General features: G+C 36.0%; 5 protein-coding genes and 2 long non-coding RNA genes across 7 annotated transcripts in view; 3 read left to right on the forward strand and 4 right to left on the reverse strand.

Moving 5' to 3' along the window:
- Window positions 1-4,581: 4,581 nt before the first annotated feature.
- LOC127838144 (tripartite motif-containing protein 3-like) lies at window positions 4,582-9,342 on the forward strand. The gene is made up of 2 exons (XM_052365719.1): window positions 4,582-4,754; window positions 8,001-9,342. Exon 2 carries the CDS (start codon window positions 8,001-8,003, stop codon window positions 9,114-9,116), a length of 1,116 nt encoding a protein of 371 aa, XP_052221679.1. The 5' UTR covers window positions 4,582-4,754; the 3' UTR covers window positions 9,117-9,342.
- A 2,537-nt stretch (window positions 9,343-11,879) lies between these two features.
- On the reverse strand, window positions 11,880-44,040 carry LOC127840115 (ELKS/Rab6-interacting/CAST family member 1-like). Its single transcript, XM_052368576.1, has 8 exons — window positions 43,927-44,040; window positions 42,265-42,387; window positions 38,740-38,849; window positions 28,587-28,677; window positions 27,775-27,897; window positions 23,549-23,743; window positions 21,040-21,128; window positions 11,880-14,744 (listed from the first exon to the last, which is right to left on the reverse strand). The coding sequence occupies exons 2-8, from the start codon at window positions 42,328-42,330 to the stop codon at window positions 14,681-14,683; spliced, it is 738 nt and encodes a 245-aa protein (XP_052224536.1). The 5' UTR covers window positions 42,331-42,387; window positions 43,927-44,040; the 3' UTR covers window positions 11,880-14,680.
- Window positions 44,041-44,067: 27 nt separating this feature from the next.
- LOC127840114 (ATP-dependent RNA helicase me31b-like) lies at window positions 44,068-85,979 on the forward strand. Its single transcript, XM_052368575.1, has 11 exons — window positions 44,068-44,212; window positions 44,750-45,142; window positions 46,251-46,311; window positions 48,926-49,160; window positions 51,759-51,902; window positions 55,827-55,921; window positions 57,218-57,340; window positions 58,115-58,243; window positions 59,279-59,459; window positions 79,125-79,278; window positions 80,139-85,979. The coding sequence occupies exons 2-11, from the start codon at window positions 45,072-45,074 to the stop codon at window positions 80,284-80,286; spliced, it is 1,341 nt and encodes a 446-aa protein (XP_052224535.1). The 5' UTR covers window positions 44,068-44,212; window positions 44,750-45,071; the 3' UTR covers window positions 80,287-85,979.
- LOC127840117 (uncharacterized) lies at window positions 66,020-75,016 on the forward strand. Its single transcript, XR_008030420.1, has 2 exons — window positions 66,020-66,468; window positions 74,700-75,016. It is a non-coding gene; the product is annotated as an uncharacterized LOC127840117 (long non-coding RNA).
- Window positions 85,980-86,374: 395 nt separating the features above from the next.
- Window positions 86,375-90,583, reverse strand: LOC127840116 (uncharacterized). The gene is made up of 3 exons (XM_052368577.1): window positions 90,419-90,583; window positions 89,145-89,300; window positions 86,375-88,665 (listed from the first exon to the last, which is right to left on the reverse strand). Exons 1-3 carry the CDS (start codon window positions 90,483-90,485, stop codon window positions 88,460-88,462), a joined length of 429 nt encoding a protein of 142 aa, XP_052224537.1. The 5' UTR covers window positions 90,486-90,583; the 3' UTR covers window positions 86,375-88,459.
- Window positions 90,584-97,439: 6,856 nt separating this feature from the next.
- Window positions 97,440-137,500, reverse strand: part of LOC127838249 (uncharacterized) — a 57,130-nt gene continuing 17,069 nt past the window's right edge. The window contains exons 7-33 of the mRNA XM_052365872.1: window positions 135,821-135,996; window positions 135,464-135,703; window positions 134,668-134,781; window positions 122,581-122,754; window positions 121,935-122,168; window positions 121,430-121,696; window positions 120,597-120,713; window positions 116,961-117,128; window positions 116,132-116,347; window positions 115,365-115,616; window positions 112,973-113,080; window positions 112,300-112,467; window positions 110,492-110,719; window positions 109,706-109,972; window positions 109,123-109,248; window positions 108,518-108,901; window positions 107,545-107,811; window positions 106,640-106,765; window positions 106,036-106,117; window positions 105,299-105,408; window positions 104,951-105,057; window positions 104,642-104,795; window positions 100,985-101,107; window positions 100,368-100,505; window positions 99,028-99,234; window positions 98,214-98,390; window positions 97,440-97,862 (exon numbers count right to left, since the gene is read on the reverse strand). Of these exons, the coding sequence (XP_052221832.1) occupies window positions 97,597-97,862; window positions 98,214-98,390; window positions 99,028-99,234; window positions 100,368-100,505; window positions 100,985-101,107; window positions 104,642-104,795; window positions 104,951-105,057; window positions 105,299-105,408; window positions 106,036-106,117; window positions 106,640-106,765; window positions 107,545-107,811; window positions 108,518-108,901; window positions 109,123-109,248; window positions 109,706-109,972; window positions 110,492-110,719; window positions 112,300-112,467; window positions 112,973-113,080; window positions 115,365-115,616; window positions 116,132-116,347; window positions 116,961-117,128; window positions 120,597-120,713; window positions 121,430-121,696; window positions 121,935-122,168; window positions 122,581-122,754; window positions 134,668-134,781; window positions 135,464-135,703; window positions 135,821-135,996 (4,996 nt within the window). The 3' untranslated portion in view covers window positions 97,440-97,596. The remainder of the gene's footprint in view (window positions 97,863-98,213; window positions 98,391-99,027; window positions 99,235-100,367; window positions 100,506-100,984; window positions 101,108-104,641; window positions 104,796-104,950; window positions 105,058-105,298; window positions 105,409-106,035; window positions 106,118-106,639; window positions 106,766-107,544; window positions 107,812-108,517; window positions 108,902-109,122; window positions 109,249-109,705; window positions 109,973-110,491; window positions 110,720-112,299; window positions 112,468-112,972; window positions 113,081-115,364; window positions 115,617-116,131; window positions 116,348-116,960; window positions 117,129-120,596; window positions 120,714-121,429; window positions 121,697-121,934; window positions 122,169-122,580; window positions 122,755-134,667; window positions 134,782-135,463; window positions 135,704-135,820; window positions 135,997-137,500) is intronic.
- On the reverse strand, window positions 128,246-134,511 carry LOC127838250 (uncharacterized). Its single transcript, XR_008029744.1, has 4 exons — window positions 133,878-134,511; window positions 133,189-133,300; window positions 130,451-130,531; window positions 128,246-128,897 (listed from the first exon to the last, which is right to left on the reverse strand). It is a non-coding gene; the product is annotated as an uncharacterized LOC127838250 (long non-coding RNA).

The raw sequence follows: 137,500 nt of genomic DNA on the forward strand, positions 1-137,500 counted from the left end.
TTGACGGGAACCAGCATAGCTGAATCAAATTGTATGTGAGTGCAAGGAACGACAACTCTGCGTGAAGATTGATAAGTTACATATTATATAAGCAATTAAACACGAACCGATCCTCACCAAAATAATATATATGCTTATGCCACCTACCTCAATATGGTGATTGCAGTTGTTATAGAAACAATAACTCCACTTAAAAAATGCGTTTTCATTAATAGTGGTCTGGTGTTAAATGTTTACAACATATTCGGCACTCAACTAAGCCTTAAGTACAAACAACGCTCCAAAAATTGGCAAAAGTTTTGAGGACACTTAAATTTAAATGACCACACATTAACCCATCCATTTAAGTCGTGTGCATGTGCTTATGTAAATAAGCGAAACCCCATTTTTAAACTGAGTTCAGAATAGCAGCTACCGTATCTGGAAATGAATTTTGGCGGTGACTTTAACTACCACAAGGGTATTTCGCCCGATTTCATCATAAAAACGAACCTCAGCCAATTTTTTAACATGGCGAACAAAAACACGCTTTTGTTGATAATCTGTCACCTTGACAAAACTATGATACACGGTGTAATAATGTTAGTAGATAGATTCTCATTATGTGCAAAGAAAAAATGTTTATGCATATTGATAGGACGAACAAATAGCAAAATAATTGTACATAAATGTTGGTTACATTGTTAAATCTTCTGAGTTATTTAACTACACATCACTTGATAATTAATAAACGCTTACCCAATCAATAAGCTATATTTTTTCCTTAATTTCGTTTCACACCCTCCGGTTATAAGAGGATAACTACGGTACATGTAATAACCGCAAAGATGCTTTCTCTGGTACTCGTAATCGTTCAAATTATTGGCGTTAATTGGAAATTAATGTGGCATTTTTAATTTTGGTTTAGTGCAAACATTTTTACAAAATATGTATTTTTGGCTCTCTTTCCTTTTTTCGTTTATTATGCATGAGTGAATTATACATACAAAATTAATGTGTGCTTTCTTAGATTACCAACGTGTATTCGATACCATCAATCATGATGCATTATGGTTGAAACTTACTAAATCTAGTTTAAATTTAAAAAAATGTTGAGTTGAAAAAGAAAATCAAGCGAAAATGTTTAATACTCACACGTCTTTAAGTAAAAGTCGGTCTAAAACAAAGGATTCCTTTGTTTTAGACTGACTTTAACGTAAAGACGTGTGAGTATTATGTATGGGTATATCACAGAGCACAATTGACGCAATATTTAATATACATGCCCAGAGGCGTATTTAGGTGGGGGGCTAGGGGGCTAAAGAGTCTAAAGTTAAAACATTTAGCGATTGTCTGTGATAAGTGGGAAATGGTGTGTATGACAAAGAAGAAAAATGAGTTTAAATAGGTGATTAAGATCAAGTCAAGTGTGAAACATCAAATGAATAAACTTTACTTTGGCGATTTTAGGGCGGGGGGGGGGGGGGCGGGGGCGTACGATTGGACATACATAGGGAAACTGGTAAATTATCACAGAAAATTTCTGCTGCAATCACAGTAGAGTCGTTAAATGGCGTAATAAAGAAAGATCATACATAGGGAAACTATAGCTTGCCTTTGAGGGCCCAAAGCTGCAGCGTTCTTAGCCTAGTGCTTAATCCGTCCCTGACGACTACTGCAAGGTTTGCTGGTTTCCGTCAAAGCGGAAAACAGTGACAGCGTTCATCTAAAATTTTGTAAAATACTATCAAATCTAAAAATGTCAACAAAGTCGTAATCACTATATTCTGGAGTTGATAAATTTGTGTATAGACTGATATTTCAGGATCGTTTAATATATGTTTTTGAAAGTGTTTTCTGTTAAACAGGGACAGTTTATTCTAAAACATAATGCAGTAATACATATATAATCCATTTAAAGCAAAAAAACGGAAACATATGGTAAGCGATAGTATGGGGCATTCTTAATCTAAACGGTATTTCCGATGTATGGCTGTTCTCTGAATCGGTGTTTACTGATACATTTATCCCGTCACATAATACAAATTACGAGACCAATTCATCACGAACTGGATAAGAGTGGCACATAAATGACATCATCATTTTATATAAGAAACTAAACGTATTGTTGAAAATGAACAACTTCGGTTCATTATTGCTAAATCAAGATTGTTCTCTCACATCAAAAGTAACGGGAAGACACCACACCATTGTCATAGATAAACGCAAATGTATGTTATGCAAAATCAATGACATCTGTAATGAATATCAATACTTTTGTAATGCCCTTATTATGCGGATGTTATTTATACATTAATTCCAAGCATCTTAGACCCCTTCCAAGTATGTACAAATATATCAAACTACCTAGTAGCTCAACAAAATAGTGATTAAACATGTAGCAAAGTTGTGTTAAAATATTTTAACATATGTCATATAATTATGTATATATAAGTGGCATGTATGCATGTAGCATTGTATCTTATTTACAATTTTAAATTAGGTCAATTGACATCAAACATTCGTTTTATTGCTATTGTTTTTCCAATACAATCATATGATTCTGCAATTCGGGTTGTGTTTATATTAAAGATTTAACAACTTCTTAATGCGATTGGTCAATCGGAGAAAATGAAGCTAATCAAAACGCTAACTTGTATCTAAGATATGTTTAAGATATTGCAATTCGTAATAGTTGTATAACAAGGGGAAAAATTCAATATACGTATTAAATTATAATATTATTTGTCATACGTAAATTTATCATGATAACTAATAGTTTGCTATCTATTATAGCAAACGATGGAACATTATCAGGAGATAAATAGAGTTTTTAGGGGCAATTTTTATAATGGAACACAAGTTCATGACCAAAACATGGACCATCACCTTGGCCCTGTCAATACAAGCATTGCGTGTTAAACCCGGTGTAAGGGCTTGCCAAACCTCAGGCTTACCAAAAATTATATTAAAACCAAACGCGCATAAATTGATCTCAATTAAATGAACCACCGCAGACAAAGATGGGAACATGATGTCCAATATATACGTGACGCGTATATAGAATTCAAAAACGCACATAGTAAATGTGCATGTGTCGTTATTATCGGAAAGCTATTAAACACTAGTGTGGGATTTTGAGTAATTAAGTAAATGTGAACAAACAGAAAAGCTTGAGTGTAGAGATTTTCATGTATATATTAACACCGACGCTTATTTATGTTATTATTTAAGAATTAATGTGTTTTATGAAATAGAACAGACTTAAATTCGATAAATCCTTTGATTTGAAGGATGGGTCATATAAGAACGATGTAGATATGATAACGCTAAATATGTTGACCAGACTGAATACAAATGCAACTCTTTAAGCCAGCGATTAAAGGCAAATTTTATTGTTAAAAGTAAATCCGTACAGTTCGAAAAACATTATCTGTGTTTTTCTTCAGTTTTCGTTCTTCAAATAATGAGAAAGTTTACAATTTTGCGAAAAAGGGAAACTTGAACAATTTTATTTCTTTGTTATATGAAATAAATAATCTTTTAAAACTAATTTTTCCTATTCTGTGTAGCAGTAATAATGTATATTTAAGTGTTGGATTAAGACATCGCAGTTTTGAATCTTTGAAAATATATGTAAATGTTCGTTAAATAATTTCTACCCAGTAGGTGTACATAAAAAACTTTGAAATCATAGCAACAGGAAATATCAAATTGTAAATCAGAAACCGGAAAGTACCAAAAGAACAGTCTGGTTAATATTAAAGTTAATGTCAAAGTACCGGCAGGTATCAAAATTAAAGTCAACGTACCGAATACAATCAAAATTATTATGTTTTTACAGGGCGATATCATAAGCAAAATGATTATGTCAACACTTGATTCCAGTGTGTATTTTAGTGATCATTAATGCCACTGCGAACACAACAGACAATCACAGCCATGAACATCGAGACATAGCTTTATTACGCAAACAATAATTTATTTCTTTTTATAAATAATGGCATACGATGCATATAATGACAAAGCCTTAATGCTTGTTTTTTTTCCTTTTATTCATTATGTCGCCCCGGAGAGCCAAGGTAAATGAACTGTGGGGGCATAAAGAGGACCTATTTTGGGTGAAAATCACTTTGCATTGTGCAAAATGCCGCCTAAACGTTTATGACTTTCAAGTGGTGAAAAATTTATCTAAGGGGAACACCTTCTACAACGCGAAAAGCTAAAACCCGGTATAGACCGTACCAAACCCGTACTAAACCGTACATATCTTCGCCCTCCGCACCTAGCTCTAGTCCAACTTCATAAATAACAAAAGTGTAACAGCACAATGTATCATATTAGGTCGTGTTTTCGCATTTCGCGGACTAACCCTTTCCATGATCTTATAAGAATGGGACGACTGTATATTCATTACTATTCGAGTCACGTATGTGTGCATGTTTGTCCATTACGTTAATTATTGGCAGGCGTTGTTATCCTAAACTAATTCAGTTATTACTTGTATTAGGCATCTTACAACGCAGGTCAGGTCAATGGTTCAACTGACGAGCTATTTAAATTTGCAGTATCGATCTTCTATTTCATCGAAGTAAACGTGTACACTGTACATTCAATATTCAATCGACCATTTTATCAAATAAGTTTACACCTAAATTAGCCTATCGATTAACAGTATACAAATTCAACTACCGGTTAAAACTTATATCAGTATAAAAAATTCTATACAGATATTTAACGACTTACACTGAAGAAAGTGATAACTTATTATAAAGGTATGTAGCGTGTTGACGATTCATATTCTTTAAATTTATATTAACAATTTATGTTTGGTCTAAATAAATCAGATTGATTGCAAAGTGCAATATGTTTTATGCTACTATTTGGCAGTGCATCACTCGATGGTTTAACAATATATAATACTATGATTTCCGTATTACAACAGCAACAACAACTACTTCTTCTACAACAACAACTACTTCTACTACTACTACTACTACTACTACTACTACTACTACTACTACTACTACTACTACTACTACTACTACTACTACTACTACTACTACTACTACTATTGCTACTACTACTACTTCTTCTACTACTACTACTACTACTACTATTACTACTACTACTACTACTACTACTACTACTACTACTACTACTACTACTACTACTACTACTACTACTACTACTACTACGACTACTACTGCTACTACTACTACTAGTACTACTACGACGACGACGACTACTACGACTACAACTACTACTACTACTACTACTACTACTACTACGACTACTACGACTACTACTACGACTACGACGACTACGACTACTACTACGACGACGACGACTACGACGACTACTACGACTACTACGACTTCTACTACTACTACTACTACTACTACTACTACTACTACTACTACTACTACTACTACTACTACTACTACTACTACTACTACTACTACTACTACTGCTACTACTACTACTACTTCTTCTACTACTACTACTACTACTACTACTTCTACTACTACTACTTCTTCTACTATTACAACTACTACTTCTACTACAACTACTACTGCTTCTACTGCTACTGCTGCAGCTGCTACTACTACTTCTACATCTACTACTACTACTTCTACATCTACTACTTCTACTCCTTCTACTACTACTACTACTTCTACATCTACTACTTCTACCACTACTATTAACATATACTTCTACTTCTACTATTACTACTTCTACTACCACTACTTCTACTACTACTACTACTTCTACTTCTACTACTACTTCTACTACTACTACTACTTCTACTACTACTACTACTACTACTACTACTGCTACTACTACTACTACTACTACTTCTACTACTACTACTACTACTACTACTACTACTACTACTACTACTACTACTACTACTACTACTACTACTTCTTCTACTACTACTTCTACATCTACTACTACTTCTACTACTACTACTACTTCTACATCTACTACTACTACTTCTACTACTAATTCTTCTACATCTACTACTACTACTTCTACTACTACTTCTACATCTACTACTACTACTTCTACCACTACTATTAACATATTTACATGATAACATACTCGCGATAATAATGTTACTCTTAAATATTTTCAAATATGTGTTTGAAACATGCGTATCATAAACATTCGAGTATTACCTCGATGACACATTTAAGGGACATTTTCACAGATTTTGGCATGTATAGAAGTTTGTTATTAAATGCGTGAAATTGACAAGTGCAAATATTGGAACTAAATAGCTCAAGAAAAAAAATGAAGAAAACAGTAAAGTGATTCTTTACAGGGCTCGAACCACTGGCCCTTTGAGTAAAAGTTTAGCGCTTAAACCACTCGGCCATCCGTTCTCATATAGTGAGTAGCGTATTTTATACTTTGTATAAAGTACTTTTCGTAAAGTCGCAAAATAAAACGATAACAGCAGACCTCGCGTTTGTAACGCGTCATTATTTTCAGATTTTTAAATCTTAAAAGATACATACCATTAATATTCTAGAGCGTGTTTAATGTTCGGTCTGATTGTTTCCTCGCAAATATCTGAACTACAACGAACATTTGCAAATGAGAAACAATTTCTATCAATATTGTTAATTTACCAAGACGTGTAAAGGTCCCTTTAACGAAAAAAATACTTCCTCAAGTTACAGGTGTAAATAAATCTCATCTTTCACGTAAATAAAGATACTTGAAACCTTACTGCCACATCGATAAGAAGGCATTCGGTCTAATCTGCTATGCATGCGCATGCTTAATAAAGATAAAAGTGTAGAGTTATCAAATCTATCTCACAAACAAAAAGTTAGGATCCTTAAGTTTCCCACAAGCACGAAAGCATTTCGCGTCACCTTTAATGCACGTGCTTTTCCACTATAAAGTAGTGTTCTAGTTATATAGTGTAAAACCTATATTAAGCAATTTATTTCGCGTGACATCGTGACAGGGATACTTGCTTATTACTAGTTATTAGACATATTTCCGTATCGGTTAAGATACATCCTTAACCATTCATTCATGCCTAGCGTCCTGAAAAAAGGACATTGCAAACAGCGTAAACCCAGATGAGACGCCGCATGATGCGGCGTCTCATCTGGGTCTACGCTGTTTGCTTAAATGAATTTCTGTAAGAATTGTTCTAAATATAGAAATAAATATACTAGACATCCCTAATTTTGGAAATACGTGGATCCAACTTAGAAGGATGGAAGAGTCCACTGGGCATAAATGGGTTAATATAATTTTATCATAAGCAGCCGTTAACCTATCCGTCAATATGTGACGCGCTGGGGCACGTTACGGTTACGTTGATTTGCTATGTGAGCCGCTCCGTACGAGTCATGGGTCTTATACCATATACGACCACCGTAGCTCCAGACCAGCCTGCGCAGTCTTGTTAGGAGCAGACCAGCCATCGCAGTCTTGTTAGGAGCTAGCCTGTCCGCTACAAAGTCAGTCAAAGTTTTGTGAATTCATTAGCAGCCGTGTTAGTTCCTGAACCGAGCGATGCGGATGCGCACTATGGTCTGGAGTTGCGTATGGCATTAGACTCTTGTTTCAAATGAACCTGCCACGTTGCACAACGTAGCTAAATACATGTTAGTCGAAAATTTGCCCAATACAGATAACAGTTTATCTTTTAAAACAATACAGATGTTCACAGATTCGGATTTTAATGTATTACTTACTTCGTTGTACTCTTAATACAACCAAACTAATGGCATATGTTTATCGGCTAAAAGAAAACGATTTTGCGTTCTAAAAAGTATGCATTAAACCCGTCCGAGATATAATAAATCATAAATGCCGATAAGCATTTAAATTGAAAAACTTGGTATCATTATGCCTCAATGTGTTATTCAATTGAGAACTATATTTGACTGTATCGTCCGGCATTGATACTGTATTTAGGGTTTGTCAAATAAGTAAAACAACGATACTTTGTCGAAAGCGAATATAATATCAGGTAAACATTGTTTCAGATGGCGACGCGATTGGTGAATAATCTCAAAGACGAGTATCTGAGATGTAGGATCTGCTTGGAGCAGTATGAGCTTCCGAAATCACTGCCCTGCGACCACATCTTCTGTCAGACTTGCCTCACGGAGCACGTGACGCAAACGGCCGTAAGACAAAAAGGCCACGTGGTGGTCACGTGCCCATTATGTCGTCACCAGACGACAGTGAAGTCACGTGACAATTTCGAAGCGGAATCCTGGGTAAAATCGTTGCCTACAGACACCCTGATCGATTCCTTACAAAGAACGATACACCTGCACGCCTCTTCGAACGATAAATTGTCCGCTGAGCGGTTGCCAAAATTGTGTCAAATTCATGGCGGTAAACCACGCGAGGCATACTGCTTCACGCATGCGCAGTTAGTGTGCTGGGAATGCGCCGCACGCGACCATCGCGCGTGCGAAGTGGATTCCGCAGAAAAGGCTATAGAAGTAGTGAGGCCACAGATAGATTCTTTGAAGACAACGGTTTCGGAGCAGTTAGCAAAGGCGCGCGAAATGGGAAAAATCGACCAGAAGTTTACGGATTCAAAGAACAAAACCCTACGCGAAATACTTGACATGGAAACCCGACTCGAGCAAATGTACGAGTCCGCAAAGCAACAGTTTGCGCTTGCACGAGCGGATGTGGAAGAATGCATGCGCTTGCATCTCGATGATCGGAAGTCCTTCTATGACGTGGTTTCGAATCTTTTGGAGCAGAACTGCACGCTGGAGATTCTTGGCACAGAATCGGATACAGCCCACGTTTTGTCGGCAATAGAAAACAGCAGAGCAGATGTCTTAAAAGCTATTTCGGATTTGTCACGTCTCGAAAAGAACAGTGCGAGCGGTGACAAAGATTTTGTCTGCTTTGTTCGCGACGAGCAGATGAACGCGTTTTTGAACATGTATTCTAGCATCGGATTCGTTGATACAAACGTTTCCGGTTCTGCGCACGCAATCCCGGAAATGAAAACACCACGTGATGCGCCGTCTTCCATATCGCATATTCTGAAGCGGCCTCCAAGTAAAAACAAGCCGGCGCCGGGTAAAGTGAAAGCAACTGCTAGAGCCCAAACCCAGAAGAAAAGTACCTGAGTGCATTTTCATTTAAAGTCCTGTCTTCATCAGAAAAGGCATTTTAGTTAAAATGATTGCAAATAATTACGCATGTGCGCAGCACGTGTTTTGTCAAATTATCAATCCGAGTTTAGAAGAAGCGAAACATTATAGCTTATAATTTGTATTTGAATATTCAACTATGCCTTAGTGTAGAATCCGCCGTTTGACTCTCTACGTTAATTAATAAAAATGTTGCTATTAAGATTTGTGTTGTTTTTAAAATCATTTCTTGTAGAAAAAACAACAACACAATTATCAATATCGAGAAATCTAATTATTGATATCACAAAAAATCACTATCGTTTCATGATATCAAGAAAATGAAGAAATCGATCTTAATTTGTTAGATTCATTAATCTGATTTCAGTTGTATTTATAGAAAAATATATTATTGATTAGGAAATATGACCGATTTCTTGATTTCAAGGAATGATTAAGATTTTTTTAACACTCAATAAAAATGTATTATTTTTTATACAAATATTTATAACATCATTTATTGATGTAGAAAAGCCTAAACATTGAAAAACGGCGCCCAATCATGGGCACTACACGAAAAATAGCGCACTTAGAATTCAGTTTGTAGTTGTAAGCTATTATATTCATGTCGTGGGAAACCACGAAGACTGCGCACCTGCGATAAATCTCGTCGGGCTACGGGAGCCCGCACTTTATTTTTACTCGCGCATGGTTTTGAGGGACTTCGTGAAAACATACATATACCATTAAAAAGTGTAGCCCTGTTTTAGCCTTATGGATACTACAAGATTCGTCAGATATGGACCTAAGGGTAATTGTTTCAGTTAAGATCGCCAAAAAGTAGGGTTGGTAGGTCGGTGAAATATCGTTATATTTTTTCCGATTCCTTATTTAACAGGAATATGCAATAACATACAGAAATCTTTCAAATCTTTATCAAACATCATTTCGTCATTTTAGTAACCGGTACTTTTAAATTTATTTAACGAAAATGAGCGAATGAAGCAAAAATGGTCTTCAACTGTACATGAATGTTAGTGAATTTAGCAAAAAATATGATCGGAAACTAGACCTCGACACCAAAATAAGGCTCGGACGGGTTGGTGGAAAACCAAACTTTTTTTACGTCTTGCACACGTGAATCATACCAGACTGACACATAAGCCTTTTGAAGGTTTAGTACTTTATAGGGCAAATTATCGTAAACATCAATATTCTATAACTGCAACTTATATGCACAATATACACCGAAGAAACTATATAAATCACCAAAAGGAACTGTGTTTACTATAAGTCCTCATATTGTCGCTCCGAATATAAATGGTTAGTTTCTCTTAATTTTATGAAAAATGCTTCGCGTATTTAATGAATGTGCACACAGAAATATTGGAAACAATAACAGAGATTTTTTTTTTTCAAGAACAGCAGAAAACTGTACTTGAAAAGTTTCTCTAGTCGTTTTAATACTGATCCGTCCACGATGCGTTATTACGTTTGCATAGTATATTCGTTTTATCATTTGACATCGATTAGAAGAATCGTTTCTTAAACACAAAAAGACCACATTAAGTGCAATATTATAACAATAGCTGTGTTTGTGAAGCACAATGCCCCCTTCAGCGTCGCTTTCAGGCCATATATTTGACCTTGACATTTCACCACTCAAAATGTGCAACTCCATCAGATACACATGCATTCCAAATATCAAGTTGCTATCTTCAATATTGCAAAAGATATGACCAATGTTAAAGTTTTGGGACAGAATGACAGACAGGCCAAAAACAATATACATGTACCCCCGATCATTCGATCCGGGGGCATAAAAACATGCATTACAATAACACAGTACGCTAGCATAAGAGTCATTTGTTTAAAGCGTGATGTAGCCAGAAAACATTATAGTGACTGCACTGGTTCTTCTTCCTGTGGAAATGAGTAGAAATAACTAGACCTGAATATTGCCTTACATGTTTATATGTTAAAGGGTCCTTTTCACAGATTTTGAAGTTTGTCATTAAATGCTTTATATTGATAAATGTAAACATTCAATTTTAAAAGCTCCATTAAAAAATCAAAAATAAAATTTAAAAAGGGAAAAAAAAGTAGCCCGCCGCAGGGCTCGAACCAGTGACCCCCGGTATCCTGAAGTAAAAACGCAATAGCCAACTGAGCTATCCTGCCAAGCATACAAGAGGTGCGTATTTTATACTTTATATGAGCAATCTTCGTAGTTTCACAAATTTAAGCGACAACAGAACTCTCCAAATTATTCAATCGTTTTGCGTTGCAACGCTTTATAATTTTTATGTTTTTAAATCGTCAAAAGATGCATATAATGGCTATATTAGACCATGGCAACTGTTCAGTAATACTGTTTCCTCACAAATATTATAACTAAACCGAAAATTTGCGAATCTGAAACAACTTTTTTCAATTTTGTCAATTTACCAAACCGTGAAAAGATCCCTTTAACGCAAGTGCGTAGTACCGTCTCAGATTAGCACGTGCAGTCTGCTTTACACTACTTTTTCGCACATGCATTAAGTCCCATTTTTCAGAGCGATGCTAAAATGATTTGGTTTCGATCGTTCTGATTGTATGCATCAACTGGTAAAATAGGCTATGGGAGAAAGGACGTGGAAGTGTCCATCTTACCTTGGCGGCCCATCTCAATTCCCACTTCAGGCGTACTTCCGGTCCTCACTGACTTACTGGGATAGATTTTATGGAATTGTAAAAAATACATTTAGCCACAAGATCGACTAGTAACGTTTCTTTATTGAACTCTTATATGTGCATTAACAACTCACAATTAAAGATAACGACATTTGTGGAAATCGAGAAAATAACGTTGTAATAGGGACACACATTTACTGTTGTGAAATCAAAGTTAGTCTTTTTTAAACATTAAATAAAACAAGACTATTGTCAAGCAATATTAGTCCCCTACCGGCTCCACCATTGTCAGTAATTCCACCATTTTCAGATTTAAAAAAAAAATGTTGCCATAGCAACAAGAATTGTTTACGAAGGAACAAAATGAAATGACGTGCATAATGTCCAAATTGCCATATATCCATGTTTCAAGTTTCATGAAAAAATATTAAGAACTTTAAAAGTTATCACAGGATCCAGAAAACCACCATTGTCAGCAGTATTTCTAGTCTATTTGTTGCCATAGTAACCAGAATTATTGACGTAGGAACGAAATGAAATCACGTGCATACTCTCCATATTGCCATATTTCCATGTTTCAAAAATATGAAGAACTTTTAAAGTTATCGCAGGATCCAGATTAGTGTGACGAAGTGACAGACTGACTGACACACGGAGCGCAAACCATAAGTCCCCACCGGTGAAACCGGTAGGTGACTAATAAAAAACATCACAATATAACACTAGTACCTAGTTTAAGATCAAAACTATGCATTTGCGTTTACAAAAATGACATAGAAAAAAGCGTATCATTTCCAACAGTTTAAGATTTAAATAAGCTTGTCCAACAATAAATTGCAAGTGTTTTTTTATGAAATAATTGGCTTTTTTATTAATTGCATCAGTTTTTTTATAGACATGGTTTTGTATTTCATACGGGTGGCAGTATAGTTGCATGTTTGAACAAATATATATCAGGCTTACTGACACAAGATAAATAATATCACATTACTGGTATCACATGTATAATATAAATATCACAGGATAAATATCACATTTCAGAATTATTTGTCCAACAAAGTAATGAGCAGGAATAATTTGGCCGAAACTGTTACTTATAGGTAGACAAGTCGTGTTATGTTTTCTTAATCTCCCAATGTTGCTTTTTGTTGGGATAGAAACTGTCTGAAAATGTTCAGGAGCTTGTGTTATTAAAACTCATAAGACAAATTTAAGATATTTTTTTATAATTGTTTAGCAGCAACCTGCACTTTTTGTTATTTTCTATACTCTTTTTTTCTTTCCATCTTTTGGATTCCCTTTTTTTTAGGAACATATTTGATTGCCTCTCTGTTGTGCGCTAAAACAGCAGTTGTAAATTAAATAAGTTGCAAGATCTTTTATAAGACAATGCCCTGATCTGTATACACACAGTAACATAATTATGTTTTCTTGTTAGTTTACATATGTTTCGCCATTTTCAACAGTTTTTTCAAGATATAAAGGAGACCAATTTACCAACTCACAAATGTCCTTGGTTAGCTGGCTTACAAGTAATAAATACACAACCTTAGGCCAACAACTAGAAATTTGCCGCGTTCTGAGAAAACTGGGCTTAATGCATCTGCGTAAAGTGTCGTCCCAGATTAGCCTGTGCAGTCAGCACAGACTAATCAGGGACGACACTTTCCGCTTTCATGGTATTTTTACTTTCAAGGAAGTCCCTCCTTACCGAAAATCACGTTTAGGTGGAAAGTGTCGTCCCTGATTAGCCTGTGGGGACTGCACAGGCTAATCTGGGACCATACTTTACGCACGTGCATTAAGCCCAGTTTTCTCAGAACAAGGCTCAAATATTTTTTTTAATGATTAATCCCCTCACAACTTATGTAGGCACGCCATGGATCAAACACGAACTTCTTGGATTCATAGCCAACCTCTCTAACATTCAGGTAATAAAGGATGAATAACATCTGTGATCTGTCAGTGAAAACGAACAGCATGAGAAAATAACACAATTGAAGGTTGCTGTTGAGCAATAAAAAAATTGTTTTACAAGGTTCAACAACTGCATTAGATAATTACATGTTTGTAAATATCACAGGAGAAATATACATCTCAAGACATAAACCAAGTAAAGTTAAACATGAGGCAATGGTGCAGAAAATTAAAACCCCATCAACCGTTAATTTATTTAACCTTAACCAAGACATACCTTAAATTGAATCATCTAGAAAATGTTCACACATGTACATCATCATGTTGCTTTTTTTACAGATTAATATAGTGTTGTTTTTTACTTTCCTAGATTACAGTACGAAATTTGAACTGCTTTATTGAAATGTTAAAACTACAAATGTATACATAATTTTTTTTAACAGTTCATGCAATACATAAATTCTTCACATTTTAAAATTTAAACAGGTCAATGAATCTTTGCCTTTAAAAAGTAGTAATTTTAACATAAATAATTAAAATAAAATGAACATCCATCTACAAAATAAACTGTCTGGCATTATACAAATATTTTTCCCATTCAACAAAATTAAAATTTAGCACACTTATATTTCTTTGCAAAAGCAAATATCTATCAATTAACATCTTTATTGATAAATATGTGGCAAAAGCAACTAGAACACAACACTAATGATGTCAAAGAATAACTTTTAAGACAACAACGACAACTAATATCAACAATACAATAATATATGTTAACAAAACTTTATTCTTTTTTTCGCTATAACACCATAAAAATAAATTGAGATCTAGATTTTTTACATGAAGACAAACTGGACGGTTTCGTATAAAAAGTTATTAATTATGAAACAATTTCTGAAAAAGGGCTTGTTCACAAATTAAAAAACAAACACTATGATAATAAGAATAATCTGTAAGGGTGAGAGTCATCACGTCCCCTGGGCGCCTGGGTTGTCTGGAAGACGCTGACCTGACCTGTGGAGGTATGTACGCCTGCAATCAGATAGGACTGATGTTTAATAATTTGCAGAAAAACCTTACATATTATTTATATTTAAGATTTCATGATAATTATCAGGTTGATATACAGGCCTGGAAAACTTGAGTGGCTCATCCCCATCATCATAGACAAGTTAAAGTTTGTGTGTGCTTTTTGTTGTTGGATTGATTCTGTTTTCAACAGTATTTTTGTCATGTCACAGCGGTTAATTTGCCAACTCACGCTTTTCTTATGATAGCTTGGTAACCAGAACTAAGCGCACACATTTATGCCAGAAACCTACAACTGCCCTACTTAGATTTGTAGCCCAGCATTCTATCAACTGATCAAGCTGGCTTAGTCTGTAATTCATTATGAAAGTTACAATTAATAGGACTTCAAACTGATTGAGGTAGAAAAAACTAAAGAAACATGGGATAAACAGAGGAACACCCAATCAGATAAACTGAAACAACACCTGATTGGGTAAATAGAACAAAGCCCAATAACACAACATGAGATAAATAGAAACAACACTCAACAGAATAAACAGAAACAACACCCAATCAGATAAACTGAAACAACACCTGATCGGATAAACAGAAACAACACACAATTGGATCAACAGAAACAACACACAATGGGATAAACAGAAACAACACACAATTGGATCAACAGAAACAACACACAATGGGATAAACAGAAACAAAACACAATGGGATAAACTGAAACAACACACAATGGGATAAGCAAAAACAACGCACAATGAGATTAGCAGAAACAACACACAATGGGATAAACAGAAACAACTGGGATAAGCAGAAACAACACACAATGGGATAAATAGAAACAACGCGCAATTGGATCTACAGAAACAACACACAATAGGATAAACAGAAACAACACCCAATTAGATAAACTGAAACAACACCTGATCGGATAAACAGAAACAACACACAATTGGATCAACAGAAACAACAAACAATGGGATAAACAGAAACAACACACAATTGGATCAACAGAAACAACACACAATGGGATAAACAGAAACAACACACAATGGGATAAACTGAAACAACACACAATGGGATAAGCAGAAACAACACACAATCGGATAAACAGAAACAACACACAATGGGATAAACAGAAACAACTGGGATAAGCAGAAACAACACACAATGGGATAAACAGAAACAACGCACAATTGGATTAACAGAAACAACACACAATGGGATAAACAGAAACAACACACAATGGGATAAACTGAAACAACACACAATGGGATAAGCAGAAACAACACACAATGGGATAAACAGAAACAACACACAATGGGATAAACAGAAACAACACACAATGGGATAAACAGAAACAACACAATGGGATAAGCAGAAACAACACACAATGGGATAAACAGAAACAACACACAATGGGATAAACTGAATTAACACACAATGGGATGAACAGAAACAACACACAATGAGATAAACAGAAACAACACACAATGGGATAAACAAAAACAACACACAATTGGATAAACAGAAACAACACACAATGGGATAAACTGAAACAACACACAATGGGATAAGCAAAAACAATACACAATCAGATAAGCAGAAACAATACACAATCAGATAAACAGAAACAACACACAATGGGATAAACAGAAACAACACACAATGGGATAAACAGAAACAAGACACAATTAAATAAACAGAAAGAATGCCCAGTTGGATAAACAGAACAACAACCAATGGGATAAACTGAAACAACGCCCAAACATACAAATAACAAGGGAATAATTGTCACAAAACCAGGTTTTCAATAAACAAGAGGGCCAAGATGGCCCTAGTTCGCTCACCTGAGAGGAGTCGGTTCATTCAATCTTTACCTAATGTCAAACATGACCTAGATATTGACCAGACAAACATCCTGGTCAAGTTTCATCATTATTGAACTAAAGCTCTGGCGTAGGGAGTGTTTTTGTTTTGGTAAGATTTGAAATGGTGACCTATATTTTGAGTTGACCCCCCAAACATTAAACATCAAACTTTGCTTACAAGGATTTTGTATAATATAATGAAAATTTGGACAATCTAAGGGCAATAAATATGGCATAATTATGTGATTTTGCTCATCATCAAACTTGACTGAGATCTTTCAGCAACTTTGATAAAGAATGCTTGAGAAATGTGAATGCTAGAGTGTCTACAAACCAAATGTGGACGGACGGACAGCGCAGGTCACAGGGGTAAAAAAATGTGTGCGTATGGAAAGGACTTGTCCATATACACATGCATACCAAATATGAAGGCTATATCTCAAGGGACATAGAAGTTATGAGCATTTTCCGAAACCTAAACGCAGATTTAGATGGAAACGCCTTGTCTATATACACATGCATACCAAATATGAAGGTTATATCTCAAGGGATATAGAAGTTATGAGCATTTTTCGAAACCTAAACGCAGATTTTGAAACCTAAACGCGGACCCTATGTTTAAGGTCAAGGTCACAGGGCTAAAAAAATGTGTGCGTAAGGAAAGGCCTTGTCCATATACACATGCATACCAAATATGAAGGTTATATCTCAAGGGACATAGAAGTTATGAGCATTTTTGGAAACCCAAATGCAAAGTGTGACGGAAAGACGGAAAGACAGACGGACGGACAGTCCAATCACTATATGCCCCCTTTTCTTTGAAAGGGGGCATAAAATCATCCAACCTTGAATAACAATTAACACATAAATGAAACACAACTACACTGTATTATTATGAAAACATTAATAATCAAAGGGGAGTAACTACTGTATTCTTAAATGCAATATTTAGAAGAGTTGTCTCACATGTTACATGACCTTAATTCATGATTGTTTGCAAGCCTTTTTACTATATAAATATAAGGAAAACTGCCATGTCCCCCTGGCAACCATATTTTTCAACAGACCAGAACCATTTTCAAACTTAACTCACGTTTCTAGGAAACAAAAGTTCTGACAAAATTTCATGAAAATTGGGCCAAAAATGTGACTTCTAGAGTGTTGACATGTTTTCACTATATACATATAGAGAAAAATGCCCCACCCACTTTTTTCACTGATCTAGACCATTTTCGAACTCGCCCGAGACATCAATTGAACCAATGTTTTGACCGACTTTCATGATGATTGGGCAAAAATTGTGACTTCTAGAGTGTTTACAAGGTTTCTCTATAGCCAAATAAGGAAAACTGCCCCGCCCACTGGCGGCCATGTTTTTTAACGGATCGGAACCACTTTTGAACTCAACCAAGATATCATTAAGACAAACATTTTGACAATGTTACATGAAGATTGGGCATAAAATGTAACTTCTACAGTGTTTACAAGGTTTTTCTTTTTTTTTACCTAGTGACCTAGTTTTTGACCCGGCACAACCCAGTTTCGAACTCGGCCGAGATTTCATTGGGACAAAGCTTCTGACTAAGTTTCATGAAGATGGGACAAGAAATGTGGCCTCTAGAGTGTTTACGAGCAAATGTTAACGGACGGACTTACCTGAGCAATCAGGTAAGCTAAAAAACAAGAAATGTGTTTGTCAGAAACACTATGTCCCCTTCTGCACTGCTTTGATTTAGTTTTTTTGGCCTATACCTTGAAGGATGACCTTGACCTTTTACCATTCAAAATGTGCAGCTCCATGAGATACACATGCATGCAAAATCCAAATATGAAGTTGCTATCTTCAATATAACAAAAGTTATTGCAAAATGTTAAAGTTGGCGCAAACAAACCAACAGACCAACAGACAGGGCAAAAACAATATGTCCCCCACTATAGTGGTGAGGGACATAAAAAAGTCTGAAAAAAGGGAGACAACTAAAACTCAAAATGTGCATTGCTACTGATTGTTCATCACAGTTACCGCCCTTGTTTAAAAATCTATTTTTAGTTGTGGGGACCTTGACCTCGGAGATATCTACGTAATTCTTTCGCGACACACTGTCCAATGATGGTGAACAAATGTGCCAAATGATTTTAAAATCTGACAATGAATGACATTGTAATGGCCCGGACAAGCTCATTTATGACCTTTTTTGACCTTAGAACTCAAAGTCTGACCTTGACCTTGAAGATATCGACGTAATTCTTTCGCCCGACATACCGTCCAATGATCATGAACAAATGTACCAAATGATTTTAAAATCTGACAACGGATGACATAGTTATGGCCCGGACAAGCTTGTTCTGCCCGCCCGCATTCACCAATCTAATAACCAGTTTGTTCCTTTGCAAAACCTAATTAAAAACTACACAAAATGGGATACACAAAGCAGTATTTCCTTTTGTTGAAGACATCAAACATTTACAATTACATGATGTTATCAACTTATATTTTCAATATGTCTTTTAATGTTAACCATGTTTTCAGCTGTTAATTTTTGTTTGTAGTAATAACACATGTTATAAGTGATGAAAATGATTGCCTTCATGGATATTAAGGAAAGTCTTGAAAACATACAGAGACGTGTATCTCAAACATCAACTCAAACATCTGTTGTGTGATCAATAAGGGCAAATGTTCATCAATGTCTGTTGCATATTTAGCTCTGTTGAACCATAAGATCCTCTCTAACATTTAAAGATGATGGCCTCAATATAATGAAAATCTTTAATGATAGATAAAATATGAATCAAATACTTCTGGTTTTGAAAGTCTCACAAGATACGCTCATCTAAGCTTTAAAGCAAGACTATACGATTTTGTCAAATATTTATGAATTTATATAAAATGTGTAAACAACTTATTATACATATAGATTTTTATTTCAATACAAATTAAAATAAAAGTTAAGAAGAACATGTTAAATGCGAAATAAGCCAGATATCTAATTCTGAAATCGAAAATGTATGTACAGTCAAATTCGCCAGCATGTATATCATGCATGTACGATGAGAATCTAAATTTAGTTTAACAGTTTATTTTAAATTCCTGCAACAATATTTATTCATACAACACGCGAACACTAACTTCGATCCTAATAAAAAGACCAATGCTTCGGTTACTGTAGGAAAATATAAACAAAATATCTTCGTCACAATCGGCTCGGGGCGCTAATTTGTATTTGCTGCATTTTATGAAATTCGTCTTCAATGTATAATTTTTCTTGCCTATTTTGTGTTATTTTAACATATTTTTATCAATATATTACACTTAAACACATATCGTATAGTCTCGCTTTAATGCCTATACTGTATTCTCTTTGTCAGTTTAAACCTCATGATTTGAGCTTGATTGAATTGAAACATGCCTATACTGTATTCTCTTTGTCAGTTTAAACCTCATGATTTGAGCTTGATTGAATTGAATGCCTATACTGTGTTCTCTTTGTCAGTTTAAACCTCATGATTTGAGCTTGATTGAATTGAATGCCTATACTGTGTTCTCTTTGTCAGTTTAAACCTCATGATTTGAGCTTGATTGAATTGAATGCCTATACTGTGTTCTCTTTGTCAGTTTAAACCTCATGATTTGAGCTTGATTGAATTGAATGCCTATACTGTGTTCTCTTTGTCAGTTTAAACCTCATGATTTGAGCTTGATTGAATTGAATGCCTATACTGTATTCACTTTGTCAGTTTAAACCTCATGATTTGAGCTTGATTGAATTGATTGTCAGTTTAAACCTCATTATTTGAGCTTGAATTGAAACCATAAGGCTTATTTAATCACTCTTGAGTAAATTTTCTGGGAAGAAAAAATGTGTCTTGTTCTGAGAAAACTGGGCTTAAATCATGTGCGTAAAGTGTCGTCCCAGATTAGCCTGTGCAGACTGCACAGGCTAATCTGGGATGACACTTTACGCACATGTATTATGCCCAGTTTTATCAGAACAAGACACAAATTACTTGGTGTCTTTTTGGGAAGATCTTAAAACTGCTCATACAAGGGAAATCAAACACGTGACCTCACATATCCAAGATGAACACCATATCCACCACGCCCCAGCCACCTTTATATTTTATATGCCATACATACAGCATCTTATCAACAATATTAAAACTACTATCGGGCCAACTGGGCCTCATGCATGTGCGTAAAGTGTCATCCCATATTAGCCTGTGCAGTCCCCATGGGATATTAAGGGACAACACTATCCGCTTTTATGAATTTTTCCCCCTAAAGATCTCTTCTAAAAGAAAATCCATTCTAAGGGGAAAGTGTCATCCCTGAGGACTGCACAGAATAAAGTGGGACGACACTTTATGTACATGCATTAAGCCCAGTTTTTCCAGATAGCGGCTCATTGTTTTATACAATTTTTACGTACAGCATCGTATTGGTTTCCTGCAGCTCCTGAATCTTTGTCTCCGTCTCTCTCATCCACTCCTCGTACTTATCACCCCACTGCTGTTTTAACTGCAAACAAACATTCAGGGTCATACTTTTGGAAAACATTTTAGGGGAGGAAAACACCCAATCCACTATTATTCATTATTAGAAGGTCCATACAATACACAATCCACCCAAATTCTTCATAAGTGGCAGATCCATTAAATACAAAAGCCATCCAAATTCTTCATTTTTAGCAGATCCATAAAATACACAATCCACCCAAATTCTTATTTTTGAGAAGATACATCATATATCCAATCCACCTAAATTCTTGCTTTTCCCCCGATCCATCTAATTTTTCATTTTTAGCAGATCAATAAAATACCAAATCCACCCAAAGTCATTTTTTATCTAATCCATAGAAATCCAATCCACCAAAATTAATTTTTGGCTAATTCATAAATACCCAATCCGCCCAATCTTCATTTGTTTGATGATCCATCAATCTTGGTTATCGATAGCAGAAAGTATAGGAGAAATCAAATCCCTGTATGTCTCAGAGATGATTAGACAAAACATTATCAGAGCTTAGTTCAAACAAGCATCAAAAAGCCACCATATGCACAGTGCCCTGTTGTCTGAAACAGTTAAGAACAAGACTATTGCCAAGCAATATATGTCCCCTACCGGCTCCACCATTGTCAGATTTTTTTTTAAATTGTTCCCATAGCAACCAGAATTTTTGACATAATGAAATGAAATGCCAAGCATAATTTCCATAATGCCATCTATCCATGTTTCAAGTTTCATTAAAAAAGATAAAGAACTTTAAAAATTATCACAGGATCCAGAAAAACACCATTTTCAGCAGTATTTCTAGTCTATTTGTTGCCATAGCAACCAGAATTTTTGACGTAGGACCAAAATGAAATGACATGCATAATGTCCATATTGCCATCTATCCATGTTTCAAGATTCATGAAAAAATATGAAGAACTTCTAAAGTTATCGCAGGATCCAGAAAAGTGTGACAGTCAGACAGACTCAAAGACAGACAGACACACAGAGCGCAAACCATAAGTCCCCTGCGGTGAAACAGGTAGGGGACAAAAAGAATCGCGTACATATGCTAAAAAGTTATTTTTAAGAATTTTTTATGACAGTACTTAATATGGTGCTTCATGAAAGCATTCTATTAACTACAAGATTATTTTAAAATATACCCACGTAAAGGAACCTGTTCACAGATTTTGGCATTTTTTAAGTGTGTCAGTAGTAAGTAAATGCCTTAATCCTTTACCATTTAGATGTGTATTTTCACTTATTCTTAGTCCCTAAGAAAGTTACATTTAATTAAAGACCTTTCTTACTAGATTCAAATTTTAAAAACTCAATTTCCAGCCCTTAGATACTGATGAGCAGCAAACAACATAAAACCTGAACCCCGTTACTGGCAGGCTGTTCTGGTTATAATATGCTGTTTGCACATAGCCATTTTTTCTTTGCTTCTATAAAGTGGGAAAGGGTTAAATTGCTTTATTTCAACCAGAGACATGTAGAGCTCAACTTTAATAACAAGTATTTACTTAAAGAAAGCAATAAGAAGAACAAATGTGAGACCAGGGAGCCTATACAAGTGTTCTTGAGATTTCAAGCCTATTGCCTAAACCACTCTGCCATCCCGATATAAGTGATGCAGGTGATGTAATAAATTATATTGTGAACAACAGAATCATTTCAATTCATTCATCAGTTTTGTATTTGTTAGTCTTTTTAATTTTATCCATTTAAAATTATGATAATTCATCAACCTAGCTGCAATTTTAGTTTGTCTGTACGTCATTAGTGGTTATTCTGCTCACTGATTTATGCAATATCTGCAAGTAAACACATAAAATCAGCATTTTATTTCGTTCTTTATAAAGTAACGGAAAAATGCACTTTCCCAATTGGGAAAAAACTAAAAATTTCCCAATTGCTGTCAAGCATTTCCCAATCGAAGGTTTCCAAAAAATATCTATTTTATTTTTATTTTTAAAATGCAATATTTAGTTAGTTTCACTATGCAGCTCTATGGCTTGAACCTAAGTAAAAATAATATTGACAACTTGACAACACTAAGTTATCAATTTTCGAGTATTTGGGAACAACAAATAAATACACCAATTTCCCAATATGAAGCCTTCAAGACGCGAAATTTCCGAATTTAATTTTTTTAGGCAAATTTTTCCCATTTGAGCCAATACCGGTACTTTTCCAAATTGGGCCAAAAAAATTGCTGCAAAATGGGAGCTTAAACTGAACATTTCAGCAAAAAGGCATGTAGAAGAATAATTTGATGTGTTTTTGAAATTACAGACCAAGCAATTAATATTCACAATTTCCTGATTTTTTTTTGTTCTAAGGTTTACTCATCAGTGCAATACTGGTACTTTCCTAAATGGGGCAAACAAATGGCTTTGGGAGATAAAACAAAAGAAGTAGCTAACTTGTTTTCGGGGTACCTTTAACTTGTATTGTTCCTCCTTTTCGCACCATTTTGCCTCCTTTACACTGAGCTCCAAGTGAAGGGAGTTAACTCTTTCCTTCAAGTCTGCATTCTCCACTAGCAGGGCTGCATTGTCTCCCTCTAATAGGGAGATCTTCAGTCGCAGTTTGTTGAGCTCTGCATCATTATTACTGACTCCCTCTTTCTTTTGCTATTTACAACATAAATACATGTAGTTCATTTATCTAACGGTTTAACATGGCTTTTATCTTTTCCTAAAAACATGTTTGGGCTATCGTTTCAAGTGTTTTATTCTACTATTTCTGTAATGATCAATTATAACATTTCTTAGGTACGGTTTAGGATTTTTAGATAATTAAAAGCAAATTTAACTGAGCAAGTGACAAAAACAATGGATTTTTAACAAATCTGTTCACAAGTACAATCGATACAACAATAAGGTGTTTTTCGAACAAACTTTTGCAAACTGGCTTCTTTTCAAAATAAAATAAAATATATATATGTGATTTCTGTAAATGTCACACAGAACCAATAGAACAACTGTTTTGTGAATATCTAAGTACAACATGTACTCTGCGGTTTACACAAGCTAATAAGGGATGACAATTTCAGATCGCTGCTCAAAGCAGGGAAGTGTACCTGAGAAAACACTGCTCAAAGTAGGGAAGCATACCTGAGAAAACACTGCTCAAAGTAGGGAAGCATACCTGAGAAAACACTGCTCAAAGTAGGGAAGCATACCTGAGAAAACACTGCTCAAAGTAGAGAAGCATACCTGAGAAAACACTGATCAAAGTAGGGAAGCATACCTGAGAAAACACTACTAAAATTAGGGAAGCATAGCTGAGAAAACACTGTTTAAAGTAGGGAAGCATACCTGAGAAAACACTGCTCAAAGTAGGGAAGCATACCTGAGAAAACACTGCTGAAAGTAGGGAAGCATACCTGAGAAAACACTGCTCAAAGTAGAGAAGCATACCTGAGAAAACACTGCTCAAAGTAGGGAAGCAACTAAAATTAGGGAAGCATAGCTGAGAAAACACTGTTTAAAGTAGGGAATCATACCTGAAAAAACACTGCTCAAAGTAGGGAAGCATACCTGAGAAAACACTGCTGCAAGTAGGGAAGCATACCTGAGAAGACACTGCTCAAAGTAAAGAAGCATACCTGAGAAGACACTGCTCAAAGTAAGGAAGCATAACTGAGAAAACACTGCTCAAAGTAGGGAAGCATAGCTGAGAAAACACTGCTCAAAGTAGGGAAGCATACCTGATATGACACTGCTCAAAGTAGAGAAGCATACCTGAGAAAACACTGCTCAAAGTAAGGAAGCATAACTGAGAAAACACTGCTCAAAGTAGGGAAGCATGCCTAAAAAACACTGCTCAAAGTAGGGAAGCATACCTGAGAAAACACTGCTCAAAGTAGGGAAGCATACCTGAGAAAACACTGCTCAAAGAAGGGCAGCATACCTGAGAAAACACTGCTCAAAGTAGGGAAGCATACCTGAGAAAACACTACTAAAATTAGGGAAGCATAGCTGAGAAAACACTGTTTAAAGTAGGGAATCATACCTGAAACAAGAGCACCGCCTTGCGGGTGCAGACCGCTCATCTATTTTCTTTTTAAAGTTGAAGGGACTCTCATTTTCAATCACAAAGGAGGGAGGAGTGGAGTGAAGAGGGGTGTATAGTGTGGGGTTGTGGACATTTATTACATTATCTTCCAAAAAAGCGAAAAAAAAAAAAAAAAAAAAAAAAATCCGGGGGGGGGGGGGGGGGGGGGGGGGGGGTTGGGGGGGCGATGGGGGGGGGGGGGGGGGTTTGGGTGCGATGGTTGGACGGTATTTCAAACATAACCATTTTTTAAAAAAAAATGGGGGGGGGGTATAGTGTGAGGGTGTGGTTGTAATTTGTGAGATGATCTTAAAAAAAAAAAAAAAAAAAAAAAAAAAAAAAAATTAGGGGGGGGGGGGGTGGGGGTGGGGGGGGGGGTATAGTGTGAGGGTGTGGTGGTCATTTGTGAGATGATCTTAAAAAAAAAAAAAAAAAAAAAAAAAAAAAATAGGGGGGGGGGAGGGGGGGAGGGGGGAGGGGGGGAGGGGAGGGCACGGGGGATGGTTTGGGTGGAGTCTATTGTGGTATGTCAGGTAAGAGTAGTTTCATCAAAGTATCAATCAAATCTAATCATAAATAAAGAAGTTATGGCAATTTTAGCAAAATTTAATAATTTGACCTTGAGAGTCAAGGTCATTCAAAGGTCAAAGTAAAATTAAAGTTGCCAGGTACAGTAACCTCATGATAGCATGTAAGTATTTGAAGTTTGAAAGCAATAGCCTTGATACTTAAGAAGTAAAGTGGATCGAAACACAAAATTTAACCATATATTAAAAGTTACTAAGTCAAAAAAGGGCCATAATTCCGTAACAATGACAACCAGAGTTATGCAACTTGTCCTTTTACTGTACCCTTATGATAGTTTGTGAGTGTTCCAAGTATGAAAGCAATATCTATGATACTTTAGGGGTAAAGTGGACCAAAACATAAATCTTAACCAAATTTTCAATTTTCTAAGTATAAAGGGCCCATAATTCCGTTCAAATGCCAGTCAGAGTTACATAACTTTGCCTGCACGGTCCCCTTATGATAGTTCATAAATCTTGCAAGTATGAAAGCAATAGCTTTGATACTGTAGGAATAAAGTGGACCTAAACACAAAACTTAATCAAATTTTCAATTTTCTAAGTATAAAAAGGGCACATAATTCTGTCAAAATGCCAGTCAGAGTTACATTACTTTGCCTGCACAGTCCCCTTATGATAGTTAGTAAGTGTTGCAAGTATGAAAGCAATAGCTTTAATGCTTAAGGAATAAAATGGACCTAAACACAAAACTTAACCAAAATTGTCAATTTTCTAAGTATAAAAAGGGCACATAATTCTGTCAAAATGCATGCCAGAGTTATCTAAATTTGCCTGCCCAGTCCCCTCATGATAGTAAGTAAGTGTACCAAGTTTGAATGCAATAGCATTGATACTTACTGAGAAAAGTGGAACTAAACGCAAAACTTAACCAAAATTTTCAATTTTTTAAGTATAAAAAGGGCACATAATTCTGTCAAAATGCACGCCAGAGTTATCTAACTTTGCCTGCCCAGTCCCCTCATGATAGTAAGTAAGTGTACCAAGTTTGAATGCAATAGCATTGATACTTTCTGAGAAAAGTGGACCTAAACGCAAAACTTAACCGGACGCCGACGCCAACGCCAACGCCAACGCCAACGCCAACGCCAACGCCGACGCCGACGCCAAGGTGATGACAATAGCTCATAATTTTTTTTCAAAAAATAGATGAGCTAAAAACACTGCTCAAAGTAGGGAAGCATACCTGAGAAAACACTGCTGCAAGTAGGGAAGCATACCTGAGAAGACACTGCTCAAAGTAGGGAAGCATACCTGAGAAGACACTGCTCAAAGTAAGGAAGCATAACTGAGAAAACACTGCTCAAAGTAGGAAAACATACCTGAGAAAACACTGCTCAAAGTGGGAAGCATATCTGAGAAAACACTGCTCAAAGTAGGGAAGCATACCTGAGAAAACACTGCTCAAAGTAGGGAAGCATACCTGAGAAAACACTACTAAAATTAGGGAAGCATAGCTGAGAAAACACTGTTTAAAGTAGGGAAGCATACCTGAGAAAACACTGCTCAAAGTAGGGAAGCATACCTGAGAAAACACTGCTCAAAGTCGGGAAGCATACCTGAGAAAACACTGCTCAAAGTTGAGAAGCATACCTGAGAAAACACTGCTCAAAGTAGGGAAGCATACCTGAGAAAACACTACTAAAATTAGGGAAGCATAGCTGAGAAAAACTGTTTAAAGTAGGGAAGCATAACTGAGAAAACACTGCTCAAAGTAGGGAAGCATAGCTGAGAAAACACTGCTCAAAGTAGGGAAGCATACCTGAGAAAACACTGCTCAAAGTAGGGAAGCATACCTGAGAAAACACTGCTCAAAGTAGGAAAGCATACCTGAGAAAACACTGCTCAAAGTAGGGAAGCATACCTGAGAAAACACTGCTCAAAGTAGGGAAGCATACCTGTGAAAACACTGCTCAAAGTAGGGAAGCATACCTGAGAAAACACTGCTCAAAGTAGGGAAGCATACATGAGAAAACACTGCTCAAAGTAGGGAAGCATACCTGAGACAACATGAGCATTACCTTTTCAAGCTTATCAAGAAGATCTTTGCGCTCGGTCTCAAGTCTCTTCAATAAGTCATCAAGCTGACGCTGCAATTCTTTCTGTTTCTTCTCAGCAGCTTGCAATTCATCACTATGATGTTTCTAAATTTAAATAATATACGGATTAAACCTCGTTCGATGAAATCTGTGCTTTATACATAAGCGTAAAATATCATTCCTGATTAGCCTATACAGCCAAGGTCGACACTGTTTGCTTTTAATTATGCAAGTTTTCAGTTAAAGGAAGCCCCTTCTTAACAAAAATCCAGTTAAGGCGGAAGTGTCGTCCATGATTAACAGTGTTGACTGCACAGGCTAATCTGGGACAACACTTTACGCACATGTGTTGACTGCACAGGCTAATCTGGGACAACACTTTACACACATGCGTTGACTGCACAGGCTAATCTGGGACAACACTTTACACACATGCGTTGACTGCACAGGCTAATCTGGGACAACACTTTACGCACATGCGTTGACTGCACAGGCTAATCTGGGACAACACTTTACGCACATGCGTTGACTGCACAGGCTAATCTGGGACAACACTTTACGCACATGCATTGACTGCACAGGCTAATCTGGGACAACACTTTACGCACATGCATTGACTGCACAGGCTAATCTGGGACAACACTTTACGTAAGCCCAGTTTTCCCACAAAACAATTAATCATTTGTTATCAAAACGCCATTGACAAACACAAAGCATTTTATAAATCGAATATGAAATTCTTCACAATTGTTGTAACCTATGCAGAAGAAGTAGAATGGCAACACAGAACTTACCTTTAAGTCTTCTATTTCCTTGGCATGTGCAGCTGATTTTTCTCGTAGCTTTTTCTCCAACTCTTCAATCTTGGCTTCATAATGCGGGTCTCTGTAGAGATATATAGAGGATACAAGATCAGCCCAAAAATAAAATGTTACAACTAAACATTACATGAAATGTTCCCATGATAAAATTATAAATTATACTTATTTATTTATAAATAACACTTATTAAAATAGACAGTTGAATTGTAAAATTGCATAATTAAAATTTATTTATTAAAAAACTGTATAATTATGTATAATTATACCCATAATTGAATGGATTCATTTAAAACAAGATGTGTTTGTCAGAAACACTATGTCCCCTTTTGCGCTGCTTTGAAGCTATATATTTGACCTTTGACCTTGAAGAGTGACCTTGACCTATCACCACTCAAAATGTGCAGCTCCATGACATGCATGCCAAATATCAAGTTGCTATCTTCAATATTGCAAAAGTTATGGCAAATGTTAAAGTTGGGGCAAACAAACAAACAAACACACAAACCAACAGACAGGGTAAAAACAATATGTCCCTCACTATAGTGGTGGGGTACGTAAAAATATAACCCAGAATTGAAGTGTCCGTGGTTGACAATAAATACAAGCAAAAACACTTTTAAAGAAAATGTTAATTAATTGGAGAGTGGTTATTATATTATACAAAATATGTTGACAAAATATAACAAACATGTATAACTACATAAATGTACCGTTTTTTTGTGATAAAAACACCACAATGATGTCCATTGTTGGTCTGAAATGCACATTCTAATTTTACATAATTTATTTGAAGGGATTTTTTCACAGATAATTGTTCAGCATGTTTTTAAAATATCATGAAATTTATTTACATGTACTTACAAAACTGTTATATTTGGAAATATTTTAAATAATAATATTTATTATTTATAAGGCAAAAAAGAGCCTGTCTTGGTGACTGAACCCTTGACATGTAGAAGCACATCTACCACTATACCACACGGGCTTTTGAATTTGTAGCATAGTTAAAACAGATTTTGCCAAATTAATGATGAAAAGCCTTACACATGTATTATATTTTGTACGATTTTTATTGATTACAAATATTTGTAACAGTCAGGAATATTTTTTGCATGCTTGAATACAATGCAAGCATCTATTTTAGAATCTACAGTCTTTTTTCCTTCTTTAAAAAATTGTCATTTTTCAAAAAAAGTCCCTTTAAAGCGTTACATGTATTGTGATAAGGATATTAGTTACAGACAAGAGCTCAGTGATATCACTTATAAGACTGATGCCCCCCCCCCCCCCCACCTACAAAACAGGTCCTTGACATCTATCACTCAATCCTTTGATGACATATCAATTGGAAACCAATTTTACACTAAATGTGACAGTGACCTTTGAACTAGTGATCCTTATTGCAATAGGGGTCATCTACTGTCCAAGGCCAATGCACATGTGAAGTATCCGGCCAATCAGTCTATTCGTTAACGAGTTATTGATTGAAAACTATTTTCACACTTATTGTGACAGTGACCTTTGACCTAGTTACTCCAATTTCAATAGGGGTGATCTATTGTCCAAGGTAAATGCACATGGGAAGTATCAGGCCAATCAGTAAATTCTTGACAAGTTATTGATTGGAAATAATTTTCACACTTATTGTGAAAGTGACCTTGAACTCTGACAAAGTCACCCAAGTTTCTTTAGGGGTCATCTACTGTCCAAGGCCAATGCACATGTGACGAAGCAAGCCAATCGGTCAATTCTTTGACAAGTTATTGATTGGAAACAAACTCGTCTCTACCCAGACCGACAGACAAATCGACCGATTTTTGCTTAATGTGCTGTTGTGAACCTCAAAACATTTTCTTGCAATTAAATCAAGTTATCAACTAGAGTTTATCACAGCAGCAATCATAACAATTCTGCACAAGCACAACTCAATATCATATGGACCAATTCATGCGAATGTACAGGGCCCTCAATCTATCAAATCTGCCGCCGAATTTCAGCGGCAGTCCCCCACATGAAAAGTATATTTTTTTCCCCTTTGGGGGGAAAAATTCCCCCTAAAAAAATTTTTTTTTTTTTTAATAGAAAGATGTGTCTCATGATTATTATATCTCAATTCTATTTCAATTTAATCTTTCAAACATACTCAATTATGAAAAATGCAATGAATATAGTGCAAACATGTACAAATGTAATAATGAGAGAGTAAGTAAAAAAATCCCCCAAAAAGGGAAACGGCGCAAAAATTTCCCCTCCTAAGGGCTGCGGACCCCTTCCCCCAAAGTATTGTGAGGGCGCTGATGTAAAAAAGTTTCACAAGTAAACATGTACTTTGTGAAAGACGAGTAAGAGCTACATATAACTTTAATTGATTTACCAGTAGCATATTACCCACATCAATAATGTCTCTTGACTTCTTCTGATGCTAATTTACAAAACTGTACGGTGTACTACATAAAACATACGGTATATTACTTGCTGTCAAAACAGACAGAGGAATATTAAAGGCACATGTGCACACAATAACAAATTGAACAAGAGCACCGCCTTGCGGGTGCAGACCGCTCATCTATTTTTCTTTTTAAAGGTGAAGGGACCTATCTCAATTTCAATCACAAAGGAGGTAGGGGTGGAGTGGAGTGGGTGTATAGTGTGGGGGTGTGGTCTTTTATTACATTATCTTCCAAAAATGCAAAAAAAAACATGTTTAAAAAAAATATATATTTTTTTTTTTTGGGGGGGGGGGGGGTCATTTATTAGATGATCTATAAAAAAACAACAAAAAACAACTTTTTTTTGGGGGGGGATACGTGTGGGGGGGTGTGGGGGATGGTTTGGGTGGAGTCTATTGTGGTATGTCAGGTAAGTGTTGTTTTGTCAAAGTATCAATCAAATCTAATCATAAAAAAAGATGTTATAGCAATTTTAGCAAAATTTAATAATTTGACCTTGAAAGTCAAGGTCATTAAAAGGTGAAGGTAAAATTCAACTTGCCAGGTACAGTATCCTCATGACAGCATAAAAGTATTTGAAGTTTGAAAGCAATAGCCTTGATACTTAAGAAGTAAAGTGGATCGAAACACAAAATTTAACCATATATTCAAAGTTACTAAGTCAAAAAAGGGCCATAAGTCCGTAAAAATGACAACCAGAATTATGCAACTTGTCCTTTACTGTCCCCTTATGATAGTTTGCAAGTGTTCCAAGTATGAAAGTAATATCTATGATACTTTAGGGGTAAAGTGGACCAAAAAACAAAACTTAACCAAATTTTCAATTTTGTCAGTATAAAAGGCCCATAATTCTGTCAAAATGCCAGTCAAGTTACATAACTTTGCCTGCACAGTCCCCTTATGATAGTCAGTAAGTGTTGCAAGTATGAAAGCAATAGCTTTGATACTTTAGGAATAAAGTGGACCTAAACACAAAACTTAACCACATTTTAAATTTTGTAAGTATAAAAAGGGCACATAATTCTGTCGAAATGCCAGTCAGAGTTACATAACTTTGCCTGCACAGTTCCCTTATGATAGTTAGTAAGTGTTGCAAGTATGAAAGCAATAGCTTTGATACTTAAGGAATAAAATGGACCTTAACACAAAACTTAACCAAAATTTTCAATTTTCTAAGTATAAAAAGGGCACATAATTCTGTCCAAATGCACAACAGAGTTATCTTACTTTGCCTACCCAGTACCCTCATGATAGTAAGTAAGTGTACCAAGTTTGAATGCAACAGCTTTGATGCTTTATGAGAAAAGTGGACCTAAACGCAAAACTTAACCGGACGCCGACGCTGATGCAGATGCTGATGCAGAGGCCAACGCCAAGGAGATGACAATAGCTCATTTTTTTTTTTCAGAAAATAGATGAGCTAAAAACCAACAACATGACACTCATTACTTAGAAACAATCAAGTATTATAACTGTGTTCATGGATAATCAATCAATATGGGTAAAATAGGTACATGTACACTGTTTCAAGCCCTAGACAAATAAAGATTTATTTTTATTTATTTTTAATTTTTGGGGGGTGGTTGAAGCTGTGCAGTTACAATAACATTTACCAGTAGTTGAATGCTTGAACTGTGAGTGATACAAAAATTACAACATGCCACATGGTTGATGCTCTGGTGAAATATAACTGTAATACTAATACCAGCGATTTTTTTCCTTCTTTATAAAGTACCGGTAAACGGCACTTTACCAATTACGAAAAAACTACAATTTTGCCAATTGCTGTCCAAAAAATTCCCAATTAAAGGTAAAAAAAAAAAATAATCCAACATTTTGTTAGTTTTCCTATGCAGATCTATGCTTTGAACCTAGGTAAATATAATATTGACAGCTTGAAAACACTTAGTTATCAATTTTAAAGTATTTGGGAGCATAAAATCAAATACACCTATTTCCCAATTTGAGGGTTTCACGACTCGATTTTTCCCAATTTTCAGGCTTTCACGACTCAATTTTTCCCTATTGGACCGGTACGGGTACTTTTTCCGATTGGACAAAAAAAATCGCTGTAATACATGCAACATAAGTAAACTGTTGGTGACAGTTTTTAAGGAATGAAATACACAACTGATAAGTATGAGAAACTTGTTCACAAATATTTGTGCTTGTTGTTTTCAAATTCAAATTATTTTAAAATTTCAATTTTGTTTAAGCTTTATTTTCTGAGTGCAAACAGTAAAATCCATCGTCGGACACCCCCGGTCTATTCATTACGCTACTCTCCATTGATGGATGAGCGGAGCGTAATCAGCAGTCGTGGGTATCTGACGATGAGTAAAATCAGTCATGTAGTAAAATCAGTCATGTAGTTAAAGCAATAGACTTTTGACTTTACTCACTGATACCACTGCAAATTTTCTATGCTGGCATCAGTATGTATTGCTGATTAATTTCATACTTTTACAAATGTAAATTTGTGCAAGATGTTAACCTTTAATCTTTTACATTAAAATGTAACTTTAATGTTAAACTGTGAAAAAGTTCCTTTAACATCCGTTATTCACTACATTGATTTTGCTACTACCTGAACTAGTTGTGGTTTAAACACTGTCGCTGAAAAGATTCATAAAAGCCCTTTAGAATTTAGGGTTGTTTTTATGTAAAAAGAGCGAGCTCAGCATTGATTCTTGTTTTGCTTAAGTTCAACAGAATAGGGCAATATTGATCTTAATCTGATGAAAGTTGTTTAACCCTTTGCATGCAGGGAAATTTGTCATCTGCTAAAATGTTGTCTGTGCAATTTCTAAAATTAGCATTTTCTTCTATTTTTTTCAAAGAATACTATCAGAATAGCAAACAGTTTGGATCCTGATGAGACACCACGTTCTGTGGCGTCTCATCTGGATCCAAACTGTTTGCAAAGGCCTTCAAAATTTGGTTCCAGCACTGAAAGAGTTAAATGGTATGGTATTGAATAGATGTTTATGTCACTGCAGATGACATCTGTTTAAGTTTGAGTTTTGATTATAGGGGTTTACTTAATCAAGGATTTGATTTTTACTTACCAACAGTACCAGTTACTTTTAACATCTCCTTGCCATTTGTGAAAAAAATATTGCCCAATCTTTAAGTCAATAATGCTACAAATGTAGATTGGTCATTGTCGGCTTAGGTACTACTAAAAAGTCCCCCAGGTACTCTCAAGTAAACACTACAATGTACCTCGGGTACAGGAAATATTCTAAAACGAACCCAGCCAAAATTAGACTGTACACAAGCGTTATTCCAGCCAAAAATCTGATGTCGTAAAACAGTTTGTGACAACATTTGTGGTTCGTATACATTTAGCTTAAGCCATATCACAGAGTAAACAAGAGCACCACCTACCAGGTGCAGACCACTCATCTATTTTTTTTAAAAAGGAGATAGGACCTATCTTAATACTTCAATCAAAAAGTGGGGAGGGGTTGTCTGGGGGTGTGGTCATTTATTACATAATCTTTCAAAAATGAAAAAAAAAAATTGGGGTGGGGGGATTCTTTGGTGGGATGGTTGGACAACTTTTCAAAAATTAAAATTATTAATATAAATATTCATGTTTTTTTAACCATGTTTAATTTTTGCATTTCTTTTTTTTTGGGGGGGGGGGGGGGGGTCGGGTCAGGTTTGTGTTGTTTTGTCAAAGTATGATTCAAATCTGATCATAAATGAAGGTTATTGCAATTTTAGCAAAATTTAATACTTCGATCTTGAGTGTCAATTTCATTCAAAGGTCAAGGTCAAATTCAACTTGCCAGGTACAGTACCCTTATAAAAGTAAACAAGTATTTGAAGTTTGAAAGAAATAGCCTTGATAGTATACTTAAGAAGTAAAGTGGATCTAAACACAGAGTAACATAACTTTGCCTGCACAGTCCTCTTATGATAGTTAGAAAGTGTTGCAAGTATGAAAGCAATAGCTTTGGTACTGCAGGAATACAGTGGACCTAAACACAAAACTTAACCACATTTTCAATTTTCTAAGTATAAAAAGGGCACATAATTCTGTCAAAATCCCAGCCAGAGTTATTTAACTTTGCCTTCCCAGTCCCCTCATGATAGTAAGTAAGTGTGCCATGTTTGAATGCAATAGCTTTGATTCTTTATGACAAAAGTGGACTGAAAAACAAAACTTAACCTAAACACAAAACTTGACCAGACGCAGATGCCGACACTCAGGTGATGACAATAGCACATAATTTTTTTCAAAAAATAGATGAGCTAAAAATGTTCTCACTTTTAAAGTTTATTCAGGATATTGCATGCCACAAATCTTTGAACTTAACATCCACCATTTTTGTGTACAGTCCAACCCCTACTTCCGGTCACCCGTCATCGCCGGTCGCCCCTTGTAGGCCGCTGGTCTGTGCCGCGACTGTCGATAAACACTATATAATGCACCCCTCTTAAGCGGTAACCCGTTTCTCCGGCCAGCGGCCAGCAATTTTGCATCCCAAATGTAAAATGTTTCCCATATAAGTGGTCACGCGCGAGTAAGTCAGTCATGTCTCAAAATAAACCTTTATCCCCTGAAAGGTCACAGGGGCAGGTCGGGCTACACAGACCTCGTGAAGAGGCCAATAGGACCTGTAAATAAACTCTGATACACACACACACAGTCAGTCATGTACATTGGCAAAATTACACCGACGCAATGGCGAAAAAATCGATACGTACTTCCAGTCTGCGGTTTAGGCTCTTTAGTACTGAAGTGTGATGTGTAATAAATATTTTGACAGCCAGTTTGCAAATTGCAATTAATTAGCGGCGGATTATCGGGTTAAAAGCAATTTGCGACCGCTTGATCTTTTTGTTTCCGCACATGCGAATATCACCTATTTTTACTGGAAAAGAGATTCTTAATTTATTATTTGTACCTGTGGAATCATACTATTTCAAGCACACATTTATTACCATTATCAGCTAATTAAAAGCTGAAAAGAACAACGAAACTTTTAACCGAAATCAACTAATCTACATGTTCTCTGTGCTACAAAGTTTTTATCCAAAAATCAATACACGCACGCTTTCCATGGGTATGGCGTGACATTGTACATTGGTGCATAATTTTTGCGCGCTTTTGTTCGGACAAAGGAAATACATGAGGACTTTTTTATTCTAGAATTTGTAAACGTCTCGTTAACATTAAACAATCGGGAGTGTGTTTCGGATTACGAAATATTATTGTCATTTGGGAATTAAACAAAACATTTATATTTGTTTTATATTAACATTATTTCAATATTACTTTTGATAAAACCCTTTACGCGGTGAAAAAATGTTTTTATAATATTATGCATTAAAAGCACGATTACCAGGAGGATTACACCCGGTTGCTATTTTCAGTCTCTTACATTGTAAGTAACTGGCCATGATTTTATCGTGGAGGAGATCACTGTCGGGACCAATTCGTGCGGTAGGTATTACAAAGCCATAAAACTGCAATAAAACAATTAAATTATCGATTGATAGTGAGTTATTCACGCATAACTGATTCACAACTGTTCCCATCTTAAGTGCATTTGAGCCATACAACGTGCATTGTGTAAACAATGAATCATGAGAATGATTCTTTTTCATTGACTTGATTCTGAAGATGATGATGATGATGATATTGATGGTGATTAGTAAGATGAATAAAATATTATTTGAAAGAAAATGTTGTTTTATAGCTGATTTTAGAAAGGAAGAAATAAAATTATTTTAAGTCTATACATTGTTTAGTACAATGTACACATATTTACCATTATGTTTATACAAAAATTGAACAGTTGGCCATGCACTCATCAACTCCAGACTCCCTATGACCCAACCCCCTCTTAAGAGGCCGACCCGCTTAAGCAGCCAATTTGGCCGTTTCCCTTGACTGGCTGCTTAAGAGGGGTTGGACTGTATATAATTATGTAAAACTTATATGAAAACATTAAGCAATTAATACATTAAAACATGTACAGTGCAATACAGCAAACATAATTGAAAACTCAATTTTGAATGCAAAAAAAGAGTTGATGGTCAGTACACAGAAAGAGGATGATTGGATAAGTTGGGGGGGGGGGGTATTTTAGGCAACATGCAGAGCATTAACAAATGAGGGAAAACAAACAAACTCAGGACTCCAGTACTTTGATCATTGAAAATATCATTTCACCTCAAAAATTGTTCAAGCAGAGGGCCTTTTGACTCCAGGTTTTTTTAAATCTATAGAAGTTCAATATTCCTTTTCTACATTTTTATTTTTTTACACTATATTACTAACAGGGCTCAACATTAACCTAAAAACCAACTTGCCCTACTGGGCAAGTACTTAGAAAATCTACTAGCCATCAGAACGTAAAGCCACTTGCCCAAACAAGAAACATCACATTAACTGTGCACCTCATATTTTTTAATAAAGATCAAAATGATACACCACAAAACCTTTTTTATTTTTGCACATTTAACAAAATGGTTACAACAATTTAAGTCTAATTATAGTCTAAATAAATGCTCTTTGTTCTTTTTGCACTTGCCCGGGAGGACAACTAGATTATAAAACAAGGGCTGTTTGTAAAACATGCATGCCCCCAATATGGGCTCTCCGTTGTAGTGACAGCCATTGTGTGAATATGTTTTTTGTCACTGTGACCTTGACCTTTGACCTAGTGACCTGAAAATCAATAGGGGTCATCTGCCAGTCATGATCAATGTACCTATGAAGTTTCATGATCCTAGCCAAAAGCGTTCTTGAGTTATCATCCGGAAACCATTTTACTATTTCGGATCACCATGACCTTAACCTTTGACCTAGTGACCTGAAAATCATAAGGGGTCATCTGCAAGTCATGATCAATGTACATATGAAGTTTCATGATCCTAGGCATAAGCGTTCTTGAGTTATCATCCGGAAACCATTTTACTATTTCGGGGCACTGTGACCTTGACCTTGTGACCTGAAAATCAATAGGGTCATCTGCCAGCCATTATCAATCTACCAACGAAGTTTCATGATCCTAGGCACAAGCGTTCTTGAGTTATCATCCGGAAACTATTTTACTATTTCAGGTCAATGTGACCTTGACCTTTGACCTAGTGACCTGAAAATCAATAGGGGTCATCTGAGAGTCATGATCAATCTACCTATTAAGTTTCATGATCCTAGGTCGAAGCGTTCTTGAGTTATCATCCGAAAACCATTTTACTATTTCCGGTCACTGTGACCTTGACCTTTGACCTAATGACCTGAAAATAAATAGCTGCAAGTCATGATCAATCTACCTATCAAGTTTCATGATCCTAGGCCTAAGCGTTCTTGAGTTATCATCCAAAAACCATTTTACTATTTGGGGTCACTGTGACCTTGACCTTTGACCTAGTGACCTCAAAATCAATAGGGGTCATCTGCAAGTCATGATCAATGTACCTATGAAGTTTCATGATCCTAGCCCCAAGCGTTCTTGAGTTATCATCCGGAAAACACCTGGTGGACGGACCGACCAACAGACCGACCGACATGTGCAAAGCAATATACCCCCTCTTCTTCGAAGGGGGGCATAATAACTTCCCCGGACCCAACTTATACCTGCCAGGGGCAATAGGACGACTGTTAATGTTGAGCCCTTACTAAGAGTAAAGACAATATTTTAGTTTTATCAGACCTCTTGAAGCCAACTTCGAGGACCTCTCTCTCACGTTTGGTGATGGTTGTGTTCTTCGCCTTTCTCAGGCCATCTAGTCGCCCTTTCAGTGTGGAAACTTCCTGCTCTAACTAAAATAATCATTAATGATAAAGTAAAATAAATCAACAGAAATATCAATCAGTATGAAAATTAAACTAATTTGGTTCAGTCCGAATAGCAGTTTACAAACAAGTAACTAAATTACAACATAATTTATAAAGTGCAGATTAGAATAATATATAATTATATTGTATAATATTTGATAAAACGATATCACATGAGAAGACCAATTAATGCGGGGCCCCTGAAAATGTGATCTGCCATTAGAAAGATTAACAATCCTTGTATTTGCATTCTCCTTTTAGGAATTAAAAGCAACATAGTGAACCAATTTACATGTATTACTTCCAGGATTATAAACACATGATACAATGTAAGCAATATGTTGAACTTTTTAAGGGTTCTAGGTCAGAGACAACACACATGGGACCTAAGTCATGAAACCTTCCTTGGATGCCATTTGTTGCTGAGTCGGAAAGGTGTACAGCAATATCAAAGCTTGAATGGAAATTTTGTTAAAGGATGAGTCAGACCTTTTACATGCCAATATGGGAAAAATCAAATTTTGGTATTGGGAATTTATTGCAAGAAAAATTGACTGATTTGGGGAAAACAAATTCAATATAACTCTTTTTATTAATTTAATTTATAGGAAACAAGAGATCTGTTTGTCAGAAACACAATGCCCCCTGCAAAGCTTTGAAGCAATATATTTGACCTTTGATCATGAAGGATGACCTTGACCTTTCATCACTCAAAATGTGCAGCTCCATGAGATACACATGCATACCAATTTGCCAAACATCAAGTGCTTTTTGAAGCGACTTAGAAGTTACAATGTATGAGCATTTTTCTAAACCTAAATGCGAAACCTAAATGCAAAGTGTGACAGAAAGACAGACAGACGGATGGTCCGATCACTTTATGCCCTCCTTCGGGGGCATAAACATCATATTGATTATGGTTATACATGTATGCTTTGCTAGATCAAATACAAATTAAGTTGAGACATAATGATCACAAAAAACATATTTCTTTATCTAAAAAAAGTTGGAAAACAAGAGCTGTCACCATAGGATGACTTATGCCCCCTATAAACGCTTGATAGAAGTTATGAGCTTTTTTGGAAACCTAAACGCAGATTTCGAAACCTAAACGCTGACCCTAAGTTCAAGGTCAAGGTCACAGGGGTCAAAATTTGTGTGCATATGAAAAAGCCTTGCCCATATACACATACATGCCAAATATGAAATTGCTATCTGAAGCGACACAGAAATTATGAGCATTTTTCTAAACCTAAACGCAAAGTGTGACGGACAGACAGACAGACGGACGGACAGTCTGATCACTACATGCCCTCCTTCGGGGGCATAAAAAATGAAATTGAGATGTTTATTTTCAATTTAGGATTACATTTACAATATGGCTTAAAGGGATCTTTTCACTGTTTGGTAAATTGACAAAATTGAAAAAAAATTGTTTCAGATTCGAAAATTTTCAGTTGAGTTATGATATTTGAGAGGAAACAGTATTACTGAACATTTGCCATGGTCTAATTTAGCCATTATAGGCATCATTTGATGATTTAAAAACCTAAAGATTATAAAGCATTGCAACGCAAAACGATTTAATAATTTGGAGAGTTCTGTTGTTGTCGTTTAAATTTGTGAATATACGAAGATTGCTTATATAATGTATAAAATACGCATCTTATGTATGCTTGGCAGGATAGCTCAGTTGGCTAATGCGTTTTTACTTCAGGATTCCGGGGGTCACTGATTCGAGCCCTGCTGCGGGTTACTTTTTTTCCCTTTTTTATTTATTTTTTACTGGAGCTTTTAAAATTGAATGTTTACATTTATCAATATAAAGCATTTAATGACAAACTTCAAAACATGCCAAAATCTGTGAAAAGGCCCCTTTAAGGAATGAGTCCCTTAAACGGACCCATATGTACACCAGGAAAATGCGTGCAAGTGCTCTACTGAGTGAGGTTCTCAGGAACTTTTACATGCTAGTCAGCTTTTCCTTATCTTACTAAGTTCGGTACTGTGGCATTCTTCTAGCTGCCAAGCTGAAACTGGTCCTTGGTCATGATTAAGAATTATTAGGTACATAACAAAAATTAACCGCCAAGAACCATTCAGTCTCAGAAATACAGAACTGCTTTTAGTGGTGTTTCATACTCCCAGTCTGTTAAGGTTTTATGCTGTTTGCTGCTCATCAGTAACTAAGGGTTGGAAATGAAGCTTTTAAAACATGAATATATTGTATAGCAAGAAAGGTCTTAAATTAAATTTAACTTTCTAATGGAATACAAAGACGTCAAAAAACGTATCTAAGTGGTAAAGGGATAAAAATCAGTCCGTGACTGATGCTCGAGACAAAGTGCTCAAGATGAAGTTATAAAACTTGACCTTTTACTTTGTGCTACATTAATTGAAATTCCATCAATGCTGAACAAAAACTAGACTCCAAAAAGCTGAAGATGAATTTCTTATAATTGACCTTTGACCTTTTACATATGGATATATGTTTTTTGAGTCTGACTACAAAAGTCATGTCTTATCGTGCCTCTTCCTCAGTCTGAGTTATTGGAACATGAAAATATGCAGAACAAACATATATGCTCAAGGAAAATTCCAAAGAATGGCTTCTGTTAGTGAACCTTGACCTTGAATTGTGACCTGGGATCCAAGAGGTCTGGTTTTCGTGAATGATAAGTGGTTTGGAAAAAAGAGGATTGGAAAAAATGCAGTCAAACAAGAGCAAGGTGGAAAGCTGGACCAGCATACAAGTTTTCATTATTTAGTCTCATGATTCGGACGGACGTATAATACAAATTTAGGACTGCTTATTGTAAATTAAAAAAAAATCCAAGTGAATACATTGTATGTACCCATATTCACTATGCTTCTTAATTGACAATGGCATGGGACATTTGGTAAGACAAATCTAATTCTTGTATCCATAAATTAAGTTCCATTTCAAATTTTTGATGAAAATTTCACAACAGTAACAATAATTTATTTAAACTATCCCATTTAGCAGTTTAGTTTTGTCATATTTAACATTATTCTTAAGCTTTGGTCATAACTATAATTGTAAACTATCTTTGCATTCGGATTACAGATCTCTTTCTAGGAGTTTTTTGACAAAGAAGAGTTACTTCATCAGAGTAAGTTGACTAGTCAATATTGATGACAACAAAGTAGGCCGTCAGTTCTCATACAGTGCATTATTTATATAGTGACACAGGAAAATATATACGACAGGTTCCAACAAGTAGAATCGTGAATATTTACAGCATCAAAAGTTTCTTGGTAATCACCCTAATAACACAATCTTACCTGTTTAAACGAATTGTCTTATGCATATATCTTATAATACTTTGTATGAGAAAGATTATTTTATCAATATGTAAACTGCACAGTGTAGAGATACCTCTTTTATTTTGGCCCTAAAACCTTCTATCAGCTCATGGGTCTCTTTATCACTTTTTTTGCTCATTGTAGCTCTCGAACCCACAGGAACGATTGAACATTAATTGTAATCCACCAATGTAATCTGTAAGTAAAGAATGTATTTTGATACACAGACACTCAATAGTAGTTGCTACCCCCCACACAGCAGCTACCCTCACCCCTTCAAAAACCCTCAAAATTGTCCATTTTTTTAAACTTATATATACATGTGTACAACAGTACAAATAAGTATATGTACTAAGCAAACAGGCATCGATTTATTCATAAAGTTAGTCCAACTTGTTAACGCTCTCAAATATTAAGCTACTTTTTATATTCAATGGTAATATTTGGAGCCAAAGAATTTAGCCCATATAAAAGTATCTCTTAATTATTTGCACGTCTTATAAATATTAGACTATTCATAAAGTATGAAGTCTTCTGCATTGTTTGAAACAGCATTTTTAGGTTTGTAGTCACAAATATTGTTTTATAATATATATATTATATATAATCTTATATATAATATAAGAAAAACAAGCAAATTCTTGAATTGATATCCCTCGCCATTATACTTCTGGACACAAAAGTATTCTGGACGGATGGACAAGGCCAATGTGCATTGATATCCTCTTGTCCATATGTATACTCATACCAAGTTTCAATGAAATCTGTCAAAGCACTTTTAATATATGGCTTCCAACACAAAAAAAGCATTTTTTAAAGATACAAAGGGAAATAACTCCGTTATTATCCGATGGTGTACAATGCAATTAGGCGTGCATCATCCTCTTATCTATATATATACTCATACCAAGTTTCAATAAAATCCGTCAAAGCACTTCCAAGATATGGCTCCGGACCCACAAAAAAGCATTTTTTCAAGATACAAAGGGCCATAACTCCGTTGTTATCCGATGGTGTACAATACAATTTGGCGTGCATCATCCTCTTATCCATATATATAATCATACCAAGTTTCAATAAAATCCGTCAAAGCACTTTCAAGATATGGCTCTGGACACACAAAAAGCATTTTTTCAAGATACAAAGGGCCATAACTCCGTTATTATCCAATGGTGTACAATGCCATTTGGCGTGCATCATCCTCTTATCCATATATATACTCATACAAAGTTTCAATGAAATCCGCCAAAGCACTTCCAAGATATGGCTCCAGACACAGAAGTGCCGGACGGACGGAAAGACAGACAGACGGAAGGACGGACAACGCCAAAACAATATCCCTCCACTTATGGCGGGGGATAAAAAATTCAACTAACTTTTGTTGTTTTGATATTTTATACAAAAAAAGGACCATTTTGAGGACTTTGTGAGGGAGTTGCAGCTGGGTTGAGGGGGGGGGGGGGGGTTACAACTAATGCCGAGTGCCTGTTTTTTGATATATATCAATAGTTCAGTTGAGTGTTCTATTTCTTGTAATATAAATTTACACAATTCAGTGTTATTCAATGATTAATAGTTTGCATTCAATTGTATTATTCAAATTTCAAGCTTTAAGGATAAACTATAGCCCCAGATTACACTTTAATGTAAACAAAAATATTAAAATTAATGAACTACGTTTACAATTAACTTACAGCAAATGTAAAATGTCTTTTGAAAAATGAAAAATGTTTACCTTTACTGGCTTCAGAAACACGTACTAGCAAACTCTCCCAACTCCTATTACATGACCTTTGACCTTTACGATAAATTCGAATTGTTAAATTGAATACAGAAAAACATCAGCAATACTGTTTCCTCTCAAATAAGACTCGCCCTTTTAGTAGTTAACTGAATTTCTGCTTATTTAAATCAACTTCAAATATTTGTAACTTAATTTTTGGCAAAACATTTTATTTGTTTTGTTTGCAGCGCCCTCATCATTCGGTCCAAGAGTTCCGCTCGAAGTAAATTGCTTGTTGGTAAGGTTTTATTATCCACTTGCATCCATAGAAATACTCGGGTAAATCTTGTACAAATTCCATAAACATGAAGAACTTGTATTTATCTATTTAATTGTGGTTTTATTTAATATTGACATTATGATTTTTGTATGAAATTCTTCAAACAAAATAAGAATAGTTTTTTGTGTTGGCAACACAAAAATGACGCCCATTTCCGATAGAATTACGTATTAATTTGAGATAAGATTCATCCAGTGTTATTCACAGTGCATGGAAATATAAATTTTGCTTGTTAACTTTTGTTACCCGAATGCCCCATGATTTAATTGCGTTTGTTTTGATAGTTTTCTTTTACCCCACCCACTTAGTTTCAATAAAAAAATTCTCAAAATCTAAACTCATTTGGTGGCTGTCAAACCATTCTCTAGTCTATGACAGCCGTCTGTTGATATTGCTACCTTAAATATAATGATTAGAACATTTGTTTTTGCAGTTCATCACAAAATGAAGTTACCTATGGAGCAATTTTTTAACTTGCCATTTTTTATTTTACAGGAAATCTTGGCAGTTAAATTTTCAAGGCATCGTGCTGCATTGTTGATAAATGACAACGTTAAATATATGTGTATATGACACCAGTGTGCATTTAAAGTTTTCGAAAATAAGGTTTAATAATTAGTAGACACATAAGAAAAGGATCTTTGAAGAGGCTCTCGTGTAAACATTTTATTTGTGGGATCAGCGAACGGAAAGCTAACATTGGTCTGGCCTCTGCTTAACGGAGGTTGTGGCAGTATAGGAGGCATCAGCCTGTAGAAAGTTGTTTTAAAAGAAGACGTTAAATTTAGGACACTCAAAGTGTAGTGTTAGAGTCAAGATGGCAGCAACGAAGGTGGATACTGTGATGAATCATGCTAGTCTGGCCGTGGACCATAAAGGGGATGTTAAGTATGTTGTAAAGCAAGTTTGAAATTTAGATGTTTTTATAAACCACGCCATTTTAATTATGTAGCAAAATGGCTTTGTTACTTTTGTATATAACTTCAGAAGTTTATATTCCGGTTAAAGAATAATATCAGGGCTCGAAATTAACCTTTTTTCTGCTTGCAAAATATTGCGTGCAGCTTTAATACCAACTCGCAAAATAAAAAACAGTCTCGCAAATTTTGCAGGAAACATAAAAAAGTTTGGACATTAATATTAGTACTATTAAAACAAAATAAAAAGTACTTAACATACACATTTTATTTCGGCAATCATACAAAGATATCAGTTCCTTGGACCATAAGGGTATTGTTTTCAAATATAAGTGTGTCGTGTTCACTCAGAAAACAAAGTTTAAGTGTCGGTTTGGGATATTTTTAATGGGGTTTCAAATATTGAAAAAAATCAGCTATGATATTGTGTGTTGAGTGCGATGTCACCTAAATACAAATCAACGGTTAACTTTGCTTTATTTTTCGTATTTTTATTTCCGTCTGTAGGCAAAAAGAAACTTATTACATTTGGCTTCGACGCCATGTCTTTTCAAGTTCAATGAACAAATGTGAATAGTCGACTGTTTCATGTTCTTTGTACCAATATTATCCGCGTATCTGTACTATAAGTATACGGGTCTACATAACAAGGTGCGCGCTTCCGCATACAGGTATTCAGACGTTCTATAAATTGACCAACGGTTTAGCGTTCATGACGTCGAGTGCATTTATATTACTAGTTTTTTTCCACTATTTCTTTACTCGCAAAAAAATACTTGTGGCTTAAAACTTAACTCGCAATCAGTATTTTTCACTCGCATTTTGCGAGTGCGCGAGTGTTAATTTCGAGCCCTGTAATATATTTGAGGTCTTAAGAAGTTAAATGTTCTAGTATACTGATACTGATAGACCAAGAGCTAGATTTAAGTTGAACATTTCCAGACAAATACAAATTAATTTATGTTAAATTTCAAACTTATTTCTTTGACTGAAGCCATTTGGGTATTGTGATTGAAAATACAAGAAAAAACTATGCTTAATCTGTTAGCTTGTTATATTTTAGTGTTTGCATCTTTCAGTGACCAGGGATGGAAGAACAAATTAAAATTGCCTCCAAAAGACACCAGAGTAAAAACTTCTGTAAGTAACATGTGTGAGCTAGTTTCATAATCAATACTTCTTTTAGAGTTGGTATAATGAACCTTTGAACAAAAGGTTTACTTCAGAGCTATAATGCTTTTTCAAGTTTGAAAATATTTAAGTTCCAGTGCATCAAAAAGCCTAATGCCAGGGGTGCGATTTCATTGAGATTTGCATAAATTCGTAAAAAAAAATGGGGAGTGTTCAGGGTTCCCTCTGGTCTTTCAAAAGTTGTCGCCACTTACTTTCGCCAAATTAAAAAAGTTGTCGCTACACTGGGGCAACATTTAGGCAATGAAGATCATGTTATTATAATACAAAAAAACTGAGCATTACAGTATGTTAAAGGAATTGATTTAATAACAGTAGTATTTATAATTAACACATTTAACATTGTTCATTAAATAAAGGCACTTCATTCAGTTGTAACTCTTGTTGATTGACACCTTTTCAGCAGCCTGAATATGTTGCCACAGTTTTGGTGCTTCAGAAGCTTTATGGTTTTCTGAAAATACAAAAAGGGAGATATAATATTAATATAATACAAATAATAATCGATTAATGTGTAGTATATAAATGATATAAATGTGTGCTAGCATATGACCTACTACATAGAGCCCTTAAAGGGGCCTTTTCACAGATTTTGGCATTTTTTAACTTATTCATTAAATGCTTTATATTGATAAATGTAAACATTGGATCGTAAAAGCTCCAGTAAAAAATCAAGAAAAAAAATAAAAAAGGGAAAAGAACATTGCCCGGAGCAGGTTTCGAACCAGTGACCCCTGGAGTCCTGCCAGAGTCCTGAAGTAAAAACGCTTTAGCCTACTGAGCTATTCCGCCGAGTACACATCCTTGACGTATTTTATACATTATATAAGCAATCTTCGTAGTTTCACTAAATTTAACGACAAAAACAGAACTCTCCAAATTATTCAATCGTTTCGCGTTGCAACGCTTTATAATTTTTAGGTTTTAAAATCGTCAAAAGATGCATATAATGGCTATATTAGAGCATGGTTAATGTTCAGTATTACTGTTTCCTCACATATATCATAACTAAAACGAAAACTTACGAATCTGAAACAACTTTTTTCAATTTTGTCAATTTACCAAAGCGTGAAAAGATCCCTTTAACACAACAGTCAAATAAAATAAGCATTTATGTATATCAAATGTAAAATTGATTTCCATGTGCTTAACTATGTTTACCTTTCTTAAAACAGTACATTAGGTAGTGAATGAATTGATTAGTGTTGAGGATATAAAGAGTTCACACAGCATAGATTGTGTGTTGGAAATCATATTGAAGGAAATGAAATTCTGATAAACAACTGTCTTTGTTTGGTTTTTGTTTGTTAGCTGGTGAATGTTAGCGGGAGGGAACGTTTGCATTTTGAATGAGTCTCAAAATTAGCAGAATCTAATGTTCACTTTCTAAAAGTCGTTTTACACTCTAAACTTGCCATTTTGACGAGTGAAACAGAAATAGGTCACCGTTTAAATAAAACCAACACATGTAAAATGTTTTACTATTTTCTATATTTACACCCGATTTATCTAAAAACAATCGATACTTACCTTTTTGATTGTCATTGTTGTCAATTTAATGGTCTTGAATCTGCTTTGAACACTGTGACAAACACTTCACATTTAAGCGTAAAGTCGGCATATTTCAATATTGCCTTATCTCTGAAGCAATAAAACTGCCGACCAATTAAGATAACTTGCAACAACACCCCCGATATGGCGATAATCGCAATTATCACCATAACATGCCACTTTGCGGTAGTCTGCAGTCAGCACCACGCTCCATTGATAACAGCTGTATCGCTTACATCATGGAAATCTATAGTATTACGACTGCCGTAAAGCGGCTGGTAAACACAGCGTCTTTTGTCATTTTAAGAAAATATGAACGCAGAAAAATGACGATATTTTTTAAATCGCCATTTACGAAATTTTGTCGCCAGATTTTTTATTTTGTCGCAATTGGCGCCATTGACGATCGACAGCGGGAACCCTGAGTGCTCCGACCGATTCTGTGGACGTTCTTTATAAGCGGCCCAAAATATCCGCGGCCCGCGAAACATCTCTGCATATTACACTGGTAGATTCTACCTAAGCAATTTGTAACGAGCGATGTCATTGGCTGCTGTTTCCCAATCTTCCAATTGAAATCGATCTTTTAACGCGACTTATAGTGCAATATTGTGACAAAAAAAACCTTTGGGGAGCATCACCCGTCTTGATGGTTTCTTGTTTCGATATGCTGTGGGAAATATATATGCTGTCAATGTCAATATTGCTTCAAAGCTCCCACAAATTTGATGGTAACTGTTGCAAACAATATGCTCAATACATTATATAGTGAAGCGTTGGCTCAGTCTTATGATGTTAATTCAAGACGAGCATGTGTTATAACATTAAAGGCAGGCTTATTTAAAAAAGGAACTATTGTCTTGGATATCGGCGCGGAACACAATTTAAGCGGAACATTCAAGCAGGAAAGTAGAATTTAACTTCCCTGATACGGCAAATTTTATCCAAAAAGCTCAAGCTATGGTTGGCTTGGTTGCACAATGTTAAGATTACACTCCGTGAACCTTTCCAGGATGTAACAAATACAAAAGGCAATGAGTTTGAGGACTTCTGTTTGAAACGAGACCTGCTCATGGGGATCTTTGAGAAGGGGTGGGAGTCGCCTTCGCCCATCCAGGAGGCAAGCATCCCTATAGCGCTGACTGGGCGCGACATTCTGGCCCGTGCCAAGAATGGTACGGGCAAGACAGGAGCCTATGCAATACCCATCCTGGAGCGTATCGACACAAATAAAGATGAAGTGCAAGGTTAGTTTGTGTCTTGAGTGCTTTCTTCCTTTTCGGCTGAATCCTATTCCATGCTAAGCTCTTAATTTGAAAGGATGAATTTATATGTGAAGAGCTTTATTTGCAAATTATGTTATAATAACAAAATAACATAAATTGTAGGTTAATTTGTGAGGTGTAGTGAAAATTATATTGAGATATAATTATCATTTAATTTAAACTTTTCTTTCTAACAAAAATTGTTTTTGGAAATAGAGATTTTTTTCAAATTCGGAATTATTTGTAACATTTTGGTTAAGAAATGGGTCCCCTTTAATGGACCTAAAGATTCAAAGACAATCAATATGCTGTTACAATCAATATGCATCTTGTTGGCAATAGGGCTGTAACAAATACACTAGGTGACGAATACGATACGTATCACGAATACAGGGTGGCAAATACGAATATTTATTCGCGAATATGAATTCAATGAACAAAAGTAATACTGACAACTTGACATGACATTATATAGTATAAAACTATGAGTATTTGTCAATTTGATTGAGTACCATTGCATACTGAAAATAAGAAATATAACACTTTGAAATGACAAAACACTGAATAAAACTGCTTAAACTTTGAACACAGTTTTGAAACTTTTGAGAAAACATAATTAGTACCAATAACAACTTTGAGTAGAACAATTAAGAGTCAACAGTGGACACATTAGCGACAGTAAGTTGCACAATCATTGTAGTAAAGATAAACAAAAAAGAAATCCATCTGCTAATCCTTTGTGTGTATGTTTGAGCATCAAATCACTCGTATTTACCTAAATAAACATTAAACAACCATCGAAAAAAATTCAATTCAATGTCGTAAATATTCAACCGATGCACGCCATTTTTGTTGATAATCTTACTGTGTAACAGAGTGGGTGGGGTAAACATGATACAAAAATGCCGGAATAAGGAGAAGAACATTTAAATAGAAGTTTATTGTATGAACCTTCATGTGTAAGGTAAGATAAGATGATACAACTTTCAAACTCGAAACCACGTTGTTTGTATTCGTCAAATATTCGGTTCGGGAGGTGGCCAGTGATTTTTTTTGCTTTTTTTTCTTACAGCCTGTGCCTTTTGGATTGGGAAAATTAGCGCGATAAACCATGAAATTGGGAAAAATACCGCGATAAACCATGAAATTGGGAAACATTATAAATATGATTATAAGAACAGAATAAAAATGATTCAAGTATGTTTGACAGCATTTTTATATTATAAAGTACTAATTGAATGTGTTCTTACAATGAAGACAATGTTAAGTTAATATCCTTCCACATTCATATTGAACTTCCAATTATCTATATAGATTCTTAAATATACCATTTAATCATAACCTCTTTAACAGTAAGAATTTAATTCAGTATTCTTTTAAATTAAATATCATATGGTGAAAACATTAACACATATTTATAACAAAAAAACGATATGGAGTTAAAATAATTTATTTCATTTCTTAACCTTTCAACATCTTTCACTTCAATGCTATTTCAGTGAACTGTAAAGCGTGACAAACAATAAGCAGAATATGCATATGAATCTGATTTTACACAGATCCACTAACATATAAATCATATCATGTTTGTCTCTTTCTGTTTTCAAACGATACTCATCTTACATGCATTAACTGGGAGGTGGAAAACTACAACGGGCGAGGCATGGTCAGGGGTGATAACCGCAAAAAAGGGTTAGGGTAAGGGTTAGGGGTCGGGTGAGGGTTAGGGTTGGGTTTAGGCTAACCCAAACCCTAACCCGACCCCTAACACTAACCCAAACCCTAACCCTCTAACCCCCTCTTGCGTAATACCATACTAGCCTCGCCCGTTGTAGTTTTCCGCCAACCGCATTAACTTTGTGAGTAACGGTAGACTAACTCCAATTTCCCAACACTGATTTCCGTGATGCACATTCACTGTGAAGATTTGTAATAAATATTTGTTGTTTTTATCTCAAACGTTATATTTTGCGTTAATTGACACACGCATTAAATTATTCCGTAATAACCATATGATATCCGTTGTTAATTTGAATATTATTTATCATTTTCGCAGCGCATCGCAAATTTCTCGTCTGCTTGCCGCCATCTTGGGCATGTGTAAAAACAGGCTTTTACAATCGGGATACATCGACTATCGTCGGTATCCCCCGCAATATAGAGAGAGATGTGGATAGCAACGTAAAATCGTATTCGGCCAAATTCGCTAAAAATACGTAAGTCAGTTGTTTGGCGACGACTCAGCAACTCGATCGGCACTCGTTCGAAATTATTGCTTAATTACATTGTAATCTTATTGGCTTTATTGGGAAAATTTTGTCTTTTTTTGGGAAATTTTAATCAAATTTTTGGGAAAAAACGTCATTTTTTGCAATTGGGAAGCAGCCGAATATCGGCTGTAATTTCTGGCAAAAAAAATCACTGGTGGCGAATAACTAATACGACTCGTCCACAGCCGTAGTGGAGTAATTCGAATGTATCGTTACAGCCCTAGTTGGCAACACAAGTATTGGCAGTGTAGGTTTGCTCATAAATAGATATGGTTTTCCATTAAAATCCTCATTATCTACCCACTTACAGCTATGTGTATTGTGCCGACAAGAGAGTTGGCCCTCCAAACTAGTCAGATCCTAATTGAGCTCTCCAAGCATATCGGGGCCAAGGTGATGGTCACCACTGGTGGAACCAATCTCAAGGACGACATCATGAGGCTCTATGAACCAGGTACTGATTGCAGTGTTATTTTGTATTTTGTCAAATGGAGGGCAAAAATGTGGCCCCATTCACAATGTTAGAACAAATAAATATAGTTTTCAAAGGATTGGCTTAAATTCGCAGGAGGTGAATACAGAATTTATTGTTTTTATGCCCCCGGATCGAAAGATAGGAGGCCAATTGATTTTGGCCTGTCTGTCTGTCTGTCTGTCTGTCATTGATTGTGTGTGTCACAAACTTTAACCTTGGTTAAACTTTTGCAGTATGTTTTTGAATATTGAAGATAGCAACTTGATATTTGGCATGCATATGTATCTCGTGAAGCTGCACATTTTGAGTGGTGAAAGGTCAAGGTCATCCTTCAAGGTCAAAAGTAAAAAAAATACAATCCAAGGGAAGTAACAAGCTTTAAAAGGGAGATAATTTCTAAACCTGCTAAATCATATATTGAAATTTTATTTCAAAGCAGCGCAATAAGGGGCATTGTGTTCTGACAAACACATCTCATGTTCAATTTTGTTAAGCGCAACATTCAGTTCATCTCCCTATAGATGTTCAAGAGTTGAACCTCAACCCGATTTAGTCAAAACAACTGCAAAGGCCCCAGACCCAACTCTCAAAGAGGTGAAAATAACTCTGGGCTGGTTGGGAAATAGGCATTGATGGAGAACAGGTGCAATGAGGGGTATTATATATTTAAATTTTTAGAGTTGATATTTTTATTTGTTGCCACTTAACTCACCGAGAGACCTGGTACTCAAGAAATCGACGTATAGCGCACTACCATGCAAAATGTGCAGTCTCTTTTTCATGCCAAAATTGAGGGAAAAACTTTCCTGTGCTATTAAATCTGAAGTACTCTTCACAACGTCTTTTCCCGACCCCAAAATCGAAGTGTGTAATTCTTGACATCCAATTGTCACTCAGCTATGACGGAAGGCAATTTTGGGTAGATTTTTCACAAGTAAACAAGAACTTTGCTATAAACTCCATGTACGTTTTTCAGTGAATAAGTTTTCCTTTGAAATATGTCCTTCTTTAGTACCAGTTGAATGGTAAAAAGTTGGAATGTCATACCTACTGTTGCCCACTTTTCGTTGTTCTCACAACAGCACTTTTTGGCTCGAGTATTCTAGAATGATAAAATGATGGCTATTATGATTATTAACAGAGCTCCAGATAAGGTTTTGTGAAATTCTTAACATTAATACTAGATTTTCAAAAATAATTCTTAACTCTGAAATTTTATTCTTAACGTTACTACTAAGTTTTGGAAAATAATTCTTAACTTTTCTAAATGACCTAAAAATTAATAATAATGGTTATTTTCATGCAAAATATCAAAATTAACATACTAGCAACTTAATTTAAACGACTTCAACAGTGTCTATTCAGTATTATACAATTTTATTTTTCAAATACCTTCATATGCCCAAACTCTGCTTAGATTGCATGCCTTCAATGAATTTTTACATATTTCACAATTAAAACGGGTCTCCCCTTCAATCTTTTCAACAATTGGCCACGGGAATTGTCCCTTCCACTCTTTCAATTTTTTTATCCCCCGCCAGAGGCGGAGGAATATTGTTTTGACGTTGTCCGTCCGTCCGGGCACTTTTGTGTCTGGAGCCGTATCTTGGAGGTGCTTTGGCGGATTTCATTGAAACTTCGTATGAGTATATATATGCATAAGAGGATGATGCACGCCAAATGGCATTGTACACCATCTGTTAAAAACAGACTTATGGCCCTTTGTATCTTGAAAAAATGCTTTTTACTATAGGCACATTTGTGTCCGGAGCCATATCATGGAAGTGCTTTGGCGGATTTCATTTAAACTTGGTATGAGTATATATATGCATAAGAGGATGATGCACGCCAAATGGCATTGTACACCATCTGTTAAAAACAGACTTATGGCCCTTTGTATCTTGAAAAAATGCTTTTTACAATAGGCATTTTTGTGTCCGGAGCCATATCTTGGAAGCGATTGTCCTCCGTCCGTCCATCTATCATTATGTTCATCCGTCCAATTTGCACCCATCCTCAAACAAAGCATATGTTGCGGGGGATACCTTGGGCCTTTCAGGCCCTCTTGTTTGTTTTCAGTTTGGACCCGTCGTGTCGCGTTTTTTTAAGCTTTTCCGACTGTTTCGGCAACTGAACATGCAACATCGTATAAGATCTTTTCTATAAGGTCTTTCTTAACATTCAACTTCGGCTCACTTTGCGTACAATATGTTTAAAGCCAGGGGTTTTTTTTACTAAGAAAGTGACGCCGATATTCGGCGTCTTCCCCTACCAGAATTTTTTCCCTCAAAATACAATTTCCCCACCAAAAATATCATTTTTCACTAAATTATAATATTTTCTCTCAAAGAAATGTTTATTTTTCCTTTGGGCATTCGACAATTATCCAATTTGCACCATGTACAACGATCTCGCTCTCTCTCTCTCTCTCCAGACGAACACAAAAAATCTGGGAATCCCAGTTATTCTAAATATAGCTCTTAAATTACGTCATGTAAACTGGGCAACTAATCGTAATAATCACGTGACTATTTTACTGGATACCGGTCTTGCGCGAGAAGGGTGTTTCCTCAATTTATTACCGGAAACCAGTTGAATTTTCATCCGGGCTATGTGCAAGCCAAGATATAAACGTGAAAACAGAAAAAAAATGTCTCACAATTGGCGTTCTTACACAAACAAAATAAAACATTCGGACTCGGAAGATACTGAACGCATCGAGGCATTTTCTAAGAAAGAATCATCGAAAACCGTTATAACCCAGCAGGATTCTGAGGTAATCAACATCGAACATTGTGAAAGTGAAAGTAGACAATCGGCAGCTGCCGCTCCTTTCCCTTCCAATACTGTAGCAGATCAAGATCGTCAACCCATTCATCATGAAATTGAAATCACAAAATTGACATCGTCCCCCGGCCCCAGTACAGAAATATAGTTGAAAACATTTCCCATTATCAAGATCTACACCCATCTATTAAGAACTTTGACTTTAATACGTGTTAAATGTGTTTAAGAACAAAAAGGACAGAGACAAGCCTCTTTTAATGAGTTATAGACATTGAAATGAACAGTTTTTATTTTTTCCCCCAATTTGTCTCTTTCGCACTCTTTTTTCCCCTGTCACCCAGCGTCCAGCGTCTTCCCCTTTCTCTAAAAAAAACCCCTGAAAGCGTGTTTTTGCACGCTTTGCAGTTTTTTAGGACGCTCTCTGGTCGCCGCCATTGCTTTTTGACAGATAGACTGTACACGCCGCTTTTATTGGAAAAAATGCGCTTTGTTAAACAAACCCGATAACCATTTTATATAAGCACCGAAAAGATCTTTAATACGCGAAAAGAACTCAATAAAAATCGATACGAACCGATGTAAAAATAATATTCGTAACTTGATTTTGTAATTTTAATGGTACGACAAGATCTTAAAATAAATACGTAACGGACTTGAAAATAATTCGTAATTACGAAAATACGACCCTTATCTGGAGCTCTGTATTAAGATCAGTAATGAATGTTTGGTAAGTAAGCATCTAGGATAGCCTTGTATCAATGTATAACGCGCATGAACTTTTTAATTTGAAACTGTGTTGTAAAAAACTGCGCCGTATACATGATCAGATATTTTAATTTGTTATGTAGAAATACACATATTCCTTAGCTCTATTGGTAAGTGTTTTGCAATGTTGGTAGTTGGGCACCTGAATACAATTTATCACAGGCATGCCTGCCATGACCATAGGCTTTAAAATGTTGTCAGGCTCTGAGATTTTCTGAGAAAACTCATATGACCACTGTACAAAAAGTGTTAGAAGAAATATAGTTGACAACCATGGCCAAAATATTGGTGATAGCTGAAATTATTTTTTTTTACCCGTCTCTATTATGCATGGTTTGATTTCTATTTCAGTTCATGCAATTGTAGCCACACCAGGAAGAATCTTGGATCTAATGAATAAAAACCTAGTGAAAATTGGCAAGTGCGGAATCCTAGTTTTAGATGAGGTAAGTGCAGGCTAGCCTTCTCTAGAATGCCATGCTAATCTGCATTTCAATAGAGCAATCTTTTCAAACAAAGAATTTTTTAAAGCTATATGCAAGTACCACAATAATTGCATGTACAGTCCAGTCCAGTGATACATTTTGAGCCAAGCGTGCTCATATTGCATGATTTGTGTAGGATTGCTAGTTACATGCCCCTAATGTTAATGAGTAGCTTAACCCTTTGCATGCTGGGAAATTTGTATTCTGCTAAAATGTCGTCTGCTGAATTTCTAAAATTAGCATTTTCTTCGATTTTTTTTCAAAGAATACTATCAGAATAGCAAACAGTTTGAATCCTGATGAGACGCCACGTTCTGTGGCGTCTCATCTGGATCCAAATTGTTTGCAAAGGCCTTTAAAATTCGGTTCCAGCGCTGAAAGGGTTAAGAAATATCTTAATTTCATATACTGTTATGTGGTTTATGCTTTTGAGAAGCAGCATGTGTTAACCATTTACCACTTAGATACGTATTTTGACGCATTTGTGGTCCCTTCGAAAGTTACCAGTGATTTTTTTTTGCTCAAATTAACAGCCGATTTTCGGCTGCTTCCCTATCGCAAAAATACACGTTTTTTCCCAAAAATCTGACCAAAATTTTCCCAAAAAAGCCCAACTTCCAAAAAAAAAAAAAAATTTTTTTTTTTTTTTTTTTTTTTTAGAAAGAAGTCTCATATAACTTAATTATGATTTCTTGAATCTAGGTCTCAACTTTATTTTGTAAACATCTCACACAATATATAACTTGAATTTAGTCAAGTTTGTCCATAAATCATTCCCAAACTTGCCACTTTTATTGATTTAAAAAAATCCCTATTTGACCAGACTCCTTTTCTAGAAAACTCCCTGAACATGCACTTAAAAACAATATCACTTCTGTTACTTATAATCCTATTTATAATGCTTAATTTTTCCCAATTTCATGGTTTATCGCGCTATTTTTCCCAATTTCACGGTTAATCGCGCTAATTTTCCCAATTCAAATGGCACAGGCTGTAACAAAGTAAAGCAAAAAAAATCACTGGTTACATTTAATGAAAAACCTTTCTTACTAGATTCAAGTTTTAAAGGCTTCATTTCTAATCCTTAGATACTGATAAGCAGCAAACAGCATAAAACCTGAACAGACTGAGAGTTACTTGCAGGCTGTTCTGGTTTTATGCTGGTTGAAAAAGCTATTTTCACTTTGCTTCTTATAGGGGAAAGGGCTAAATGATCTCCTTTGATGCTACTTTGAATGTCACATTGTTACACTTCAGGCTGACAAGCTCCTGTCTCAGGACTTCAAGGGCATGTTGGACAGCATCATCAGCCATCTCCCCAACGACAGGCAGATCCTGCTGTACTCGGCCACCTTCCCTCTGTCTGTAGAACAGTTCATGGTAACTTTACTGTCTTGTACTCCCCTGCCTTCCCTCTCTATCTGTAGAACAGTTCGTGGTAACTTTACTCTCTTGTACTGCCCTGCCTTACCTCTTACTGTCAACCACAATATGACATGCAATATTTGTATACCCCCACAAACAAAGTTTAGGGGTGTTTATAGGAGTGAGCTTGTCTGTCGGTCCGTCTGTCTGTCTGTCTGTCGGTCCACTCTCTAATTCAATTTTCATATGATCTTCACCAAACTTGGTCAGATGTATCGTGATGATGTCTAGGTCAAGTTCGAATATGGGTCATGCCGGGTCAAAAACTAGGTCATGGGGTCACTTAGTTTATTTTAAGCATTCAGCATGGTGTCCGCTCTCTAATTCAAGTAGTTTTCATCAGAGCTTCACCACACTTATCAGAAGTTGAATCTAGATGATGTGTAAGGTAAAGTTCGAACATGGGCAATGCTGGGTCAAAAACTAGGTCACGGGCTCACTAAGTGCGTTTTAAACATTGAGCATGGTGTCCGCTAATTTATGTGAAGACAACATGCAAAATATTCTGTGTCCATGCAGCATGTGGTGTTATTTGTTACGTCTGTGACAAAGCTCTAGTTTTTACAGACCAAAAAAAATTATAAGGCAATCAGATCTTGTCCCCCTTAATAAAGTGCTTTTATTTTCACACCTTGGTTTGTAATGAAATGGTCTTAAAAGTACTCTTAAAATGGTCTTAAAGCACTGTTTGAATATCTTACCTTCCTGAAACAATCTGATGGCTTGCAGAAAAAGTACCTCCAAAATCCATACGAGATTAACTTGATGGATGAGCTGACGTTGAAAGGAGTCACACAGTACTATGCGTTTGTGCAAGAAAAACAGAAGGTCCATTGTCTAAACACACTGTTCTCCAAGGTAGGTTCACTTGTCACTTTTCATATGCTTCGAAATCTGGGTTTAATGTATGTCACTAAAAACTTGTCCCATATTAGGCTAATCAGGGACGATATTTTCAGCTTCAACATGATTTTTGTATAGATGAGACCTCCTTTATCCCTTTGCATGCTGGGAAATTTGTCATCTGCTCAAATATCGTCTGCTGAATTTCTAAAATTAGCATTTTCTTCGATTTTTTTCAATGAATACTATCAAAATAGCAAACTGTTTGGATCCTGATGAAACGCCACATTCTGTGGCGTCTCATCTGGATCCAAACTGTTTGCAAAGACCTTCAAATTTCGGTTCCTGCACTTAGAGGGTTATGCAAAAATTCCGTAAAGGCGGAAAGTTGTGTCCCTGACAAGCCTGTGCGGACAGAACAGTAAAGGTAGATGTTCACGGTAACAAGACGATAAAATAATGCTTGTGTAATTTGCTTGCATGCAACCACTAGTACTTTATCTTAACTAGTATAGAAATAAAAAATTGTTATTAGTATGTTTAATATAAAAAGTGTTAAATTTGTCATAAAAAATATCTATAAAAAAAATGCACATTTTACAATGCCTTATTTGAAACAATCATGGAGGATTGTTAACCAGTTAATATATATCAGTCAAATTGTGATACAGCTATAAGCAATGAGCATTTTTAGCTCTGCTGTTTTCGGAGAAAAAACCCGAGGTATTGTTATAGCCAACTCATCGTGTCGTCCGCCGGCGTCGTGCTAAAACTTTGACAATTTCCTCTTAAAGCAAAGTGCTTCCACCTACAATTTTGAAACTTCATATGTAGATGCACCTTGATGAGTTCTTCACGCCACACCCATTTTTGGGTCACTAGTTCAAAGGTCAAGGACAGTGTGACCTAAAAAAAAAAAAATTCTGGCAAGCTTTCATTTATTCAAAAATGCACCCACAGCCAAGCGTTGGCACCTGTTAAGCGGTGCTCTTGTTAGAAATAAGCGTAATCTATTATAACTGTTCCCCTTCTATCTCTTCATTTTTTCAGTTACAAATCAACCAGTCCATAATCTTCTGCAACTCAACCCAGCGTGTGGAGCTACTGGCCAAAAAGATCACGGAGCTGGGCTACTCATGTTTCTATATTCATGCCCGAATGAACCAGCAGCACAGGAACCGTGTGTTTCACGACTTCAGGCAGGGCCTATGCAGAAACCTAGTCTGCTCAGGTATGCTGACAGTGTTGATTTTTTCTGCCCAATTGGTGCCAAAACTTGACCCCATTCCAAAAGTCAAAAATATAGTAAGTATAGTACTCCATTTCCAATATGTTAAAAAATCCTGGCTGAAATTTACATGAAGGTGTAAGGAGATTGTAAGTTTTCCTAGTTTTTCCTGATTCAGTTAAACCTTTCATGCAAATATTATAAAAATTGCTATGGCTGACTAACCTTTGAGTGCTGTCAGGAACAAAGTATGACAAATGTAAACAGTTCAAAGGTAACAAGCATGAACGTATTTATGATTAGCCAAATGTTTGACAAGATTTAAAGCTGATAAGACAATTGTCTGACAAAGCTGCTGAGTTTTACTGTAGTCTTGGATATTTATTTTTATGACTCATGTGGTTTGAAAACAACACTTTTGCAGTGATCATAAAGAGAACAAGCCTTTAATCACCATCAGCCCAATTTTTTTTGTCCAATTGGGGAAAAGTACCAGTACAAGCCAAATTGGGAAAATACGGGTTGTGAAGTTTTCATATTGGGAAATTGGTGTTGATTTTTTGCCCTCAATTACTTTAAAATTGATACTAAATGTTGTCAAGTTTTTAGATGGTCGCTTTAGCGACCGTCTAATGTGCTGGATGTAAAATTCAGGTCGATACGGCCTGGGTATGATTAGCCCAATTCCCGCTTACACTACGCGCGAAGAAAGAGTTGTATAATTTATGCAAGAGGTTTGAGTTCTCCAATTATGTTTATTCACAAATGGAAGCATTATATTAATATCGTGTTAAATGCAATAGTTTCGAATGGTGTTTTATAGAAAAGAATAAAAAAAATGATCGTATTGCACGTGTCGCGGAGGAGATTGTTTATGAATGATTAAAATAGTCCACTTTCTGCTGCGTCTGCGTGACGTAGTATTTTCGCTCATCTCATTCATAAATCTGAGGCTGGCGATAAACAAAGGGGAGTCCGGGTGAGAATTACGCACTAGTATAAGGTTACGCTTGTTTATATTCACAGGTCTCAATTAATAACACGTTGACCACGAGTTCAACAATTATTACAGGGATACGATAGACAACATAAAAATGATTCATTATCGCTGAAACTGTTAAAAAACATTTAAATATAACAAGAATATTCTCTAAAAAATGTAGTCTTGCTGTTTTGAAATAAGGTTTGGAATTTTGGTTTCTAAATAACTTAATTAAAAACAAAAGTTTAATTATAGTGTTTTTTACTTTTAGTCGCATATGTACCGCATTATAATGTGTGTTATAATAGGCAAACCATACATTAGTAAAATTCAATCTGCCTTCGCACATAGAAGGAATGGGTCAATTAGGTGCTGCGTTTCCTTTCAGTTAGAGGTCAATTCTTTACGTAAAAGCAATCACAAGGCCCCGGCTTCAGAGGAATTGCGGAGCGTTCTTACATAATTAAAGTCGTAGTCGCATGGTATTTGCGTTTAGCGTCCTATTTGGTCACGTGGTTCTTTTTCGCGGGTGTTTTGGCATTCATGATATGAGGCTATTAATAGATGCGCCTGTCGATAAACAAAGGAAAGTTTACGGGCGATAACAACGCAATAGGTTACGCTCTCACATACAACTCAATGACGTAGTACAGGTCGTAAATTGAGAGATTTGGGAAAAAGTTGACGCTTATTTATATTCTCAATTTATAAAACGTTGAACATAAGTTCAACAATAACTTCAGCGATACGATAGACTAAAAAAAATCATAATCGCTTAACCCGAATATAACAAATAATTTATAATAATAATACGAATGACCTGTTTCATAACCTCGTTGAAGCTACTACATCGGGTATTTCTGGAAAGCGTTCTTGGTTCTCAACACATAGCGGCGATCTTTTGTATTTACGGGTGCTAGCAACGCAATAGTAGAAGCTTAGTAGAAGGTTTAGCTTGTTTATATTCACAGTTCTCAATACATTGACAGTTGGATATGAGTTCATCAATTACTCAGGCATACTATAGGCAACCTCGAAAATGCTTTATAATCGCTAAAACCGAAAACAACTAAATATATTATATTTAATATATTTATAACAATTTTAAAAATGTAGTCGGCGTATACGCCGACTTTGAAATAAAGTTAGCAATTTACTTTTCTAAATAATTGAATACAATTAAACAAAAGTTAAACTATTGTGTTGTGTTTTTCACTTGTAAGCTGCATATTCACCGCATGAAATGTGTGTTAGCATTGTCAAACCACACATTAGTGTGAGTAAATAAAAAATATACTACGGGAGAGCACTTCATATGTGTCCTCATATGCCTTGTTATGAGTATCTTTCTTCATTATCGAAATATATCGTATGTTTATATTTGATTTAAACGCAGTTTTCTTTCGTCACATTTAAATCACACGTCAATAGCGCCGTCATGCGAAAATGGGTCTTATGCGTTTCGGCAAGCGTTTGTTAAACCCAACATGTGCTCTTGCGCAGTCAGGCCATAGGCGACGCTGTTCGCTTTAAAATCACTCAATATGTTATGTTTCTCCTTACTAGAAGGAGGGATAGCTGAGTGGGCTATTTATATGATGGGCGCATATGGAATAAGACCCATTTTCGCATGACGAGGGTCATTACAAATCTCATTGCGAATTGAAAATTCCACATTTAAAAACAATGCTTTTTGATACAAAATTGAATTCAAAATAGCAAACTTGTTAATAATGGCAGCCTATCGACGCATTAAGGAATGATTTCCAGACGTGCTGACCAAGTACGGCAAACATTGTGGTATGATAATTAAACGATTTTCTCTTATCGTGACACTATACTATTTCGCTAATGATTGTTTTCTCATCTTGGAGGCGAAATTGAAATTCTGCGAGATGGATTGTAACGCGTAATTGTAACAGGGCCACAATTTGTGTCGTTTGAGCATACAGATAGTAGTCCGGAATTCCTTACACTAAACAGTGCTACATCCTTTGAATTGAGCACATACGCAGTGATGTAGCAAAAATTCAGAGGTTGTATCTCCAATCAGCTTATTAAATATTCGAAAATATTCATGCGTGTCTGTTGGCGTTATGTTAAAGTCACTAAGATGAAAACTGAAACAGCTTCGCCTAAAAGCGCATTAGTGCTCTATACCTATGTTTATGTTAGCGTTGTTGACACCGTGTGAACTGCTCGGGTAACAAGTAAAGCATAAACAGCAATGTTTATATACTTTAATTCCTCCATATACAAGATACGAAGATTATTGTATATTTTGAATTTGTATATGGTGTCAAAAATCAAAGGTTTTGTACACGGAACTTTCATTATGAATTTATATTCTTGGTGAGATAGTCATTTGATATTAGAAAAAATATTCCTTTAATATGATGGTGACTGCAAATTTTCTTTATATTAAGGTCTCATTACCATTTTCATCATACTTTCTTTGCTTTCAGAACTTCTAAAAAAGCATGCTGTTTTTATTTTGTCTTCGTTATTTCTATGAAATAATAAGGATTTTAAAAAGTGCACACAAAACTCGACCCGTGCGCTATGACACACACTTTTTAAAGTTGAATGGCGTGTGTTCATTTCAAACTTGCGATTGATTTTGAAAAATGAATTGCGTGTTAAATTATGCAATAGCGAACATCTTCAGTGCCTTCAGCGCTTTGATTTATATTGTATTTACCTAGGTTCAAGCCATAGAGCTGCATAGAGAAACCAACTAAATGTTTTTTTTATTCAATATCATACATACAATGTAAACATGTATATGATCATACAACATAGTGATTGTACAAAGCAATAAAGTTCAGACATGTTATACAAGATATGCTAATATAATATATATTTTTTTAGAGAGAAAAGAAAAGAACAACAGAGGAATAGTTATGAAAAATGATAAGTTGTGTAAAGGCGGAAGAAAGCATACTGGGCTTGTGTGTTTTGTTGTATATTCACAATGGTCTTGTCAGATTGAAAAAAAAATAATAATAAAAAAAAATAAACAAAACTATTTTAGAGAGATAAACTAGCATTAGAGTGAAATGTATATAAGTGGACAAAACATTATGAGAATTTAATCCGATTCCATTTTTGTTCAAAGATTTGTAATGTGTCATTTCTGAGGGCTATTTCTTTCTCAATCTGGATTTTTAGTTTAAGACTATGGACAAAACAATTAAAATTTGGTACTTGTTTTTTGTACTTCATGTTTAAGATAAAATATTTCATCAATATAACCATAAAATTCACAATATTATTACAGTCTATTGATTTCAATGAGTTAATTCCGAAACTTACATTTAAGAAAGATAGTTTAACGTTTAGTTGATGTTGTTCAAGAAAAGATATTAATTGATTCCAAATAGGCTGGATGTGTTTGCACTCCCAGAAAAGATGTTCTATAGTTTCAATGTTTTCACTGCAGAAGTCACACAGATTTGAGTTAGATAATTTGCATTTAAAGAGATAATAATTTGTAGCTATAATTCTATGGATGTATTTATATTGAAAATTTCTCAGTGTGCTTTCAATAGTTGCTTTATATGGCATGGTAAATATGTGTTTCCAATTAAGTTCATTTTCTCCAAAAAGGGCTTGCCATTTAATTTGGATTTTGGAGTTTTCTGTAGGGTTTTTAATTTGTAGTGTGTAAAATATTTTATTTGTTTTGTTTTTTCTTCCAAGTATGTTTTCTACAAATGTTGTTTGAGTACATGGTGTATTATTTGTATTGATTTCAGATTTAATATGTATGGGTATGCTTTTGATTAGTGTGTAGTATTTCAGAAAATTATTTGAAGGTATTCCGTATATGTAGCATATATTATCAAAAGAGTAGAAATCTTTAATTCTGTAGTCATATAATTGGTCGACATATTTTATGCTTCGTTCAAACCAATCTTTATAGAAAAACGTCTTATTGTTTGAAGTTATGTCTTTATTGTTCCATAAAATAGTTTTACTGCTGTTTTGGGTTTCTAGATTATGAGTGACATCACTCCATGCTGATAGAACATCAGACAGAAATATGTTTTCGTTTGCAATTTCATGTAGGATAGTATTGTTGATGTTACATTCAAAGAGTAAAGAGTCACCATATTTTTTTAGGATTTTCTGGTAGAATAGTTTCCATGTACTCGTATTGGTATTATCTAGGTATCTTTTAACCCAGCTGCATTTGATTGCATTCAAGAATGAGTCAATGTTCGTTAATTGGATACCTCCATTTTCTACAGATTGAATTAACTGAGTTCGTTTTATTTTGTCAGGCTTACCGTCCCATATGAAATTAAATATTGCTGATTTTATATCGTTAATAACATCATTTGGTGGATTTGGGAGGACTGTTAATACATAAATTAGTTTAGGAAGTGCAAACGTTTTCAATACTGTGTTTTTTTCCGATTAGTGTAAGTTTACGGTGATGCCATGATTTTAAGCAGTTTTTAAAATTCTGTAATTTAGGTAGTATGTTTTTAAGAACTGTATCCTTTTCATTATTTGTGAAAGTAATTCCTAACGTTGTGGCTTCATCGGATGTCCAATGAAATTTCATTTCTTTTTTATATTGAACATTACTTTGTTTTAATTTACCTACTCGTAGCACAGTACATTTACTTTTGTTTAGTTTAAGACCCGATGTCATTCCGTAAAGGGTTAGTGATTCTATTAGGTTATGGAAAGAATCGTAATTGTCGTTTAAAAAATAAGTTGCATCGTCAGCAAATAGGGACTGTTTGATTTTTTCGTCGGGTTCTAGTGATATGCCTTTTATGTGTTTATTTGATTGGATGTGATGTGATAGGTACTCGATGCAAATAATAAATAGCGATGATGAGAGTGGACATCCTTGTCGAACCCCTCGTTCGATGTTGAAACTTTTTGAAAAGAAGCCATTGTTTATGATTAAACTGTTAATATCAGTATAGAATAGTTTGACCCATTGAATGAGACTTTCACCAAAGTTCATATTTTCTAAGCAAGAGAACATAAATGAATGATCAAGCGAATCGAATGCCTTTTCGAAGTCTGCAAAGAATATTAGACCAGGATCATTTGAATTGTTGAAATAGTTGATGCATTCTTGGATAAGACGAACGTTTTCACCAATATAACGTCCTTTTATGAAACCAGATTGAGATTTTGAAATGATTGATGGTAATATTTTTTTTATTCTGTTTGCTATACTTTTAGTTGCAATTTTATAATCATTGTTTAGTAAACTAATTGGGCGCCAGTTCGATAAGGATTCTAAGTTTTTTCCAGGTTTTGGAATGAGTGATATTATACCTTGTTTTTGAAGCGTAGTTAGGTTTTCATTATTATATGAATAGTTTAGTGATTTAATTAAATGTGTTTTGATATCATTCCAAAATATTTTATAAAACTCAATGGTGATGCCATCAGATCCTGGACTTTTGTTATTTTGCATTTCTTTTAGTGCTAATCCACATTCATATTCATTTAGTAATCCGTCACACAATAGTTTTTATACGCCCGTATAAAATACGGGACGTATTATGTGAAACCCCTTGGCGGGCGGCGGGCGGGCGGCGGGCGGGCGGCGGGCGGAAGGCATCACTTTGTCCGGACTCTAATTCAAATTGTATTCATCCGATCTTCACCAAACTTGGTCAGCAGTTGCATCTAGTTGATATCTAGGCCAAGTTCGAATATGGGTCATGCCGGGTCAAAAACTAGGTCATAGGGTCAATAAGTGCATTTTCAAAGGGGCCACTTTGTCCGGACTCTATTTCAAATTGTATTCATCCGATCTTCACCAAACTTGGTCAGCAGTTGCATCTAGTTGATATATAGGCCAAGTTCGAATATGGGTCATGCCGGGTCAAAAACTAGGTCATAGGGTCAATAAGTGCATTTTCAAAGGGGCCACTTTGTCCGGACTCTATTTCAAATTGTATTCATCCGATCTTCACCAAACTTGGTCAGCAGTTGCATCTAGTTGATATATAGGCCAAGTTCGAATATGGGTCATGCCGGGTCAAAAACTAGGTCATAGGGTCAATTAGTGCATTTTCAACGGCGCCACTTTGTCCGGACTCTAATTCAAATTGTATTCATCCGATCTTCACCAAACTTGGTCAGTAGTTGCATCTAGTTGATATCTAGGTCAAGTCCGAATATGGGTCATGCTGGGTCAAAAACTAGGTCAAAGGGTCAATTAGTGCATTTTACTTTGTCCGGACTCTAATTCAAATTGTATAAATCTTATCTTCACCAAACTTGGTCAGTAGTTGCATCTAGTTGATATCTAGGCCAAGTTCGAATATGGGTCATGCCAGGTAAAAAACTAGGTCATAGGGTCAATTAGTCCATTTTCAACAGCGCCACTTTGTCCGGACTCTTATTCAAATTGTATTCATCCGATCTTTACCAAACTTGGTCAGTAGTTGCATCTAGTTGATATCTAGGTCAAGTTCGAATATGGGTCATGTCGGGTCAAGAACTAGGTCATAGGGTCAATTAGTGCATTTTCAACGGCGCCACTTTGTCCGGACTCTAATTCAAATTGTATTCATCCGAAACTTTTAAACAACTTTTTATCCTGCGTCAAAGTGGTATGGGGGTATAAGTCACATTCAGTGACAAAGCTCTAGTTCAAGTTGAATTCACCAAACTTGGTCAGAGGTAGTATATAGATTATATATCAGTCAGGTCTGATTGGAGACATGCAACCGATTAACACATGCAATATTTTTATGCAATATTTTTATCCAGTTTTATTTTGCAATATTTTCATCGGGTTTATTTTTTTCGCGATTTTTGAAACGAGTTATTTTTATACGCCCGTTTTTTCAAAACGGGGCGTATTATAGTTTCACCCTTGGCGGCGGGCGGGCGGCGTCCACAGCAGTGCCCGCTCTCTAAGTCAAATAGTTTTCGTCGGATCTTCACCAAACTGGGTCAGAAGTTGTATCTAGACAATATCTAGGTCAAGTTCAAATATGGGTCATGCGGGGTTAACTACTAGGTCACAGGGTCACTTAGTGCATTTCAATTATTTAGCATGGTGTCCGCTCTCTAATTGAAGTAGTTTTCATCCGATCTTCACCAAATTTTGTCAGATGTTGTGTCTAAATAATATCTAGGTCAAGTTCAAATATGGGTCTTGCCAGGTCAAAAACTAGGTCACGAGGTCACTTAGTGCATGGTGTCCGAAACCTTCAAACGGGCGTATCTTGTGACAGTTTGGCACTCTTGTTCTTCTTGATTTAAAGCGTGATGTGTATTTTTAAAAAGAGTGTTATTTTCAACATTTTTTCGTTTATAGAGGGTTTCGAAAAATAAACGTTGTTCTTCTAGTATTTGAGTTCTGTTTGTTATATCTTTGCCATTGACTACTAATTTGTGTACAGTTTTTTGTTCGCTTCTACGTTTTTCAATGTTTGCGAAGTATTTTGTATTTTTTTCATTGTGTTCAACCTGCTGTGCACGCGCTCTTAGTATTATTCCATTGAGATGTGTATGATAAATTTCATCTAATATTTGTTTTTTTAACGTTATTTCATTTTCAATGTCGGTGGTATCATTTGTGTTCGTTTGATGCAATTGTTTTTCAAGGGTTTCAATGGTTTTGATGGTTTCAGTTTCAAGTTTGTGTGTTTCTTTTTGTTTAAATGATGTGTATCTAATTGTTGTGTTGCGTATATTTCCTTTAATTACTTCCCATAAGGTATTTGGGTTTGCATCTTTATTATTTTGAACTGTATTTAATATTTCCTGTTTTATTTGTGTTTGATATTGTGTATCTAATAAGATGCTGTTGTTAATTTTAAAGTATCCTGGGCCTCTTTCAGGTTGTATATTATGCAGTTTAAGTTCAACTAGAGAGTGGTCAGTCATAAATCCTGGTTTTATGTTACATGTGTCAATAATGTTGCAAAGAGACTCAGATATTAAAAAATAGTCTAATCTACAAAATATTGTTGGTTTTGTGTTTGAGTGCCAGGTGAATTTTCTTTCGTTTGGATATATTGTACGCCAGATGTCTATCATATTGTAGTTTTCAATTATGTTATTTAAAATGTTTCTATTTTTAGGATGAGTATAAAGGTTGCCCTTCTTTTTATCTAATAATGGGTTAAGAACAGTATTGAAATCACCACCGACTATGATGTTTTTATCTTGATTATTATTTATAAAGGATTGTAGTGTTTCGTAAAAAGTGGAATCATCTATGTTAGGGCCGTAAACGTTGATTAATGTTAATTGTGTTTCGTGTATTTTGATATCTATACTCGCTTGTCTGCCAATTATTATTTCGTTAAAATTATCGACTGTGATCCCAATATTATTTTTTATCAAAAAGGCCACGCCTTGTTTATTAGAATGTTGACCACTAAGATAGATGTCTCCGTCCCATTCATCTTTTAAGGTTTGTCTTAAAGTATGTGTCAAGTGACTTTCTTGTAATAGGATTATACTATATTTTTTTTCGTCTAACCATTTGAAGATTTTTATGCGTTTGTCTTTATTATTTAGCCCTTTTACATTTAAAGTACATATCTTAATCATTTAAAGAAGTGGAGGGTGATGTAAATGATACTTTGTGTATGCTTGTCCAGTTGGTCCCTATTTTAAAAAATGCCCAGTTGGTTTCTAGTATAAGACATAAGATATCATTACATACAAACGAAAAAAGAAAACAAAAAATATGGATACAAACAGCTGAATAGTCCATAAAAAAAGAAGCAAACAGAAATAATCACAAAAATGAGAAGAAAACAACAATAAACGATTTGTCTCCAATAGAGACCTACATAAGCGCACTTCCGTACACTGGAAATGCACAAATTATTTGAAATAGTGATCTGAGTATAAAAATATATATATAACACCGTAGATTTATGGTAACTTATAATTATAATAATATACCAATACAAAAACTACTAAATTGTGTGTGGATGGTGGTTCGGTGCGTGTGTGTGTGTTTGTGTGTGTGTGTGCGCGCGTGTTGCCCGCGTGTGTTATGCGCCTGTGTTGTGTATGTTCGTTGAAAGGAGTGTGCGCGCCGGTTCAGTTATGTGTGTGAATGCGCGCGTGTGTGTTTGCGCGTGTGTGTGTGTGTTTGTGTATGGTTTGTATGTGCGCGGCTGCGTGTGTGCGTGCACGTATTCGTGTATGCGTGCTCGTGTGTGTGTGTGTGCGGGCACGAGCGCGCGCGTATATGTATGTGTGCGTGTTCTGGTTGTGTAAAACGCGTGTGTGCGGGTGCGCGTGTGTATGTGTGTGTTTGTCTGCGGTTGAGTGCGCGCGTATGTTCATGTGTGTTTGTGAGCGTGTATGTGAGTGTATGTGTGTATACATGCATGTGTTCTGTCTTATTGTTTTGCACTGTGTGTACCTGTATCTCGTAAAAAAAACGTTGTAATAATTGATAACCTTAGGTTACAATAATGACTATAACATGACTATTACAATGACAAAATATGCATTCTTATACAAACATTTTGTGCTATTATTTGTCAAGAGGTTCACGACAGTTAAAAAGAACCTATGCACCTACTGTATTTGAAAATCATCTATTGATTATATATGTATATCTTCATTTATTGTTAAACACAATTAATGCAATCAGTACACGTTTTAATAAACTGTTGTCTACGAAACGTTTAACAAATATCAACATTACACGATATGTGCTAAGATCAAAGACATATACATGAAAACATTCGTATGTCCGTCGCATTGTCGATCTGAAATATACGAAAAACGAAACCTACTTAGATCGACTGACGGACATTCCCACGTTTTTGTTTGATAAGCAAACGTTTTATAAGCATTTTATACTTATAAAATGTAACTCCAGTATTTTCATTTTTACTGTATCTGGCCTGCAGTTAATCTAGTTCCGAAAACAAAATGAACTAGAGATACCACCAGATGTGTTTTTACTCATATAACAAAATTATGAGCGTCTTACGCTCAATAAATATTTTAATTTTTATTAACAAAAATAATTACAAAAATGTGTTGCCCTGTTTGGAAAGAGGTTAATTGACAACATAAGTGATGTGGATTTGTAGAGCAAATACAATATACTGAAAATTACACAAATTATATAAAACACATATTTTCTGTATTTTATATAACACATATATTCTACGCACCGCATGCTATGTACATAAATATAGGAATAGATACATATCCTCCTATCACAGCTCACGAGCGACATAAAAAAGCGCTTTTCCATACACTGGAAATACACAAAATAAAAAGTTTATATATAGCTCCGTAGATTGTATGTAACTTATAATAGTAGTAATGTAACAGTAAGAACTACAAAATTGTGTGGGGTGGTTCGGCGCGCGTGTGTTTGTGCGTGTGTGTGCGCGCATGTTGCGCGAGTATGTAGTGTGTGTGTGTTGTGCATGTACGTGTAAGGGTGTGTGTGCGCGGGTTCGTGCATGTGTGTGTATGCGCATGTGTGTGAATGTATGTGCGTGTGTGTGCGCGTGTGTGTATGTGTGCGTGTGTACGTGCGTGCGTGTGCGCGAGCGTGCATGCGTGTGTGTGCGTGTTCGTATGCGTGTGTGTGCGTGCGCGTGTGTTTGTGTGTCTGTAGTTGAGTGCGATTTTCTGTAACACCTATTCTAAGCAACGCCCGCTACATATATAAATATAGATATAGGTTAATATCTTTAAATATGCCACAGTTCATGCAAACATAAATACAAGTAAACAATGCAGACAATAATTATGTATATGATAAGCGAAAGTTAATTTTTTATAGATATAGATGAATACCATTATATCTTTTCAATGAGCTCGGTCAATGAACTCGGTCAGTGAATTCGGTCCATGGACAACAATGAACATAAACAACACAACACTGAGCTGGGACAAATGACAACACTGTCGCACAGTATTCTAAAGAAAACTATTTAAGCCACACATTTGTTCAGGACAATATAATTTCTCGATTGAACATTCAATAAATTTACACAAAAACTGGTATGGAAATCTCTATACAAACACATTTTTCTAGAAACTGATATTTTAGTCGATAAGAGTACAGTGAATGAAGAATGTCATTCAATATTTAAACAGAACAGGTATTTAAAAACAACAACAAAAAACGTTTATGAATCAATGAAAAATGATATTTAAGTCAATAAGAATACAGTGAATGAAGAATGTCATTCAATATTTAAACAAAATACGCATTTAAAAACAACAATAAAAAACGATTATGAATCAGTGAAAACCTTGCAGTAACGGACCAAATGTTGGATACCGTTTGAATGATGCAAAAAGCACATTTTTTTAAACCAGAAAAAGGCAAAATGTCAGAATTTCTTAACACTAAATGGAAATTACTTCCTGGTCGCAAAGTTATATTGCAAATCCGAATTAGGATACAAATGTAGATATACTAGCCATAGAGGTATATTAAACAATGTAAAATATACTTCAACAAGTAAATTTTATTTGAAATATTCTGTATATACATCGATTTTAGCGATCTAGAGGGAACTTGTTTTGTTTGGTTTGTTTACCTGACGAGTACTATGCCGTCCCGAACGAACGACAACTCTTGGTCAGTGTGAAAAGGTTACAACATACCAATATATACACACACAAAAAACTTTCACATTGAAAAATGATGCTATATTGTGTATTACATACAGAATTATGAATAACTGTTGATACTTGATTATGCATGAAGTTTTTGTATATTCTCGTGGTGGTTCCGTATGTTGTTATGCGTGTCTTACATAATGCGTGTCCTAATTGACGCTTTTGCGCGCATGTGCGCAAAGGCGGCTGTTAAGTGTGCGCGTGTGAGAGTGAGTTTGCGTGTAAGTGTGAGTGTGCGACTGCGTGCGCGTACGTACGTAAGTGCGTGTGTTTGTGTACGTGCGTGCGTGTCTGGGGGTTCATGCGTGCGGTTGTCCGTGAGTCTGTGTGTATGTGTTTTGTAAGTTACATGTCAGAGTAACAAAAACAACAGTAATTAAAAACACGTGTAATATATGCAACAAAACAACATTTCTGTTTCTGTTGGGGGAAAGAACGCACTGAGTATACAAAGGAAAGAATGCAAAGTCCGGGGCTAGGTTTATTGCCACAGTTCTATTGTTTATGTTTTGTTTGATAATCGTGAGGTGTTGCTATCTGACACTTTTCGGGCGTATGTTGTTCTGGTATCCCCATTGTTTTTGTTTGGCCATGGCTTTGCAAGCCATAGTTTGTACTTGTCAAAGGACACAAACTCGTTGCGGTCTTGTCCTCGGTATCGAACGAACAATTTTCCTTCGCGAGACCAGGCCCTCTCTACCAACGCGGGTTCTTTTAGACGCAATGATGATAAAACTTCCGCATTGATCTTTGTTAGGTCCTCATTAATGAAAACGCCCGTACCTTTAAGAAGCTTGGCACGTTGCATTATGTCGATTTTTGTTTGCCGCCTGACAAATTTCACGATTACCGGTCTGTTTTTATTCGGGGTATATTTTCCAAGACGATGGGCAACGTCGACGTCTTTACTTTCGAGTTTTAGGCCGAGCTTTTTACTTAGCAGCGATATCGTTTCGTCGGCCACAACCATCGATGTTTGTTGGTCAGAGTCATTGGCTAGACCAGAAATTCGGACACTGTTCCTTCGTCCGTATTGTTCCAGATCATTTTGACTGGAGTTGTGGATGCTTTCTGCGTCTTGCTGCGCTTTTTTCAGGGCATCAATTTCGCTCCTTTGTTCTTTAATTGTTCTTTTTAGGGCATCTATTTCGTTTTTGCTTTCGAACACGCTTCCCTCCATTACTTCTAGTTTTTTTAACACACTACCAAGGAACTTTTCTTTAATTTCCTCAAGTGTATCCTTTATTATTGTTTTAATAAATGAAGTGTCATTTTTTGTCAGCATATGTGACAGTTTAGCACTAATTTCGTCTAAGCGTTTTTCTAATGGTGTTTCGGTATGCTCTGTCGTGGTTTTTGATGCACCGCTTTGTATAAAGTCCGTCATGCTTTTTTGATTTTGCTTCTCGTTTTCCGTTTTCGACTTTTTACTATTCTTTTTGTTCTGTTTGTTTAGTTTATTTGCGTCTGGTGTTTCGAACACATGCACGTCTATTAGGCTAGTATCGGCTGCATCGGCTGCGTTACTCTCACTTGCCGTGGATGAGTGTTGTCTTTTGCTCATTGTTGTATTGTTTATTATGTTATAAGGTAGAAATCCGAGTCTCTCTGTGGTCTTTATGAGTTTATAACGGTTTATTCAGAGTGATGCACTTTATTGTATTCAATTAGACGAATTAATCATGCGTGACGAATTCACAGCACATAACGGGTAACAGATAATAGGCTGTAAGGCTAGAACTTGTTTGTCACCTGTTGATAAGTTTTGTGATTGCTATATATAAATTTGATTATTTTGAATATTAAAATACCCCACCCGCGTGAATACAGAGCGGGAGGAAAATATATCTAGAAAAGTCATTTAAAGCACATTTAACAAAAGTTCTTTACTTGGCTCTCGTGCAATAGTCCATATTACTATAATCCATCCATTTGAAACACAGATTGCACTCAGATCACTCGCTTTTTATACGCCCGTATAAAATACGGGACGTATTATGTGAAACCCCTTGGCGGGCGGCGGGCGGGCGGCGGGCGGCGGGCGGAAGGCATCACTTTGTCCGGACTCTAATTCAAATTGTATTCATCCGATCTTCACCAAACTTGGTCAGCAGTTGCATCTAGTTGATATCTAGGCCAAGTTCGAATATGGGTCATGCCGGGTCAAAAACTAGGTCATAGGGTCAATAAGTGCATTTTCAAAGGGGCCACTTTGTCCGGACTCTATTTCAAATTGTATTCATCCGATCTTCACCAAACTTGGTCAGCAGTTGCATCTAGTTGATATCTAGGCCAAGTTCGAATATGGGTCATGCCGGGTCAAAAACTAGGTCATAGGGTCAATAAGTGCATTTTCAAAGGGGCCACTTTGTCCGGACTCTATTTCAAATTGTATTCATCCGATCTTCACCAAACTTGGTCAGCAGTTGCATCTAGTTGATATCTAGGCCAAGTTCGAATATGGGTCATGCCGGGTCAAAAACTAGGTCATAGGGTCAATAAGTGCATTTTCAAAGGGGCCACTTTGTCCGGACTCTATTTCAAATTGTATTCATCCGATCTTCACCAAACTTGGTCAGCAGTTGCATCTAGTTGATATCTAGGCCAAGTTCGAATATGGGTCATGCCGGGTCAAAAACTAGGTCATAGGGTCAATAAGTGCATTTTCAAAGGGGCCACTTTGTCCGGACTCTATTTCAAATTGTATTCATCCGATCTTCACCAAACTTGGTCAGCAGTTGCATCTAGTTGATATATAGGCCAAGTTCGAATATGGGTCATGCCGGGTCAAAAACTAGGTCATAGGGTCAATTAGTGCATTTTCAACGGCGCCACTTTGTCCGGACTCTAATTCAAATTGTATTCATCCGATCTTCACCAAATTTGGTCAGAAGTTGTGTCTAGATGATATGTAGGTCAAGTTCAAATATGGGTCATGCCGGGTCAAAAACTAGGTCACGAGGTTACTTAGTGCATTTCAAGCATTTAGCATGGTGTCCGCTCTCTAATTGAAGTAGTTTTCATCTGATCTTCACCTAATTTGGTCAGAAGTTGTGTCTAGATGATATGTAGGTCAAGTTTGAACATGGGTCATGCCGGGTCAAAAACGAGGTCACATAGTGCATTTCAAGCATTAAGCATGTTGTCCGCTCTTTAATTGAAGTAGTTTTCATCTGATCTTCACCAAATTTAGTCAGATGTTACATCTAAGTGATATCTAGGTCAAGTTCAAATATGGGTCATGCCGGGTCAATAACTAGGTCTTGAGGACACTTTCAAGCATTGAGCATGGTGTCCAAAACCCTCGAACGGGCGTATCTTGTGACAGTTTGGCACTCTTGTTATTTTATTTTATAGATCTCATTTTCGATGTACGTGTTGACATGTTAACCGGAAGTTAACCAACTAAATGTTGCATTTTATTTATATGTCCCCCTGTCTATACTGGGGGACAAATTGTTTTTTAGCTCATCTATTTTTTGAAAAAAAATTATGAGCTATTGTCATCACCTTGGCGTCGGCGTCGGCGTTGGCGTTGGCGTCGGCGTCCGGTTAAGTTTTGCGTTTAGGTCCACTTTTCTCAGAAAGTATCAATGCTATTGCATTCAAACTTGGTACACTTACTTACTATCATGAGGGGACTAGGCAGGCAAAGTTAGATAACTCTGGCGTGCATTTTGACAGAATTATGTGCCCTTTTTATACTTAAAAAATTGAAAATTTTGGTTAAGTTTTGCGTTTAGTTCCACTTTTCTCAGTAAGTATCAATGCTATTGCATTCAAACTTGGTACACTTACTTACTATCATGAGGGGACTGGGCAGGCAAAGTTAGATAACTCTGGCATGCATTTTGACAGAATTATGTGCCCTTTTTATACTTAGAAAATTGACAATTTTGGTTAAGTTTTGTGTTTAGGTCCATTTTATTCCTTAAGCATCAAAGCTATTGCTTTCATACTTGCAACACTTACTAACTATCATAAGGGGACTGTGCAGGCAAAGTAATGTAACTCTGACTGGCATTTTGACAGAATTATGTGCCCTTTTATACTTAGAAAATTGAAAATTTGATTAAGTTTTGTGTTTAGGTCCACTTTATTCCTACAGTATCAAAGCTATTGCTTTCATACTTGCAAGATTTATGAACTATCATAAGGGGACGGTGCAGGCAAAGTTATGTAACTCTGACTGGCATTTGGACGGAATTATGGGCCCTTTATACTTAGAAAATTGAAAATTTGGTTAAGATTTATGTTTTGGTCACTTTACCCCTAAAGTATCATAGATATTGCTTTCATACTTGGAACACTCACAAACTATCATAAGGGTACAGTAAAAGGACAAGTTGCATAACTCTGGTTGTCATTGTTACGGAATTATGGCCCTTTTTTGACTTAGTAACTTTTAATATATGGTTAAATTTTGTGTTTCGATCCACTCGAAGTATCAAGGCTATTGCTTTCAAGCTTCAAATACTTACATGCTATCATGAGGTTACTGTACTTGGCAACTTGAATTTTACTTTGACCTTTGAATGACCTTGACTCTCAAGGTCAAATTATTAAATTTTGCTAAAATTGCCATAACTTCTTTATTTATGATTAGATTTGATTGATACTTTGATGAAACTACTCTTACCTGACATACCACAATAGACTTCACCCAAACCATCCCCCGTGCCCTCCCCCCCCCCCTCCCCCCCCCCCCCTATTTTTTTTTTTTTTTTTTTTTTTTTTTATAAGATCATCTCACAAATGACCACCACACCCTCACACTATACCCCCACCCCACCCCCCCCCCAAATTTTTTTTTTTATTTTTTTTTTTTTTTTTTTTTTTTTAAGATCATCTCACAAATTATCACCACACCCTCACACTATACCCCCCCCCCCCCCCCCGATTTTTTTATTTATTTTTTTTTTTTTTCGCTTTTTTGGAAGATAATGTAATAAATGTCCACAACCCCACACTATACACCCCTCTTCACTCCACTCCTCCCTCCTTTGTGATTGAAAATGAGAGTCCCTTCACCTTTAAAAAGAAAATAGATGAGCGGTCTGCACCCGCAAGGCGGTGCTCTTGTTTCCCTGTCTGTTTGTTGGTTTGCTTCAAACTTTAATTTAACATTTGCCAGAACTTTTGCAATATTGAAGATGGAAACTTCATATTTGGCATGCATGTGTATCTCATGGAGCTGCACCTTTTAAGTGTGAAAGGTCAAGATCATCCTTCAAGGTCAAATGTGAAATATATGGGGGGGGGACATAGTGTTTCACAAACACATCTTGTTTTTTTAGCTCACCTGATTGCTCAGGCGAGCTTTTGTGACCTTCCTTTGTCCGTCGTACGTCCGTCTGTCTGTTAACATTTGTTCGTAAACACTCTAGAGGCCACATTTATTGTCCGATCTTCTTGAAACTTGGTCAGAAGCTTCGTCCCAATGAAATCTCGATCGAGTTTGAAACTGGGTCGTGCCGGGTCAAAAACTAGGTCACTAGGTAAAAAAAAAGAAAAAACTTGTAAACACTGTAGAAGTCACATTTCATGCCCAATCTTCATGCAACTTTGTCAAAATGTTTGTCTTAATGATATGTTGGTTGAGTTCAAAAGTGGTTCCGGTCCGTTGAAAAACATGGCAGCCAGTGGGCTGGGCAGTTTTCCTTATTTGGCTATAGAGAAACCTTGTAAACACTCTGGAAGTCACAATTTTTGCCCAATCATCATGAAAGTTGGTCAAAACATTGGTTTTATTGATTTCTCGGGCAAGTTCAAAAATGGTCCAGCTCGGTGAAAAAACATGGCCGCCAGTGGGCGGGGCATTTTTCTCTATATGTTTATAGTGAACATGTGAACACTAGAAGTCACACTTTTGGCCCAATTTTCATGAAATTTGGTCAGAACATTTGTTTCCTTGATATGAGAGTTGAGTTGGAAAATGGTTCCGTTCATTTGAATAACATGGCTGCCGGGGGGGGGGGCAGTTTTCTTATATTTATATAGTAATAAAAAGCTTGTGAACACTCCTAGAAGTCACATTTTTTGCCCAATCATCATGGAACTTGGTGAATAGATTTGTTTTATATACATCTCAGATGAGTTTGCAAATGGTCCCGATGGGTCAATAAACATGGCTGCCAGGGGGTGGGGCAGTTTTCCTTATGTGACTATATTGAGAGAAACCTTGTGATCAAACACTATAGAAGTCACTTTTTTTGCCCAATCATAGTGAAATTTAGTCAATACATTGGTTTTATTGATTTCTTGGACAAGTTGGAAAATGGCTCAGATCGGTGAAACACACTTTTTAGCTCACCTGATTTCTCAGGTGAGGTTTTATGATTGGTCTTTGTCCGCTGTCTGTCCGTCCACATTTGGTTTGTAAACACTCTAGCATTCACATTTCTCAATCATTCTTAATCAAAGTTGCTGAAATATCTCAGTCAAGTTTGATGATGAGCAAAATCACATAATTAGTTCCATAATTATTGCCCTTAGATTGTCCAAATTTTCATTATATTATACAAAATCCTTGTAAGCAAAGTTTGATTTTGGGGGGTCAACTCAAAATATAGGTCACCATTTCAAATCTTTCAAAAACAAAAACACTCCCTATGCCAGAGTTTTGGTTCAATAATGATGAAACTTGACCAGGATGTCTGTCTGGTCAATATCTAGGTCATGTTTGACATTAGGTAAAGATTGAATGAACCGACTCCCCTCAGATGAGCGAACTAGGGCCATCTTGGCCCTCTTGTTTTAGTTCCCTTTAATCAGGAATTTTTTTGACAGCAATTAGGAAATTTGTAGTTTTTTTCCTAATTGGAAAAGTGCTGTTTTCCGGTACTTTTAATAGAGGGAAAAAAATTGCTGACTATGGTCAATAATTTATCCAGTTAACAAGAACAGGACCTGGAAGGCAGGCTTGTTACATTTTCTTGCTTTGCTGCTGTAGAATATTTATTCTAAGTTTCGTGGTCAACCATCTTTCCGGTACCTCATTAACTGATTGTGTTGCTTGTATCTCATAGTCATAAAGTCAAACTCTTGAAGACTTGTAAACATTTCAGATCTGTTCACGCGAGGTATCGACATCCAGGCAGTGAATGTGGTGATCAACTTTGACTTCCCGAAACACGCAGAGACCTACCTGCACAGGATTGGTCGTTCAGGACGATATGGCCATCTTGGTATTGCCATCAACCTCATCACGTATGATGACAGGTTAGTATTGGCAGGGGTGGGGGGAATCATGGGTTAGTATGGCTCCATTGATCGTTGTCAGCTCAGGTACTACTAAAAAGTACCCTGGGTACTCTTTTAGTATAATGTAATTTAAGTATCTGGGGTACAGAAAATATACTGAAACGTACCCCAGAGTATTTTCTGAACCGGGGACACATTGTAGTATGCATAAGAGTCCTAGGGTACTTCAATATAGAGCCTGCTCACAAAGATCTATAGGTGTATGTTTTGTTAAGTTGTACTTAATGGAAGAACTAATGAAGTTTAAAAGTACTGGCACAGGGCTTGCCCAGGAAGGTCTCAGAATAATATTGGAGTCATGGCATATTGTATATGAATGAATGTCTAAACACTTAAAAGTTAGGAATTCAAACAATGTCACACTATTGCCATCAGATTAGTGTTCACAGTTAACAATTAAGCGACTAAATTTCCCAATTTTAGTTAAAACAACATTATTTTTCCCTATCCAAAGATCCCCATCTCAATTTCCGAAATAATTAAAGGAAAAAACACTGCTAGCAAGACAGAGTTCCATAAGTTCAGACTTCCAGTTTAAATAACTTATTACAAGAACTGTTGATCATGTTCAACCTTCAGTTTAGTGGACATGTTTGTAATAGAGCTAACAATATGGCCCAAAGTCTTAAATAGTAGCCAGAATGCTTTAAAAATAAATAATTTACTCATGAAGTGTGAGAGTCAGCTTTATTTTCTGCAATTTTAGAGGCCAATTAGAATGTTTAGAACCAATTAAAGATTTTAGTAGCCACTTGCTATTTAGCTTTTGGTAACAATAGCATAGCACTGTTATAGACATCTGTGTTGTTCTCATGCAGGTTTTCACTGCACAAGATTGAGAGCGAACTTGGAACAGAGATCAAACCCATTCCAAAGAACATTGACAAGGCGCTCTACGTTGCGGAGTACCACACAGAACCCGATCTTGATGACCTCCCGGAAAAAACCAACGGAGCCAAGGCTTAAAAATTCAAACAATCAGTGGCCAATAAAAGTTTATCCTTTCCCGCTCAGAAAGAAAGTGAGAATAGTTCTTTGCAACCAGCATAAAACCAGAACAGACTGCAAGTGACTCGCAGTCGTTTAAGACTTTATACCGTTTGCTGCTTATCAGTATCTACGGATTGGAAAAAAGAGGCTTTAAAAACTTAAATGTAGGAAGAAAGGTCTAACATTTATTTTGATTTTCTGACAGACTACAGACACATCAAAGCGCGTATCTGAGAGGTAAAGGGTTAACCCTTTGCATGCTGGGAAATTTGTTATCTGCTAAAATGTCGTCTGGTAAATTTCTAAAATAAGCATTTTCTTCGTTTTTTTTTTCAAACAATACTATCAGAATAGCCAACAGTTTGGATCCTGATGAGACGCCACGTTCTGTGGCGTCTCATCTGGATCCAAATTGTTTGCAAAGGCCTTTAAAATTTGGTTGCAGCGCTGAAAGGGTTAACAGAAGCACTGGTGATTCCTCTAAATCTCGATGTAACCATTGTCACTCAGTTTAATTTGGCATTAGGACATCATATTGTATTTGTTTTTCTGAAGACATTTTGCTGATGTTAAATACTTTTGTTCTGCGCACAAAAAGGCTTTTTGTACAATAAAGTTTGTGAATAGTTTATTTCAACTTGATACGGTTAATGTTGTATAAAAAAAGGCCATCAAGATAATGATGTAGACTTTTTTTATCAGTATGTTTAGTAGATGTAAAAGTCAAGTGAAAACATAAGGATTTCAGGGGTCGAAATAATGTGAAAGATTTTTGCGAACCATTTCATTGTGCTATTAGTTGTGTGCTTTTGTGGTATTTAATTGTGTATTGTGATGGTTGAGTGACTGGGTTAAGAAAACTTGGAGTATCTTCAGCAAATGAATATTGATATTGAAGTCATGGGTCCAAATTGACAGAACTGTTAAAATAATTAAAAAGATATTTTCTATTGGTATTTCATAAAAATGAGATAAAAAGATTAAGAATTTGGAGAGAAAAAGAGACTTGATTTATTGTTGTTCATGTCCACAAGGCAGTGTAAAGTTTAAAATGGTGATAAGATACTAAGAGTGTGTGTGTTTGTGTGTGTGTATTTTTGAATGAGTGCTGGTCATTAACAGCGCTTTTGCTGCTCAAAACTTTCATGGCCAATTATTGTTGGATAAAGTTATGTGATTTTATGGTTAACATTATAATAATTGAGTTATTTGTAAACGCATGTGTTTGCTTGAATAATTCGAAAATGTTGAATATTATTATAACATTTCCTTTAACCCTTTGCATGCTGGGAAATTTGTCGTCTGCTAAAATTTCGTCTGCTGAATTTCTAAAATTAGCATTTTCTTCGTTTTTTTCAAAGAATACTATCAGAATAGCAAACAGTTTGGATCCTGATGAGACGCCACGTTCTGTGGCGTCTCATCTGGATCCAAACTGTTTGCAAAGGCCTTCAAAATTCGGTTCCCGCACTGAAAGGGTTAAATAAATTGTATTGGGGTATGAAGTTTACAGACTGTTACCATAAATGGCTGTTAAAGTTTTGAGCAACCGGGCCTAGTTGTTCATCATTATGTTTACAATCTATGTTTTACCTATTTATGATTCCACAGTTATTTGAAGATTATTATTTTTTAAAGAAAAGTATTGGGGGGGTTATAGTTTAGTTAAAAAGTTGTTTTTCTAAATGATTTGAACAGAAGATAACCTTTTGTTAATAATACTTTTAAATCTACTTATAGAAATTAAGAAATTTTTGTTCCGTTGTGAATTGAAAATGACCCTTCTTTGTAATGTCCTTCTATTTTAATTGTTTTAATAACAGATAACAGTGAAACTGTTAAAAATGAAATTTTGCTTTAAATTTGTGTTCAGTTAAAACATATTTTAAGAAAATCTGTCATCATCCTCTGCTCATGTTGTTGAGTTAAGGATATTGTTGTCAACGTTTATTTGATTTTAAATGTTGTGCGGATACCGTGTTGACATTTCTACATAAGCCAAACATTCATTAAAAAATCATTTTACTGATCAGTCTATTTGGAGATTTATTGACGAATTTATAATAGATTTAGTGCTAATGTTTGATATTTGTGAATCCAAGTTACGTCATCCCATAAATCATCCACATGTATTTCCTGATCAAACTCTGTTGCATACACAGGCATGAATTGTTTCATGGATTGACAGATGTCAGACGTTATCAAGAATTGTACATATTGTAAATTATTATATTTTTGTAACATAACATGTTAAGTGGCAAGAATTCTATTGGCGCCGGTGTTTACACTTCTGTGCATGTATCGTGTAAATATTTGGGATCTTGGGTCTGATGTCTTATTAAGACTAGACTGCATAATTGTTTGGAAAGTAAGACAGAGACAGTTTAATATAGATAAAAGAAGAGACAATTAAAATAATGCCAGTGTGTTTGGGAGTCACAATCCATTACTTGCCAAAAGATCATGTAACAATTAAATTGTTACTGGCCCAAACTATTGGCAAAGTTTTGCTAGACTAGACTCAAAATAGTTTTTCATTGATGATTTCATTGCATTTTCTCTGCATTACTTTTGAACAAAAATTGATGTTCAAAATACGAACAACATAATCAGCTTCATTGAGACACTTTTTACTTAAATAAAATTATTTTATATATTGGTATGAAATGTGTGAACAGAAATGGAACAGTGAGTTGCAATGTATAAGACAAGTGGCACATGCATAGAAGATTGTTAACATTTATGCATCGATATGAATGACAGTCAGTCAATTCAGATGAGACTATTTAATTTGCCAGTTGTTGTGTTCATATGTGAATTACTTACTGTTTTGTCATGGCATGAACTGCTAACGACGTAGACATTATGGCGGTGTGCAAAGTGCTTCTGGAACTTAGGGCCTATCGCCAGCACATTTTGTTGGGCTAAATATTTGTATAACTGACCATGTTCTTGAGCCACTTGTGAGTGCATTGGTTTACAAAGGCGCTACCTTTCATTGGAATAGCCTGAAAGTTTGTTTTCTAAGAAAAAAAGTGATGGAGTAGATTTGAAGTGAAATGTTGAAATGTGACTTATTACTGAAGCTGTGAAGAAATACTGATGCAAAGTGCTTGATGGTGATGAATTAAAATGATTATCACTTCAGATGAAAAGTTGATGCGAATGTGGAAAGGAACCGCAAATAAATATATGGTTGGACAATAGTAGAGGAAAGTGGCAATTTATTCAGGTTTGTGGTCCAGTTAAATTGCAAATTAAAAATTCCAGAAAAATGACTGGTAAAATGAAAAGGAAATTTTGTCTCGTACAATAGTTGCTTTAGGCAAAGGACAGTTTTCTTTATATAAACAACACACAGCTACCTTGTTGGTACATACATGTAGTGCAACAAACTTGTTGGTTTGGAAATGGATCGTATTTGCTGGATACAGCTGTGGAAAGGTGTTGGAAAAAGTGAGAAGATTTCCACCCAAGAATGAATAAGAATATGTTTTTAAGTAAAACTATCCATAGAAAAAGGTGAAAAATAAAACATGACTACGCTACTTTGGGATCTGCAAAAAGGTTTTAGTTTTTTTTTATTGGCTGCTGTGGTTGGACAATGTTGAGATAAAAGTATTTAGAATGATGGTGAATTTAGCTTTTTCCGATGATCTCATTTACTTTGTATTGGTGTTAAAACTATATCAAGTAAGTCATATGTGTGTTGCTGGTATTTAATGTGTTATACAACAAATTGTCATAAACATCAGACAAGACATGCAATGGTATACGCATTTTCATATTACAGGTACTAAAAAAAGATTCATATCTTCGTTTAAAGAGATTGTCATAGCCCTATGGGCTTAAATTAGGGTGTTGTAACAGAAGGGGCATTTGTTAAACATTTGTGTCCCTTTTGCTGCATTTGGTGGTGTAATTTTTGCCAAATATAAACTTTTGAAATTTTGGTAAAAATTAACATTTGCCAAAAGTTTCAATTATGGCAACCTTGCAAAGTCAGGGCCAAGATTTTTGAAACTTTTGTTGAATGATAGATTGTTTTAAGTCTGTTCTGAAGCATTTTCCAAATTTGTTTTGGGGGATTTTTAAGAACTCATGTGTGTGTTTTTTTTTGCCTAGAAAAAAAGTGTTATACATTCTTAAATTCAGGGATTTTGGTCCAGGAAAATGCTTTAGAACAGTCTTCAATAATGTTTTGATTTGTATCGTATTTTGCTTTTGATATTGTGTTTCGTTAAGATGATTTGAATCAAGGAAAGCAATATCAAATGCATATGTGCGAGCATTGTTTGAACTTGTATCCTTAGTGGCATGTGGTTCTAAAGGAGCATTGGCGAAATTGACTTAATTGTAAAAAAGTATAAAAAAATCACAGAGTTTGTATTCCAACTGAATATATGTAGAAGAAAAATAAAAATGGATAAAAATAGAAACTGTAGAACAATAAAGACAGTCAAGGCAGTTGTGTGCAAGGTGAAATCACGTTGGAAAACAAACCCTGGTTTCTGTGCAATGTTACCTAAAATTCTGTTCAGTTGCTATTGATACGAGTTCAAACAAAACTCTGGACCAAATAAGATATTCAGAAGGTCTGATTGTGTTCATTTGAAGCAGGTTTTATTGCACTAGTAATCCTGTATGAGTGTTGATTTTAAAGAACATGTGTGCTTTCTTTCTTAGCTCAGTGTCGTGGTCGTTTTGGGTATTACTTACAAAAATGTTCAACATAATTTAATGGTTAAGTGGATGTCTGTCTTGGGAGAATTACAGTTATATTTGTTTCAGTTTTCATCTTTGGGTAGGATTACAGCTTTGGTCGATACATTTACAAGATCTTACTTAATAAGTGGAAAATCTGTGTTCAACAATTTAGAGTGTTTACATAAAAATTACTCGTAACGAGCTGTAAACTATTTTTGCAGAATTGTGAATCTTTTTAGTGTAAGTTTGAATTGGCAATATATTTTACTTAACCATCAAAACATGAATATAATGTCGTCTGCATTCTTGACACATTCTGATCTAAATTATACATACCCCGATATACAGCAATAGTCTTAAAAATAGTGAAACATGTGTTAACTCCAATATATTTCAGAAGTTTTTGTAAGACAGCATATTCCAGTTGAAGTGTGGCGTAAGTTTGTTGTAAAGTCAAAGATAGAAGCTGATTGACTCGTGGAGCTACCTTTGTTTGTGTGAGGACAGGACCAACATGTATTGAAACCTGCTTCGAAATGATCGGACCTTCATATGGGTGGGTTTTTAGGGGGCATGTTAGTACATTTTCAATGTTTCCTTTACGTTTCGGCTGATATATTCTTAGTATATTGAAAATGTATTTTCTAAAGGACACGAAAAATATCATTCTTTATTTCACTGTCACACATGATTTGTAATTCCTGTTAATGTTACATTTCGCATGTATTATGATGTTATGTTAATTTTAACATGCGCATATTTCAACAAGATCAACCCAATTATTATAATTTTCAGTGTGTATTACCGACAAAAACATGTATGGAAAAAACAGTTGGAAAGAGAAACTTTTGTAGTATAATGGGGTAATTTTAAAATTGTATATGCGTTTAAATATAATGATGTTAGGTAAACATCTTCATGCAAACAGGAAAACATGAAAAGAAATTAAAACTTCAAACATTTCCTGGTCTTTTGTGTTTTGTTTTTGTCCCCTGTTAATTGATAATTCCCAAACCTTACATTGCATTTAGAATAAAAACCAGAGGCATGGTATAGTGAACTTGAATACATATTGTCACATGTCTCCGCCAAATTGTTATTCGATAAACATTTCTCAAATAATTTGGCCCGGTTAATAAGCATCATCGGGTTATGTGTTTGCGCGCAGGACCTTGTCTCATGTTTCAAGGTGAAGGTCACATGCGAATTTTAGTCAAAAAGCATGACGTGACTTTTATTAATTTATTTCGATTTTAGATTATATTAAGTGATGAACAGTGTTATCTTCAGCTGGGTGGTACTCGTATTCAAAACAAAACTGTTCGGGTTACCAGTGAATAATACCACAACACAAAGGTTTATTTCCATTGTTTATTTACTCTTGGTTATAATGAAGTCGCAATACAGTCCCTCTATATAATTTAAATAATAAAAATAACATTTTTTAAAAATGCTCAAAAGCGCATGTAAAAATGACTAACATAAACCTGGCGTTGATTTGAGTCACGTGCACCTGAGATTCTGTAAGTGTTCTATTGAATGAACCTGTTTCGTTGGGGTTTGTTCTTGCCGTTTTTTTATCAACAGTTTACAAGCCCAAATGACAACAGTCATATATCCTACTCCCGCTAGATCTGGACAAGATTGCCACTCTGAGCGGTTAACCAGCACTAATTACAGTTTTAATTTGAATCGGAGGCATTTGGGCGGGGGGGGGAATGGTTTCAGTTAACAGGCAACCGTAATGAGAATCGGTCACTTAAAAAAGTATATGTGGGTTAATCATTATATGGTTCACGCATGCGTATTTGTGCTGAGACGAAAGGGCGGAAATATGGCACAATAATGTGACTAAATGCTAATGATAAAATCGCAAAATCAATATGTATGGAATGAAGAACTGATGGCACATACCAATCGGACAAATTGTAAAGCAAAACTAAAACAACCTAATAAAAAGCTATAACAAAGCATACGTCTGTACACAAGCGCAAAAACAACTTTCAGTTCACACGACTTAAATGAATACTAGTACTAGTTAACTTTGGAGCAAAAAGATATTGATGCAATATCGGTCGCTGTAATTGATGATGAAATTAGAATGCAACAACAGGTTTTATGAAGAAAAAATCACAACAGCTTTTTCAATGACTTACGATGAATTTTGCCATTTAAGTGTCTGCTGTGTATCAAATGAAAAAAAGAAAGCTGTGCGACTAGGTCCCCGGTAGTTCCTACTGTGCGACTAGGTTACCGGTAGTTCCTGCTGTGCGACTAGGTTACCGGTAGTTCCTGAGTTTGAACACATGGAAACACATGAATTACATAGAATTGCTATAAGTCATTTACACACTAATGAACACTGCGTGAATATATTTGAAAAACAAACACACTTAACAATTAAGCTGAAAATAAAACAATAACATAACTCTGAGATTTACCACTTAGATCTTAAAAATACAAATGACCGATGCGTAATACAACAATCAAGTTGAGCACACTGCGGGTTGTTTTCCCGCCTGGATTACTCGATTCAATATTGGTCTGTGTCACCAATATACAACGCTAGAATCGCGCTGAAATGACGTGATTGGTTTGAATTTCGTGAGCTACAAATTGTCATCCTATTTTTGCTCACTTAAAGTGTTCACGTTTACAAAGGTGGATTTTTTAAAGTAAAATATTCTTCTGTCCAACCACCTTTCAAATATAGTAAAGATAAAGTGGATGACGCAAATAATTTGAGCGCAAACATATCTAGCGCACGCAAATTAAGTGTGCGTGTATTTCGATTTATATCAGGTCCTGCCGAGACTGAAGCTGCATTATATGTGGACCCTGAGTGTGTCACACCACATTAATTTAATAAACTCAATAAAGTCTGGCCATTTTTTATGGCTGCAATTTCCAGCTCTTTAGATGTTAATGATTTTTTTTTTCGATTTTGGTGTCGTCTTTCTTTGTTGGGCAACCCGGAGTATCCGAAGTAAACCCCGTCTGTCCGGTATGGTTATCACCAACCAAATGCCCATGCTTCCTGGAACGGGGATCGACCATGGATCGCCTAGGTGAGAAGTGCGAGTACCAACAACTGCGCTGATCGGAAAGTCGCACTCAAACTAATATAGTATGTCATATATAAAATAATCGGACCTCACTTATTCTGTAAAATAAAGCTCTGTGATTCTGATTATAAAAAGTATTACATTCGTATGTGTGGACTAAATATACCTTTAATTTACAATAATGTCAATATTAGTGCGTTTAGCAAAAAAAGTGCCAATTGTTCGATGGCTAAACCGTTTTAAGTTAATCTTTCACAAGCGATGGTAACTTACAAGTTATCGACTGTGTATGCAATGAGTAAATACTCCTACAAAATACAAATTTATCACGGAGGTCGAGGTTTGCATAGCGTTATCGTTAACCACTCTCACGAATTTTATAGCACTTTTTTCAAGAACGACAATCCGAGTGTGAGCAGACTGACTCCCAGTGAAGCGACCACGAGTTGTCCCCCGTTGCAGCTGTCCTTGTTGCAATAGCAGGCCTCGCCGTTGACCATCAATTTCTGGCAGGAAAGGAAATCTTTCGACAGATCCTCGACCGACGAGGAATTCCAACATGACCGGATCACCACAATCTTTGCTGTGGACGAAAAACAACAACGTTATATGGTGGCGCAATCGTCATCAAAAGCAACGCAGATGCTTTGTGGGAAAGCAATGTACATGTACCTTTTTGATTTACTTCGGAAGCAACACCGATTAATGGATTTATAATATACACATCGTTATTGTTTGATCCATGTGAATATCAGTGTCTTGTTATACGTTGGCAAGATTGAAACACACAAACAATATGAATATCCTTTTACGTTACCGGTATTTGTAAATGCGGCTTGAATAACCGTGGCGTAGTGGTATTGATGACCGCCTAGGGACCGGGCTGTCATGGGTTTGATCCCCTCTCCGAGAGCGTTCTTTGCAACTCTCAAAAAGACATCAAGTACTGCTACTACCCAGTAAACGGACTCGAAACCGTTTCAATAAGCATGAGGCTTTCGATGCAATCGAGCTTAAATAAATAGGTTTAAACTAAATTTAAACTGATATTTAAATGCGTACCCTTGTGTGTGTCGGAACTGATGACCTTCCTACACGCTGTGGTGCCGCCCACGCAGTTGCTTTTGTATTTATCCCCAGCCGTACCGGAGAAATCGAAGCTGACTCCGCAATTGGGGTCTTCTATACTAGTGCATGTGTAGCAATCTAACCCATGTACTAAAAACATAATTGAAAGGTGTGTTTTGAAAAAAATATATACGCATTTGTTTCGTATACTTACATGCATGTAGGAAGTGCAAACATACAACAAGAACAATGCTATAAGATCAAACGGGCCTGGCCAGCTCATTACCGGCTGTCCGGTGAACCCAGTGGGAACATGCGCTTCTTGCCCAGGCGGCCCGGGATCAATTCTCGTTACCGGAAGCATGTGAGTTAGTTTTGATGGTGGTCAGCATACCGGACTGTTTGGGTTTTCCCCCCCGAGTATTACGGCTCCGTATCCCCACAGCATAAGAACACACCAGCATAAAACTAAATTTCAGAACAGTAAAAAAACTAATAGCTTGAAATTGAAGCTATTTTTCAAAATGCGCAAAAGATCCGATATTTAGTTAATTAGGTAATTTCTGAGTGATTATCAATACTTTCCTTGCACAAGGGTCGAGAAAAGATTACCGGTAACTTATACGTAACGAGTGTCATTTCGTAATAACTTCACTTCGTTATAACTGCAGTCAGTAAAGTGTACACAATGGCCTTTGGGGAATAATGCGCGTTTAATGTACCGCGAACAAGGGAATTGATCGCGGGACTTCGTAAACAACATGACCTATTTTTACTTAGCCTGAAATAGCAAAAAAGTTAAGTGACGGTGCAAAAAAAAGTCGTTTCAAATATTTTGACAACGTGTATTTTTTTTTACACAAAACCCTTTATCATTACGCCTTTTGTAAGTTTGCCTTTGTGCGAAATAACCTTACGCACTAGCGCAAATTTCGGCTAACGTTCCGCTATGTAAGGAACTTTAAATAAAACATTTTTACAACAAACAACATATAAACTTCGTTATAAATCGGTTTCAAGTACAATATATATTCCATCAATACTACCTATCTATTATATGCGTGTATTATATATTATTATAATGTATGAAACGTTGTTTTCATCATGAAGTAAACGTTAAATATGCGTTCTAATAGTTTCAATTATTTGCGGTACATGCGATTTCAAACCACTTCTAGAGCGAGATATTTATGTTTAAAAACGAATATCGCCATGCATGTGTAAATACTTGAGCAATACCTACAAGTTATAATATTGATTCTCAGTACCTTTGCTCACGGAAAATATCACGAAAATCAACACCGCAAAGGCGTCGCTCAGTTTAACAGCCACCATATTGATTATCCGCCGCGCTACTAGTAGCCCTGACCTTGACGAAGGTCGTGCTGTAATACAATCCTTGCATAAAGATAACGCTACTACTCATGCGAATGTGAGGGCATCGATCGACAACTCTGTTATGATTTTGGATGTACAACGCGTAAGGCACGTAATATAATAAACTAAACGATTTTTTTTAAATCAAATAGTTTCCGTTATTTTAGATATTTGGCTGTCTGCTTTTGAACTTGTTGATGATTGCTGATGTACAAATTTGTCTAATTGATATTAATGTAATTAGTCTTAAACTAGTCTGTGAACGTTTTGATAAAATTCCGCCATATTTAGATGCTTTCGTTGTTAGTTCTTGCTTAATGCTTGAGTTTGTATTAGTACACAGAAACAGCTTAAAGACCCGGAGGATCATTAGCTGGGAAACGGATTATTGAAAAAAAAACAACATGCAATGGCTCTATTAAAGCGACTGGTTCACATTATGCTCAAACTAAAAGTTCCATGATGATTGATGATTTGGTGGTTGCATATGCCCATATAAATATATAAAACGCTGTATTTATTTTTTGCCGAAGCTTTCGACCTCACGGTCTTCATCAGCGGCCATTTTTTATTTTCAGAACCTGAAATTTTCATTATCTGAAAATAAAAAACCACTTACAATTTTAAGACATCTCAAATGTTGTTCACTGTACGTTCCAGGGCGATTTAATTACCACCGTTTTATATTTATTGATTATTTTATGTAAAATGTGTGTGTTATGTGTTCTATACAGTTTGTATAGTTACTTTGTCAATCGACTTTTATAAAAGATTAGCGGACGTTCACATGATTATATTCTCTTGATAATATCTGTGGTAGTACATTTTTTTCTTTATTATGTAAGGGCGCCCTATAACTAATTTTAATCCCAAGACTAAACTTTGCCATAGACCGGTTTAAGGTCGTGATCATAGTTGCGTTCAATTCAGATGATTTTATCTGTGTTGTGCTTTTGTCCGATGTCAAATTGTTGGTCAATCGGCAGAAAGACAATTTTCAAGATTCCTTCCTTCTTTGCAGCATAGGTCGTGAGTTATATTAGGTGTCTGAGAGAGCGCGATTGTTCTTGTTTTTGTGTGTAAGACTTATGATGGTAACGGCAGTAATCCATGTAGTACACCCCAGGAAACCCGATACCTTGCGGGTCGTGTAATACCATAGGGGACAGTGCTGTGCATTTTGGCATGAACTTACATAGGGTAAGTAAATTGGAAAAAATAAATTTTTCAAAGTCCAATTTGAAACAACTGTGTATAAACATTGATAACGAAGGTATTGGCCTACATGTAGAAAAATTTCTGACAAAGTTTCTTAAAAATGTGGCTCCCTGAAGTAGAAGATCGGGCAAAACGGGCCATGTTCAGGCCTTTAGGGGAGAAACAACTTCTCTAATTTGCAAGCCAGTACAATAATTAAAGGATTTACACAAACTTTCACATGTCTGCCATAACCTCTCAGCAGGGTTTCTCCAGAAAACTATTTATTGTGGAGAAATTTGCGTTTTTAATGACCATGTTGGGAAAACATTGATACCATCTGGGGAGGACCAGGAAACCATATGTGGGCAGTGAATTTATAATTCTTTTTCAGCCATTATGTTGCAATTTCTTTGCTTTGTAGAGGCGTACAGTAAGTGTATGCGGGCGCATATGCATTCAATTGTAATTTTTATGCCTTATATATTATCAATAGTGCCTTTTCAACATTCTCGAGTTTTATTTCTTTTTACCATCACTATCTTGGAAAATATAAAGAAAGACTTGACTGTTTTGTCGCATACATTAATTGGTTAGGTACATTAAAATGATGTCTTAATAAGTGTATATGGGGTAATTTTGTATAATATTTATGTGGCGTGTTCTGAGACTTTTGGTGCTAATTCGGCAAGTGTCATAATGAGAAAAACTCATTTGAAATGAAGTCGCTAAACTTGCGCTTAATTTTTGTTTAGATTGCCTTAAGTTTTCTGTGATTTTACTGTTTAGCGTATATAAGTAACATAAAAATCGGCACAGACTGGCCTTGGAAAGAATTGTCTATTAAACAAATAGTTGATTTTGACCTTTTAATTTCAATGAGCTGACTTGTTACTCCCCTTTTAACGAAATGGCCATTGCTAATTTATAGACTTCAACACATGACGTTGATACCGATTTTACACATTTAACCACACAAAGTACAGTTGATTAAAAGAATAACACTTAGCTTGTTCACAGACATGTTTAATCATTGTTATGAATTCTTGAAGGATATTTGCTGGAAAACTTTACAGATAAGTTATTAAATGATTAAACTTTTACTTTAGTTTTAGGCATTTGTTAAAACATAATGTTTTTGTTATTTAAGTGTTTCAATTTAAACGTAATTCCCTATGTGTTCGATAACTGATTCTTCCACCACATTGTCAATAATAACCGCAAGGGGAGTTAGACAGTATAGATAGATAGATAGATAGATAGTCTCATTTATAAGACGCGCAAAGAATTTAGAGATACTTTTTATATGGGCTAAATTCTTTGGAAAAAAACCTATATAAAAAGTAGCTTAATATTTGAGAGCGTCAACGAGTTGGACTAGATAGATAGATATCTGACCTTCTTGAGAAGAAGTGTGTTAAGTTATTAATACCACACCACCAGAAAACACTAAGCATGTTTGCTAAATGCATGTGATATATTAAGAGGATGCAATGGAAAACTGTGCAAAAGCAAATATTCCTGTCTATCCCACTTGCAGATGTAATAATGCAAGTTGCCAACCAAAATGGGACTAATAAAAGCTCATATTACAGCTAGTTGCTGTAACAAATGTACAATCACAAGCAGTCTTTGATTTTGTGCAATGACAATGATAGATTTTAGAGTAACAATAGCTCTCATGTTGATATAATATGTTTGAATGTTGAAGACATTTTACCTATACTCACTTTATTACAGTATGCATTTTTAATGATTTATATTTCATTCCACAATAACGGCTTAAAATAACTGCATGAATTTATTAATTTTTAAATGGTTACCATGGTAACCACAAAGTTTTAATCATAGTCATGTAACTAACTCTGTAATATTCATGATCCCTGAATGTTTTGTTTTTTGATAAGTTTTATGATATGAAATTGTAAAATTAAATTATATATATAAAGCTAATAAGGTTGCATCAACATATGAAGTTTGAATGTTGTATGTCATTTGTTCAAAATTTATTTCATGAAAATAAATCGGGCAGACAAACAGACAAAAAATCGGGACGGACGTAACATACTGGGACAGGGACGGTCGGGGCAAACTGATTCCTATATAGCCCCCAAACAGACTTTGTGGCGGTATAATAATGTGTGTGGGGGTGGGGTGGGCAACACTAGCATTGTGATACAATGTAATTTTAGCACAAACAGGCAAACGAGTTAGTTATTAAGATAAAACTATCAGCTTTACATATCTAAAGTGGACATTGAATAACCACATTATATATAAGACAAAGGATTCAAGTTTCTGAAATGATGTTGGATGAAAGCCAAATAATATCATTGAATGTATTAATAAGCATTAAAAGTAAATTTGTATGCATATGTGCGCACATACACTTACTACAGGCCTCTACAAAGCAAAGAAATTGCATTAAAATGGCTGAAAATTAGGTTTGTCACGAAAAAGAATTTAAAAGTCACTGCCCACATATGGTTTCCTGGTCTTCCCCAGATGGTATCAATGTTAAATTTGTTTTCCCAACATGGTCATTAAAAACGCAAATTTCTCCACAATAAATAGTTTTCTGGAGAAACCCTGCTGAGAGTTTATGGCAGACATGTGAACGTTTGTATAAATCCTTTAATTATTTTAGTGGCTTGCAAATTAAAGCAGTTTTGCCTCCCCTTAATGCCTGAACATGGCCCGTTTTCCCCGATCTTCTACTTCAGGGAGCCACATTTCGCTCATTTTTTAAGAAAATTTGTCTGGATTTTGTCTACATGTAGGCCAATACCTTTGTTATCAATGTTAATACACAGTTGTTTCAAATTGGACTTTTTTCCAATTTACTTACCCTATGTAAGTTCATGCCAAAATGCACAACACTGTCCCCTATGGTATTACACGACCCGCAAGGTATCGGGTTTCCTGGGGCGTAGTAGGGTACTATATTCGAGGGTGAAATTTAATGCTCTATTTAAGTTCAACTTAAGTTTTATTGCAGGTTGTTCAATTAATTGATACACTAATACTTATACAAGTCAAAGGCATGCCAACCTACAATTCAAAATAATATTAAATAGGTTTAAATAGGTTTCAGTGTAGTAACACTTAATAACTTTCAACTTAAGTATACAGACAATTACAACGATCAACATATCACGTCAGTTAACCAGGTTTAGTAAGCATTATGATTAACATAACGCTTCACGTAGCTACGTTTGGAATGAATTATGATGAATAGACCGCGCCAGATAACCAGGTTTATTAAGAATTATGATGAACAGAACGCAATGTATAACTAGGTTTAGTAAGCATTATGTTGAATATAGCACGTCAGGCAGCCAGATATAGTAAGCATTATGATGAACAGAACGCAATGTATATCCAGGTTTAGTAAGAATTATGTTGAATATAGCACGTCAGGCAACCAGGTATAGTATGCATTATAATGAACAGAACGCAATGAATAATCAGGTTAAGTAAGCATTATGTTGAATATAGCACGTCAGGTAACCAGACATAGTAAGTATTTTGATGAGCAGAACGTAATGTATAACCAGGTTTAGTTAGCACAATGTTGAATATAGCACGTCGGGCAACCAGTTTTAGTATGCATTATAATAAACAGAACACAGTGTATAACCAGGTTTAGTATGCATTATGTTGAATATAGCACGTCAGGTAACCAGGTATAGTAAGTATTAATATGAACAGAACCCAATGTATAACCAGGTTTAGTTAGCACAATGCTGAATATAGCACGTCGGGCACCCAGGTATAGTATGCATTATAATGAACAGAACACAGTGTATAATCAGGTTTAGTAAGCACTATGTGGATTATAGAACGTCAGGAAACAAGGTATAGTATGCATTATGATGAACAAAATGCGCCAATAAACCAGGTTTAGTAAACATGATGAACAGAGCGCGTCAGTGAACCAGGTTTAGTAAACTTTATAGTTAACAGAATACGTCTGGTAACCAGATAAATGTGATGTGATTTGTCCGATGTCAAATTGTTTTAGTAGGTTTATTAAACATTATTATAAACATAATACGTCAGGTAGCCAGGTTTAGTAAGCATTATGATGAACAGAGCGCTTCATATAACCGGGTTGAGTAAGCATTGTGATGAACGTAACACGTCAGGTAACAAGGTTTAATAAGCATTGTGATGAACAGAACGCGTTAGTGAACAATGTGAAGTTAGCATTAAGATGAACAGAACACGTCTGTGAACCAGGTTTAGTAATAATTATGAATAACAGAACGCGTCAGTTAAACCGGTTCAGTAATGACTGATCGCTCAGTAGTCGTAAAAGGACGTTTTTTCATAGATGCTTGCATATTTAATAATTTATTTTAATGATTGTACTTAAAACATATTGATTAGTTCTGTTATAAAGACAAGAACAAAAACAGTTGTTTGCATCCGCCGGGATTTTAATCCGACACCGTTAGGAGCCAAAACTAACGCAATACTTCTGTTTCATTGAAGCTTTCGAAATTTATGACATTTTAAAGAACCCTATTTTATAAACATGTAACTTTGACTTTAGTGTAAGTTTAATGCGAACATTGTTTAGAAAACATACGAAAAAGAATTTCTTTGAAAATTTTCTTTTTGCATACTATGAACAAGTCTAAAAAATGGTGAACATAATTGCATCTTCAAAATGCATAAGCATATTGCGGCATGTAGGTACGATTTTCTCACAAAGTCTCTTTTTCGGCGTAGCTGTCTAAACCAAGTTTTCATCTGACTCGACCTTTCTAATTGTGCAATAAAATCTTCCTGCTAATACGCCGCATTAATAAATGAAAGTAATGATTTTAGTGAAAACTATCCAAACTTCGAATATAATAGAAATGTCCGGCTGTAACATAACGCACATTTTGAGCATTTTTGAATTTACAGAATAATCGAAATTTGTACCAAATTTCATACAATCTTAAATAGGCAGTCACCTAGATCTAACATTTCAATAGCCACGGGTTATCAAACGTCACTAAGTACCTGGCACGAATATTTTCTTACCTTATGTGTAAATCTTCGGTCAATTCCGTATGTATTAGTTATGTGTCCGTTGCATACGTCATATTTACGTTGCACACACACGTGATTTTACACGACCAAACAGAATCGCTCACGTAACAATCAAAGCTTTCCTTGTTTATATCTATATTAACAAGGCAGTCAGAGGAGCGCAGCCGAACATGGAAGGCGCATTATTGCTTGCTGTCGCGGGCGGGGACCCGTTACGGGTCTTTGCGTTTTATCTTGAATATTGCTCGAACAATTGAAAACGTTGTGTTGTGTTCATAAGCAGAAATAAAACGTAAAGAAATCTGAATTGGGCTTTGTCTACGTTTATGAATGTGTTATTACGGTTCACAGCTAACCATTCATATAGGTCTGTTCGAAGAACTTGCGTATAAATATTTGAGTTATATGTTGGTGATTTGCATGAGGCCTGTGCAATATATGTTTTTATTTCATTTTCATTGTTCATGTGTATGCCCGTGTTTCATATGTAGATGTATGTTCAAAAGTATCTTATACTGCGAAATAATTCACGAAATCAAGCGCAACAGCCTGTCATTGATGTGGGTTTGATGCAGCTAATAACTGCTCAGACAAAGACGTTCACAATATTTGACCTCATTGATATAATTGATATCTTTCACCAAGACATATCATAATCAATGGCGTATACCTTTTTAAAAAGACATTTATTTTTAGTATATATACCTTCTTCGAACAATAATAGTCTGTTATGTTAACATGAACTTATGCGAAACACAGTCTTAAATTGCCTTCACACTAGTCTTCTGTCAGGACAATAAGTAAAGTAACTGGTTCGAATCCAATTTTACATAACTTCTAAATACTTCCATTCAGGGTCGGTTGAAAGGTCACTTCCGTCCGTATCGTTCAAAAATAAACGACAGGTGCCCGTGGCGCCACCAGAGCCGGAAGTCTCGCGGAAATTAGCTCCCCTGCAATAGTAGTCGCTTGCGCACTTCGTTGCGCAGTCCAGGCGCCCTCTGGCCATTACTTCCTTATCCGCACCGGAAGCGTTTCTTATGGTGCTCATTTTGATGAGGAAGCGACGCTGCTTCTTCTTCAGATTGTCGACTGGAATGAAGAATTAATTCTCTTTCAAACGGAACATATGTGGATACAATTGTAATTCTATTATAATTAGTTTAACAATCATAATGCAATCTTTATATGCATTTACTGATTCTCTCATAATTCTGAGAAAAAAATTAAAATTAACACATAGGATCTGCGTTTACAGTCGCTGTCTGTGGTCGAAAATATTGGTTTACATCGATTTGTTTGCTTGTTTTCTTTTATTTATTTCTGTATAAAAGAGCATTGCCCGTGCAAATTAAATGTTTCCATGTTTGATTCAAGAAAACCTTTTTTCGCGGAACCATTCAAATGATTGCGCCAAGGGTGAAAAGCATTGTCCACATTAACCTGCGCAAGTGGGCTCAATCGTCCACGTCTTTTTGTGCTGACACGTGACAGACATCGATGTTTGGCCATTTTCCGCCCAGAATCCCTGCTCGCACTCTACCACCGCTTGGCTACCGTACGTCAGTGACGTAAACGTCACATTTCCGTTGGTGACGTTAAACGATGGGCAAGAAATGACTAGAAAATGAATACAGGATATGCATGTACATAGTGTAGCCAAGCGTTATATCATCAATTGAAAAGGATACATTATTTATAAGAACGAATAACACTTGGTTGATTTTGTTCCTTAAACGATTTAAGTTTTTAAAATTTAAAAAAGTTTATCGGTTCAGTAAGTACTTTATAGATATGTTTATTTATTTAACTACCTTGTATAAATTCACAATTTATTCTATCAGCATCATGTGAATAAGATTGTAAGGGAGTTTATATACTGTACTGAGTTTTCAAGAAATCGTGGTGCGTTTGTCGCTTAAAAAACAAAGATTGTTTAGTTTTCATCTAAGAAATTAAACCACGTTTACTTTATTCCTTTGACATGAAAATCAACGAATATTATTATTGTCAAAAGCGTAATAAATTGAGTTTAATAATACAAACATCATTACATCTGCATCATTTGTTTTGTTATATATATTATTATATATATGTGTGTGTGTGTGTATATTTGTTTTTATTAACGACTTTACCAACTCTGCAACACAGCACATTTACAACACATATAGTTTATTAAATCTTCGTGTATGTTTTATTCTTAAGTGCAGAATAGTTAACCGACTATGCGCCCGATACGGATACCTCCACAACTTACTCGTGCAGTTCTTCAGCGCGCTCCACGTGTTGTTCTGTCTGCAAAATGACTGCTGAACAGTCACTCCGAGCGATGCCTCATATCCCACGTCACATGTGTAATTAAGTGACGTCATAAACATGTGCACCTCACTTCCGCTGTAGTGTTTCACCGCAGTCAGATTGCCACGGTAAACAGCCTTTATATCCGGATCCTCACAATGTTTGTCTGCAAAAAAGGAGAGGCTACACGATGATATCTAAACAGCCAAGTCACGTGAGGACTTACAAGGTGAAAACTGATACCCACATTAGCTACGGCATTAGAGCATTGTTATGTTTTGTTATTTTAAAGATTGTCACGTTGAACAAAATTAATATGGTTATTTGCAGTTTTAAAGTAACATTACTATTCAAAATCAACGAAAATTTCGTAAAATATTTTGTAAAATAAAGCTAAACAATTAAAAATCATTGTTCCTTATGGCCATTTTCGAAATTTCAACGCCAGACGTGGTCTGGTAAAATAGATGTTTGTGGATACAAAATGCTCGTTTTTATTATGGTTTTAACATGGTACGATTTTAGTGTTCATGTGTCGTATGAAAAGATATATTCGCAGGAAATTAACATGGAATTTATTGTTGTCACAAATAAATAAAAACGAGCATTTTGTATCTACAAAAATCTATGTAATCATACCACATCTAGCGTCGAAATTGTGGCTTTTGCTATAAGGAACACTGATTGTTTAGGTGTTTACTTTATTTTACAAAAAACTTAACGAAATTTTCTTTGATTTTAAGCGTTCTAGAGACTTTAATACACGCGTATGTGTAAAAACTTGAAACTGGGAATGAATTCCTTTAAAAACAATCATGCGTCATGAGCAAAAATTCGCGGTTAAGTCAGAATCGCGATTACAACAAATTGTCCAGCTTATATGGACTAGCTTATATTAAATCCATACGAGTCCAATATGGGCTGTATATCGGCATGCCCAGATGGACTAGCTCATATTGAGGTCATATTGACTGCATATGGACATGCCATAGTCTATTCAATTATTCATAAAGGGAGTTTTCACCTAGGACTCTGCCCCCAACCACCAAAAAACAAGACAAAATAACATGAAAATCTTTCAGTAAAAACTAGAAAAAGCTGGTCATTGCAGCTTTATTTTAAATTTCGTCCCTATTTACGTGAGTCAATTAAGTGAATTGGGTGGCATTACTGGAGCACACACTGTGTCCACACACAATGCAGACTCAGGCGCGTAAGGAAATAATGAAAACTGCTGACCCCTGGCGGCCAAGGTTTTACGATACGCTTTATTTCAAGGCCAATAAAGCTTCAACTTACGGTAAGTCCTATGTAGAGCGCGGTAAAGTCCGGTCCCAAAACGACGGGAAGTAGAAGCGTTCAGAGCGCAGTTGTCTTCCTCAACAAAGCCTAATTCATGTACTGTGCCACACCAACAGTTCCCGCTTACATCTAAAAGTAACGCATCAAAACTTTAATGAGAGCTATAAATGTGTCTTCCTGTTAGCAAAATCATCAAATAGCCGGAATTAACAATATTAATTACCAAACTACACATATTCTGAAGAAAAAACAGTAACTTTGCTCAAGAAAAGTATATATAGATTGCATGTTGTTTAATTTGTAGCGAAAAACATGGCAAGATGCAAGCATTTCCTAATTTCAGTAACAGACATAATTTCAGCTTTAATTTACCAAATGCGTTCGCGTTAAAGGTCCGTCAGCTCCAAATGTTTGAGCGATAGAGCAAACAGTTACGTTGGGATTAGATGTTTGAGCGATAGAGCAAACAGTTACGTTGGGATTAGTGATGCTCGTTTACGTCTGAACAGTTTACCACCATAACGCTCATTTGTTTCTGATTTCTTAATATTCACTTGTATGAAAAATTAACATTGTTTGATTTCAAAATGAGGTGTAAAAGTACTTGCCTATAGAAGAAAACGGCTGCTTGTGTGTATCTTTACAGAGAGCAATGCATGTCGGGACATTCAGCACATTGTTGGTGTTGATGAACTTGTTGCCGTAGTCCGGATGACACCCGACGTAGGTCTCAGTGTCTGCAATGCAAGGCCTTATCTTGAAAAATGTAATACAATGAGTCGTGTTCTGAGAAAACTGGGCTTGACGCATGTGCGTAAAGTGTCATCCCAGATTAGCCTGTGCAGTCCGCACAGGCTAATCAAGGACGAAACTTTCCGCATAAATTGGATTTTTGCTTCATTTTTATTTAAACGAAAAATGATATAAAAGCGGTTAGTGTCCTGATTAGCCTGTGCGAACTGCACAGGCTAATCTGGGACGACACTTTACGCACATGCATTATGTCCAGTTTTCTCAGAACACGACACCAATGATTTGTCGAAAGTATGCATGTTTTTTGGTTTACTAGGATTTATAATGATTCAGTAACAGGGTGAACTTTGTGACCAAGACCTCTCGTGAAGGCATGTGCACATATTAAGCATACCTACTTTTGTGAAAGAATATAGGTGTGAGAAACACGTTCCTAATAATTTATATGCAAATTGTTGTTTAAGGAAATCATCATAACAAACATATGCACATATTGAAATAACACAACACAGTTGCCATCTAAACTAGTATACAAGAAGGCGCGAAGCCATGAACAAGAGACCCCAAAGGGCCCTGGGTCGCTCACGTGAGAGACTTAGATGGAAAGAAACAAAGATTAAAACTCTTTAGCAATTATTTCAAATGATAAGTATGACAAGACTGACTTAAAAAATATGGTGTTCCAAAGTATTCACAATAGGCCTATATAGAAAATTACCCCACCCACCCTGGCAGCCATGTTTTTAATATCCAGATTTAAAAAAAATATATATAAGGAAAATGCTTCTTACAAACATATAGAGAAAACTGCCCCATCCCCTGGCGGCAATGTTTTTCCACTGATATCGACCATTTTCAAACTCATCCGACATATCAATAAAACCAATGTTTTGACCAAGTTTCATGATGATTGGCCAAACAATGTGACTTTTAGAGTGTTCACAGGCTTTTTCAGTATATAAATATTAGAAAAATGATTCCCCCCCCCCCCTGGCGGTCATGTTACTAGATGGATCAAAACCATTTTTGAACTCAACCGTCGTATCCAGGAAACAAGGGTTGTTAACGTTGTTTTGCGCAAACAAGAGGTTTCCTGTTTCGGCAGATATATACATATATGCGTTATCAGTAGTTTTGTGAGTGTGTGTTTAATTTTTTTCAAATAGACCTTTGTTAGACATTTGTTACCCGTTGCGACAAAGCTTAAATTATTTTGGATAAAAGCAATATGAGGACAGTAATTTAATAATGAATATCAGCAAAAGAAAATGGAAGTACATTTTTCAACGAATTGTTGTCCAAATTCGAGATCATGAGATAAGCATCTCAGCATCTTAAAGGGGATGACTGTTTACAATCTGTTTAGCAAAAACACTTTTAGATATTGAAAACAACCGTATTTGTTCAAGAGATTGTGTTTTTATAAAATAGTCTTTGCATAATTAAATAAAATATGTTGAATTGTTTTCATATATCAAAGTCAGTTATAAAAAAGTAAATGAGTATGAGAATATGTACAGCTACTAGAAATTCAATATTGATCTTCTTTTATAGTACAAAACATCACTTGATCTTTCTTATTGTTATAAATGTGTGCAAATATAGAAGTAAACACACAAGACATTTGAAAACGTATCATATCAAAAGAACTATCAAACTATTTGTAATATAAATGCACAAAAAATATGTAGCATAAACATATTATTTTTGCAAAAACAAATGCAAATCAACTTTTATTCAAACAGGTGTTTTTGCTTCTTAAAAGATGTGATAAGTTGTTGTTTTTTTACTACCAAATTGTTCACATTTTTGACGAAGTGTTTTTAAACAATTGGAACAATTTTAGGACTCACCGTGCATTGATATTTCCAATTGAAACAACAATAAAACCTGCTAAAATCACAAATCTTTCATAATCACACACAAACTACTGACTAACTGAAAATTGTAGGAGTAAAACATTTCAAGTTGTAATGTCTTATGTATCTTATGAATGGTTTCCATCTGACATCAACACAAAGGTCTTTGGTGAAAGTGACCAATTAATGGGGGTCAATTTCCAGGAGTGTTACACAATTACCACCTGGCAACAATGCAAGCACAGGTATAAATGAGTTTTATACAGAGTAGCATAGGATACGTGAATGAAAAGTCAAATAAGATTCATATGTAACACTTGTTGTTTTATTGGTTTTACAACTATGTTAAATTTCTACAAAGATATAGATAACAATCATAAGTAACGGCAATAATTAATTTGAGTAATGCAATTATTATAATTAGATATTTGGGTTTGACATTAATGTTTCTGAATCCATTACCAGTATCATCATAATCATCATAATCAACATAATAATCATCATCATCATCATCATTACAACTAGTGTGTTAACATGGTTTTAACATTGTCATATTATGAAAACTGCCGCTACCCTGCCGGCCATGTTTTTCAACAAACCGTAACCATTTTCGAACTCAGCCAAGCATTCAATACAATAAATCTTCGGACCAAGTTCCATGAAGATTGGGCTATAAATGTTACTTCTAGAGTGTTAACAAGGTTTCACTATAGCCATATAAGCAAAGCTGCCACGCCCCCTGGCGGCCATATTTTTCAACAGACCGAAACCATTTTCAAACTCAGCCTAGCTATCATTAAAACAAATGTTCAGACCAAGTTTCATGAAGATTGGACTATAAATGTGACTCCTAGAGTGTTAACAAGGTTTAAATAAAGCCATATAAGCAAAACTGCCCTGCCCCCTGGCGGCCATGTGTTTTTTTTACAGATCCTAACCATTTTCAAACTCACCGTCATATCCAGGAAATAAATGTTCTGACCAAATTTCATGAAGATTGGACCAAAAATGTGACTTCTAGAGCGTTCACATGTTTTCACTATATACATATAGAGAAAACTGCCCCGCCCCCTGGCGGCCTTGTTTTTTCAACGATCTGGACCATTTTCGAACTCGTCCGAGATATCAATGAAACTAATGTTTTGACCAAGGTTCATGATGATTGTGCAAAAATTGTGACTTCTAGGGTGTTCACGAGGTTTCTATATAGCCATATAAGGAATACTGCCTCGCCCCCTGGCGGCCATGTTTTTCAATGGACCGGAACCATTTCTGAACTCAACCAACATATCATTTAGACAAACATGTTTACAAAGTTACATGAAGATTGGGCATCAAATGTGTCTTCTGCAGTGTTCACAAGGTGTTTTTTTTACCTAGTGACCTAGTTTTTGACCCAGCATGACCCAGTTTCGAACTCGGTCGAGGTATCATTGGGACAAATGTTCTCATAAAGTTTCATGAAGATCGGAAATAAATGTGGCCTCTAGAGTGTTCACAAGGCAAATGTTGACGACGGACGCACGACGGACAAAAGGCGATCACAATAGCTCACCATGAGCACGTTGTGCTCAGGTGAGCTAAAAACACAAACATTGTAAGTTAATACACAAAACTTACAGATAAACATATCTATTATTGTACTTAACACGATCTTACGGTTAAATTCACTGAATCTCTGTCCGCCGATAGCCAGTTGTAGTGCTATCGAAGACGACCACGTTAGCGGCTGTACTCGGAGCTCGCTGGTCACAAAGGGGTCAGTGAAGATGGTCAAACACTGGTCAGTACTGGACTCGCAGCCTGTTGAGATCTGTAAAAAATATATATACGGTTATCACTGGTTAAACTAAAAAAATAAACACGAAAACTCCCAAAAACACAACAACCAACATACTGTCATACCAAGAAAACTCGATTTCTTAAGTCAGAGAAGTCATGTATAAAACAATAAAATTTAACACGTACGTTGGCGCTTTCGTTGACGTTTACGCTGACCAGCTCCTCAGAGAGATGATCACGGTAACGTAGCCCGTATGACGTCAAAAATGACGTCATGATTGAGGTGTGCATGCCTTGTAGAAAATAACAAAACGGTATAAACTAGGCGGGTTCGTTATTTAGTTTATAGGGCCTTGTTTGTTTTGTTTTAATAATTACAATGTTTATATCAACCGCACAATAAAAAACGATGATATAGGGCACTAGTTTTTTACGCGAAATAAAAACATTGCAACTCCAAATATTTATACACGCTAAAATGGGTTTATATAAATAAATTAACATTTTATTCTCATTCGAAAAGTTTTCATCGACCTTTAAATGTCAAGGACGTTATCAGGTATTCGTCTGCAAGTATTATAGTCACAGACTGGCTCGTAGAGTTCACTTTCGGTTTCCATGCGTGAGTCCATCCGTGTTTATACCTGTAAAGGAAACCCCGGCCTACGAAGTATCGAATTATCTTAATAGATTGATTTTAAGTTTAACCCATTTATGCCTAGCGTCTAGAAAAAAGGCATTGGCAAACAGCGCAGATCCAGATGAGACGCCGCATGATGCGGTTTGTTTGCTTATAGAAATTTATGTAGGAAATACTAGACATCCCTAATATTGGAAATGAATTGATCCAATTTAGAAGGATGGTAGAGTTCATTAGGCATAAATGGGTTAAGTTTTCTGTATTGCTTATTTATAAGACAGATTAAAACCTATGCTAAATAGCAAACAAAAGTAAGTGATCACTTTAAAACATAATTATGAACATTGTAAAAAACATAGCAACAGTATTTTATCGGGTAAACAATCTTTTATTCCGCCCTTCTAACATGCAATATATAATCATGAGACCGTTCAGTTACGACTTTCAAAAACTCTCGTATGTCAAAGCTCTTAAGTTAATTCACTCATTGTTTTTACACCAATATTTAACATAAACCTAATAATATGTGTACAACAACATAATTAATTATTATTTAACATATACATGGTAAATTATATTCGTTCGTTCATAAGGTTTTGTCGCTGAACGACTTAATATATAAAATATTTACATGACGTCAGAAGCAGGGTATCCGGAAAGCGACGTTGTTGCCCATATCGATTTAACGTCAGTCACGTGACTCAGATAGGGGGCTGAAACAACAGTGAATAAATTTACACATATGAACACTTCTAACTGTTAGTTACCATGTTATGTCTTAAAAACAGTATATTGTCGCTATAATGATTCATCTTAAAACCGGAAAAACAAGAAAGGCTAACAGATGTGCGATTGTTCAGTCGCTTGTGTATATGTTGTGTTTAGAACAAATTGCTGCCATTTTATAATTCATTAACATGACATTAACATATTGACATTAAACTCAATAACTTAAAAAAACCGCAGTGACATAGTGTTTTATATTTATTGAAATTAACAAAAACGTGCAGATGTGGTTGTATGTTTAAGCAAACAAACATAACATGCATACAGTTCTTATAACATGGATTCATTTATAACATTAAAGCCCAAAACGTGTTATATGAGTTTATAATGGTGACATATATATTAAGTAATTATTTTATACAACCTTTCAATATATTCATTCGAACAAACTACACAATGTTTTCTAACTAGTTATTCGTAACATTTATTCGTAACGAACGTGTACACACGGTTCATGAAGCACCGAGTCTTGATAAACGGCTCAGTGACGTTGTATCGCAGGAGGTAGCGTCCCGGATGTGACATTCCGAACCGAAAGACGTCAGAGCAGGTGCCCGTTATCCCCTCCCATGGCACTGAAAGAATGAGACATACATATGTAAGCGCAACCTATATTAGCATATAATTTTCTGTAGCGCATTTGGTGTAAAAATTCGCGAAAGATTGGAATGTTTCTGTAAAAGCTTCACTCTCAAAATGTTATCAGAAAAAATGTCCGCAAAAAGGCATCTTTTATAAATACATTCGATAGACAGCTGCATTTGACATATCAAACAACAGCGATGTATTCACTGCCTAAAACGACATTGTTGAACAACACGATCTCCGACATCTTAAATTTTGAATGACGGAGTAGGTTTTAACGGCGTGTCTTCTTAGTGAATTGGTACAAACAAAATAGTTTTCACTGAAAATCTAATTGTGTACTGTCCGAAGAATTGATGTCATTAAAAATGAGTTTTTAGAGGAGTAATAACGCCTTGATATAAAAATGTTTGAATAAATGAATCACTAGGAACCAATTTGGTTATACATTTAAACTTGATTGCTATGTTTGTATGCTGATCATAATAAGGTCTCACGTGAATTTTACACACACACACAACTATACCATGTACGGTCAAACAACCATAAGAAATTATATAACGAAAATGGATGAAATAACTTATAAACAGCAAAATCAGAAATGTAAGATTTTAAGTAAAACTACATAGTTTACAGTTCTGTACAACTTTTCAACAGGTGACAAATAAATAGATGTATATTCAATTGACATAAAAAAATACCACCATAACAAACGCAAAAAGACTTCAACAAACGTACACTCATTTAAACATTCTAAGAAAATACTCACTTATGTTTATAACATTGAACGTCTGTTTATCTCCGTCCGTTCCGCCGCAAATCTGTGCGGGGTTACCGTCGCAAATCAAGCTGCACTTCCCGCTAGAAGACGACATAACTGGTGCGTCATTGAAGCATAGACACGTGTCACGTGACGTAGCGGAGTAGTTGGCCTCGCTTCCGATGCAGAGCTGTGCGCACTGGGTTAATGAATTATTGGCGATCTTTGTGAAGTTGAAATCAGGAGGAGAGGTGATCGTTTTGCAGCCGAGATAACCTGCATATGTACAACATAATAAATGTAGTATTTAATATATACCTCGCAAACATTAGCCTAAAGCTGATCTTTCAAAATGAATACTAAAACGTTGAATGTAACAATTACTCTTTTCGAACTTGTATCTAGAAAATAAAAAAAAATAATATCGCACTCAATTAATGATGTTATCTATTTTTGAAACAAAAACCGTAATGTATGAATGCATTCAAATATTATCTATTCAGCCACATTTATAGAGACCGTTATCAAGAAATAGGTTATACCAAATCTTCACAACTTTCGAAAAAATCTAATCCGTATGTACAAACGAAAAAATCTTATTTTATCCACTGGCGATAGTTGCATTCAAATGATAACGAATTACACGGCACGTAATTTTAGACAGATTGTAATGTGTCAGCTGTGCTCTTGCCTATACGTGCCTATAGATTAGTGGGTGTTTCCATAATAGAGTACATTCCTGAGTACAACTAAAGCCTAATTATAACAGCGACTTGTAGCGGTAATTGTAGGTTTTGACTCAACCTTGTCATTATGTTTTTTTTTATAAACAAAAAGAGGATATTATTCTATAAAGGACTAAGGTATACAAGAAATCTTACATATATATTTTCCGAAAAGTTTCTCAGTTTATAGCATAAGAAAACCAACAGCAATCCATGTTGATAAGAATAAAAAAGTTTTTCGTTTGTGTTTAAGTTACCTTCATTTAGCTGACATACAAAGAGCGCTTTGTTTGGTCCAGCCACCCATTGTTGTGTACTTTTCCTATAAGCTGTTGCAAGCACAGGAATTTCAGTCTCACTAGCAAAATTTGTGTACCCAACTTGTCCATCGGAAGCAGTGTACGACGTGTTAAACGTCACGGGAAATAGTCCGGTGAAGAACTCATCCGCGTCGTCAAATAGACCGGATTCGTTAAAAAAGCCCTGTACAAAGTTGGTCGTAAAATCAATGTATGGATTAAAAAGAAAGGAGTCGGTCGTGGCGCATATGTTTCTAGCCTCTTTGAATGTTAAAGACACGTCGCTGAATTTGATGCACGCTCCTTGATATCCTAACCATCCAGGCGGACATGTTGTGTTGTCTGAAATTAAGACAGCGTGAATGAGGAAAATGATATTAACTATCCATTAAAATGAATAAAGTGTGTGCACATGCTATTAAAAAAATAAGTAATCAAATTATTTTAAATAATATTGAAAATATTCGGTCCCATAGCAAATAACAAATCTTACATAGATGAAGGATACATTTGTATATGAACGTTCGATTGCCAAACTATATATTAATCATTATAAAGCTAACCGGAAAATCCACATCTCTGGCGTACAAACGCTCCGCTAGCGGACCTTATTTTGTACGTAGCATCTAGCAGAACACCGGTTCTATAAAGATGGCTGCAGTTCGATGCGAAGGAAAGCTCGTTTTCCCCTTTTAATAGAAGACTTTTTTCTTTATCTAATATGCAAAATTCATGTTATGCTAAACAGGGAACAATAATTAAAACATCATTTTTTAACTGTTTCAGGGTGGACGCATTGTTTAACCCATTTATGCCTAGCGTCTAGAAAAAAGGTGCATGATGCGGCGTCTCATCAGGGTCTGCGCTGTTTGCTTGAAGGAAGTTCTTTAAGAAATATTCTAAATATAGAAATAAATATACTAGACATCCCTAGTTTTGGAAATAAATTGATCCAATTAAGAAGGATGGGAGAGTCCACTAGGCATAAATGGGTTAAATTCAAAGATACGTCGGATTATTTTCAGCGAAGAGCTTCAAGCTTTCGATAGTTTTCGTTCACGTACAAGTCAAAGACGGATACAAAAAATGTAAACTCATCGATTGAATGATTGTTTTTGTTATAAAGTTACAGAAAAAATTCTTTACCTGTATGGTATGCCCAAATGACAGAGCCGTTGCCGCACATTTGGTCCGAATGGATTAAGCACGGTTCTTTACAACCGTGGCTCGTGTTGGGAACCATTGCTGTGACGTCACTTTCGTTGACGCATGCGCAAAAGTCCTTACCGACCAGAAAGACGGGTCTTTCTGCGGATATGCACAACTGACGACATAGAGACAGTTCTATGGAAGGGAAGTCTCGCAGTTTTACGTTAACAAGGTTGTTGGGCAAATCGAAACACCCAATGCGATCTACAAATTGTGAAATACAACACACGTAAATCGCATGTAGGATCGTAGACGAAAAAAACCCCACAACTTTTCAATACTCTGTAGGATCAGATTTTTGAAATCCTTCAAATATACATTGTAATTCTTCACAAACGAACAAATAAATATTTTTTACACATTGCAAACAGGATTATTCTGAAGGCTCTAGTCGCAGTAAATGTGAGAAACAACATTCTACAACCATACTTATGCGCTCTATTCTGCGTAGACGGTAGACACAGTTAACCCATTTATGCCTAGCGTCTATAAAAAGGCCTTGGCAAACAGCGTAGACCCAGGTGAGACGCCTCATGATGCGGCGTCTCAGCAGGGTGTGCGCTGTTTGCTTAAAGGAATTTCTGTAAGAAATATTCTAAACATAGAAATAAATAAATAGACATTCCTAAGTTAGGAAATAAATTCATCCAATTTCGAAGGATTGGAGAGTCCACTAGGCATAAATGGGTAAGTCACAGTCAGTACTAAATACAAAAAACTTACATTTGTCAACTTTGCAGACGACACCTCCGTCAGCATATGTCTCCGAAACGTCATGAGAGAAAGATATGTATTCTGGCGCCTGCCTCAGATCTCTGTTTGGTAAGGCCTGTGTTGTGATCAGTCCCAGATCCGTCAAGATTCCGTCCGCGCTGATAAATAGTCCCATTCCGTATAGGCCGCTTTTTATGCCGGAAAAGGCTTTCGTCTTTTTTCCATGGAAATTAGTCCCTGTAAATCGTTGTATCATATGTACTTCACTTTGTATTCAAGTATACCATAGAAAATAGGAAATACAATATTAATACGGAAAGTATACACGCTGCAGCAAAGGGAGTAACTTAATTAACAACTCAAGATGTTAACTTCATGTAACTAAACATCCTATTTCAAACAACCACACAATCCCATTTTTTTTATTTGATCGGGTAATTCACTTTAAGTTATTTGTCTGGAAACATAGTCAAACAATTGCTTTCACGGATACGAAGTCGATAGTATGCAAGACTGATAAAATAAAACCGCTATTTCTGCATGCATTTGATAAGTTATGTCTATTCGCTCAGATGCTATGTATGTAGGAAATAACAATGTTAATAGCCAGGTTAGGTCACTGGACAACATAACGTCTCAACCCAACGACCAATAATGATACCTGTAACATATGGGCTTAAAGGGGCCTTTTCACAGATTTTGGCATGTTTTGAAGTTTGTCATTAAATGCTTTATATTGATAAATCTAAAAATTGTATATAAAATGCTCCAGTAAAAATCAAGAATAAAATTTAACAAAGACAAAAAAGGCAACCCTCAGCAGGGCTCGAACCACTGACCCCTGGTGTCCTGGAGTAAAATGTCTACCACTTAGACTTCTCGGCCATTCTTCCGGATGCAATGTCAGAGGTATTTTATTCTTTATATAGGCAATCCTCGTTATTTCACACAATATAACGATAACAACAGAACTCTCCAAATTATTAATTCGTTTCGCGTTGCAACGCTTTATACATTTCGGGTTTTTAAATCGTCAAAACATGCATTATAATGGCTATTTTTGAGCATGGTATTACTGTTTCCTCACAAATATCATAACTAAAACGAAGATTTGCGAATCTGAAACAATTTTTTCAATTGTGTCAATTTACTCAAACGTGAAAAGGCCCCTTTAAAGGGATCTTTTCACGCTTTGGTAAATTGACAAAATTGAAAAAAGTTGTTTCAGATTCGTAAGTTTTCATTTTAGTTATGATATTTGTGAGGAAACAGTAATACTGAACATTAACCATGCTCTAATATAGCCATTATATGCATCTTTTAACGATTTTAAAACCTAAAAATTATAAAGCGTTGCAACGCGAAACGATTGAATAATTTGGAGAGTTCTGTTTTTGTCGTTAAATTTTGTGAAACTACGAAGATTGCTTATATAAGGTATAAAATACGTCAAGAATGCTTACTCGGCGGAATAGCTCAGTAGGCTAAAGCGTTTTTACTTCTGGACTCTGGCAGGACTCCAGGGGTCACTGGTTCGAAACCTGCTCCGGGCAATGTTCTTTTCCTTTTTTTAATTGTTTTCTTGATTTTTTACTGGAGCTTTTACGATCCAATGTTTACATTTATCAATATAAAGCATTTAATGAATAAGTTAAAAAAATGCCAAAATCTGTGAAAAGGCCCCTTTAAGATAAATCTCGATCACAAAATACACACGCTATATATCATAATGACATTTAAAATGAAAGTAAGCATGTAAACCGCCGGTATATAACAACTTTAAAAATAATTATTGTGGTCATGTTCCATAAACGTACGCGCGAGGTACGCCATCAGGGTATGGTATTCCGACGAGCTGTGTACGGATGTCGGTACGGCATCGTATTCTCGACAAATCTTAGCGTGTGAGTGATGAGCCGAGACCGGGAAGTGCTTGTAACAACTCCCGCCAATACTGATCCATCCCCGTGTACATGCGCCGCCATCTGCAATGGGTAAGTGATTGATATATGATCCATTTTAATAATTGTATTGTGTGTGTTAGATTTGTAAGCATTTGTTTATTAACGGCATTTTAAATGCCATGTAATAATTGTAAGGAAAGCATTGTCTTATTGAACCACGTGCAGACATTAAAGCATTATAACACGGAATTCGTTCATAAAATTCCTCTTGTGTTGGTGCAGTTGAAATTTCACTTTATCTGCAATGTGTTTTTAATGTATACAATTCATGTAATCAGTCAGCTTACTTCTTCAATTCTGAAATACATCTAAGTCAAGCGAGCAAAAAAAAAGTGGAATTTAACTCATACCATGATGCGCGTTAGACAATTATCGATGAAATTCTGACAAAAACATCTTGGAAAAAACAATGCATGTGAGCTTCAAGCATTTATCATGTTTATGTGCAAATACCTATCGGTTTGTTTTCATGACAGTTGCCAAACGAATGAAACAAGTGAATAACGAATGACATATAAGTACTTACCCGTGATTTTGCAGGTTTGAAGGTTACCGCCAATCAAATACTCGCCCGAAAAGAAGATTCCCTTGTAGAACAACTCCATACAAGAACTGGCCAAGGCGGGGTACGCACCTACAACAAATGTTAAAATGTAAACGTTGACTTATATGGACGATACAATTGACGAACCGAGCGATTTACTTGACACGTATGGGGAACCGTATAACGTTTTACGACAAAAGTGAAGAGGCTGAAATTGCATTAGATAATTGTTTTATCAATATCTGCATACGTTAAGCATAAAGCCTTTTTTAAATGACAATTACTAATCTATTTATTCAAAAGAAAAAAAAAGCAGCAAACTTCGAGCGAAACAACCATTTATCAAAACAAATTCAATTAACATTAGGCAATAATCCATACATGACTTAAGCGATGGTATTCCCCACGGCGACCGGCATGTCATTAAATCATCCAATCCTCAGTGATGGTGATATTTATCAGGCAGATGTGAGTTAAGAACATAATAATATAAATATTGTGGACCAACAAACTTGGGCCAGCGGATTTTATATCCGAATGGATTTATCCGAATATTTGCTCATCTCTTGAGGGTCTCGACCAAAAATAAGCGTTTCTATCTGTAGGATTTCAAAATAATCTCTGAGTTTTTGCAAAAATCTTGTTTGTTTTACGATAAAATATAATATCAATACCGTGAATCTGTTGATATTAATAAAAAAATTGATTACATAATATAGTAACCGTTCTTCTGTAGTATTTGGGACACGTTTATTCTCGTAGAAGTATTTGTCACTAGGCAGTTATTTTAAACCAAATACGAAAAAAGTGCAATGAACTTGAATTGGATTGAGGTTTCATTTTTATACACATAGTTAGTATTCTCTATTCCTAGATAGAGGATATTTGTTGGATTCGATGGAATATCGATTTTATTTCAAGAGTGATCATATAAAATATGTATTTTTATGATCACGAGTAAATTAAAATCGATATTCTATCGAATCCAACAAATTTTCTTTTTATTTTATGCTTTTTTTCACTGTTAATTATCATACTGTAAAAGAGTTTACCTGTATTATATCGCTGGATTTATGACGTCATTTCGTCGAAAAAAATGACGTCATTTAATAGTAAAACACTAAAACATTGAAAAATATCGATATTTTTCATTATTATACCTCACTTTTATTTACAATGCTAAACTCCCATAGGCCATCGTGGCATAGAAATACTGTCAGACCCAGCGGTAATAAATTTACTGTCCAAAATATACTGTATCCCGCTGCCATAGCAATCACGTGCCACCAGCGGGAAAAAATTTACTGACAAAAAAATACTGTATCCCGCTGCCTTAGCAATCACGTGCGGAATGTTCGAAAATTATACTGTCCCATTCGCGCATGCGCAGTACGCAGTTTTGCGTGTCCGTTGTATTTGGATAATTAAAATATCGATTGCAGCTGTAACTGTGCTGCAGAATAGATTAATGCCATTATTTAAGCTTTGACAGGAGTCAAAAAGAAAATCAATTTAGTATAAACGACACGCTTACCTCAAAGGCAACTTTAATCCAATGCTTATAACAATAAAGTTACAACGATATACACTTCCAGTGTCTGTTCTTAAGGTGTTATGCATGACAAACACACAATCCGAAATACGTTTTGGATTCGTTCGATGCTTTAAACAAATATTTTACTGTTAAAAAAACCCACCACGTCCATATTGTTGTCCCAAAATGTTTCGTCACCGAAATGACGTCACACAAGTACGTCATAAATTGCGTAATCAAGTGATAAAAATAAAATACGGAAAGCTGGTTCCGTAATAGATCTATATTTTTAAAGAAATAATTGACGACTAAGAAAATTGATGGGATAAATTGATTACTAGGTCGGTGCCGAATAAAGCGAAGTTCATTTTGCTCTGCCCGTAAATCTGAACCACTCAACATATTAATGGTTGTTCATTGCTGAAATTAAATTCAATTATTGAATATTAAAATTGTTCATGGCTCATATAAATTGTTCATGTTTGAATAGTTTATTCGGTATAATAAAATAAATATTACATGTCTGACAGGGTGACAGTAAATTTGTCAACTTTCGGAAAAATACTGTCAACCTTGGCTTCGCCTCGGTTGACAGTATTTCCTCAAGTTGACAAATTTACTGTCACCCTGTCAGACATGTAATATTTATATACTGTTATTTTTCACTGTTTAAAACAGTGAAATACCAGTTTTATTCCACTGATATTTCTCTATAAACCACCGGAAAGCATACAATAAAAGAAATGATTTACAAAATAATCTTTCTGTCACATGTAAAAAACGATTTTTCTTCAAAGTAAATCATGCATGTAAGCATTAAATAGCAAAACGACAACTTACTTATATTGTACACCGACATAGCTCCATCTGTGCCTCCGCATATTTGATTATCCTGACCAGAGCACGTGCTGGAACACTCTCCAGGTCTATTTAGACCGGATGTTCCATACGCGCATGCGCAAAAAGTTGAATTGACGAACGCCATCGTATAGTTCTGGGCTCGACATGTTTCCACGCACTGTTGTATGGTCATTTGATTGTAGTCTTCAATCATCATGGTTACCCCGTCGTTGCCGTAGCAACCGTAATAATCTTAAACGTCAAATGTGGAAATAAAGAAAAAAATTGTAATGTGTAATTGATAATTTTGTTTAAAATTTTATATACAATGATATCTATTTTGCATGCGATGAAGAAACGTAATGGTATGAACAAAATAAACAGTATGCAATGTAGCTTTACAGGTACTTGATTTTTTTTTTGGTCCTTATATATATAATAAGAGGAAAGGTATTTAACGATGATTTCACATGTGTATTGAATAACACAATGCAACAGCATAAAAGATCAAACAATGCACACATATATCATTGTGGTTGCCAGCAGGAAGCGTCCATCTATGATAAAACACCTTTTATTTGATGAAAATCGTCCAAGAATGTCCAAAACAGCCAACAGTTTCACAAATATCACCCCAAAATGAAAGTGTGTAATTCCGGACGTCCAGCTGTCAGTAATGAATGAAGGCGATTTTCGGTTATTATGTCTTATTGCATTTAACATAGGTTTGAACAGACATTTCAAAAACACATTTTGGTATAGCAGACCTTCACTTTTTTCGCAGATATACACATGGTCTTTGTCGACGGTGGCTGTCCAGAGAGCGTGGTTGGAGATGCCGACGGTGACGGTCGGGCCCGCCTTGCCGGCGATGGTGACCGCCGGTATGTTGGGCCAGCGTCCGTTTGCCCAGACGAATTGGCCTCCGTTCATGGAGAGCGCTTGCATGCCCAGCCGCCAGGACGCCTCGGAGCTGTAGATACCTTAACAAACGTGTATGCGGTATAGACATGTGTTTATAGACAAAAAATCTAGTAAAAAAAGATATTTAATGAAAAAAAATCAGACCATGAAAGCTTATATTGACAAAAGTTCGACAGCAAATATGTGAAAAAATATGCGAGTAAAAACTCGAGTCTTTAATGAAAATATAAGGTAATACAAAATAATGAACACCAATGAAACGCGCAATTTAATAATAAAACAATATGTGAGGCATACACAAACATGTCCATGCATGCATATACGCGTTCTTACAAAAGCGACGATATATATGTGTATTAGGTATTATCCTTTAATTGTCTTGCACATTACATTGAACATATGAGAAACGAGTCAATACTATTTTAATCATTATGAAATAATGAATGGTTACCCCCAAGACTGTGTATGCATAATAATTTATTATCAAGAATGAGAAAAATCTGTGCATTTTCTTAAATACTAAAATGCGAGATATTCTAAGAACATAAAGACATAATAAGATAAGACTTATTTACACAAAAATAAATATGCACACCACCAAAATCAAAAAAAAATATTACGTTAAAGAAAAAGAAGATGGCATAAATGACACACTTGAAATGACAAACTCACTTATATTAGTAGCCGCAGCGAGCACTCGCTCCATTTCCTCCACAGTTTCTATGGTAACGGTGTAGGCGTCGTGTTTGGAGCATTCGGTGACAGCCTCGGAGCTCGTCTCTCCTATCATGTTGAACTTGTAGCAGTGACTATCTAGTATAACCCAGCCATACTCGCATGCTGAAGTATAGGCGCCGTGCATAATTAAGCAACAGTCGTGCATGTATCCTATCCATACCATAACAAGGTAATGCGAATTTGGCATTGATACTCTTTACAACATTGGTTATAATAATTTGGATTGAACTGAATTGATTGTCTACCGAATAAGCGGCTTAGCTACCGGTACTTATGTCATTGACACCAACACACCCAAACATATATAATATAATACCGTTTTAATAAATATCAACATAACTGTCACTTTATATTAGTGGGTCTTAAACCTTCCCGCTTTCCCACCGCCACCACACGATTTAAGCGAGGTATCAAACCTTCCCGCATCACTACCGCTACTACACGATTTAAGCGAGGTATCAAATCTTCCCGCATTCCGAGCCCCACTACACGATTTAAGCGAGGTATCAAACCTTCCCGCATCCCCAGCCCCACTATATGATTTAAGCGAGGTTTCCAAACCTACCCGCATCCCCAGCCCCACTATATGATTTAAGCGAGGTTTCCAAACCTACCCGCATCCCCAGCCCCACTATATGATTTAAGCGAGGTTTCCAAACCTACCCGCATCCCCAGCCCCACTATATGATTTAAGCGAGGTTTCCAAACCTACCCGCATCCCCAGCCCCACTATATGATTTAAGCGAGGTTTCCAAACCTACCCGCATCCCCAGCCTCACTACACGATTTAAGCGAGGTATCAAACCTTCCCGCATCCCCAGCCCCACTATACGATTTAAGCGAGGTTTCCAAACCTACCCGCATCCCCAGCCTCACTACACGATTTAAGCGAGGTATCAAACCTTCCCGCATCCCCAGCCTCACTACACGATTTAAGCGAGGTATCAAACCTTCCCGCATCCCCAGCCCTACTATACGATTTAGGCGAGGTTTCCAAACCTACCCGCATCCCCAGCCTCACTACACGATTTAAGCGAGGTATCAAACCTTCCCGCATCCCCAGCCTCACTACACGATTTAAGCGAGGTATCAAACCTTCCCGCATCCCCAGCCCCACTACACGATTTAAGCGAGGTATCAAACCTTCCCGCATCCCCAGCCCTACTATACGATTTAGGCGAGGTTTCCAAACCTACCCGCATCCCCAGCCTCACTACACGATTTAAGCGAGGTATCAAATCTTCCCGCATCCCCAGCCTCACTACACGATTTAAGCGAGGTATCAAACCTTCCCGCATCCCCAGCCCTACTATACGATTTAGGCGAGGTTTCCAAACCTACCCGCATCCCCAGCCTCACTACACGATTTAAGCGAGGTATCAAATCTTCCCGCATCCCCAGCCTCACTACACGATTTAAGCGAGGTATCAAACCTTCCCGCATCCCCAGCCCTACTATATGATTTAAGCGAGGTTTCCAAACCTACCCGCATCCCCAGCCTCACTACACGATTTAAGCGAGGTATCAAATCTTCCCGCATCCCCAGCCTCACTACACGATTTAAGCGAGGTATCAAACCTTCCCGCATCCCCAGCCCTACTATATGATTTAAGCGAGGTTTCCAAACCTACCCGCATCCCCAGCCTCACTACACGATTTAAGCGAGGTATCAAATCTTCCCGCATCCCCAGCCTCACTACACGATTTAAGCGAGGTATCAAACCTTCCCGCATCCCCAGCCCTACTATATGATTTAAGCGAGGTTTCCAAACCTACCCGCATCCCCAGCCTCACTACACGATTTAAGCGAGGTATCAAACCTTCCCGCATCCCCAGCCCTACTATATGATTTAAGCGAGGTTTCCAAACCTACCCGCATCCCCAGCCTCACTACACGATTTAAGCGAGGTATCAAACCTTCCCGCATCCCCAGCCCTACTATATGATTTAAGCGAGGTTTCCAAACCTACCCGCATCCCCAGCCTCACTACACGATTTAAGCGAGGTATCAAATCTTCCCGCATCCCCAGCCTCACTACACGATTTAAGCGAGGTATCAAACCTTCCCGCATCCCCAGCCCTACTATATGATTTAAGCGAGGTTTCCAAACCTACCCGCATCCCCAGCCTCACTACACGATTTAAGCGAGGTATCAAACCTTCCCGCATCCCCAGCCCTACTATATGATTTAAGCGAGGTTTCCAAACCTACCCGCATCCCCAGCCTCACTACACGATTTAAGCGAGGTATCAAACCTTCCCGCATCCCCAGCCCTACTATATGATTTAAGCGAGGTTTCCAAACCTACCCGCATCCCCAGCCTCACTACACGATTTAAGCGAGGTATCAAACCTTCCCGCATCCCCAGCCCTACTATATGATTTAAGCGAGGTTTCCAAACCTACCCGCATCCCCAGCCCCACTACACGATTTAAGCGAGGTATCAAATCTTCCCGCATCCCCAGCCTCACTACACGATTTAAGCGAGGTATCAAACCTTCCCGCATCCCCAGCCCTACTATATGATTTAAGCGAGGTTTCCAAACCTACCCGCATCCCCAGCCTCACTACACGATTTAAGCGAGGTATCAAACCTTCCCGCATCCCCAGCCCTACTATATGATTTAAGCGAGGTTTCCAAACCTACCCGCATCCCCAGCCTCACTACACGATTTAAGCGAGGTATCAAACCTTCCCGCATCCCCAGCCCTACTATATGATTTAAGCGAGGTTTCCAAACCTACCCGCATCCCCAGCCTCACTACACGATTTAAGCGAGGTATCAAACCTTCCCGCATCCCCAGCCCTACTATATGATTTAAGCGAGGTTTCCAAACCTACCAGCATCCCCAGCCTCACTACACGATTTAAGCGAGGTATCAAACCTTCCCGCATCCCCAGCCCTACTATATGATTTAAGCGAGGTTTCCAAACCTACCAGCATCCCCAGCCTCACTACACGATTTAAGCGAGGTATCAAATCTTCCCGCATCCCCAGCCTCACTACACGATTTAAGCGAGGTATCAAACCTTCCCGCATCCCCAGCCCTACTATATGATTTAAGCGAGGTTTCCAAACCTACCCGCATCCCCAGCCTCACTACACGATTTAAGCGAGGTATCAAACCTTCCCGCATCCCCAGCCCTACTATATGATTTAAGCGAGGTTTCCAAACCTACCCGCATCCCCAGCCTCACTACACGATTTAAGCGAGGTATCAAACCTTCCCGCATCCCCAGCCCTACTATACGATTTAAGCGAGGTTTCCAAACCTACCCGCATCCCCAGCCTCACTACACGATTTAAGCGAGGTATCAAACCTTCCCGCATCCCCAGCCCTACTATACGATTTAAGCGAGGTTTCCAAACCTACCCGCATCCCCAGCCCCACTATATGATTTAAGCGAGGTTTCCAAACCTACCCGCATGTTCACATTAGCGGTACACCACGTTGTCTTGCGGTTCGGATGACAAACTTCGTGTTGTTGTCTACTCACGGAATAGATAAGTGACATTAAATGACAAGTCACGCATATATTTCGGACTACACGATTAGTTTTAAACCTACCCGCCTCCCCGCAGTAGTGGTACTCCAGGCTGTCTTCCGGTTGGACGGCGAATGTGCTGTTGTCGATGCTGATCAGTTGGAGCTCCTCGCACGAGCGCGCCGCGGACACCTCCGTTACTGTTAATACACAGCGCGTGGTTTGGACGATAAGAACAAATGCGCATAATTTACATGATTATTAAATTGTGTAACCAATTCAACTTAAAACTTCTTATAGCAGGGATGTTTTATCAAAACTTGAATATAATATCAAAACCATTGTGCAATGAAATGTTAACAAATTGCAACCACGAATAAACAAAGCTAATATAACAAGCATATAAAATTAATGATTATTTATGTTGCAATATCAAAGTATACCTCTTTTTGTTTTGCTATGCTTTGTTTTGCTAATCCGCAATAAAATGCATTTCTTAAAATTGTATACAAATTTTGCGCGGAAATCTTATAAGAGTAAATATCACAATACAATATGTTAACACAAAACTAAAACCGCACACAGCACAGGCACTCGGCATTAGCTACCCACCCCCTAGCTGCTGCCCCCGCCCCCGACAAAAAACAAACAAGCTCACAATTGTCATTTTGTTATACCAATGTTATACACAATGGCACAACATAAACAGTCGAAAAAGCACATCATAATATAAATATTTTGACGACTGTTTGTTTTGAAGAAAAACTTATATACACAACGGCTAACTTTTGTTTGTTTTGTTATTTTGTATAAACAATGGACAATTTGAGTCTTTTTTTTCGAAGGAGTAGAAGCTGGGGAAGGGAGTTAAAGTTTGGGGGTGGATTTGGCATTTTATGCGATAACATAGTTTTACCATTTCTCACGCTGAAAACATTAATGTCATTTCCGCCGCAAAATTGAAATTCATTTCCGGCGCACTCAAGGTCACAATCTGTCACGTTAAGAGTCATGTGAGCCGGCAACGTGACGTCACATAAGCAAGTGGTATTGCGCAACATCATGATGTCCGTCTGCTGGCCTTTACAGAACTGCGCGCAGAAGGAAAGCGACATATCTGCTCTGGTCTCCGCCTGGATGCCTGTTGGTATCGTTATCATGGAAACGCAGTAGGGCGTTGGTCCTGTAGAGTTAAAGGACAAGGGAAAGCATATTCATTTTGTTTTCTAAATTGCGCTACAAGTGTTTCCTATTTTAATGTGTTTATCGATTGATTTGAAAAAAAAAATCGTTTGACTGTTATACGACTATTACAAATTGACTCCAAATAGTTTGTATTACACGTCAAGAACTAGGACAAGAAAAACGTGTTTCCAGAATACCCAACAACTACATTTACGCAGATTTCTACGAAATCGCACCTGCAGTCTTCTTACACATGACGTTCTTGACGTGTTCACACGAAGTCTCGGACCATTCGTAGTGGGTAGCCTTGTCTTGAGCGCACGACGTAAACGGGTCATGTGGTTCCCTGGTAAACTTCGAGAACGTCCTCATGTTGCCGTCCAGCCACGTGTAAATTGACGTGTTCATGACGTCAATCATTCCAATCCACCACTCCGAGACACTAACGTCAGGTTTTAGGTCCGGGAACACTGACATTTAAAAAGTGTTCCGAGTGTTAATGAATACAATTTATATGCGAGAAGATACAACCTTCAGAAAATGATTCTATACAATAAGTGTTAAAAAAAGGACACGACTTCTTATAACTAAATAGTGTCACCATAATATAGGTGATGTAAACCAGGGAATCATTTGATGTATGTTTGATCGAAGTTGGAGAAAATAGCACAAACCTTCTCCTAGCAACCTGGATACGGTGTCATTGAACACTAAAGCAAAACTGCGTATCAGTAGTTAACAAAAACTTGAAAAGAGCATTTGCAAATGCCACAGTCGTTAACATCTGTGCTTTAAACAAATCTAATGATTTTCGCATTAACTACTTTTTATTGAACTGAGAATTCATAGCCAAAGATTACGGCAAGTATAAACGTAACCTACTAGTTCTTGTGTCGGCCAGAAACTTATACTCGTCCTCGCTAAGAATGGAGACCAACTCGGCGTTCTGAGACATGCACCGCTGTCTGGCGTCGCTGTAGTTCAAGGTCGTGTCGTTGTGGAAGTAGTAACAGTTACCATGGTAGCCGATCCATCCTTCCTCGCACACCGTTCCATCTGCAGACCAGGTTGGGTGTTTTAAAATATCACTTTGCATGTATGGTTTTACTTTTGTTTGCATTTATTTATTAAATGTGAATAGTTTTTTTCTCGGGATTAATTAAATGGTATATGATGTATCTTAGCTTATATAATATCTACATGTTGCCAATTTCATTGGTTATTAATTATTTTTACGCAATTAGAGAGATTTTTCAGTTTTATTTAAAAAGTACATGTTATATAATGGTGAATTAAATCAAAACAAAGGCCGGTGACCCTATGTTTTTATTTCATTTGTCATATAGTATTTGTATATATATCTTAAATATATATTTTGGACAAAATCTATTAGATGGAAAAAAATCAGCAAAACTGCAGCAACACCCGTTAAGGTTTAAAGGGGCCTTTTCACAGATTTTGGCATATTTTGAAGTTTGTCATTAAATACTTTATATTGATAAATGTTAACATTGGATCTTAAAAGAACCAGTAAAAAATCAAGAATAAAATTTAAAAAAGCAAAAAAGGTAGCCGGTACCAGGGCTCGAACCAGTGACCCCCGGAGTCCTGGAGTTAGTCTGAAGTAAAAACGCATTAGCCCTCTCGGCTATTCCGCCGGGTATACGCTTTTAGATTATTTTATACCTTATATAAGCAATCTTCGTAGTTTCGTAAATTTAAACGACAACAACAGAACTCTCCAAATTATTCAATCGTTTCGCGTTGCAACGCTTTATAATTTTTAGGTTTTCAAATCGTCAAAAGATACATATAATGTCTATATTGGACTATGGTAAATGTTCAGTAATATTGTTTCCTCACAAATATCATAACTAAAAAGAAAATTTGCGAATCTGAAACAACTTTTTTCAATTTTGTCAATTTACCAAACCGTGAAAAGATCCCTTTAAAATATGTTAATACGTGTATTTCAAATGTTTTGTTGTAGGTAGCTAATCTTTCGATTATACGTTGATTCATGGAGTGTTAAGTATGGAAAGCCAAAGGGGACCCCCGCTAAAATACATATACTTATATAGTAAATATCGGGATTTTCATTTTCCGCGAAAAACCAAGGCCAGCATAGCCATAAAATACTGCATACAAATCGAAATCTAAAAAGCGCGGAACTTTCATATATTTTCCGTCGGAACAATTATCTTTCAACCCTGTAGAGAATGCGGGCTCAAATAATCGCGCGGAACCTTAATATTATCTACTCTGTACAAATAGTAGTGTATAAAATCGCGCGGACCTAATCCACAAAGCGCGGAACACAAATATCTTCCGCGAAAATTAAGCATTGAATTACTGTACAAATCTCGGGTTGCTATGTAAATTGCGGGTTGCTAATGTAAAATCGCGCGGAAGATTCATTACTCCGCGCGAATTTCAATAGCATTGAATTACTGCACGAAATTCGGGTTGCTATGTGGTTACGCGATAAAATTTGATTGGTTCCGACCCCTAGAAAGAACCAATCAAAACTCGCGTCTTATCCAGCATTCATGCAGTCATCATGATGACGGTTGTTTCACATTAACACAAAACCTTTTAAGGGCGAAAGAGTGATCAATTTTGATGACATTAGCGATGAGGTTAGTATTTAACATACATGAATTATGAATTTTAATGCAATTAAAACAGCTCAAGAGTATCGAGTGTTGTTTTCACGGTTTGTCTATATGCAAACGTCTTTGTTAAAACATAAACACCCGCAAAACACGTCATACTCACAGGGTCCAGTAAAAAAAAAAAAAAAAATTGTTTATGTAATTTTTTTTTTTTTTTTTTTACTGGACCCTGTGGTCATACTCATAATCATATGTCGTCAAATAATGAAATATAGTGTTTGTGTGTAAGAAACATCTTCCCTTAAGCTCAGTTAGAAGAGAGCCAAGTTATTGTTATGGCAGTCGTATGCTCTAGTACAGCACCGTATACATCTTCAATTAAAAAGAAAAAGAACAAGGCTTTACAGGCAATTCATCCCAAAGGCAACTCGTACCTTGGTCAACTCGTACCCATTTTTAGCTCGGCGTTTTCGGAGAAAACCCGAGGTATTGTCATAGCCAGCTCGTCGTCCGCCGTAGGCGTCGTGCTAAAACCTTAGCATTGGCTCTAAAATCAAAGTGCTCCACCTACAACTTTGAAATTTCATATGTAGATGCACCTTGATGATTTCTACACGCCACACCCATTTTTGGGTCACTAGGTCAAAGTCACTGTGACCTCTAATATAAAACTTTAACATAGGCTCTAAAATCAAAGTGCTTCCACCTACAACTTTGAAACTTCATATGTAGATGCACCTTGATGAGTTCTACATGCCACACCCATTTTTGGGTCATTAGGTCAAAGGCCAAGGTCACTGTGACCTCTACTATAAAACTTTAACATTGGCTCTAAAATAAAGTGCTTCCACCTACAACTTTGAAACTTCCTATGTAGATGCATGTTAATTTGTTCTACACGCCACACCCATTTTGGGGTCACTAGGTCAAGGTCATTGTGACCTCTAAAAAAAAAATCTTACAAGCACCTGTAGCAGAGCGTGGCACCCGTTATGCAGTGCTCTTGTTGTCAACTCGTACCTCATTCAAACTATTCAACTTGTTTCATTTGTCTTATTTTGTCACAATTGTAAAATTCTTGAAAGACCACAAGTGTCAATTTTCATCAACACTTTCGCTGCTTATACATATCTGCAACAGACAACTTGCGTGAGCAATGCTTAGATAATTTAAGTGGAAACATCAAGAGGAAAATAAAAATTGTCTCTATGAGTTTGAGTTGACCACAATGGGTAGGTGTTTACCACGGAACAATTTGACCGGCATGCAGAACAAGATTATTGATTATTATATTTAACTGTCACACAAATCTGAAAGATAACACAATGTATTACAAACACAATGACTGTCAAGACATTCTAAACTCTTACAGTTAACATATAACAGGTGTACACATCTGATATACTGACCAAATTAAATAACTCAAGATTCACACCAGATACGACACAGTTTCAAAACTCGACATTTTGTCTGCATGCCACGCCAATTTAGTCCAAAAAATTTGTTTTAACCAGTGAATTCTGAGCTATATATCTTAAAGCAGAATGCACATTATGTCTAAAAAGTGTTTTTTGGCTGTTTTTCGGCTAATTTCTGGTATGAACTATCTTCACACAAAGCATCTGGTAAATCTTCAGATAGCAATAGCAGAATGCTAATAATGAGTATAATGTTCTGTATTGTGGAAGAAATACATGTAGTAAAATAATATGATAGTATGAAACATGGTTTTTGTATTTTATAGCTGTAGCAGTGTTCCCAACTTGAACATCATCTTCTTTGTACATATCTGAGGCAGAGCCAGCTTGCCAATCTGACCTCTGTTGTGGACAACCGAGTTAGTAAGAGCCAGCTTGCATGTCATCTGTTGTGGACATCCGTGTTAGAGCCAGCTTGCACGTCCTCTATTGTGGACATCAGTGTTAGTGCTAGCTTGTATGTCATCTGTTGTGAACATCCGTGTAAGAGCCAGCTTGCACGTCATCTCTTTTGGACATCAGTGTTAGAGCCAGCTTACACATCCTCTGTTGTGGACATCCGTGTAAGTGCTAGCTTGCACTTAATCTGTTGTGGACATCTGTGTTAGAGCCAGCTTGCACGTCATATGTTTAGGACATCAGTCAGAGATAGCTTGCATGTTATTTACTTGTGGACATTAGTTAGAGCCAGCAAGGACAATCTCTGTTGTGGATATCTGTCTTAGAGCTTGCACGTCATCGGTTGTTCACATCCTTGTAATAACCAGCTTGCACATCAACTGATGTGGAAATCTGAGTCAGAGCCAGCTTGCACATCATCCGTTGTGGACATCTCTTTATGATTCTACTCTTTGCTTAGATTGACACTGTGACTTTAGTGTAATATGTTACAACCTTAAGCTATTCCTATTGTTGAATAAAAATATTGTGTCATTAAAATATATTTTGTTGGATAACTTGTATGTTGAGTTGTATTGTTTGGTCATTGCAAAGTATCAAATTATTTTAAGACAAGAAAAAGCTCATCTTTCATCATGTATTTATATTAAAATTCTTGAATGTTAGTGAAGGTACAGTTCATATAATTAAAAGCAATTGTAATATGATTGCTTGTGTTTTATTGCACAGTGAATACCATCTTGTCTTTATGCTGACATATAGAACGGAAAAATAGTAAACTGTCGTTTTTATATGCAATGGGATTGTATATGAAGACTTGTATGTTCAGATGAAAAAATTGCCATAATTTTTCTCTTTATATTTTATTCCTGCTAAATGGTTGATGCAATAAAGTTAAGTCTTTAATGACTTGTGTTTCTTGTAATATTATTTGTAAGCAAATTTGGCTGTAGTATTAGATGCATGCTGAACAAGATACTGTAGATCAACATTATATTGTTTGAGTATGAATAGATAATTCAAGGTGCACAGCCATTAATTTTGCCCTCCACCATCTCCGATTTTGGTTAGACAGTTGCAAGTTACTTGCATTAGTATGAAGTCTTAAAATAACTTAAGTATAATTGCTGTTGTGTTATTATTAACCTTTTCCTGCTCTGAGGAAATTTTTAATTTTCTACATGCAAACATCATAAAACCAGAACAGCCTGCAAGTAACTCACAATCTGTTCAGGTTTTATGCTGTTTGCTGCTCATCAGTATCCATGGGTTGGAAACAAAGCCTTTAAAACTTTAATATAGTAAGAAAGGTCTTAAATTAAATTTATTCTCGAATGTGTCTTAGTGCGTTTTTGAGTGGTACAGGGTTAAACGTCTCATTTTGTTTTTGATTATCTTTGGTTTATTGAACATATATGAGCCTTGCTCTGTGAAAAAGGGGTTTAATGCATGTGCGTTTAGTATCCTCCCTGATTAGCCTGTGCGGTCTGCCCATGCTAATCTGGAGTGCACATGCATTAAACCCCTTTTTCACAGAGCGAGGCTCATATGTATTAGACAGTGCATTCAAATAATACAATTTAAATCTGAATCTTTTATTTAGTTGCAATACTTTAAAGCTTACTATGTTTGCAGTTTTAGTGAAAACACAAACTTTTAATCAAAGAAGCATATAATGTGTATTACTCATTTAATCAACTTCCACTTTATTCCTTACACGTGTTCGACTCTGTGACATTACGTTCTGTAAAAGCTTTTTATTGCAAATTCATTAAACATAAATTGGTAACCTTGGGCATCCAAAAGGAATCCAAATTTTACTAGCCATAGACTTTCCAAAATGCAATTGTTTCTGAGAAGTATTTTTCTCTAGAAGGTGGCAAAACTCCTAAGCAATTCCTTTTTTGGCTAATGGTAGGGCTTATGCGTGTAACATCCATTGACAAATTATTAAATATACATTGAAAGGTCATTGTTCACAAAACAGATCATGATATAACATGATGCAGCATTTTGTACTATATCAAATTAAATGTTGCTGAAAACAGTAGAATATTCAAATTATGGACATTTTATTCTGTTAAAAATGCTATCTTTCTAACATTACAAATCAATAAAGCATGCTTAACAATAGCAGAACTCTTTTGACTTTTAATTATCTTTTCCAGTCTTTAAATCTTTACAAAATTCATTGTCCCACTAACACCATCCTATAAAACAGGTTATGGCTTCCAATTGTTAATCAACTATAAAGCATGAACAAAGGCACAAATATCGCAGTATCTTTTGCAAATGATACAAATGTCTATGGCCTCGATACGGAACAAAAAGCAAGATTTCTTGTCAGGCGGTAAGCTGAATCCTCGAGAACATTCGAAAAATGTCCATTTAATGCGCCACTGGGCCGTTCCTATTTAAATGGGCATCATGCACAGAACTTGGCTATCCAGGTCATATGTCCAAACATTTCAAGTTACTGTCACAGACTGCTTGATGAACTAAACTGCTGATAAACAAGGACCTATGCTCAGATGTTGAAGCAGGACATGCACTGTGGGTTCCATCAACAGTCCAATCATTCTACATCATTCATGAAATCCATAGGCAATGATCTTCAGCTCATGACGAGATTCTGGAAATCTGATGTACTGCTCCATCATTGCTGACAAGACTCTACATGTTGAAATGACTGTGTAATGTTGAGTCCCTGAAATACAAAAGTAAAATTCATGCTAGAGTTTAGCCATATTAATTATGCTTGATTGCATTGAAAGCTTTATGCTTATTAAGACATTCTAGAGTCCGTTTTCTGGGAGTAATCAGTACTTTGTATATATGAAGATAAAGAGACCGCTAATAAACAGGGTTGAACCCAAAATGTTCCCATCACTAGGTGAACACCATATCCACTACGCCAGCCTGACAAAGTAAATGAAGTGAAGCTTCTAAGTTATGTCTCATTTGATTGTTAACAAGAGCACCGCCCTGCGGGTTCAGACCTCTCATCTATTTTTTTTAAAGTTGAAGGGACCTATCTCAATACTTCAATCACAAAGGAGGGAGAGGTGGGGTGGAAAAGGGTGTATAGTGTGGTGGTGTGGTCATTTATTACACTATCTTCCAAAAATGAAAAAATGATAAAAATAAATATTTGTGTTTTTTAGCCATGTTTAAAAAAAAATGGGCATGGGGTATAGTGTGAGGGTGTGGTCATTTATTAGATGATCTTTCACAATGAAAAAAAAAGTACTTTTTCTTTTTTTGGGGGGGGGGCGTGGGGGATGGTTTGGGTGGAGTCTATTGTGGTATGTCAGATAAGAGTTGCTTTGTAACGCTTGTAAAGAAGTTATGGAAATTTTAGCAAAATTTAATAATTTCACCTTGAGAGTCATGGTCATTCAAAGGTCAAGGTAAAATTCAACTTGCCAGCTACAGTAACTTATGATAGCATGACAGTATTTGAAGTTTGAAAGCAATAGCCTTGATACTTGAGAAGTAAAGTAGATCAAAACACAAAATTTAACCATATATTCAAAGTTACTAAGTAAGAAAAGGACCATAATTCTGTCAAAATGACAACCAGAGTTATTCAACTTGTCCTGTACTGTCCCCTTATGATAATTTGCGAGAGTTCCAAGTATGAAAGCAATATCTATGATACTTTAGGAGTAAAGTGGACCAAAACACAAAACTTAAGCAAATTTTCCATTTTCTAAGAATAAAAAGGGCACATAATACTTTCAAAATGCCAGTCAGAGTTACATAACTTTGTCTGCACAGTCCCTTTATGATAGTAAGTGTTGCAAGTATGAAAGCAATAGCTTTGATACTGTAGGAATAAAGTGGACCTTAACACAAAACTTAACCAAATTTTCAATTTTCTAAGTATAAAAAGGGCACATAATTCTGTCAAAATGCACGCCAGAGTTATCTAACTTTGCCTGCCAAGTCCCCTCATGGTAGTAAGTAAATAAGTTTTATACTTGATACTTTATGAGAAAAGTGGACCTAAACACAAAACTTAACCGGACGCCGACACCGACGCAGACGCCAAGATGATGACAATATCTCTTTTTTTTTCAAAAAAAAAAGATGAGCTTATAAATAAAATGTTACATATTGCAAACTTGATTACACGATTTTTCATAAATACTCTTTCAGCTTTTTATTTATATATGAAGGCTAGGGTCACTTTCTGCGAGCCTTACAAAAAAACTAACCATATTTGCAATTGTCAAGACTCCTTCACATACAATTTACCTTTGCTTATTCCAATATCCTTTTGCCAACCAACATTGTGCGGTCACGTACCATACATGGTTCCACAGTTGTACAGAATTCCTACAAAATAAATGAAGTATACATTTACAATTCAAATTTCTTTTCAAAGAATGTGTAGGTAACTAAATTCCCAATACATTACTTTAATGTCATAAAATAATTTTCAAACAAGGGCTGTTTGTAAAACATGCATGCCCCCCATATGGATTGTCAATTGTTGTGGCAGCCATTGTGTGAATACGTTTTTTGGCACTGTGACCTTGACCTTTGACCTAGTGACCTGAAAGTCAATAGGGGTCATCTGCGAGTCATTATCTATGTACCTATGAAGTTTCATGATCCTAGGCATAAGTTCTTGAGTTATCATCCGGAAACCATTTTACTTTTTTGGGTCACCGTGACCTTGACCTTCGACTTAGTGACCTCAAAATCAATAGGGGTCATCTGCGAGTCATGATCAATGTACTTATGAAGTTTCATGATCCTAGGCATAAGCGTTCTTGAGTTATCATCGGGAAACCATTTTACTATTTAGGGTCACCGTGACCTTGACCTAGTGACCTGAAAATCAATAGGGGTCATCTTCGAGTCATGATCAATGTACCTATGAAGTTTCATGATCCTAGGCAAAATCGTTCTTGGGTTATCATCCGGAAACCATCTGGTGGACAGACATATGGACATTCGGACCGACATGTGCAAAACAATAAACCTGCTCTTCTTCGGAGGGGGGCATAAATATTTAACAGATATTTAACAAAAATTAACTTGATTCATCAAATTAATCAGTATCGAATAATAGACCAGTTTCACAATATGAACACCGATACTATTTTTATATATCAATCATATCACCTGACGCGTTGAATTGCAGAACAAGGCTGAACGTGGAACTGCATTTTCTTTTGCTATGCAAAATGCGTTGAATATCAAGATTTTAATGCGCACTGACACTGGTTACAAATAAGTCAAACATATGAATACAGACAACCATCACATGTCATGCTGTGTTAAGTAAAAAAATTGATAAGTAATTCAAATATAAAAATTATAACACCTAAATAATGATTCAAGGACATAAGTTATGTACTATTAGTGTATATTAATGAATTATATTTAATCTTTATAAATAACAATAGATGTGTTCATCAGAAACACAATGCCCACTACTGCGCCGCTTTTAATTATACATATATTTTTTTAACCTTTTACCTTGAAGGACGACCTTGACCTTGAACTTCCACCACTCAAAATGTGCAGCTTCATGAGATACACATGCATGCCAAATATCAAGTTGCTATCTTCCATGCTGCAAAAGTAATGGCCAACGTTAATTTTTTTCCGGACAGACGGACAGACTGACTGACTGACGGACAGTTCAACTGCTATATGCCACCCTTCCAGGGGCATACAATTTCCAGTTACCCATAAGCATCAGAGTAAATGTGGTCTGAAGACTAAACATCGATTATTGCACAAATCGAAGTCATAAATTAGCAGTATACAATACTAAGTATTGTAAGACTACAATTTTCAAAGGTAGGATGTGTACAATTTCATGAATTATAGAACGTGTAAGAGTTGAATCAAGCATCAGACAAAGTCCTATCAAATAGAAGAAAATGACACAAATGTTTAGCATTAAATTTTTGAAATATTAAAAATATATAGGTATAAAGCACTTTATAATTATGATAAAACTGGCTAATATGTATACAGTATTTAGTTTCTGACAATCTTTTTGGACAGATGACTTTCAATGTTGACAATATCTTTTATGTTCAGTAAAAGCAACAAGTGAGTATTTGGCGTTAAATTATTCCAAGAAACGGCTACGCAATGCTACAACCATGAGACGCCATGGTCACATGGAGGTGTCATTAATTGTGTTAAATGACCAGATGACCAGATATCTACAACATGTGGTTTATGACATCACGTTGTTATTTAGTATTTGTCTGCACAGTATCTGATCATAAAGAGGTTATGGGTTTGTGCTGAATACAGGGGAATTTAAACGCAAGATCTATCAATAAATAAAATAATTGATTAATCGCCCAAATAATGCGCAAACAAAGAGTGTCAGATAATCCAATAAGTTTTAGACTGTCAATTTACACACACTAAGAATTGAAAGCCATACTTGGAGTGTCAGAGTTTGTGCAAAAAAAAAGAATACAAACAAGAATACAAACAAGTACTTTAATCAAGAAAATGTATTTCATATATTGGCACTTAAAATGGAAAGTATATATTAAGTAATTAATGGCTATTTCTGACGAAGTCAACTTGTGTTGGCAATATCATTAAGGAGATCTAGCTGAATGTTCAAAAGCAGAGTGATATTGCGATGCACTATTAGAAATCTCTACACGTTCAGCCTCATTCTGGAATTCTGCAATCATTTGACTACCTGCTATATTGGGTTATTGTGAAAAGGGTCTATTCACTCATAAATACTTTAAAGAAGTAAGATTTTCCATCACTCTACAACTGTTGGGCTTTCTTAAAGGAAGTTTGGGAGTAAAATAAATCTACTCCAAGTTTTTATCACAAAAAACTTCCAACAAGTGGAGAATTAGCCGCATTTAGTGGATGATTTAGAAACATGATTAATTTAAATTAGATCTACATGTAATAGCTATTGAAAAGTTAAGTTATCCAGTTATTCTTGCTGCAATGTGGATAAGAATAATACAAACCAATAGCTGACAAACCTGATATCAGTGATATGTTGACCTTTGAAGTCGAAATTGAGACCTGAAATCTGTCTGTATAGAGAGGCACAATTTGTTTGGCATATCTTCAACCATTACTGGCAACACACACCTACAAAATTTATATATAAATTATATTAAAACATAAATTTATTAATAATTTTATTTATTAATTTATGACGAAATGTTTTAATCTAGGTCAGCTATAACGAAACTAAAAACGGATTAAAAACAATACCTTATTTTAATTAATAGGTTGAAAACAAAAATAAATGTATTAATATATTGACGTTCAACTGAACGAATACAAGACACAAGTACATTACATTACAATAAGTTATTATTTCAGTCGCATTCGGAGAAAACTGGGCTTAGTGCATGTGCGTAAAGTGTCATCCCAGATTAGCGTAAGCCTGTGCAGTCCGCACAGGCTAATCAGGGACGACACTTTCCGCATAAACTTCATTTTCGGTAAGGAGGGACTTCCTTGAAATTGAAAATACCATAAAAGCGGAAAGTGTAATCCCTGATTAGCATGTGCGGACTGCACAGGCTAATCTGCGATGACACTTTACGCACATGCATTAAGCCCAGTTTTCTCAGAACGCGGCTCATTTAATTAACAATTGTCAACATTATGCATATAATCGGATAGTTTTACACAATATTAAAAAAGTACAAATACAAACCTGGTAATACATGTAAATGATCGTATGCAATACAGTTATTGATCCCAATCTGATCTATTTCCGAATTATCTGCGAATCCATCGAGTAGAAACAATAACCATGCAATTCGCTCCGCCATCTTGAAACGTTATACTTACTGAACGCACTGATTGTGTTGCATTTGTTACAAAGTATCTGATTGGTTATTTCTAAGTATCGGATCCAATCAAATTTTTCGGGTAACTAGGGATTCTAACACCTAACAACCCGAGATTTGTACAGTAATTCAATGCTTAATTTTTGCGGACGATATTTGTGTTCCGCGCTTTTTGGATCTGGTATTTACTGGATTTTCTCTCTTTAATAGACTTCTTAAAATAGCATTCTACAATCTCCGCGCGATTTTAAACACTACTATTTGTACAGAGTAGATAAATAACGTTCCGCGCGATTAATTGAGCCCGCTTTTTCTACAGGGTTGAAAAATAATTGCTCCGACGGAAAATATATGAAAGTTCCGCGCTTTTTAGATTTCGATTTGTATGTAGTGTTTTATGGCCATGCTGGCATTGGTTTTTCGCGGAAAGTGAAAGTTCCGCGAAAAATGACAATCCCGATATTTACTATATAAGTATATGTATTTTAGCGGGGGTCCCCTTTGGCTTTCCATAGTTAAGTAATCTACAACTATTACATCAGATATCTCAATTATCAAACAATGGCGCTATAACACGTTTAGTTGCTTGCATGTTTAGTAACCATCTGGACCTCGATCTGGGTCGACGACTGAGTGTACTTCTCTAAAGAGTACCTTTAAAGTAGCAATGTTCCCTTCTTGCGGGAGCCTTCAGGTAGTATTCCCCGCGAACTCGTATCCCGCTCTCGTACAGACTTGAACAGTTCACAGCCCAGACTGGGTAACCATCTATAATGAAATTGTTACGGTAAGATAAACACAATTCCAATGATCAAACATATAGTTTCGCAATCACAATTTACATTATATATACTTTGATTCGCATGATAAGAAATCCATTAACCCATTAACCCATTTATGCCTAGTGGACTCTCCCATCCTTCTAAATTGGATCAATGTATTTCCAAAATAAGGGATGTCTAGTATATTTATTTTTATATTTAGAATATTTCTTACAGAAATTCCTTTAAGCAAACAGCGCAAACCCTGATGAGACGCCGCATAATGCGGCGTCTCATCTGGGTCTACGATGTTTGCCAATACCTTTTTTCTAGACGCTAAGCATAAATGGGTTAAAGTCATACTTAGATATTATAGTGATAAGGTAGATACATACAAAGGATGATAATTATTATAATACTTAGAAAATGCATATAATACATATATCTATTTTATATAAAAAAAACAACCAACCGGTTTGCCGAGAAACAAAAAATCTAAAATGATCAGAGCTGACTTGCTTATTGTCGCGATGAAGTACACGTGTATAAATTCACAATCATTTTAACAGAATAATTCAAATTTTGTCGCATTGTGTAGAGATCATTTTTTAACATAATTCACGAACTTGTGTGTATAAAATTAAACTGTTTACTCAAGAACTATAATAAGCATTAAACAAATGTCCTACCTAAATCTGTTATATTGAAAACCGCATTCGCCGTCGTATTGCGACACTTTGCGTCTCTTACGCGGATTAGTGATGACGATATAGATGACGTCACGTTCAGGCAGGCGCACATATATCCGCTGTATACAACGGCATGTGTGTTGTCTCGAGCTCTGCACATTTCTGAGCACGTACTCTCCACAGCTTCCGGCACGGGAAAAGGCGATAAACCCGTCGTAATGAGACCATCGTAGCAGCCATCTTGAAATAAATTAAGTACATGCATATAAAACTTTGGGCCAAAACGCGTTTTACGCTTAGATGTCTCTAGAAAAAATGCAGTGAAAATGTGTGTATTTTGCAATAATTTCTCCTAACCTAGCGTAAGATAAACGTCGATAAGCCCTGCAGGGCCCCCACAGAATGCCTGCGTCGATACGTCCGTGACGTCATAATCTGGGCAGCGTTGGCTGCAAGCTGACCTCTTTTCCGACGTGTATCCTGGGGTAAGACGATCACCGCAAAAACAAGTGGAGTTCTGGATACCAGCATATCTAAAAATTAAAAGTTGAAATAAAAATACATCTCTTCGCGTTGTGATATTATAAGAATGATAGAAAGAAGAAGATGACATGCTGATGATGCTGACGAACATGTTGATTATTATTGTGATATTGAATATGATGATGAGCACGATAATAATAATTTTAAGATAATGACAAGACGGTCGTTAATCATTTTTGGAATGCATTAATAAATGCAAATGCTACTTCCGAGGTGACGCTAAGGACCGGATGTTTTGAAATTTCATGGATAATTCTACAGGGTGAGTTTGTTTGACAATGTTGTGTGCTCAAAATAAACTTTGCTTCTTGTCGATATAATTGATACATTTGCATTTTTCAAAAAGAGATGGAACAAATACCAAGGATGTGGCGCTTATGCCAGGAGGCGGAGCTTATGCGCATTTACAGCTATTTCAATTGTCGGTGTCGACTTTACACTATTTGTGTGGCACTCCAGGTTGAGTGTTCGACCTTTTTCCTTAATTCGATCATTAAAACTTTTAGAAGATGATATTGGGAACAAACGACATATTTTAGCCTAATTAAGAATCGTTGACGTTTGCCTTTTAGTGACTTAAGCATTTGGATAAGGGAACAACTTATCGTTTTAAGCAGAAGACACATCTTCACAGGATGTTGGTGATATTGATTTATTCATGCTCCGTTTTAAGCAACGCCTGACTGATTGTGCAACTCAAACCTGGCACGAAAATATTAATGACTCTTCAAGATGCGATACTTACAGACAATTTAAAAGTTTATTAAACACGGAACGATATTTAGACATAACGATGCCATTTCATTGCAGACAAGCGTTAGCGAGATTCCGTTAATCAAGCCATAGGTTTCAAATAGAGTTAGGTAGACAATTAGGAATACCAAGAAATCTTAGAATTTGTGCACATTGTCAATTAGAAAATAAATCTGTAAAAACAGAGGATGAATATCATGTATTTTTGAATGCTCTAACTATGCTGACATTTGGCAAATCTATTTGTATAATTGGTATCATGGCAGGCGAACTGTTTCAAATATCTTGGATCTGTTAACAAATGAAAATGAGTTTGTTATTAAAAAAAATAGCCTTTTATGTTTACCATTTAATACGTTTTTCATATGGAACGTAATACTTGTAGTGGAAGTATGTTTCTTCGTATTTGTTTTTTTTTGTTTTCTCCATTCAATGATATTGTATATATATATAGGTAGGGACAACTCTCTGTATTATCTGTATATATATATATATATTGTAAACATGATGTATTATGATGCCTTTGTTTACAATAAACTTACTTACTCACTTTAGTTAGTTATTTTATAAAATAAGCTTCCTGTATCAACACATTAGTTGTGCAAGATCTATTTTGATAATGTTGAGAATAAAGTTATGGAATTTATTGAGTATTATATATTTTGGGTTTATATCGTACACAATGTTTTGCTGACTTCTTAATTGAGTTTTTAAAGATATATTTATATACATGTATTAACA

The sequence above is a fragment of the Dreissena polymorpha genome, chromosome 7, assembly GCF_020536995.1.
Source record: "Dreissena polymorpha isolate Duluth1 chromosome 7, UMN_Dpol_1.0, whole genome shotgun sequence".
NCBI classification, from domain to species: Eukaryota; Metazoa; Mollusca; class Bivalvia; order Myida; family Dreissenidae; genus Dreissena; species Dreissena polymorpha.

What these genes read in the sequence shown, in the direction of transcription:
- LOC127838144 (XM_052365719.1), top strand. Translation starts at nt 8,001, where the DNA reads ATGGCGACGCGATTGGTGAATAATCTCAAAGACGAGTATCTGAGATGT.
- LOC127840115 (XM_052368576.1), bottom strand. Translation starts at nt 42,330, where the DNA reads ATGAGCAAAAAAAGTGATAAAGAGACCCATGAGCTGATAGAAGGTTTT. An exon ending in TTAGGGCCAAAATAAAAGAG is followed by an intron (nt 38,850 to 42,264) that starts GTATCTCTACAC and finishes TGATTATTTTAG; the next exon opens with TTAGAGCAGGAAGTTTCCAC. An exon ending in AGGAAATAGAAGACTTAAAG is followed by an intron (nt 27,898 to 28,586) that starts GTAAGTTCTGTG and finishes ATTTAAATTTAG; the next exon opens with AAACATCATAGTGATGAATT.
- LOC127840114 (XM_052368575.1), top strand. Translation starts at nt 45,072, where the DNA reads ATGGCAGCAACGAAGGTGGATACTGTGATGAATCATGCTAGTCTGGCC. An exon ending in ACACCAGAGTAAAAACTTCT is followed by an intron (nt 46,312 to 48,925) that starts GTAAGTAACATG and finishes GAACCTTTCCAG; the next exon opens with GATGTAACAAATACAAAAGG. An exon ending in AAATAAAGATGAAGTGCAAG is followed by an intron (nt 49,161 to 51,758) that starts GTTAGTTTGTGT and finishes ACCCACTTACAG; the next exon opens with CTATGTGTATTGTGCCGACA.
- LOC127840116 (XM_052368577.1), bottom strand. Translation starts at nt 90,485, where the DNA reads ATGGTGGCTGTTAAACTGAGCGACGCCTTTGCGGTGTTGATTTTCGTG. An exon ending in GATATTTTCCGTGAGCAAAG is followed by an intron (nt 89,301 to 90,418) that starts GTACTGAGAATC and finishes TTATGTTTTTAG; the next exon opens with TACATGGGTTAGATTGCTAC. An exon ending in CAGTTCCGACACACACAAGG is followed by an intron (nt 88,666 to 89,144) that starts GTACGCATTTAA and finishes TTTCGTCCACAG; the next exon opens with CAAAGATTGTGGTGATCCGG.